At 40.6% G+C, this 144,179-nt stretch overlaps 2 protein-coding genes across 4 annotated transcripts in view; both read left to right on the top strand.

The window, feature by feature from the left end:
- The window catches only part of MCPH1 (microcephalin 1), a 233,726-nt gene extending 220,729 nt beyond the window's left edge, over positions 1 to 12,997 (top strand). Inside the window, 3 exon segments of the mRNA XM_046648531.1 lie at positions 6,168 to 6,269; positions 6,271 to 6,406; positions 12,764 to 12,997. Of these exon segments, the coding sequence (XP_046504487.1) occupies positions 6,168 to 6,269; positions 6,271 to 6,406; positions 12,764 to 12,819 (294 nt within the window). The 3' untranslated portion in view covers positions 12,820 to 12,997.
- A 75,951-nt stretch (positions 12,998 to 88,948) lies between these two features.
- On the top strand, positions 88,949 to 140,210 carry AGPAT5 (1-acylglycerol-3-phosphate O-acyltransferase 5). Of its 3 annotated transcripts, none has more exons than XM_046648647.1 (8): positions 88,949 to 89,144; positions 99,669 to 99,738; positions 101,988 to 102,103; positions 106,841 to 106,930; positions 116,006 to 116,096; positions 128,621 to 128,782; positions 135,426 to 135,549; positions 137,695 to 140,210. In XM_046648647.1, exons 1-8 carry the CDS (start codon positions 89,097 to 89,099, stop codon positions 137,918 to 137,920), a joined length of 927 nt encoding a protein of 308 aa, XP_046504603.1. In that variant the 5' UTR covers positions 88,949 to 89,096; the 3' UTR covers positions 137,921 to 140,210. The 3 variants fall into 3 exon arrangements, with proteins under 3 accessions (XP_046504603.1, XP_046504602.1, XP_046504601.1); XM_046648645.1 differs by having other exon boundaries at positions 89,124 to 89,512; XM_046648646.1 differs by lacking the exon at positions 106,841 to 106,930 and having other exon boundaries at positions 89,122 to 89,512.
- The last annotated feature ends 3,969 nt before the right edge of the window (positions 140,211 to 144,179 follow it).

Here is a 144,179-nt window from a genome sequence, read left to right as displayed (position 1 = left end):
GAGATGCTCTCCAAGATCCTCCCCCATCCGACGTTCTGTGCCGTCTTCCACAGAATCCCCATTAGCCGGAAGTTATAGTTGAACTAAAGCCCCTTTCTCACCTCCTGTCCTCTCTTGTGCTGCATCTCTGGGGTCAGCAGCAGAGTGCGAGGCCAAAGGGAACACAGGGGTACGGTTCCCTTCCCTGCCTGGCTGCCCACACCTGCTGGAGCACTTTAACTGACTCGGCCCCCTGCAGAGGACCCTGAGAAGGGACCTCACAGTGTGGGTGGCAGGTGGGAGCGAAGGAACCACCTCTTCTCATGGTAGGAATTTTCAGCTATTTTAGCTATATATTTACCTTTCATCTACTTATTTTTTTAAAAAGGATCATAGAACCACCCTCCCCACCTGAACTCATTGTCTTGTCTGGCAGGAATGCCACTATGTCACCTGCTGTCCGTCCCTTTTCTGCCTGGCTCACTCCACTCCTCCCTCATGACGCAGTTGTACTAGTCAGGGCTCTCCAGAGAAGCAGAACTGATAGGGTACATAGATATACAAGAGGAGACTTATTATAGGAATCCACTCACGCGATTCTAGAGGTGAGAAGCCCCACGATCTGTGGACTGTCAGCTGGAGACCCAGGAAAACCGGTGGTGCCGTTCAGGGCTGATCCAAAGCCCCGAGAAGCAGGAGCTCTGATGTCTGAGGGCGGGAGAAGATGGACGTCCCAGCTTGAGCAGACAGAGGGGATTTGACCTTCCTTCACCTTTCTGTTCTCTTCGGGCCCTCAGAGGATTAGATGTTCCCGAGAGCCCCTCACTGACACACCCAGAAATTATGTTTTACCGGCTCTCTAGGCATCCCTTAGCCTCGTCTAGTTGACACATAAAATGGACCATCACTCCAGTCAGGTGTCGTCTTGGGGAGGAATTGAAAAAATTCCCTCCTGAACAGGGGGAATTGAAAAAAACCAAGGCACAAATTAAGGAAGTATGTGGTCTCTTTGGCCAATTAAACTACAACCAGCCATGCACTGAGACCCATCCTTATATTATCATCGCTAGAATGTGAGAAGGGCGTCTTAGAACTGAAAAGGCACAGCATTACCTCATTTGGTGGGTACGATGTGGGGAGGGGTGTTGCTCTCCCTCTGTTGCCTGTGAGGAGCAGAGACCGTGTGAGTTATGCAAAGGGCAGGACTTGGGGGCGCACTCCCCTCCATTCAGAATCTGACACTACTGTTTACTGGTGTGTGATCTCAGGTGAACTGAAAGGAAGCAGGCGCCCTGAGCTCCAGGCTTGTCAATTGTGGACTAGTTGGCTCTGAGAATTCCTAGTGAGGTGTACGGCTCATAAGTACCTCTGGAAACTGTCAGTGAGCCAAAGAGGAACAGTCAAGGTGAGCTCTTCCTGGAGGGGAAAGCAGATTTGCTCATTGAAATCTAACACCCGCGGTGGGGTAAATGAACCGTCAACACCCTCCCGTGTGGGCTTGCTCCTGGTCAGGGATAAATAACTGGGAGTCACTGAGACTAGAAGCACTCCGGGGAATGCTGCTCTGCCCAGCTTTGTGAACAGCATGGTCCCCCTTGACTGACGGCTTTGTAAGTAGACTGGAACGATCTGAGCTACAACCTGTTAAATCAGTATAGATTTCTTGATGAGGACACAAATGCAAAGGCAACACCTTATAAAGCAAAGTTAATGTCTCTTTGGCCTTAACTAACTTCGACCCTTCAGTAATGTCCCAATCCTTTACGACCAAGGGTTCAAATGAAGAACTCAGGGCAGGGAAAGATTTCTGCCTTCCGTCAGTGGCCTCCTTGTCTTATATAAGTACATAAATGTGCATACTTACACATCCATCCATACGTGTGTATATATATAATGATCACGTTCTGTCGCCATTCACAGAGAAAAGCGGGAACTCTTCTGGACTCCACCCAACATTCACCCTGACTGCTGACTGCCCTGTTTAATCTGGAGGCGAATTAAGCCCAGCAGTCAATAAACTCCACTTAATCCTCTTTTCTTCCAGGCTTTCTTTTAAACAGCAGACTTCCTGGGCTCTGTAGGGAAAAGTTGTTCGTCATTGGAAAACTCCCATTTCTTAGACCGCACACACCCTCCCAGGCTATCTGATCCCAGCTTTCATTGCCTTTGAGCTAGTTCACAACTCGGAAAGTTGTAAAGACTTGCTGGCAACGCAAACGATTCTTCTCTGTGGACATGAAATGAATTCTGTCTGGTGGAGGGAATAGCCTCCTCCCCGACAGAAAAGCCAATGTTTTTTTGGTCCATTTCAAGTTCATTTCAATATTCCTATCTATAAATGTGTTCTTTGATTCTCCTTTGAACCTGTTACAGCATCTGTCAGAGTTAAAAACAATGAACACATCTTAAGTGTTCATTTCATACCTTTTTGAGAGTTATGATTTTTTAAAATTACCTTTTAGCTATTTTTAGCTAGAAACTTCTAGGTCAGTACGGGTAAAGCTGGTTATCTCTGAGGTCGTCTTTGAGTAAAGAAGAGAAATAACACACCACCATCACCCCTGCAGTCTACTCCTGGGCCCTCCACCGCCCCGTCATAAGGCCCACGTGCTCCACCCAGGTGCCTTTCTCTGGCAATTGGCACCAGTGTGTACGTGTGTTTGAAAAGTTTGAAATGAAATTAGGATTTAGAGCGAATTGCTGTGAATTGCTGTTACAATAAGGATTGAGAAGACAATGAAAATAATCAACAGCAAGTTGACCTTAAAAGTTGTGCTTCTGAAGTTTTTCTCCTCGATCTTGAAGTAAAATGCATCCCTTTGAGATAAGGCCTGCTGGTGGTACAGTCAGAGGGCACCATCCAGCACGCTCAGCATTCTCAGACGCTCTGCTAACTTTTTGTGCTGCTTGCAGCCTTATAATTTCAATTTATTTTTAAAAATGTACCAGTGGGGACAAAATGGTGCTCTGCTAGAGAGGAAAGTTGACTAGCCACGGTCGGAATTCTTAAGGCAGTGTCACGTCCTGCAGTCGGTGCCTTCAGAGGCAGACTATGGTCTCCAAGGGTAAGGCTGCATTGGTACTTGTGTTTACAGATGATATCAACAGCACAAGGCCCTGAGACGTGGACGTGCTGGGGGGCCTGAGATGAACAATAAGTATGGGCTGTCCTCGGGGAGTATTGGGAGAGCATCCTTAAGACCTTCCGCTTACTAGAACGAGTTTAACTAAAGCTCAGTAATAAGCAGAATCATGTGTCTTATTATGTGTATAATATGAATAAAACCTGCCAATCGTCTTTGTTTCTATGACAACGCATTCCTATCCATGCATGCCCTTATATAGAGTGTATTTGTAGGATAAATTCCCAAATTAACTTTTAATTTTAAGTAACCTAAATCTTGGTTATGCTTTCCCAGAAATTATTTTACTTAGGACTGGAAAGTCAACATGCACATAGTCTCAATTATTTTAAGTGAAGAATCAGATCTTTGTAATTCTTTGCCTCCTCTGATTTCAAGCTGAATAAATAAATAAAAGGAAGCATTTTCATTTGTTGACTTTTGTATTGCGTGCTTTAAACTGAGGTCAGGGACTGTTTCTTAATCATCTTTGCTTCCCCAGCACCTTGCACGTGCCTGGCAGACAGTAAGCATTCAATTAATGTGGGAGGAAGAAAAATGAAGAATCAAAGAAATTAGCTACTGAAGTCACTTTTGAAACATTTGAAATGTTTACATTTGTCCTTTTCTACTGGATTAAAAACAGATTTGATTTACTGCTTATCCATATACCAACAAATATCCTTGATCCCACTTTTCCTTGTTAAGAAAAACTGTATCCTAAATATGTGTGTGTGGCCACTGCACAGAGTTTAGAAAAATACACACAAACTCTTCATAGGGGTTACCTCTGGTAAGTGGTGGGGGACGTGAGAACTGAGGCATCTGGATGCTTTGGGCTTCTGGAAACAAAAATCTCGACAAAAAAGTAGCTTAAAGAATTAACTTTTTTTTTTCCCCTCTGACATTAAAAGGACAAAGGAAGGACAATTCCTTGTTCCATCACTCCTGTGACTTAGAAACGTTATCTAGTATCCGGGCCTTCCCATTGCCCCACTTGGCCATTTTAAGTGTGTCCTGGGGCCTCAGGTGGCTCCGTGTATCCTGTGTTGGCATGACAGAGTCCAGCAAATCAGAGACATGTTTTTGCTTCTGCATTAGTTTATATTAGTGAGAAAGAGCCGCTCCCCAGCAGACTTAGTCTCAGGTCCCATTGGCCAGGGTTGGGTGCAGCTCATGTCTGCCCCAGTCCTTTGCAAGGGAAATGAGATCCCTGTGATTAGCTTGGACCAATCCTGAGTCTTCCCCTTGGGCTGGGAAGGGGCTCCTGCCTTGAACACGTGGCCCTGCAGAGGTTAGCCCACAGAAAAAGACAGGCCATGCCATCAAGGAGGGAAAGACAAGAGCGGGTTTGAGTAACAGACAGCAGTGTCCAACATAGGAAAATTCACCTTTTACTTTATGTCCTTCTATATTGTTTCAATTATCAACCACTTTTATAACTCGTTTTTTAAATATATGATTATATCCAACCTTAGTAAGAGTCTTTCTTGATCTCCAGTTTCACTGCAACATGGTCTGGCAATTCACTGAGTTTGTAGATTGTGGGTTTTTTCCTTCCAGCTTGACTCATCATTTAGCCAAAGCAGATCTTTTGGCAGGCTTCTGCCTCACTGTCTTCATTTGCAAAATTAAGTGAAAGCCTTTCCACTCCTATCTCAGGTGGGTAGCGGAAGTAACTAAAAACAGTAATAAAGTCACCACGCGAGGAGAATCATTAGTGCATCTTCAGGATCCCGCTGCCACCCACCCAATCAGGTGAAAGCGTTCACCTGCGATGCCTTACGTTGCAAAATTCAAAACCAGCAATGAGGAAAGAGAATTAACTCCATGGCCATATTTAAGTTTATTGGGTTAATTCCATTAATGTTGGAGCTATTTTTTTCGTAGTAGGATCTTCTTTTCTTAAAAACAAAAGTAGTATGAAAACCCAGTAGAAGAACAATTCGTTCTTTCTCTGATTTCGCCAGAGATGTGGACTGAAGAATGTATTCTTTCCTGCTTCCCACCTCCTCGGTCAGCCCTTCTGCGTGACGGGCAGTCTGCCACCCTCTGCTGATGAGCGGTTCCCTCCACGACCCCCTCCCCCAGGACACCCTCCTCTGAGAAGCACCTTGATCTCTTTTCCCACATACTTCCTCAAAATCCCTAATTTCTCTGAGCCACTGATCTCAAACGCTCAATTCAATCCTCAGGGAAATAAGCGGATTAAAATACTCAAAATGTGGATGGCAGTTAACCTTCAACATCTCCCAGCGGGTGTTTAACTTGAAAAGAAGTCCTTATAATTAGTGAAATGTGTGTTTAGAATAACCAGGCCTCCCCACTGTCCCTTGGGTGAGCCAGACGACCACAACTGTATCAGAAAAAAAGCGCAGTTTAACATCCCTGTTTCTGCAGCGTTTCCCACTGTCTAGATTCTCCCCATCACCATTTCCACAGTGACTCACTGAAGTGACCTCTGGACGCCCCCTGCCCCTACCTGCTGTCCTGGGGAACAGCTGTAGGAATTCTGCTTTTTTCTGCCCCATCCTCTCTTTGCCTGGGGAAACTGTGCGGCTGGGTTTGGAGCATTGCTGAGGTCCTGTGAAAGTCCTTTGCTGCCGGGAGCCCTGGAGCACCACGGATAGAACCACCATTCACGACAGCACCTACTCAAGCACGGTCGGCTGGCGTCTTTGCGCTCCTGCGTCACCTCCACAGGGTTCGCAGAGCGCAGATGCGGCTCTCCGCGCTCCATGGAACAGCTGATGAATTCTCAATATTTTGGGGTTAGAATTTGTAATAATTCAAGGGCCTAAACATTTTTGCTGATACATTTGTTTGCTTGGAGTTTCACTTGTAGGCTGCTTCAGGAAATGTCCATTTTAGCTGCTCATTATCTGTCATTATTGTTAAATGTCATTATCTCCCCTGGATCCTCAGAATTCAAAATTCATCCAAGACTAGGCAACCTTAGGTTCTGCTCTTTTTCCCAAAAGGGAGTGAGCTTCACTGTCAACCTTTTCTGAATAAAATAAACGGTTCAGCACTGCTGCTAACCCTCCCGCTGTCTTTGCCCGACAGCTGTGCCGCCTGGAGCGCCACTTGTCCGCGGGACACTACCAGGGAACCCTGTTTGCCGATCAGCCGATGATGTTCATCACCCCGGCCAGCAACCCCCCCCAGAGCCAAGCTGTGGGAACTGGTCCTCCTGTGTGGGGGCCGGATCACGCGTGTCCCTCACCAAGCCAGCATCTTCATCGGACCCTCCCGACGAAAGAGGAAGGCAACAATCAAGTATCTGTCGGAAGCGTGGATCTTAGGTAGGAATCTCTGCCCAGGAACAACCGTGGGTCCTGCAGGGGACACGTGGAGGTGGATGGAGAAGGCGCCTTCTGATTGCAGTAGCCCTTGAAGGTCCCTTTAGAGCCACTGTTCTGGGGTCCCAGTCACATGGACAGGTTTCCCCAGGGAGAAGCATCATGCCCACCACTCCTTCCATGCAGCCTGGGGCCTTTGGATCAAGCTCTGAGTGTCCACACCTCTGCTTTACCAGAGTCCTGTAATTATTACATGTCACAGGCCAACCTAGACATTCCTGCTTTTTACTGTCAGTGGGAGTGTAGTTAATGACGACAAACGAGCTCCTATAAGACTTTACCCCACTAGCGTGTGTGAAAGACCCAGTCTACCCAAAGGGGCCCCAAATCTTAAAGCCACGGCACAGGCCATCCATCTGCAGCTCGTACACTGTCTCTCCCCAAGGGCCTGCCTCACTCTGCTTCCAGGGGTGGCAGCGAGCGCCCAGCTGCCAAGACCCACCACCCAGGCTCCCTCACTCCTTCCTCACATGCAGCTCTCCTGATAACTCATTTGTCCACATGCTCAGAGTGGTTGCCTTTAGTACATTAGGAGCTCCAGCTTTTATTTCAAAAAGTAAGCGTACTGTGGGGTCGGCCCAGTGGTGCAGTGGTAAAGTTTGCATGTTCTGTTTTGGCAGCCCGGGGTTCGCCAGTTTGGATCCTGAGTGCGGACCTACACACCACTTGTCAAGCCGTGCTGTGGCAGGTGTCCCACATATAAAGTAGACAAAGATAGGCACGGATGTTAGCTCAGGGCCAGTCTTCCTCAGCAAAAACAGGAGGATTGGCGGCAGATGTTAGCTCAGGGCTAATCTTCCTCAGAAAAAAAAAGAAAAGAAAAGTAAGCATAATGTGAATGTAATGTACACATCGGGCATCAATTCAGTGGACATTGTGTCAAATGCTCCTCTGGATTCTGCAGGGCAAGCGGTGGCAGAGATAAGCCCTGATCTCCAGGAGGCTGGAGGCTGACGCTGTGGTGACAAGCGGGCGTGTAGATGGCCATCCATCTGTGTGTGTCTGTGTCCTAACCTCCTCTTCTTATAAGGACAACAGTCATAGTGGACTGGGGCCTTCCCTAATGACCTCATTTTAATTACCTTTTAAAGTCCCAATTTCCAAAGACAGTCATAGTCGGTGGTCCTGGGGGGTGGGGCTTCAACATATGCATTATGGGGGGCATAATTCAACCCATAAAAGTGAATTACTCCAGTTTCAGCACCTTTGGCCACGAGCCTTACCTGGCTTCTTGGGCCTGGAGAAGTGCATTCTTTCTCTCCCTCCTTCGCCCCAGGTTTCTTTTTCAGTCTTCCTCCTATTTGCCACCCCTTGTCTCTAAATCCCAAACTTCTGGCTTTCCTCACCGCTTCCTAGACATTATCCTTCAACAGATAAGTAGATGCCGTGTTTGTCCAAGTTGCATTCATACATAACTACAGACATTTTATGAGTGTCGTTTAAATGAACGATGGTCATCCTCTGATATATTTTAAAAGTATGGCAAACAAAAGTAATTTTTTTTACCATCTGGTGCAGAGTAATTTATCTTTTCCCTGGAAACTAATTTCAAAAAAAAAAACCCCTACGATTTTAGCTACAGTCCAAAAGCCAAGAGGCTGTTTACTCTTTTCTAAATGCCAAGAATATAACCTTCAAAACATCCTATGTTCTGAAACAGAGGTTCTTGTTTTGTTTTTCAAAAAGCGCATGTATCAAAATGACACCGACTGGAGACCAGAATTGTGCTTTTAAAAAAAACGTCTCATTCAGCTAACGGAACTGTGCACCTGATTGATATCAACAGCGCATATCAACAACCGCTCTTTTCAAAGTTTGCCAGTCGTGTACTGTGCAGAGGGCCAAAGTCTGGATCTGCGCTCTTATTATTTCCAGGTTGGGGAACTCTGCCGGCCCCTTCCTGTCGCTCGTGCGTTTCTGTGCACAGATCGTGCACAGTCCTGCCCCCTGCCCGATTCCTCCAATTGTTTTGCCACTCAGCTCTCCTGCTTGGTGGTTTTCTAGGAGGCAAGTGTCTATCTACCTGCTTGCCCCCAGGGATTAATTTTCACAAGGCCCTTTGGAATTCTTTGAGTTTCAGAGCTGGAGCCGTGGACCCAAGTTTCTGTTTCTTTCCTCTCCCATAATTCATGTCCTGTTTCTGATTTGTCATTGATTACACCATCTGTGTGTGCCCTTGGCAGCATCCGGGTATTGTGTGTTCTGGAATCTCTGGCTCTCCGCGTGGTGAAATCCTCACCAGAAAGACGAGCCTCCTGACTCTGGCCACTGCCCCTGTCTGCACTGCGTCCTCTCAGCCTGGTCACTCAGGTGTTAGAACATGTGTTTTTCAAACATTTGTTAGTTTATATTCTTCTCTTTCTGAATTGAGTTACAATACCCTAGCTCCAGCTTTGTACAAATAAAGATTTCATTTTTATGTCTCTGTACACGTGCACGGACCTGCAAAACATACAGTCCAGAGCATTGCGTTGTCCACCCCATCGAGCCTCTGCCACTAGCTGTTCTCCGACTAGAGGCAAATCATCTATTTTCTCTGGCCCTAATGTACTCTTCAGTCTCAGGGACTCTACCTCACACAGCGGCTGATCTTCCAGTTGGAACATATTTCATTTATAGGGACAGTCTTAAAAGTAGCTCGTATCACTTTCAGATTTGCAATTTACCTTCCAAAGTAAAGATTCCAGGGTTTTTAGTGCTTTCCTATTTGGTCCTATATTTTATCGGGTCTTTGTTTTTGCAGACATAGTAAAATCACAAGGGACGGACAAGCAAGAGATTTTTTCTTTTTAGCCATTAGAAACATCTGAGAAGTTCCTTTTTCTTTTTCTTTTCCTTTTTCTTTTTTTTTGGCACAGGGAAAAGTGGACACCACCAAAAGAAGAGGTCTCTGTCCCCAGGACCTCTGACATCCTGGCACCATAATCCATCACATAAGCCTTTTCTCCTTCACCATGTGTATCTTGAAAAGAGTGACCCAATGTTTATGAATATTAAAAGAACTGCCTAAGTGCTTATTCTAGTTCTAAGAATTTCTTCCAGCCTCTGGCTCTTTCTCTGGGAGAGACACAGCTCTGGGGAGTCCATTTAGCATTCAACCAGCCTGCCCCCTTGGCTGACGCCTCATGTTGCTGGCATAGAATGGTGTGAACTTACGAAACCTCTCAACGGGACTCCCCACGTGAAACTTAAGCCCTGTCTTACTCATTTGCTCCACGGAGCATCTCATCTGTGCCGGGCTGCCTTATAACGAGGCTGTTTGAACCGTCGTGATTATGTTCCCGATCCGTTCCCCAGAGCCCATTTTCCCTGAAACAGCAGGATCCTTAGGCCAAGATTCTTGATGAGTCATTCAACCAGAAGGAGAAATGGGGACTTTTGAGAGAGAAAACACTTGCGGGCGCTTGAATTTTATGAAAATAAACAGGAAAACAGAAATCAAGTTCCTGGCACTAGGAAGCAGAATGTAGCTTTACCTGATATTGGTAATGCATACTCTATCTGAAAGCATTTTCCAGGAATTTCATTTCCCCCCGCAGGCCCATAGAATAGAATTCCCATTTTACATATCAGGAAACTAAGACCCTGGGCTCTGACGTGGCTTGGCGCCAGAAGTGAGAGCTGCCAGGGGCTGGGGGCTCTGCACCCGTTCATCGCCAGTCCACCACTTTCGGTGCCCTAATCGTTTCTCTTCACTCTTTTCATCCCCCATTGGTGTTATCATTTAAGGTTAGTTTGGCCTTTCTCATAAGACGTATTTCCAGTCTCAGGCGCCTTTTTATTGTCTGGGTTATGTTGAAGTGATAAGACATACATTTTATGCTATTGTGGGAACATAATGTAATATTCTCAACAACGTTGCCAAAAAAAAAAAAAAAGTTTAGCCTCGGCATGATTTCCTTATAGCTTATAAAAAGCATTTGATTTGAATGTCTCCCCATGTCGCTGTTTGCAGGAAAAGGATCTCTGATAACATGTGGGCCCTGTGCATGCTAATGTTGTTTCCCCTGATGGTGGACAAGGAACTCCGCCCAGAAAAACGCATGCTCTTGGAGGCAGCGTTTGGTTAAAGCAAGGCCACTCTGGAGGCCTCGGACCTTAGGCTTTCTTGATTAAATAGACACTGTCAGGGTTCCTCAAGATCGTCTCAGGCCAGATTTTCATTGCATAGATGAGGAACCCCTCACCAGGAGGTGAGGCCCGATGCTGAGGATGGAAAGACAGGGAGAAAGGAGAACAGGAGGCGGGCCTGCTCCCCTCCTGAGGACACCACCCGCTCTCATCCTCCCTGAGGCCACCTGCCCAGGAGCTCGGCAACCATTCAGACAGCCACTGCAGAACTTTAAGATGCCATTTCAGACAATAAGATGAATTTTTTGTTTTTGAGTTGTTCTCAAAGCGGATGAAATCTACCAGAATAGAAAGGAATGAGAACTAAAACTGACTCGTGGAATTTTATACTTTCAAGATCTCGTGTGTTTAGGCTTTTTAAAAGGTATATCGCTAGTGGTTTTTTTTTTAAATTAACTGCTAGCCTGCTAGAGCCTTGAAAAGATGTGGAAAGAGTGAGCCCAGAAAGTGCATTTCTAAGCTCTCCCTTTAGTTGTGTTCCGCGGTCCACTAGTGGTCCCAGGTGGTTATCTTTGAAATTTCCTACCCGGCCTCCCTGGGCGCCCCTTTGTTCAATTTACACCAGCCGGACTCCAGTCACGGATGTGAGCACTGTCGGTGATGTGAGGGTTAGAAAGCATGTGACAGGCAAGCGCGCAAACTGGAAAATAAAAGACTCTTCTCTGTCCCCAATCAGCCACACGTGGTCCTCAAGCCTCACTGAAAACAAAAAGGTCAGCTGAGATCCAACTCAGAATGAGAAATATTATAGAGGCAACATTTTATATCCATCACTAGAAATGTCATCGTCAGTGTGGGGAATCAAGTAAAATAAAAGAAATTTTTTCTCAATTTGCGGGAAGAGAAAAAACTTTTTGGGTTAAATTATTTTTTTAACCAATTTTTCTTAAACTTTGTTACTATATATTCATTCATCTTCAAGCACCAAATTGTACAGAAGAATGTAGGAGGAAAGAAAGAATAAAGATAATGCCAAATATTAACAAAATTGAAGCAAAGAAAAAAAAGTTGAGAGAAAAAAGAGTTCTTTGGGGGAAAAAACCTTGTAGTCAAAATCCTAGCAATATTGAAAAAGAAAAGAAGAGAAAGGGTCCAGCCCAGACCCCCTGTGGAGCACATTTGTGTTGTGAGGGCTACCCTTACATTCTGGGAACTATCTTGAGATAGTACTAAGATGAGCCAGTTTTTCTTTCTTTTTCTTTCTTTTTTTTTTTTCCTATAGTCATGGAATAAACCCATTATTTCTGCTTTGTACCTCACAGCCATCATAGTTTTCCATCTTGTATTGCTCATCATCGTGACTTCATAGGTCCTTCAATTGTAATTTATCCATGCCTCTGGATAATAATGGTAAATAAGTTAAATTAAACTTAATTTGTAGTTCAGTCATTGCAGACAGCCTATTACATTCCTCTTTCATCCTAACAGTAGAAGAAGGTTTGGGAGCCGTGAACTTTCCAGCGTGAAGGAAAGAGTTTAAGGGGCTGCTTCAAGCTGGCTGCAGTGTGCGCCTGTGCTGGCCTGTTCACCTGCACCCAGGGTTGTCCTGGATCAGGTGACTTCTTGTGATTTCATAAAATAATAGAGTTTCAAACTGACAGGCCTTCAGAGCTGACTAGTCCAACTTATTCTACCAAAATATGAAGACCTGAGTTTTAGAAAGTATGCTTACTAACTTTGTACTCCATAGAGAATTCTCCGCTCGGCAGATAGGGTGACACAGCCTAGGATGTATTGTTGGTGTCATAACTAAAACTTTCTTACGTATTTACTTATACTCTGCCAGTCCATGACGTGGGAGACCTGTGTCAGTTAGCTACAGCGAATACCCCCTTTGGTACAAGGCAAACTTTATTCACCCTGTCTACTAGAACGTTCTGCCATAGTGGGAATGGCCTATGTGTGCTCTATCTAATAGGACATGTGGCTATTGAGCACTTGAAATGTGGCTTGTGTGACTGAGGAACTGAATTCTTTGTTTTATTTCATTTTATATTATTTTGTTTTATTTTAAATAGCCACATGTGCTATATGGACATGTGGACATCTGGACAAGGCATTCTAGACCATTTAGAATTTTTAAATATGGTTTTGTGTATATATTAAAGGTTCTTGCTTTCCTGTGGGGCTGGCCATCATAAACACTAAATTGCTTCTCTCTCTCTCTAGATTCGATCACTCAGCACAAGGTCTGTGCCTCTGAAAACTACCTATTACTGCAATGATGGGGCACCGCTCAACACGTGGCTGCGGCAGATAGCTCGCGAAGTCGTCTGTAGACATTCAAGTGAGAAACAAAACTGTGAAGAGGAGGAACTGACATAGAAAGGGTGCCTTTTTATGTCATCACATGTTTGTCCTGTGTGTGTTGTGGTTTTTACATAAAGAAGCTCCTTTGTGTGACTTTCTGATGTCTGAATGTGTTACAGAGAAGTGCTGACCAGCCCTATTGGGGCCATCTTTGTATCTTGGTAACGATCATAATTCAAAGGTCACAGAACCTTTGTCATTGAAGCACCATACTGTTAAATAAACAGTGGGTATTAATTTAAATTGTTTTATTACTGAGAACGATTGAAGAACCCGCCTAAGTATCTTGGTTAGACCCTAAGATCTTTATTAACATGTCATACTAGACGTGAAGGACATAGATCAGTCATTGGGGTTACTTTTTAGGTATCTGAGACTCTTCTGAAGGTAATTACTGAGGAAGGGGTGGGAGTCACAGTCACTGATAATTAGTGCCATCAGAGTAGCTCTGCTTCTCAAAGCTCAGTTTACGGTGAGGAGAGCATCGCCAGCAACAGGCCACAGCCTCCATCGGGCGCCCTGATGCTGTCCCCAAGAGGAAACTGGCAGTGGGGCTGAACCATACACCCGCCAACCGGTCACATTCTGAAGGAGAGAAACGCTAAATCCCATCAAGGTTGAAGGTGCCGTGAAGGCCTCCTCATGACGCTGTCCCCTCCCCGCGTTGTTCCTCTGTTACTCATCTCAGCTGTTACTCCTACTCAACAAATATCATGAGCCAACTGCTAGAACAAACCTTAGAGAAAGGAGGTGGCAATGCACGTGGAAACAATGAAGGGTTTTCTCTTAGTTTAATAGAGTGTGTTATAATACTCCTGCCCCGACAGCAGTTGAGTCTCAGAGCAGCTTGGCAGGCCCGAGTCCCTTTCTTCTCGTTAGAAACCCCATTGTGCTATATCCACAAGTGCCCCGGGCTTGTCTACTTTCAAGTTCAGGGACTTGGCAGAGCTCCCACAACCAAAAACTCCTGAGGAGGCCGAGAGAAACCGGCGACTCCTGCTGGGGACGAGCCACAAAGGACTTCCCACCACCACAACCGCATCAGCCGTAGAGTGCCACCCAGGCCGTCTGTCCATCCGGGCCGTCTGTCCACCCAGGCCTGCGTCCTCAGTGCCGAGTTCTGTCTCCTGATGCTGGCCTGCCAGCGGCCAGTCGGGATTCTCCTTCTAAAAGCCAGCACTCGATGAAGACACTGATTTGTGCCAGGCATTCCACTAAGCATTTTGTATGTGTTGCCTCATTTAATCCTCCCTGCCATCGTAAAAGTCAGTTACTGCAGGCCTGCCATCCCCTACCCAAAACAGGGAGGGCTAAAAGTGCCTCAGAATTCTGGTATTTTAAAAAGGTTTGAAACATATTGTGGCTGTCACCATTTCTATTGAACATTGTATTGAAGATTCTACCCAGAGAAGGCAAGAAAAAGGAATTAAAGGCATACAGATGGGGAATAAAGACATAACACTATTCTCAGATCACCTGACACTATATGTAGAAAATTATAAGGTGTCAAAGGAAAAATAGAACAAGCAAGTTTAGTAAGATTACAGGATACAAAATCAATATGCAAAACTAACTGACTTGTATTTCTTTGTACTATCGATAAATAATGAAAAAAGAAAATTAAAGACACTATTCCACTTACACTGGCATCTAAAAATAAACTTAATAGGAATAAATTTAACAAAAGATGTATAGGACCTGAATGCCAAAACTTAGAAAACGTTGCTGAGAGAAATTAAGTAAATGGAGAGATAAACCAAGTTCGTGGATTAGAAGACTCAGTACTGATAAGATGGCATTTCTCCTCAAATTGATCCATGGATTCAGTGTAATAATCAAAATCCCAGGGCGCTTTTTTATAGAATTTGAAAAACTGATGCTCAAATTCAGATGAAAATACAAAGAAACCCTAGTAGACAAAACAATTTTTTAGGAAAAGAACAAACTTGGAGGATTTACCTGATTGCAAAACTGGCTGTAAAACTATAGTGATCAAGAAGTGCGGTGTTGGGGCTGGCCCCGTGGCTGAGTGGTTAAGTTCGCGCACTCCGCTGCAGGCGGCCCAGTGTTTCGTTGGTTCGAATCCTGGGCACGGACATGGCACTGCTCATCAAGCCACGCTGAGGCAGCGTCCCACATGCCACAACTAGAAGGACCCACAACGAAAAATATACAACTATGTACTGGGGGGCTTTGAAGAGAAAAAGGAAAAAAATAAAATCTTTAAAAAAAAAAAAAAGTGCGGTGTTGGTGTAAAGATCGAATATAGGTCGAGGGAACGGAATAGAGCATCTGGATATGAATCCTCATATTTATGGTCAGTTGATTTTCAACAAAGGTGCCAAGGCAATTCAGTGCAGTAGGATAGTCTTTAAAACAAATGGTCCTGGAAAAAGAAAAAAATAAGACAAAAGTGCACTTATATCCTTACCTCACATGCAAAAAGACAAGAAAATGCATATAGATCTTTACCTCACATCATATAGGAAGTTAACTCAAAATGGACCAGAAAGCTACCTCAGGGTTTCTCAGCCTCAGCACTGTTGACATTTTGGATGGGTAATCCTTGCTGTGGGGGGCTGCTCTGTGCGTTGTAGTATGTTTATTAGCACCATCACTGGCCTTTACCTATTTATTAGATGCCAGTAGCGTACCCCACCCACTTGTGACAATCCACAGTGTCTCGAGCTATTCCCAAAGTCCCCTGGAGAGTAAAACTGTTCCCAGCTGAGACCTAACGTGAGAACTAAAATTATAAAAATTCTAGAAGAAAACATAGCAGGAAATCTTTCTGACCTTAGGTTAGGCAAAGATTTCTTAGATATGACACTGAAAGCACAATTAATAAAAAAAAAAATTGTACCTCAATTTATTCAAGTTAAATTTTTGCTCTTCAAAAGAAACCATTAAGAAAATGAAAAGACAAGCCACAGACTAGGAGAAAATATTAGCAAACCATGTATCTGATAAAGGAATTGTATCTAGTCTATGTAAAGAACTTCTATTCATTAATAAGATAAAGAATGAGCAGAAGATACTTCACACAAGAACATGCAGATTAATAAGCACATGAAAAGATGTTCAGGGTTGGTCATTAGAGACATGCAAATTAAAAGCACAATGAGATACCACTACACACCCTCTGGAATGGCCATAACCAACACTTTTGGCAATACCAAGAGTTGACCAGCATGTGGAGAAACTAGAACCCTCACACATTGCTGGTGACTGCAAAGTGATGCAGCCACCCTGAAACCCATTGGGCAATTTCCTTTAAAAATTAAGCATACACTTACTATATGACCCAGCAACTTCACTCCTAGGTATGTACCCAAGAGAAATGAAAACATGTGTCTACACAAGGACTTGTAGACAAATGTTCATAGCAACGTTATTCACAACAGCCAAAAACTAGATGCAATCCATCAACTGATAAATGGATAAACAAAATGTGGTACATCCATACCGTGGATTGCTACTCAGTCACAAAAAAGAACAAAATACTGATATATGCAACAACTTGGATCATCCCCAAATCATGATAAATGGAAGAAGCCAGACTCAAAGGACTGCATAGTGTATGATTCCATTTAGATAAAGATAAAGTTTCTAGACAAGAAAGCATAGGGGCAGAAAACAGATCAATCGTTTCCTGCCACTGGGGATAGGAGTGGGTATTGTCAGCAAACTTTTTGGGGTGGTGGGTGGAAATAGTCCAAAACTGGGTTGTGATTTTGGTTGTACAACTGTATACATTTAGTAAAATCATTGAACTGTACACTTGAGTAAATTTTATGGTGCATAAATTATATATTAATAAAGCTGTTTAAAAAAAAAACTATGTGGTCATCGTGGAGCTGTACCGCTCAGATCTCAGTTGAAGAAAGAACCTTCTGTTCAGCTCTAGTTAGCTGACAGCCTCCAGCCTCCACCTCAGCTTTTAAGCCAAGGCCACACTCTTCCTGGTCAGTCAGTCCCCAGCCAAGGACCGGGCCCAGCAGGGCGCATGGACAGGCTGATTCTGCTAACACGAGCCCCCTCTAACAGGCATCTTGGCTCCGGAACTCCCCATTCCGCTCTGCAGTGTGGTCTAAGGCTCTCTCTGCCCACTCCTGCTTCCTCCTCCTGTCCTTTTGCAGCTGTCAGCTCTGCAAGAGGTCCTGAAGGCCTTCCTTATGGGATCCTGCTCCCTCCCACTTTTATGTCTCACAGGAGTTATCCCCAATAAACCTCTTGCTCTCTTAACTCCGATCAGCGTCAGCTACCCGGACGACCAACGCGACGGAAAGTCCTGTGATGCAGAGAATTCCCTGGTGGAATCTGGGGCAGCAGCTTGTAACCTAATATGTCTTCAGTGACACATAGCACATTAAGTAGGATACATAAAACTATTAATAGTCTCATCTATATTCAGGTCAGATTTTGCCTCCAAATTCACTTACGAAAACCTATTTTTCAAAGCTTCTGGATTTTGGAATTGTAGATGAGCGACTGTGGACTCATATTGTTATCTACAGATGTTCTGCTTTTTGGAAATTACGTAACTTGCACAGAGTCACATAAACCAGTCGATGGCAGAAATGGTGTTTGGACATAGCCAGTCCCTTCACAGCCCTGGAAGCTCACTCAGGCTTAACAACGCACCTCTGAGAATGTCTGATGGACTGGTAGTAATTTTCAAATGTTTCCTGCATACCCGCCACGTGCAGGTCACTATCCCAAGCACTGTGTATGTTTGTGTCCAGTGGACCTCATATAACGACATGGTCCTCAAGCTTAGAATCAAAGTATTTCCACAAAACCTTAACAGTTCTTTTCAGCCTCCTTTAAACAGCAAACCTCTTTGCTCCAATGAGGTTGCATGAAAGTTGAAATAGGTAAAACAGATCCCGTGAGAACTGCCCTGATCCAAAATTGGGGAGGGGAAAGGAGAGGGTTCTAGATCTTCGCCAAGGACCCCTTCCTTCTCCCGATAAGGATAACTCCCACAATGCCTCTGTAGATACTTAGGAGATGGTCTCGCAACCACCCAGCTAGTCCGATCCTTCGCTTGACTGACAAAGAAGCTGACACCTGCAAAGTCATTCGATGAACGAGCAGTAACTCTATGAAAAGAATCTAAGTATCAGAACTCCTTCCCCACGATGCTTTCACTTTTTGGCACCCAAGATGGCACCAGCCGAAATTGTCTACGCACACGGGATAACGTTGCTCAAACTCAGAAAACTGCTTTGAAAGTCGCACATAACACGCTGAAAAGACGAACCACAAATGAGATTTCGTTTGACGTAGGCAATTAAAGCTTCTTTGTGTTCCGTAAGCCGCTCCCATTATTTTGTGCACACATTGCCACACTTTTGGATAGAAAATTTTCCACCGTGTGTCCTATTACATGCTATTGTCTCATGTTTTTAGAAATGCCATTTAGGGGCTTAAAAGATTTAATTTCCAGATAGTTATTTACAATCATGCCCCCTTAGAATTGTGTTTGAAAAGTGTATGAGAAAATTCTGAGCATACACATTTCAGGAATGATTTATATGACTGCTTCTCAAACTTTGATGTGAATTTGAATCATCTGGGGATATTATTAAAAGGTCGATTCTGATTTAGTGGATCTGGGGTGGGGCCAGAAATGCTGCATTTCTAACAAGCTCCCAGATGATCTCATGGAAGCTGTTGGAGTAGCAAGGATTTGGAACACTCAGAGGGATGTTATACGTTTACATACCATTTATTCTAAACAGGAATTAATGAGTTGGGGATTTTAATGTCTTGTTAAACGAAATTGATGTTCTAGCAGCGTGTTGCAAATATGTTGTCGAATTCTTATCAAGGTGTTTCTTCAAAAGTGCATAGGGCAATGACTCTCAACTCCTGCTGAACGTCAGAATCACCTGGAGAGTTTAAAAATATACAAACACCAGACAATACCCCAGGATTCTGATGTAACTTGTCTGGGCATCCATATATTGGGGCAGGGAAGGGGCATGTGTTTGTCTATTTAGTTCCAGGCAATTTGATCACATGTAAGGTCCATGTATGCATCACCACTGTGAAGGTAGAGAACATTTCCATCACAATGATCCCCCATGTTGCCCTTTATAACCACACCTGCTTCCCTACCAGCTTCCTCCCTTCCTTAACTCCTGGCAACCATTAATCTGTTTTCCGTCTCTATAACCTTGTCATTTCAAGAATGTTACGTAAATGGAATAGTACAGTATGTAACCTTTTGGCATTGGCTTTTGTCACTCATCATAATTCTCTGATAACTCATCCATGTTGTATGTATCGATGGCTGGTTCCTTTTTATTGTTGAGCAGTATTCCATGGTGTGGATGTGCCACAGTTTAACCACTAACCCCTTGAATAGGGTGAAGATAAATGTGAAATGCCCTAGCCCAGTGTGATGTTTGTGTGACAACTTGACTGTGTTATGTGGTGCCCAGATATTTGATCAAACATTATTCTTGGTGTGCCTATGAGCATTTCTGGATGAGATTAATATTTGATTTGGTAGAGTGAGTAAAACAGATAGCCTTTCCCAATGTGGGTGGGCCTTATCCAATCAGTTGAAGACCTGAACAGAACAAAAGGGCAGAACCTCCTGGAATAAGGGGGACCTCCTCATGCCCGATGGCCTTGACCTGTAACATCTCTCTTTTCCTGCCTTTGGACTTGAACTGAAACATTATCTCTTCTTGGGTTTTGAGCCTACCAGCTTTCAGACTGGAACTCACATCATCAGCTCTCCTGGGTCTACAGCTTGCCAACTGTAGATCTTGAGACTTCTCAGCCTCCATAATCACATAAGCCAATTCCGTATAGTAAATATACCCTATTGATTCTGTTTCTCCGGAGAACCTTAAGTGTGTAGCATAAAGTAGATATTTAAATGCTGAATCTGTATGTGAATCCAAGGGAATTGACAACTAAATAAGTCCTTCGGGTCTTTGAAGGAAAGATGTGTGGTGATGTATTGTGATGGATACTTTAGGAGTCTAAGCAGCATGGCAGAGTAGATCAGGAGTTGACGGGACGGGTGGGGAGAGCAGAGCCCAGTCTGTCATTCCCCCTCCCCCTAGGAAGGTTCCTGGAGCAGGATGAACACTGGGATCCAAGCTCTAACGTGGGTGAAGCCATTAGGCACAGAGTTTATCAGACCAGAGAGAAGTCATGGAGTATCGTAGAGCCTGTCGGTAGAACTGGGTTCTACCTGTCACTTGGTAGAACCAGGGCAGGTTGACTTCGCTTCCCTCACTCCCGGGACTCTCACCTGTAAAATGGGCATAGCTACTGCACTGCACAACTCATCATAAAACAAGGATTCTTGTAAGGGTCCAAAGTACAAGGTGTGAATGGTCTTTGCAAACCATCAGGCACTATGAAAACATCAACCATGATTATCCTTATTCCTGTTCTACCAGATATCCAGGAGCTGGTTTGTATTTACCCTGAGGAAACAAAAATGAGGACAGATTGGCAAGGTGCCTGAGAATGAGCCACTGGAGAGTTTCTCAGAGCATCATCTGGGACCTCCTGGCCCAGGATCACCCACAGTGCCGACTCCTGAGCCCACTGCAGAAGGACCAGATCAGGACCCCTGGAAGGAATGACTTGTTTAAACCCAAAGTTGTTTGAAATCTTCCAGTTCTGCTCCTTACAGGACATGCAGTAACATCCAGGGCTCCTGGATATGATCACACCTGGACGGGTGAGGGTGGAATCAACATTCTACAGTGGTCTTTAAGAAGGTAAGAAAAACAAGGGTATTTTTTGTGAAGGATTAAAATGATGAAATCCAAAGCATGAAGCTAAAGCAAAATGTGCCAAATTGGCCACACCATAAAACAGCCCTATTTTACACAGTACGTTGTTCTGTGTTGTGTAGGATATCAACGTAGGCTTGATAACTACAGGTAAAAATAAATAGCAAATTTATTCCTCCTTCTCTGTTTATGTTAAAAGCCACTCATAGTTTGCCATTTTATTTCACCAAACAAGAGGTGACAATTGGAGATCCGGTGAAAAGATCATCGTAACCCTTCATTTTTGGGCTGTTCTTGCCCTTCCTTCCTTATGTGAACTTTCTCTTAGTTAGAGGAAATCATACTGAGGAGGATAGGTCTTGTTTCGGGAGAAATGCAAAGAAAACAGATAACAGTCAAGTTTTTGACATCCAAAAAATTACAGAAGAAATGGAGCAGGATTAATAACCTAAAAATACTTTGCTACAACATACCTAAAAATACTGAAGAAAATATTACAGACTTCCTTTTAAATGTATTGCAGAAATCCTAATAAAGAAAGGAAATCCCCAGTGGGTGGGCAGTCAAGAGGGAGCTGGGAACAGAACTGTCTCGAGCCTTAGCGTCCAACGCTGCTGCCCAGAAATAGGGAGAGCAGGCTCTGGAGAACGAGTGGCTGGGGATTTATGGCAAAAGGGGTCAGCAGAGGAGCCCAGGGGCCTGTGCAAAGTGAGTGATATGGAGTAAATCCTCCAAATAAAACCGAAATTCTGGACAGGTGCAAACTCAGTGAAACAGAAGACTAGAAAAAATTCCGCACTGGTTGACAAAGAAGCTGTACTATCTGGTTGAGAGTCCTAATCAGGGAGAAAAAAAAATTATTGCTTTCAAACAGACCATATTTTCTGAACTAAAAACAATTTAGAAAATCAATGGCATAAAGAAGTCCAAAAACTGTATTTGTAAGTCTGAAAACATAAATAACTGATACATCAAAAGAAACCATAACGGAAATGAGATAATATTTAGAACAGAAGAATAAACTCCTGGGCTACAGCTAAAGCAGTATTTTGAGAAATACATACAGCCCTAAGCTTACATTAGTAAATAAAATGTAACTAAAAATTAATTAGCTAAATATCCAGCAAAAAAAAGTTGGGTAAAGTACTATACAGTAAATTAAAGAAAGTGATAGGAAGAAAATAATCAAGTTAATAGCAGAAATTAACAAAATAAAAATAAAGAAACAAAAGAAAGAATCCATTCAAAAGATGATTTTTTGAAAACACTGACAACATAGGTAAATATCTGAAAGCTTAACCAAGTTAATAAACATCAAAAAAAAATAAGAAGGCAGTGTAAAACTCACTGGTAATGTTAAATGTCTAGTCAAAGTTAGATTCTGTAATATGGTAATGATGGTGCATAATTCAATTATAACTCTAGTTTAAAAGTTAAAAAACAAATGTAGTAAAAATATCCATAACTACAATAATCTGTTATTAATTACAACGATATAAAAAATAAGTAAATTGTAACATCAATCGCCTAAAACTTGAGATGGAGGAGAGGTAAAAGTGTAAAGCATAGGAATTCTATTGAAGTTAAGTTGTTACTAGTTTAAAATATGGTGTGATAATTTTAAGATATTTAATGTTGCTCTCATGGTAACCACAGGGGAAAAATCTGCAGTAATTACACAGAAGAGCATGATAAAGAAGTCAAGGCATACTGATGCCACAGATATCAAAATACCAAAAAAGACAGGAGGATAAGACAGATTAGGGGTCCACACAACAACTAGAAAACAATTAACGAAATGACTATAGTTAGTCCTCACTTATCAATAATTACTTTAAGTGTAAATGGATTAAATTCTCCAACAAAAGATACAGAATGGCTGAAAGGGTGAAAAAAGAAGATCCAAAATATGCTTCCTACAGGAGACTCACTTTAGCCTTAAAAACATGTATGGACTGAGAGTGCAGGGATAAAAAGATATTTCAAGCAAGTGGTAACCAAAAATAAGCAAGAGTAGCTATACTTAGACAAAATTTACTTTAAATTAAAAATGGTAAAAGAGACAAAGAATTTCACTGTATAATGATAAAGGGTCAATCCATCAAGAAGATAGAACAATTCTAAATATTTATGAGCTCAATAACTGAGCAACTAAATACGTAAAGCAAAAACTAACAGGAGAAATAAACAGCATTGCAATAATAGTTGGGGACTTTAATACCCGACTCTCAACAGTGGATAGATCATCCAGACAGAGAATCAATAAGGAAACAATGGATTTAAACACTTTAGACTTAATGACCTAACAGACATATGCAGAACATTCTATCAAACAACCCATTTTTCTCAAATGCACATGGAACATTTTCTAGGATAGACCCTATGTTAGGCCACAAAACAAGTCTTAACAAATTCAAGAAATCATCTTTGACCACAATGATATGAAACTAGAAATTAATAACAAAAGATAAAACTGGAAAATTCACAAATACCTGGAAATTAACACTCTCCTGAACAACCCACACATCAAAGAAAGAAATAAAGGGGAAATAAAGTATCTTGAGACAAATTAAAATGGAAACACATACAGAAATTTATGGGATTCTGCAAAGACAGTTTGAAAAGGGAAGTTCATAACAATAAATGCATACATTAAGAAGCAAGAAAGATCCCAAATAAACAATCTAACTCCATGCTTTAAGGAACTAGAAAGAAAAGTAAATTGAGCCTAAAATTAGCAGAAGAAATGAAATAATAAAGATTAGAACAGAATTAAATGAAATAGAGAATAGGAAAACAACAGAAAAGATTTACCAAACTAAGAGTCTGTTCTTTGAACAGATAAAGAAAACTGACAAGCCTTTAGCTAGACTAACCAAGGATAAAAGAGAGAAGACCCAAATCAATGAAATTAAAAGTGAAAGAGAAGACATTACAAATGATGCCACAGAAATACAAAAGATCATCAGAGGCTACTATAAACAAGGATATGCCAACAAACTGGACAACCTAGAGGAAATGGAAAAAATTCTTCGAAACATACAAACTACCTAGACTGAACCAGGAAGAAATAGAAAGTTTGAATAGACCAGTTACTAGTCATGAGATTGACTCAGTAATCAAAAATCTCTCAATGAGGAAAAGCCCAGGACCAGATGGCTTCACTGGTGAATTTTGCCAAACACTTAAAGAAGGACTAATACCAGTCCTTCTCCAACTCCTTCAAAAATTGAAGAGGAGGGAACATTTCCAAACTCATTTTACCAGGCCAACCCTACTCTGATACCAAAGCCAGCAAAGGACACTACCAGAAAAAAAAAAACTACAGGCCAATATCGCTGATGAATGTAGATGTAAAAATTCTCAATAACATGCTAGCAAATTGAATTCTGTAGGCTCATTCACCATGACCAAGTGGAATTTATCCCTCAGATGCAAGGATGGTTCATCATATGCAAATCAATCAATGTGATACAGCACATTAATAGAATGAAAGGGAAAAAATCATATGATCACCTCAATAGATGCAGAAAAGGCATGTGACAAAATGCAACATTCATTCATGATGAAAAAAAAAACTCAACAAATTAAGTATGGAAGAAACTTACCTCAACATAATAAAGGCCACATATGATAAGCCCACAGCTAATATCATACTCAATGGTGAAAGGCTGAAAGCTTTTCCTCTAAGATCAGGAACAAGACAAGTGTGCCCAGTCTCACTGCTCCCATTCAACGTAGTACTAGAAGTCCTTGCCAGAGCAATCAGGCTAGAAAAAGAAATGAAAGTCAACAAAATTGCAGAGGAAGAAGCAATCGTCTCTATCTGCAGGTGACATGATTTTGTATATAGAAAATCCCACAGACTTCATGAAAAAACTGTTAGAGCTAATCAACAAATTCGGTAAAACTGCACCATACAACATTAACATACAAAAATCAGTAACATTTCTACACACTAACAATGAATTATCTGAAAAAGAAATAAAGAAAATGATCCCATTTACAATAGCATCAAAAACAATAAATAAAATACTTAGGAATAAACTTAATCAAGGAGGTAAAAGATCTGTACACTGGAAACTACAAGACATTGATGAAAGAAATTGAGGGAAACAAAACAAATGGAAAGGTGGAAAGGTATCTTATGTTCATGCATTGGGGAAGTGAAAGAATCCGCCCCCCCCCCCCCCCGCCTTTTCCTTAAGGTGCTTATGGCTGGTCAAATAATTAAAAAGGCAGGTTAGCAGGAGAAAATCAATCAAAGTTTAATGGGATGTATACATGGGAGAAACTCAGGGGAAACGGAGCAACTCAGCCAGATGGCCAAGGCTGCCTGTTTAAGTATCTTTAGCTACAGACAAGGAGGACATTTGGGGTGGTGATTTGGGGCTTCAAAGGGGAGGAAGGCAACCCACATGGAAATGGAAAAGCAAATGTTCGATAAATAGAACTTGGATAAGGGTGGGCTTAGCAAGGATCCTCCCAGTCTACCAAAACCCAGAGTTATCTATGGTAGAGGCCTATCCTGGGGACAGGTCTTTATTTTAATTTTCTTTTAGGCAGTTGGGGAGAAAGGTTGAATTTTTTGCTGAGTCTGAACCTTTATTGTCTTTAGCTCAAAGTAATCTGCACACCAGAGTGGCACATCTTGGGGCATCCTGGCCTGAACCCCATCACATGGAGTGGAAAAATTAATATTGTTAAAATGTCCATACTACCTAAAGCCAGCTATAGATTCTATGTAATCTCTATGAAGATTCCAATGGCATTTTTTACAGAAGTAGAGAAAACAATTCCAAAATTTACGTGGAAGCACAAAAGACCCCAAACAGCCAAGCAATCCTGAGAAAGAAGAACAAAGTGGGAGGCATCGCCCTTCCTGATTTCAAGCTATCCCATAAAGCTGTAGTCATCAAATCTGTATGGTACTGGCAGAAAAACAGACAAATAGGACAATGGAACAGAATCAAGAGACCAGAAATAAACCCAAGTATATATGGACAAAAGAGCCAAGAATACTCAATGGAAACAACAGTCTCTTTAATAAATGTGCTGGCAAAGTGGGATATTCACATGTAAAAGAATGAAACTAGGTCCCTATCTTACACCACTCATAGAAATTAACTTGAAACAGATTAAAGACTTAAATGTAATACATGAAACTCCTGGACAAAAACTTCAAAAAATCTTCTTAACATGGGTCTTCGAAATGATTTTTTGGATATGATACCTAAAGCACGGCAGCAAAATGAAAAATAAATCAGTGGGACCGTATCAAACTGAAAGGCTTCTGTACACGAAAGAAACAATGAGCAAAGTGAAAAGGCAACCTGTGGAATGGGAAAAAATATTTGCAAACCATATTTCAGATATGGGGTTAATATGCAAAATATATAAAGAAGTGATACAACTAAAAAAGAAATAATCTGATTAAAAAATGGGCAATCTCAACAGACATTTTTACAAAGAAGACATAGGCACGGCCAACGAGTACATGAGAAGATGCTCAACATCACTTGGCATTAGGGAAATGCAAATCAAAACCACAATGAGATAAACACCTCATGACTGTTAGAATGGCCATCATCAAAAAGACAAGAGAGAAGAAATCCTAACAAGGATATGGAGAAAAGGAAACATTTCTGCACTGTTGTAGGATTATAAACTGGTGCAGCCACTATGGAAAACAGTATGGAGGATCCTCAAAAAATTAAAAAATAGAACTACCATATGATCCAGCAGTTCCACTTCTGGAACTATATCCAAAGGAAACGAAAACACTAATTCAAAAAAATATCTGCACCCCCATGTTCATATCTGCACTGCCATGTTCATATGTGCACCCCCATGTTCACATATGCACCCCCATGTTCATATGTGCACCCCATGTTCATATCTGCACTCCCACATTCAATGCAGCATTATTTACAATAGCCAAGATATGGAAAATGTCTAATCCCACGGTGGCCCAGGCATGGTGAATTCAGATACTCATACATATAAACTGGCACAATGGTTTTTGAAAGCAATTTGTCAATAAACATGAAGTCATCAGAACATCCATATCCTCAATCTCAATAATTAATCTTAAGAAAATATTCTAAAAAAAGGAAAATGATGTGTACCCAAAAATGCTCATTGCAGGATTGTTTACATTGAAAGGAAACTGGGAACAATCAAATATCTAACAATATGGAAATTATTTAGTAAGTTATTATCTATCAGTCTGATGAAACGCCAAACAGCTGTTACAAATTATGAAGACTGATAATATAGGAAATGTTCATGATATGAAGTAAAAAAATATAAAATTACATTTATACTGCAATCAGAACCAAACAAAATTACATATGTGTAGTAAAAAAAAATAGGAAGGTAACATACAGATATGATTTGAGTGGAGTAACTGGGTATGACTAATTTTGTTATAAGACTTTTGTTCATGTTAAAATGTGTGTTCAGTAGTATTACTAAGAATTTTGAAAAGAAAAATTCAGGCACCTACCTACTCAAAGCCAGTTACACTCGAAGCCTGACACATGTAGCAGTTTATATGTTGAATCTGGGCTTCCTCCTGTTTCTTTGCCTACGTACGAGTTCAAGTTTCTTTGGTCAAGTTACTTAAACACCCAAAGCATGAATGTCCTCATCTCTAAAATGGGAGTATTAATACTTACTCGGAACCCCATTAGGGGGTCAAGTTGCTCAGATCATAAAGCTCTTTGCAAACTGCAAATGAAGACCCGGTCAACCTCCCATCCCCATCGCCTGCTCTCCAACTTGACCATTCTCCCCTTCTCCACATCTGTTTAATTTTATTTTTCTATGTTCAACTTGATTGTTTTGCCTTCTCTTCCATCTCCTTATTTTCCCCTCCCTTTGTGGAGGTCGAAATGGGTTTCATAGGCTTTAAACCAAGGTGCTGCCTCCTTTCTGGAGGTTCCGTGGGAAAAGTCCTTTTCTTGCCTTTCCCAGCATCTAGAGGCTCCTGCCGTCCTTGGCTGGTGGATGCTTCCTCCATTTCCAAAGCCAGTGGAGTCTTTATCACATGCTTCAGCCTAACACTGACTGTTCTGTCTCCTCCTTTCCCCAATTCAGGACCCTGTGATGACACTGATTACCATGGACCCACCCAGAAGGTCCAGGATAATCTCTTTATTTTAAAGTCAGCTGATTAGCAACCTTTCCCTCTGCAACCTTAGTTCCCCCTGGGCATGTTAGGTCACAAAGTCACAGGCCAGGGGCCATTCTTCTCCTACCACCCTGTCCCTTCATTCCAATTCAATCTAAGATGGACTTACTGGTCACCCATCTCAGTGGCACCCAGCCCTGGGACCTTAGACGAGACACTTGTCTTCTCGAAGCTGTAGTTTCTTCAACTGGCAATAGTGTTAAAGAGAAAATACATAATCATGACAGTTGTTAAAGCACAGTAAGGCAGAATTTATTCAAGGGGGGCCACGGCAATGGATGTGGGGACCCCTGCAGTGGGGTCTTGCAGTGGGGCAGAGGGATGGGACTCAGCTGTGAATACAGCACGAGCAAGCGGGGTTCACAGCCAAGGAGCAGGGCGGGCTCAGTGAGTGGAAAATCAGAAAGAGAAAACCTGATGGGAGAGGAGGCTTCTGACCAAACCGATCCAACAGGAGTCTTGCTGAAGGCAGGCGAGGAGGTCAGACATCCCCTGGGAGATGGTGGGGCGTGAGGAACCCATCAGATATCCAGGGTGATCAGATATCAAGGGTGGGGGGTTCTGATTAAACTGACAGCAGGGTTCTCGCTAAAACTGGATTTACAAGGCGGGGCACAGAGGGGCCTAGGAGAAGGTTCAGGAGGCTGACTGAAGTTTGGTCAAGCACAGAGTCTTTGTCAACAGTCACAACACACACAACAGTCACAACGAGGTCCCTCAGGATGAAGGTCAGGCGAGATGGAAGAGGACGTTTGCAACAGCGCGGGAGCCCAGGCCGCTGAGTTTGCATCATTCAGGAGTCATATCAACCCCAAAACGTGGGTCAACCAACTGAGAGGGAGGCCCAGCGCAGACCAAGAAATTCCCAGCCAACAGACCTCACTCTCACAACTGGAACCACGAAGAAAGAGTAGAAAACGTTTTTTACTTAACAGTCACTGTGTGTGTTAAGCAATTATTTAACTTATTTGATCACACTGTAAAGGCCGAAATATATACATTTGAAAGTGATTAAAGCGATGTCCCCTGTTGAATTTTGCTTCATCTTTTACTTTATTTAAATTTATAAAGTCTATTTTCTGTGCCAGGAAAACAGTATCCACTTTTCTCCCCTCATATTTGTACGTTAACTGAGACAATAATGAAAATTACTGAACTGAAACTAAACAAGCACATGCCGAGATTCTTCAGGCGAAACTAGTGTTTGGTTTGGGATGTGTTCCCAGTTTAGGCACGGATGTTTTCCCAAAGCCTTGGGGCCTTCCAAAAGTCCCAAGCTCCATCTAGAACCCTAAGATGCTGGCCCCAGTCATCCCTTCATTAATCTGGTTTCGAGTTTTTAAATGTCTGGATTCACAGCTTATCTATGGGAACAAATAGTTTTCCATCTTCGCTATCCCAGAAAGAAGATTGACTGAAAAAGGTAATTTCGTGTCCCCTCCTGCACAAGCCAGTGGACGAAATCCCAGCCAAACCTGAGGAGAGAGGCATTGTCAGGAGGAAACCCGTTCTGGGGATGGTCCAGCCATCCGTCCATCCGTCCATCAACAGGAATGTAGCGATGACGTGCATTAGCAGCAGTTCTGTCAGCTCAAGGATGCTACAGGGACCCAGAGAGAGCAGGACAGAAGAGGCTGCCAGACCCAAGGCTTGGCACAAAAAGCCAGCTGTCAGCCAGATAACATGCTCTGCCAGCAGCGTGAAACTCAATCAGTAAGTTATTGGGGATTGGTCAGAGAAAAGAGACTCTTTGTCCTGAGTGTGCAGAGCTGCTGATGGCAGAGGGCAGGAGAGGGGCTGTGACTCATGATGCCACAAGTTTCGCTCCAAAAACAGAACTGGGGACATTCTGTGGGGATAGAGCCGATGGCGCAGTAGGAGGTAGAAGGCTGAAGACAGACTGTCACCTCGTCTCTGTGGCCGTACAACCCAGAAAAGACTGTGGAGGCAGCCATCCAACGCAGTGGGAGACTGACAGAGGAATTCGGTTATTTTGAACTCTTGGGTGTTTTGCTTTTCTTGAGCAATTCCCACCCCACCCCCCTTTGGTGATTTATTGGATTCAGGGCCACCTTCTAATATCCTCTGAGCCCAATTTAGACTTTAACACTTAACATATATATGCTCCAGGAGTTAAGGGCTCACTTCCTGCACTAAAGAAGCAGAGATTGAGAAAAATGACCCCTGTGATCCGTAATTTTGATGGACCCAAGTGAAGTTAGCCTGTCACCAGAGGCAAAGGGATAATATTTTTTAAGACGTGGGAATCTTTTCCATGCTGTTGTTCAAGGCAAGACTGTTGTAGCTTCATCTTCTCATAGGGTGTCTACACCTGCTCGTTGCCACCTTGGACTCACAGTGTTTGCTGTCCTTTCCTGACCAACGTTCATCACACATCTGAGGTTTATTCACACCGAACACCAATACCCCAAATGCTCAAGACATTTATGGAGCACCTATTGTACATCATCACGTACAGATATCTACCTGGCTCTGGGGACCAGAAAAAACTAAGACAGAGCAGCTGCCCTGAGAGCTGACAGCCTTGAAGGGAGTCAGGTTGGAAAATAAATTATGATGCACTGTGATAAGCTCACCAAAGATGGAGAAAGAGACACCTCTGAGAAAGGTGTGGGTAGTTCTCTAGGGCAAGGGATGGAGTTTAGGAAATTCTTCCAGGAGAAACAGGCATCTGAGGTAGGTGTTAAAGGAAGCTCAGGCATTTCTCGAGGGGAAAACACAGCAAGGAAGAGGCCATGGAGGTGTGGGAAAGCATGCTGCGCTGCAGGAGCGCTGGAACTTCAGGGGGAGGGGTCAGTAAGAGGAAATGCAACAGATAGACCAGCCCAGGCCAGACGTGAGCATCAGCTGGTTACGAGAGGCTCCTGTAAGTTTCCAGACAAGAAACGTCAGGGTGCTGGACCAAATGCTCACAGAAGTGAAAAGGAGAAGATGGAATTAATGGAACTTGCTGACTGACTAGCTTTGCAGCGTAAGTCAGAAGACAGAGCTGAATGAAGATGAGTCTCAGGATTCAGGTAGACGGTGTTAGAACTCTCAGGAAGATCTACATTTTAATAGGCATCAGATCCATAAGCTAAAGGGAAAAACTGTACTGGAGTGCTTTAGCCAGTAAAGCGTGTGATCCAGTGGACATAAAGAAGCCAAGTTCTTTTTGCTGAAGACATTAGTAAGAAAGACGGGGGAGGGGCGATTAAAAGCAAATTATGTTTCCTAACTATTTTAGGCATGTTAAATATTCTAAATAGTTGTCAGATTTCTAAACCTTGACACTGTGTTATCAAAGAAAGTAAATAACTGACTTCCATTTTCAGCAAGATAATGAATATTATAATGGACATGTCAAAACGCAGAATGAAATGTAGAGAATTTGCTTTTGAATGATGGATAAGCCTGCAGACTTTAGAGCTGAGGAGAGCTGGGACAGCATAAAGTAGAGAGGTGAGTCCACACTGATCCGCTGACCTAGACCCGTGTGTGTGTCTGTGTGTGTGTGTGTGTGTGTGTGTGTATGGGGAGCAAGGAGAAATCAGAATGGCTGGCACCTCTGATAAAGTTGAGACTCAGACAGGGTTATGCTCCCAGGAAAAGGGCTAGGCAGGGGGAAAGATGACTTCTCTGCAAAGACAAACAACAAGGATATTTGTCTTTATCAGCAACATCCTTAGGCACCTGGAAGAAGCAGAACATATCTTCTAGGGAGTCTCCCTTAAGCTGTGCTTCTGCTAGCACTCACAGGTAAAGTGGCCACAGATTTGAACGCGCACACACGCACTTCCAGGTAAACCATCAAGACTGGCTTCAAGAAAAGCAAAAAGTAGAACGAGACCAACCAAGACCTCAGACATGGAGTCATCAGACGTAGATTATAAAATAAGAATGTTCAACATGGGAAAAGAAAGAAAAGAAGAGCATAAAAACAAGAGAAAGGAGCAAGAAATGCCCCAAAACAATAAGCCATAGTTGAAAAAGAACTAAATAGAACTTACAGAAAAAAATTTTTTAAATTTTAACAGTGTTAAAATTTTTTTGAATCTCCACGTAAAAGGAGATGCCCTGGATAGCAAAACCAAACCAAGGTATGCTCATGAACTCCAAAATGCATGCACGTGAAGACAAATCACTGCTGGCCACAAGATCTGTGTGGTACCAATATCCATACAGGGAGAAGGAGACTGACCTGAGAACAGTAGAATCCCCAAATAGCTGTTATTACTAGGGAGCACAGGGGGCCCAATTTGAGAACAGCCCCCGGGTTTCGCCCAATCCAACAGCATGTGAGTGCAAGGGGACCACAGTAAGAAGGATCAAAGGGTCCCAGAGCAGTCTACACTCTATGAATGCTCAAAACTGACTCACCCAAGTGCCTTCCTAGGCTGGAGTCCTACACTGAAGAGAAATTGCTGAGAGTGGGATCCAAACTGATCAAGACAGGCATGACAGAGACAAAAAAGAGGGTGAAGATGAGCGGTTGGCAAATCTCTCCTGTAAAGGACCGGACTGAATACCTTGGGCTGTGAGGACCACACAGTCTCTGTTGGAACTCCTCAGCTGTGCAGTCACAGTGTGAAAGCAGCCACAGAAGGTGTGTAAATGAAGAGATGTGTCTGTGCTCCACTAAAACCTTCCTTACAGACACTGAAATATGAACTTCACAAAATTTTCATGTGTCATAAAACGTTCTTTTTCTTTTTTTTTGGTTTTGTTGCTGTTGTTTCAATGATTTAAAGGTAAAACCATTCTTAACTCACAGGACATACAAAAACTGGTGGTGGGCCAGATTTAGGTTTCCAAGCCCTGGTACCAATCAAAGTAGAGTAAAGGAAAAAACACAAGTTCGGATGCTCAACCTCACTAGTCATCAAGGAAAGGCCAGTCACAACCACAATGAAATATCAACTCACACCTGTTGAAATGGCTTTTATCAAAAAAACAAGAGATAACAAATGTTGGTGAGGATGTGTAGAGAAGGGAATCCTTATACACTGTTGATGGGACTGTAAAATGGCGCAGCTGTTATGGAAAACAGAATAGCAGTTCCTCAAAAACTTAAAAATTGAACACCCGTATGATCCATCAATTCCACTCCTGGGTACCTATCCAAAGGAATTGAAATAAGGGTCTTGAAGACAGGTCTGCACACTAATGTCCATTGCAGCATTATTCACAGCAGCCAAGATATGGGAACAGTCTAAGTGTCCACCAATGGATGAATGGGTAAAGATGTGGTATACACATGCACACGCGCACGGACACACACACACACACACACACACACACAGACACAGGGGAATATTATTCCGCCATGAAAAAGAAGCAAATTCTGCCATTTGTGTCAACATGGATAGACCTTGAGAGCATTATGTTAAGTGAAATATGTCAGAGAATGATAAATACTGTATGATACCATTTATATGTGGAATCTAAAAAAAGTGATCCTTGTAGAAACAGAAGAGTAGAATGATGGTTACCAGGGCCTGGGTGTGGGAGAATTGGGGTGGTGTTGTTTAAAGGTACAAACTTGCAATTAGAAGATGAATCAGCTCTGGAGATCTAAGGCACAGCCTAGTGATTATAGTCAACAGTACTATCTTACAAACTTCAAAGTTGCTAAGAGACTATATTTTAGTTGTTCTCACTACCCAAAGTAAATGATAATTACGTGATGTGATAGAGATGTTGGCTAACACTCTAGTGGTGATCATATTGCAATATATAAATGTATCAAATCAGCACATGTACACCTTAAAGTTACACAATGTTATATATCAATTATACCTCAATAAAAAAATACATTTAAAAAGAAAAAAAAGCTCAGAAAGTGAGCTACCTTATGGTTGAACACTACCAAAAACAGCAGAAGAGTGTTGTGAAGTTAGAAAAGCCACGCTAAACTGTGCTTTATTCTAAAAGTTCAGGCAAACTAACGTCACATAAAAATAAGCAACAGAAAATTATGAGGGTCAAATCCCATACAAAGTTATTATAAGAAAAAAGAGAAAAAGGAGTAGAATGATGTTGTACAGACAGTAAAAGCATGAACGAAGACATAGCCCCAAAACAAATCCAAAACTATTCCTAAACAGGCTAAATGACTTCAGGAAAATTATGTAAGACATCAAATAACATATACATGAGAATTAGAAAAACTCGTCAATGAGGCAACAGAATTCAGGAAAGTATAGAAATAAAAGAAAAATTTCAGAAGCAAAGACTAAGCTAGAATGAACACAATAACAAACACAAAATGTAATTCTTAAGAGATATAGAAAGTGAAAATGGTAAAAGTTTTAAAAATCAAAAAGAAATGAAGAAATATTTTAAAAGATATCAGAGAAAGTGACAAATATTAAACATAGGCAAAGGACATTGACATAGGAGTTCCTGAAGAAGAGACCAAATCAAAGGAAAGAAAAAGCCCTGAGCTAGTACTAAAGACTACAGTCCAAGAACCTTTCCTTTAAAAAAAAAAAGGTTTGAAGCTATATCTTGAAAAAGTGTACCATATACCTGACAATATTGATGCAGAATGGTAAAAGTACTAAACTTTAAAGAAAAAAAATTCATTCGACATCTAAAGAAAAAAAAGGAACATATGACTAACAAGGGAAAAAATTAGATTATGATCAAAGTTTATGACTACATGCTTTATGAAAGGAAAATGAAATAATAGATTTAAGATACTCAAGGAAGAAACATATGAGATAAGAATTTTATATCCAGAAAAATTGACTTTTAAGTACAAAAGTCACAAACTTATCAACATGTCAGAACTCATAAAATATTATTCCCATGAACCTTTCCTGAGGAATCAAGCTTCAGGTGACCAAAATAACTAAAGAGATATTGACTTGGGGCTGGCCCCGTGGCCAAGTGGTTAAGTTCGCGCGCTCTGCTGCAGGTGGCCCAGTGTTTCGTTAGTTCGAATCCTGGGCGCGGACATGGCACTGCTCATCAGACCACGCTGAGGCAGCGTCCCACATGCCACAACTAGAAGAACCCACAACGAAGAATGCACAACTATGTACCGGGGGCTTTGGGGAGAAAAAGGAAAAAATAAAATCTTTAAAAAAAAAAAAAAAAGAGATATTGACTTAAGCACTGGTGGAGAAATATATATATATATATATATACACACACACATACACGCATATATCACATATGAATGAGTGTTGAGAGAGACAGTATGTGATGGCAATAGGCTCTGACAATGTGGATAAAGGACAGTTATTTCAAAAATGATGGGAAGAGAAAAATGGAGGGAGAATTAGAGAACATCTGAAAAAAATGTAATGTTTTTGGAATCATATTGATGGTGGTATTGGTAGTGCTATTCTGAGACTGCTGTGTGTGTTATATGGCATAAAACCAATGAGTTTTTATGGGATATTCTAATTCTAGCATCTCCTGTGTCTCTGAGAATTATGTTCTCAAGTATAGAAGAAAGAAGATACAGATGTAATTAAGAGGTTAAGCTCTATAGGATCTAATTCGAACTGAACTCATGAAGTATTTTACTTTTAATATATGTATACAGTTCTTAATTCTGCCCACTAAACATCCCTTTGGGCCAAAACTGTGGTCTTGAAATACCATTTCTTACAGAAAGAAATCAAGGCTTCTTGGAGGAATGGTTGATTTCATGGCTGCAAAAAGAAAAGTATGAGATGAGTCTGGAGCATCTTGTTACACCAAATAGGAAGGAAGCTGTCAAAGACCATTAAAATGATGGTGAAAGAACCTAGGAACCCACTGCAAGGGGTTCTCACTAGACACAATGAGACACTTTGAGCTCTAAAAATAATTGCAATTGACTGAAAACCCTCAAAGATGTTTAAATCCGTAAGTTCTTAAGGCTATTGAAATTGACAGGAATGAAAAGGAACCAATCCATTACCCCGAAAACCAGTAAATCAATGGAAGCGATCAAGCATTTATCTTGCCTCTCCTTGGTAAACTATACCACTTGGTAAGCAAATAGTAGATGAGAGAAAGTGTATCTTTATAAAATTATTCCAAATAATAGGTGAAAAAGAAATCATAGATTTAGAAGATTGCCCTTTGTAATCCATGAATGAAAATAGACATTAAAAATCAATGACTCCTAAGATTACAAAATAGAGAGCCAACCAACCATTATATCTTCCAACAGACTTGGCAAAGAGGTTGAGTTTGAGTGTGACCCAGTCAGTGGAGCCAGCTGGCAATTTTCAGGAAATGCAGGTGACAGAGGTACATGCTGAATTGCTCCATGAATAGACAATCACCAAAATCCACGTCGGGGGAAGTCGTATACATCAAATGGCTCGGGATTCAAAAGATGAATTGGAGAAATTGTAAGGGAGTGAAGAGTGTAGAGGAGGAACATAGATTTTTAAAAGGCTTAAAAGATATATCAAAAAATTTAAATGTCCAAAGGTAAGAAAATATATTTAATGGAAGTGTAATCTACAAATCAAACACAGCTTAAGAGAGAATTAGTGGGGCCAGCCCTGTGGCCAAGTGGTTCAGTTTGCATGCTCAGCTTCGGTGGCCCAGGGTTTCCCAAGTTCGGATCGTGGGTGCAGACCTAGCATGACACATCAAGCATGCTGAGGCAGCGTCCCACACGGCAGAGCCAGAAGGACCTGCAACTAGAATATACAACTGTGTACTGGGGGGCTTTGGGGAGAAGAAGAAGAAAAAGAAAAGAAGATTGGAAATAGATGTTAGGTCAGGTGCCAATCTTTAGAAAAAGAGAGAATTAGTAAACTGGAAAATACATCCAAAGAAATTGCTCAGAATGCATCACAAAAGAACAAATAGAAAATATGAAAGTTAAGAAAAAATAAAATGAAAAGTCCAATGTACATCCATTTCAAGTTTCAGAACAAAATGGTAGAATGATTGGAGGACAGATCTATTCAAAGAATATTTAACAGACTACTTAATAAATAATGGCCAAGAATTTTCCAGAATTGAGGAAGGGCAATAATATACAAAGCAAAATAAATAAAAATAAATTCATGCATAGCTACCTCTTAGTCATGCTATATACCATCAAAGACAAAGAGACGATTATAAAAGCAACCAGATTATCTATAAAACACTGTCAATTAGACTGACAGCAGTCTTCTTTTTTTCTTTTTTTTAAAGATTTTATTTTTTTCCTTTTTCTCCCCAAAGCCCCCCGGTACATAGTTGTGTATTTTTAGTTGTGGGTCCTTCTAGTTGTGGCATGTGGGATGCCGCCTCAGCGTGGCTTGATGAGTGGTGCCATGTCCGCGCCCAGGATTTGAACTGATGAAACACTGGGCCACCTGCAGTGGAGTGCGCAAACTTAACCACTCGGCCACAGGGCCGGCCCAAACAGCAGTCTTCTTAACAGCAAAAATGGAAACCAGAAGAAAGTAGAGTATCTTCAATGTGCAAGATGAACTATAGACCTGGAATTACAAGGCTCGTGAAATTAACTCCCCAAAATAAGGTGAAATAAAGACACTCTCAGACAGACAGAAATTCAGAATGTTTACTACCCAAAAATTCAGTAAAGTCACATCTAAAGGATGCACCTCAGTAAGAATGAGATGATTCCAGAAGGAAAGTCTGAATGAAAGAAGACTTGGTAAGTAAGCAAAATGGTAAACATACGGATAAATTTAAATACCTATTAATAATAATCGTGACATAATCTGTGATTACGACCACTAAAAACCAAGATTGATTCAAAATATAATAGCCCAGTGGTACATAAGCTGGGAGCAGGGCCAATGAAGCAAAAGCATCCTAAAATCTTTGTATTATTCAGGAGGATGCTAAAATAGTCAGCAACTTTAGATTGTTAGGAATGTGTAAAAAATTTCAAAGGTAACTTCTAAAAGAACAGAAATATGCTTAAATCTTCTAGATCTGTGAAGAAAAAGAAATGAATGCAAAAGCCAATGAAAAGCTAAAGCTGGAAACTGAATTGAGCAGAGCAAGTTTAGAATCAGGAAGCCAAGAAGCCTGTTGAGATTTTCCATGGGAGCTCAGGATAGTATCAGACTATTGAGGAAAAGCAAGGGGCCGCCATTTTGATAGGCTTGGATGAAAAGGAAGTGGAAGGAATGAGTCCTTGTGTTTTCCTCCTTGGAGCTATACTTTGTGAACATTTGATGCATCCCCTAGTTATTCAAATACTTGTAAAATCCACACCCAACTTAAAAGCTTCAGGAGTAGTTCTGGCAGGAAAAATGGACTTTATTCAGATGGCTACATCCTTCTCTCAGTGCAGTCTCCTCAGAAGAGCAGCTGTGTCTCCCTCCCCTCAAAACTCAGCTGCCCCTGGCTGCCTGAGCAATGTCGGTGTGAGGACCTGATGGCCCCGCATGGCAGGGCCCCTGTGTTGGGGAACAGGGGCTCCTGGCGTGGCCCAGCTCCGGTATTCACTTTGGACAACCTGAGAAGACTGCTCAGATCTTGTAAGAGTGACCAAACGCATTTTGTATTGGAATTCAACAGAGGTGATGCCAGAAACCCTCCCTCCCAGGTGGTAGCACAGGGCTCCCCTCAGCTCTCACCATCGACTGTTCCAAAAGGGAAACTTTCCCTAACTGTTTCTTCCCATCCGTCAAGCAGATCCCTTTGTATCTTTTTAAAAATGTTTCAGTTTCTTTGGTTTTGCATGGTAACTTTGGCAATGTTTTCAACTCCTCGAACAGTGACTTTTCCCAAGAGTTCTTATTTCTTTGGTTCTAGAGAGCAACCACAGAACACTGCTATAAATCTTGGAGTCTTTCTGACCAGCTGGATGCTGTCGTTGTTGACAGACAGCACCTCTGGACGCCTTCTAGAAGTGAAAGTAATTCAGAAGAAGTCACTTACATCCGCATCTTACAACGCCAGCAGTCCCTAAATTAGCGTGTTAGCTCAGTTTGTGAGCCACGTGTTTGGAATTCTACAGAAACTTCTCTTAGCTGGTACTTGCTTCCTGGTCTGACCATTCTATAACTATTATCCACAGCATAATCAAAGTGTTATATGTTTGACATAAATAGAAGATATTGCTGTAGGTTATCCATTTTTATTAAACCTCTTTCAATGAAGACATAGCCCACAGGGCCCTGGACAGCTGACTTAGTCTTAAGCTCTGTTTCCTCAATATTTTTTTGCCAGGCCATTTGGGCTTTTTGTCCTAAACTGACCACTGGCCCAAGGGGTGGGTGTGGGAATAGAGAACCTACTCCAAAGACATGGACACTGTCCCCGCTGGGGAGGAGGTCTGTGGTCTCCACCCAAGGAAGGGCGCTTATCTCTGGAGCTCTGTCCCACCCTTGTAAAGGAGTGGGAAAAGGAAGAGGACGAGGGCAAGGGGAGCCCCATTGGCCTGCTGGGCGGCCAGCCAGCAAGCAGACAAAGACAGCCATACTGGGCCAGGGCCCTCACTTCCTGGAGCAGGAAGGAGGAAAGTCAGTTCCCACAGGACAACTCGTAGAACCTCCAAGGATCTAAAGATGGGGAGCAACCAACCATTTCACTCAGCCCACTTCCTCTTGCCTCAATTTTAGCTTAAACACTTCCTATGTCAGGGAAGCTCCTATTTGGGGGACCACTGGGATGACACAGCTTGAGATTAAGACTTGGGGGCATTAAGAAATGGAGTCAGGCCACAGTGGCTGTGGGAAGAGGGGAAAGCAGAGGAAACACGTGCGGGGAGGGATCTGCAGCCGTGTGAGGAGGAAAGTGTTATGGGGATAGGGGGCCCCCAGTGTGTGGATAATAGGTATAGAATGGTCAGACCAGGAGCAGGCCGTGGAGGACAAGGCTGAGGTCGGCTAGAGAAAGGGGTGGACCTTGGGATCCCACGTCTACAGCTTCCAGGACGTCTTCACAGTGCTCTTCAGGCTGGAGTGTGGGTCCCCAGAGTCTCTTTCTGCCCCTCCATGCCCTTCCCGGAGGTATGAGGCTCATCAGCAACTGAATTGTGCCCAGGCCGAGGATTCCAAGGAAGGGCGCAGCTCTAACTGGGGAAAGGTTGCCAGCAAAAGCACGATGCCCTCCATGGAAGCAAAGTTTGCCAGGACAACCTCTGCTGGGACATCCTCTCCCACAGCTGGGCCTCTGAGGCTAATGGAAGCTTCCCTGAGGGGTACTATTGATGCAGGCCTGGGAAGGGCAGTGTGGGGACTGTTGTTCCAGAGCCTCTGCGAGGCCGCAGTGCTGGGGCAACCATGGACCATGTCCTATTCTCTGCATATCTATTTCTGCATGCAGTGGAGGCATTGAAGAGCATTTGTTTAGTAATTTTCATCCAGTTTGCCAATGCCCAGGATGCCTAAAATAGTGGTGAGAAGCTCCATGTCAGCTCAGAGAAACATTCACTGCATTCTTTCTTTTCAAGGTTTAAGCTAACAAAAGACAGTCATAGTGTAAGCATCTGTGTGTTTTCATATACAGTGTTCTCAGTCCTGCATCCTAGCTTTATACAAGCATTTGTCAGAGAAACAGGGAAATCCTTTGTGCCGGGGGCACTGGAAGGCACCCTACAGACAAAATGAGGAGGAGCCCGATTGAAGATGCAAGAGAAGCCTCTGTTCTCCTCTTTCCCTCATATGGAAAGGTTTGGATCAAGAAGACTGGAACAATTTGGAGGGAAAATAAGCCAAATGGAGAGCATTGGCCCTCTCACCTTACTGGCAGCCTTCAGCACGTACTTTACCCAGTGACACTGCCTATAAAGAGGCACTCAAACTCAGCATCCTTTTCCAGTCACACTTCATGTCCCCTTGTTAGCCTCCTCCTGCCACAATTCCTGGGTAGCCCTATAGGATTCTGTGGAGTCTAAAGTTGCCACTCTACTCAGGTCAGCCCATAATGCGCAGACTTCTATTCCCAAATCAGAACTTGCGTTCCTTGACCATCTTCATCAATGACCTGAGTAAAGTAATTCACAGCAAGGTTAAAAAGTCATCTGCTTTTTAAGAGACTAACAACACAGATGGCTGGGACTAATACCGTAGAACATTATGTGAGAAATGTCTGCCACTGAGGGTTAAGCCACTTTCTGAGGTCACCCACTTCTAAGTGGTGGAACGGAGATTCAAATTCCATCAGTCTGATCCCAAAATCTCTGTTCTTTCCAACTAAGATTCCAGAAGACCAAATACGTGACAGAGCTCTTTCCTTGAGGATGGGAAGGCTCTTTATTGATCAGTCACTTTGAGTTCCTAGGGCCTTGCCTCCCGCTCCCCATCCTCCCCAGTGAAATAAACGCCTGGCATTCATCTTGCAGCCACATTTGACTCCCTCGTACCCCAGGGAAATCTCTGTAACAGAGGAATTTCTGCAGGAGGAAACGTGGGTTGTCACAGAGATGCACAACTGCAAATCAAGAATGTGCCAGCCCTGCGTGGTCGCTGCAGTGAGGCTGGCACGCAATTTCCTCCTTGGAGCACCTACTCGAGATGGCTTGCCAGCAGGTACCAATTAAGCCATGGTAACTAATAACAGCTTCTGAAGGAAAAGGGAATATGAGAGGATTTAAATCAATACAATACATTTAATTGTTACCATGTAAATGTTTTCAAGCCAAAATGCTAATTTTGAGCTGACTTAGAATTAACGAATAATATAATGCTACCTCTTCCAAACAAGATAAGTTATCCCGTGGGGATAAAAATAACAAGTATAATGGCTGCACACTTCTCTTGAAATGGAAGAAATTCTCAAAGTCATGAGTATAGACCAAAATAAAATCATAGAAAAATTAAAATCATATAAAGAATTAAATATCCCATCTAAATTGAATTATATTAATACAGTAAAACTAAGCTGTGTGGATTTGGTGAGGAAAGTGGAGTTTAGAATCTTACTTAGGTTCACAGTTGGAACTCTACAGCCTACTAAGAAATATGTCACCTTATTTACTGCTTTCAAATTTAATAAGTCTTCAGCTAACCATGATATTCAGAGAAAGAAATGTCATAGTTCTCTGAATTCCCTAGTCAATACAGTTAATGAGAAACCCTTTTTGAGTTCAAGCCCTCTTCTTGAAAGTCTTTCAAAAATTTTTCTGTTTTCTTGTCCTACTAAGTACAATGGGCTCACCAAAGACTATTCCAGAATCTCAGAGTTATGGTACCATTCTGTACCTGGCGAATGTCTAAGAGATTGGGCTGAATTTGTAACAACCCTGGAAAACAGCCTGTTGCTTTTCTGATAAGTCTTTGAGAGAAATTCATTGAGATGTGAGGAAACACTTCCAAGTAAAAAAAGTGGGAAGTAAAGCCAAGGGATCTATTTGCAGTTTCGTTGAGTACTGTCTCAATAAATAAAACTCTCCCCCAGTTACCTAGTTTGATCAAACACACCCTCAGCACCTATTTACATGGAAATTTCAAAAAATAGACACAATCCTTGCATCTGAGATCATAGGCTAAGAGAAATAAATAGCTATAAGTGAATCTATCACATCGAAGTGTATTTACAGTACAGTGGGGATGGGAATTAAAGTGGCTGAGGGATGAAGAGGAAAGGAGGAGGGAGAGTGACAGGGAAGATGGCACTTAATCAGCCTTGGAAAACATGTAAGAGATTTCTGGACAGAGGGAAGATGGTGGAAAGGGCATTCTGGAAGAAGGAAACAGCACTGATGAAGGCATATAGAGGTCACTATACGGCATTTATAGGAAGTAGTAATTTATCTGTCTATGTAGCCTAGAGTGCAGGGTTCTATTTAGACTAGAGAGCGTAGTTCTGTCTATGTAGATGAGAGTGCATTGTTCTATCTATGTAGAGAGTGTATGGTTCTGCCTATGTAGATTAGAATGCATGTTTCCGTCTATGTAGATAAGCGTATGTAGTTCCATCTATGTAGACTAGAGTGTGTGGTTCCGTCTATGTAGACTAGAGTGCTTGCTTCTATTTAGGTGAGAATGCATGGTTCCGTCCATGTAGATGAAAGTGTATGGTTCCATCTATGTAGACTAGAGTGCATGGTTCCTTCTATATAGACTAGAGTGTATGGTTCCATCCATGTAGACTAGAGTGCATGGTTTCATCCATGTAGACTACAGTGTATGGTTTGAGACACAGAGAGGATGATTATGATGCCAGAAATGGAGACTAGAATGAGTTAGTGAAAGGCTGGATGTTTCACGCTAATACAGTTTGTCTTAATTTAGTAAGCACTGGAAAGCTGCCGGAAGTTTTTAAGCAGGAAAATGGGGTGATCAAATTTGTGTCTGGGGAAGGTCATCCAGCTAGGAGGGTGGCGGACAGCTTGGGTGGGGCGAGACTGGAGGCAAAGAGACCTGTGAGGTTATCACAGGAAGCTGCTGAAAGATTATGAGTCTGAGCTAGAGCAGCGATGCCGAGGATGGAGAGGAAGGGAGATTTGAGAGTCTATTTGAAGCAGGATCAATAGGACCTGTTGATTGCCTGATTTGGATGATAGAAATTTTAAGTGGATAGAGGGATAGTTTACTTCAAGAAAACAGGGAGGATGGAAGGATAAGGAGGCTTAGAAAATGAACATGAATCTGAACACGCACTAGGTAAATCTGAGGAACCTGTAGGATTTCCAAATGAAAATCTCTGAGAACCAGTAGGATGGATCCTAGCATGACTGAATCCCAAAAAGAACATCTTAATCCATGCAAGTTTTAATGACTAGACAATACTAAATAACACAAATATTCATCAGTAAATATGCAGTCTGCAAATAGACACTGAAAGATCACAAAACCCATTTCCCACGACCAACTGAGAAGTCTGAAGAGTGTGCTGTGCTATGTTTGTAATTCAGGCCTCAGTTTCCCCATTATCTCAGGGCTCCCCTGAATCTAAATTCACCACAGCAGAACCCCATGAGACAACCACCATTGCTGGCTCCAATAGATACCACAGTGGAGGCTCAAACTTGTTGATTCCTCAACAAGGAATCCTTTCTGAGTCTATGAAAAATACAGTGGATGTCATCTTTCTCTCTTTCCCTATTCTCAAGTGCTGACCGTGTTTATTTCCCCAGGCAATTCTTCAGGGCGTCCAGCTGCACAGCCTGCAACCATGTTCCTTTCTATGACACACGCCTGAACACAGGAAGATTCCATGTGCCTTGCAAATCATCCCACTGTACGAGCTGAGAGTTCAATGCCAAATCTATACCAGACTCCCACCATCAGTACCAATGACCGTGTAGCTGTACCGAGTTGCTTGTTGGCTCAAAAATTAGCTGCTTTCTTATCTGAGCACATGAAAGAGTTTTATCACAAAGATGTAAGTGCCATGTATAATCAAATTTCTCATAAAATTGGAAGCACAGTTTTGTGATTGCTTTGGTTGTACTGTCAAATCACTTCGGTCTGAGGTGCAGTAAGCAGCATGATTCCTTTGAAGATCTGACAAAGCAGCCGCTGGGGCAGAACACATGAAAAGTCAATCCAGGGTGAAACGAGATTTGTTGGGAGATTGACTACGGAGGATGCCAAGGACAGAAGGTAGACGGTGGAATCATTTGCTTTCTTCTCACGATTCTAGTGCAGTGGATTTCAACCCTGGCTGTGGATTGGAGTCACCTGAGGAGATTATTTTTCACCCCCAAAAATGCTGTGCCTGGGCTCTAGTTCCAGAGATTCAGGAGGGCCCCCCATGTGCGCTTTAAAGGATTCGTTCTTCTGGGTCTTTCACCATCCATGATGTGTGAAAATTACCGACCTTTCGGAAGAAGATGAGAACGACCATGTGTTCATTCATTTAGCCGACGTGAATACCCAGAGTGTATCAGGATGGGGGGAGTGGGGACCTATACAACATGATGTGCTCTCTGGGGAATCGACCAGTATATTTCAGAGAGAAACTCATACTCCCCAAGATTTCTCTGGGTGTTTCTGAAGCTGCCACGGGGATCAGGTCTTAGTTCATGCGACTTAAGTCATCGGGAACGTTAACCCGGCGTTCGGTCCATCCTGCAGCACCAGCTCTGCTTACCAAAAGTGGCCCGCTAGGCACTCGCATTCCACGCCAGTGAGCCAGGCTTCTTACCCGTTACCGAATTAGCCCACTTTCCCTCCCCATCAAAAAAATTTACTAAATCTACACAAAGACACTAGTCAGCCAGTGAAAGGCGAGGTGGGAGGTACACATCCCCAACCCTGGGCAGCTCAGAGACCAAGGAGTCTCCACAGTATGTTAGGGGGAGCCCACAACAGTGTCAGGAGGGACAAACACTAAACATGAGTGGTCTGTCTTTCACTCCCTTGGTTCTGTCATGGTAAATCAAGAATGGGGATGTGGGGACCTTGGCTGGCAGACCTTTGTAGCTGGGAACTGTGACACCCAGGCCATCACCAGTGAGCACAGCTGGGATCCAGGAAGAAAGGGAAGCAGTTCTTGGACCTCAGCTCCCAGGACCCCGGATCCTGCCCTGACTGCCTGGAGCCTGCCTCCACCACACCTTCACTTCCAGTTCCTGCCCTTGGCAATCTGGACTCAGCCACCGTTGCTGAGAACCATCCCCAGACCAGCCCTGCAGAAGTGCATCCTGCCTCTCCTGACAGCCCGAGGCAAAGTCAAGCAGACGGGAGTGGTTGAGACTCAAGGACAAGGGACAGGGAGGTAGAGTCGTATTCCACATTGTCATCATCAAAGCTCCATCTACTGAGGGGCTGCACTGTGACACCTCTGGGCTAAGGGCTCTATGTCCATATCTCAGTCAAATATGGAAAACAGGACTTAGGTTCCACCTCCAGGAAGGCCAGGCCATGTGGGCGCTGCTGGTTCTGCAAAGGTCTCAGGCCTCTTCGGGCCCTTAAGAGCCCACGGCTTCAGAGTAAGAGCAGGCACCTCTTCATTAACCAGCTTGGACTCCCTGACAATGTTCTTAGACTTGGACGGGGGGAGGGGAGGGTTGTAGATGTCACCTACAGGCCTGGGGACTGGTTGTCAGTGGGATGATCGAGTGGTCCTCGGAGTTTAGTCCAGTCCAGGATGGGGCTGGAGGGGAGGGGATGGAGCCATTAGAGCCAGAGGACTTTAGAGATTATCTGGCCCAATCCTTCGTTTCAGACCAGAGGAAACAGAGACTAAGAGAGGTTAAACGATTGTCCAGAATCGCTCAAAATGATGATGGCAGAAATAGGGTGAGGACTCCAGGGCCTTAACTTGTCCCGGTTCCCTCTGGTGAATGCAGCACATGTGGTTTCCAAGGAAGTCCTCAGGCCTCAACAAGAGAAAACGAGGTCGTTGAGATGAGGCGCTGGTGGTGCATGCAGACAAGCCACAATGGCCACAGGAAATGAGTACTCAAGTCGGGCCACAACAGGAACAAATAGAAGGGACAATGGCGTCAGAGGTGGCGTAAGGCAGCATGTGATTAAGTGACGGATGCATGGCCTCAGCAACTAGCACTTTGGGAATTGCAAAGACGAGATCACTGGCATGGGTGGATGGGAAAGAGTTACAAGGTGAGTTGTATGCTGCAGCTGAAAAGGCATGAACATGTCAGGTCCATGTGGGAGGTTAGGTCTGTTCTCAGGTGATCCTAGGAGATGCTGCCCAGGCAGCAGAATGGAATTTAATAAAAAATGGGAATGGTAGATGAAGTGCTTCAGTGCATTTTGCATGCACAATTGCATTTCGGTGGCCTGATTTTTCTGCCTAAGCTGATTGACACAAAAGCATATTGGGTTCTACAACTTCTGCTTGTAGATTTGTACTAGTGATCACTAATAACTTCTAGTTAGGTGGGGTTTTGTGTGAGGCGTATGCAGAAAAACTTGAGGCAGCAACATGATTTTGTTGTTTCCTCACCACTGTATTCATCCATCCTTAATTATCTCTAGATTCTTATACACAGCCAAAGGTCACATTATGAATGAGGCAAAATTCTCCCTTCGATTGGAAGAAGTTCATTCTTAACACTTTAACACCTCAACAAGGCCAACTGATTCTGCTTCTGAAAACTCGCAGCCTGATCCCTTCCTCCCGGCTCAGGGCCACTGCCCCAGCCAAAACTCTCAAGAGCCCTGAACATTCTATTGCAATAACCTCCTAATTGGTCTTTTTCCTCCAGAAAAACATTAAGAAACTAACGCAGTCAAGTTCCTAAGGAACCATAGAGCAAACAGTCTATGTGGCAGAAGTGCAAATCTTGTGGCGCATACCTAAGGCTGGAGGAGTCGGGGGAAGTTTTCAGAAGTTGGTATTCCTCAGAGGAATGTTTCAAATCTGCTCTTTGAAGCTTGGTAATTTTACCTGGCTTCTTTTTATTCAGATTAATCAACCGGTGTTGGAAATTCATTCGCTAGCCCAGCTACAAAGTTTTGTAAGCACACCCTCCTTCCCATTTGTCATTAAATAGCCCACATCCTATAGACAAAATCCAATTTGCAGTTAACTTGAAAACGTAAGAAAACCAAGTAAGAACCACTTAATCAGGGAAAACGTTGCTCTTTTAGATTTAAACATTTTTTTCCCTCTTAACCAAGATGTATTTATTGTCATTTCCAGAATTACTCTTTTAAGTATCTGGTTATCATAACCACAAAAAGACAGCCTATTAGTTTCAACTGCTGGATAAAAGCATGCCACATTTTCAAGATTTCTGGTCTCACCCTTTTAACCCAAAGAATAACTATAAATAGATGGTAAAGTCTGGGATTTCCACAGCTAAGTGCTGCTATAAATAGTTTGAAACATTTTCCCACTTCATGCTTTCTAAAAGAACATTCCCCACTTCCTCTCTTGGATAACCTCTGGGAATAAAGTGAAATCACATTCAGAATTTTATTGAGAGAGTTTAACGAAACTCTTAATGAACCTATTAGCGACTCTGAACATTCCTCAGTTACCCAAAGAACTGAAAATAAAATGATTTCCCAAATTAATTTAAATAGATCTTTCTGAGATATGTATTTTTAAATTAAGCTTTTATACGTCTTCAGCCATGCTCCTTCATCACTGGGAATTTTCTTTTCAAAAACAAAATTAAGCCACAACCTGGACAGTTCACCTAACAACTATTTAACTTAGGTAAAGTTTATCTCTAATTTTCTTGAGAACTTAGCTAGGTTGGGAACTCTGGTGGCTACAAAATGAAAGAAAGATATTTCTTTCAACTTTCCTCACAATTGACATCCAGAAAAAGAGATGAGAGTCCACTTCAGTGGTCAGGTCTCCAGACTGTTTGTCTTCTTTCTTCAAGGATATTCATGAGACACCCTGCAGAACACACAAAGATTCTAAATTCTTTGTAAAATCTCTGCCACTAAGTGCTTTCCCATGGTGCATGCCTGTGGCAGTCAGAACGAAGCCAGAGCAGTACAGAATTGCCTCATCTCTCTAGAGAGAGATGCTTGCATTCTAGCAACCTCTGCTGGTGGTTGTCTTTGACGGGAAGAAAGGAAAATTAGCTAGTCTTCGAAATGGCAGGGAAATTAAGCAAAGAAAGAACAGCAATGAAAACAGGTAATGTTAGTAAAACTTATATCCCTGTTTTATATTTTGGTTAAAAAAAAGGAGGGGCGGATAATGGGAGGCTATAAAAGATTTTTTTAAAAAATTACAGATTTATAAAAATTAATAGACAATTTTTAGCAGTTTCAGATTTACAGAAAATATTGAGCAAAAAGTACAGAGTTCCCATATAGCCCCTCACAGCTTCCCCATTTTCCCTATTTGTAACATCTTGCATTAGTGTAGTACCTTTGTTACAGTTGATGAGCCAGTATTGATACATTATTGTTAACTGAAGTCCATAGTTTACATTAGGGTTCACTTTCTGTGTTGTACATTGTTTGGATTTGGCAGATGTATAACGACGTGTACCCATCAGTATAGTGTCATACAGAATAGTTTCACTGCCCTAAAAATCCTCTGTGCTTCACCTATTCATCCCTTCCTCCCCGTTCACCCCTGACAACCACCGACCTTTTACTGTCTTCATAGTTTTGCCTTTTCCAGAATGTCATAGAGTTGGAATCATACAGTATGTAGCCTTTTCAGATTGGTTTCTTTCACTTAGTAATATGCATTTAAAATTCTTCCCCGTCTTTTTGTGGCTTGATAGCTCATTTTTTAGCACTGAGTAATATTCCATTGTCTGGATGTACCACAGTTTATTTATCCATCCACCTACTGAAGGGCATCTTGGCTGCTTCCAAGTTTCAGTGATTATGAGTAAAGTTTCTATAAACATTCACATGCAGGTTTTTGAGTGGACATGTTTTCAGCCCCTTTGAGTAAACACCAAGGAGCATGATTGCTAGGTCACAAGGTAAGGGTATGTTTAGTTTTGTAAGAAACTGCCAAACTCTTCCAAAGTGGCTGTACCATTTTGCATTCCCACGAGCAATGAATGAAAGTTCCTGGTGCTCCACATCCTCTCCAGCATTTGATGTGGTCAGTATTCTGGATTTTGGCCACTCTAATAGGAATGTAGTGGTATCTCCTTGTTTGAATTTGCATTTCCCCGATGACATATGATATGCAGCATCTTTTCCAAAGCATATTTGCCATCTGTATATCTTCTTTGATGAAGCGTCTCTTAAGGTCTTTGGCCCATTTTATAACCAGGTTGTTTGTTTTCTTACTGTTGAGTTTTAAGAGTTCTTTGTCTATTTTGGATATGTGTCTTCTGCAAATATTTTCTCTAAGTCTGTGGCTAGTCTTCTAATTGTCTTGAATTGTCTTTTGCAAAGCAGAAGTTTTTAATTTTAATGAAGTTCAGTTTATCCATTATTTCTTTCATGGATGTCTTTGGTGCTGTATCACAAGACGTCATCATACCTAAGGTTTTCTAGGATTTCTCCTATTTTTTCTTGTAGGAGTTTTATAGTTTTGCATTTTACATTTAGGTTTGTGATCTATCTTGAGATAATTTTTGTGAAGGGTATAAGTTCTGTGTCTAGGTTCTTTTTTTGTAAGTGGATGTCCAGTTGTTCTAGCACCATTTTTTCAGCTTTATTGAGATGTAATTGACAAATAAGATTGTGTAAGTTTAAGGTGTACAGTGTGGTGATTTTATGTATGTATATATTCAGCATGATTTGTTGAAGAGACTGTCTTTGCTCCATTGTATTATCTTTGCACCGTTGACTATAAAGATCAGTTGACTATATTTATGGGGTCTATTTCTGGGCTCTTTATTATGTTCCATTGACATATTTGTCTCTTCTTTTGCCAGTACCACACTGTCCTGATTACTATGGCTTTATAGGAAGTCTTCAAATTGAGTAGCATCAGTGCTCCAACTTTGTTCTTCTCCAATATTGTGTTGGCTCTTGTGCTTCTCCATATAAACTTTAGAATCAGTTTCAATGTCCATGAAATAATTTGCTAGGATTTTAGCTGAGATTGCATGGAACCTATATATAGATCAAGTTGAGAAGAACTAACATCTTAACAATATTGAGTCTTCCTGTCCATGAACATGAAATATCTCTCCACTTGTTTAGTTCTTTGATTTTGTTCAGAGTTTTGTAGTTTTCCTCATGTAGATCTTGTATATGTTTTATTAAATTTATACATAAGTATTTCATTTTTGAGGAGTGCTAATGTATATAGTGTTGTGTTTTTAGTTTCAAATTTTACTTGTTCGTTGTTAGTTTATAGGAAAGCAATTGACTTGTATATCAATCTTATATTCTGCAGCCTTGCTGTAATTGCTTATTAGTTCCAGGAGTTTTGGGGCAATTGTTTTTGATTTCCTACATAGATGGTCATGTTATCTGTAAACAAAGACAGTTTTATATCTTCCTTCCTAGTCTGTATACCTTTTATTTCCGTTTCTTGCCTTATTGCATTAGCAAGGACTTCCAGCATGATGTGGAAAAGGAATGGTGAGAAGAGACATCTTGCCTTGTTCCTGATGTTAAGTGGGAAAGCTTCTAGTTTCTTACCATTAAGCATGAGCATGATCTTAGCCGTAGGCATTCTTATAGACAGTCTTTATCACGTTGAGGAAGTCTCCCTTTATTCCTAGTTTACTAAGAGTTTTTATCATGAGTGGGGGTTGGGTTTTATCAAATGCTTTTTCTACATCTAATGATATGGTCATGTGACTTTTCTTTTTTAGTCTATTGATGTGATAGGTTACATTAATTGATTTTGAACACTGAACCAGTCTTACACACCTGGGATAAATGCCACTTGGTCATGGTTAATAATTCTGTTTCTACTTTTTTGGATTAGATATGCTAATATTTTGTTGAGGATTTTTGCATCTATGTTCGTAGGAGACACCGGTCTGTAGTTTTCTTGTAATGTCTTCGTCTGATTTTGGTATTAGAGTAGTGATGGCCTCATAGAATGAGGAAGTATTTCTTTTGCTTCTATCCTCTGAAACAGATTGTAGAGAATTGGTATAATTTCTTCCTTAAATATTTGATACAATTAATCAGTGAACCAATTTGGGCCTGGTGCTTTCTTTTTTGGATGGTTATTAGTTATTAATTCAATTTCTTTAATAGATTTAGGCTTCTTCAGATTGTCTATATCTTCTTATGTGAGTTTGGGCAGATTGTGTCTTTTAAGGAATTGATCCATTTCATCTAGATTATCAAATTTGTGAGCAGAGAGTTATTCATAGTATTACCTTATTATTCTTTTAATTTCCATAGGATCTGTAATGATGTCCCCCCAAAAATTTGATGTTCCCCCCTTTATCTTGAATAATCTTTTTGGATAAATATTATTCAATTCAACATTCAAACTTGATCCCAGGCATGTTTTTTCTCTCTAAAGGGATTTCTCTCCACCCCACTTTCCCAAGACATCTTAAAATCTCATGACAATGGAGAGATAGCCATCTGTGAGGGAGAAGGGTGTCATTTAGATCCTTGCTGGCTTCTGCTGAGATGTGACTGGCTCCTGTTCTTCAGTTTCTGTGAGACCTCCCCCACCCACACACAACTAATCCCTTTGACCTATAAAGCCATTTTCCTCTTTCCTCTCAAGATAACTGAGCAAAGTTTTGCAAATAAAATAGCCCTAAGGCAATGCATTTGTTGAACAAACATTTATTGATAGAATCATGGCACCAGAAAATGTACGGGAAATATCAATGAACAAATATCCCTATCATATGTTCCTACAGCAAACTGATTTTTAAAATTTTTAACTATATATACAGAAAATTCACTCTGAGAGTATAGTTCTATGAGTTTTGACAAATACGAAGAGTCATGTAGCCACTACTGTGATCAAGATGCAGAAAAGTATCACCCTACCAAATTCCTTAGCCTTTGAAGCAACTCGTGCACCAAACCTTAACCTCTGGCAGTCAATTGTCTCTTCACCGTCCCTATCATTTGTCTTTTCTAGAATGCCATGTAAATGGAATCATGCAGTATGTCGTCTTTTCAGTCTGGATTCTTCCATTTCATAAATTCATCTGAGATTCTTCCAAGTTGTTGCATGTATCAGTAATTCCTTCATTTTGTTACTGAGTAGAATTCCATTGTATGGCTATATCACAGTTTGCTCATTCATTCATAAATTGAAGGACAGTTGAGTTCTTTCTAGCTTTTGTTGCTTATCAATAAATCTTCTATAAACATTTGCAAACAGCTTTCGGTATGAACATACATTTTCTCTTATGTAAATACTTAGAAGGGGGATTGTTGGCTGAGATTGAAAGTGTAAGTTCAACTTTATAACGTTTTTCTGCTTCTCTTGATGTGATCATATGGTTTTTCCTATTTTATCAATGTGATGAATTACATTGACTTTTAAATTTTTCCAGATGTTTTTCTTCATCTATGAAGTTATTATGTGGGTTTTATTTCATTAACATGGTGAATTATATTAATTGACTTTTGACGTTGAACCAGTGTTGCACTCCTGGAACGAGCTTCACTTGGTTGTGATGTATTATCTTTTTTATATATTGCTACATTTGATTGCTAATATTTTGCTGAGAATTTTTTGCCTCTGTTTCTGAAGGATATTGGTCTGTAGTTTTCTTCTCTTGTTTTGTCTTTTTATGGCTTTTGCATTGGAGTAATGCCTTGTAAAGTGTGCTAGAAAATGGTTCCTATTCTGTATTCTGGAAGAGATTGTGTAGAATTTGTATTATTTCTTCCTTAAATGTTTGTTAGAATTCACTATTGAATTAGGTCATTTAGCCTTGGCATTTTCTTAGTGGGAAGTTTAAAAAAAAAACCCACAAATCCATCTTCTTTAACAAATGTAGAACTTTCAGTTTCTATTTCTTCTTGAGCAAAATTTGGTAGTTTGTCTCTTTCAAATAATTAATCTATTTAATCTAAATAGTTGAATTTATGGAGATAGATTTGTTCATCATATTCCATTGTTCTTTTAATGTTTATGAGATTAATATTGGTGTCCCTTCCTTTACTCCTGATATTGGCAATTTGTGTATTTTTTTTTTTTTTGGTCAGCCCAGTTATCAGTTTATGCATTTTATTGATCTTTTCAAAGAACCAGTTTGGGTCCATCATTTTCCTCTGTTGACTGTTTTCAATTTCATTGATTTCTGCTCTTTATTATTTTCTTCCTGCTGCCAACTTTGAGTTTACTCTTCTTTTTCTAGTTTCTTTTACACTCCACAAATATGCTATATTTTTATTTTTATTCAGTTCAAACTTTTATGATTGTCCTAGAAACTTCCACTTTGCCTCATTGGCTGTTTAGAAGCATATTGTTTAATTTAAAAATATTTAGGGATTTTTCAGATATTTTTCTGTTAATGGTTTCTAGTATAATCCCATTATGGCAAGAGAAAACATTTGAATGATTTCCATTTATGCTTTTAAATTCTTTAAGGTATATTTTATGGTCCATAATATAGTCTACCTTGGTGAATGTTTCCTGTGCCCTTGAAAAGAATACACGTCCTGTGTTTTTGGTGAAATATTCTATAAACAGCAATTAGATCAAATTGATTGGTCATGTTTTTCAGGTCTTATATGTCCTTGATGATTTTTGGTCTATTTGTTCTAATCTGTTACCAAGAGAGAGATCTTGAGGTCTCTAAGTATAATTGCTGATTTATCTTGTCGATGAAAATAATCCATAACCAATCTATAAATGAAAATGTGGGTGAGTTTATTCTGAGCTTAAATTTTCGGATTATAACCCGGGAGAGTCTTTCCACAAAGGAACAGAGCACTCCAAAGAAGTGGGGGTATAAGGGTGGTTATATACCCTCAAAGAGGGTGTTTCACATATGATTGAAATGTCCCTCCCACAATAGTCACAAGATTGCCCTGTCGGCACAGCACTTGATGGACACAGCAGGTAGTGGGTCTGCTATCTTGGTGAGCGTAGCAGGAGGCAAGTCTATTGTCTCCAGCTAGGCGGTCACAGGTGCGGGCAGCAATCAGCTTCTAGCCTAAGGAAAGATGCTTAATCCTTAAGGAGACACCAACGTTGGGAGGGGGAGGGAAGTTGCACCTTTACCTCAAGGGCCTTTTGCTCTTGCCATAGGGAATCTCTAAAGCAGATATACAATGCATGCTCAACGGTCTCGGTCAGGCCCTTTTGGAAAGACAAGGTCAGGCCGAATTAGGTTTACACCAAATGGCTTCCTCATATATTCCAATATATCCTATTACTTGCCATTTTTATTTGTCAATCTTTTTCTCTTTTGAATTCCATCAGATATCTTCATTTTTAGTCATTTAACGAGGTAAAATATACATATAAAATTGACCGTTTTAACCACTTGTAGGTGTACAATTTAGTGGCATTAAGTACATTCACAATGTTATGCAACCATCACCACTATCCATTTCCAGACCTCTTCATCATCCCAAACAGAAACTACTCACTAAAAAATAACTCCCCATTCTCCCCTCCCTATGATCCCTGGTAACCTCTATTCTACTTTCTGTCTTTACAGAATTGCTTGTTCCAGGTACTTTATATTAATAGAAATATACAATATTTGTCATTTTGTGTCTGATATATTTCACTTAGCATAATGTTTAAGGTTTATCTATGTTGTAGTATATATCAAAATTTCATCCCTTTTAAAGAATGCATGATATTCTAGTGTATGTATATGCTACATTCTTTTAATCTCATCTGTTGATGGACATTTAGGTTGCTTCCACGTTTTGGCTATCGTGAATAATGCTGCTGTGAACATTGGTATACAAGTATTCGTTTGAGGCTCTACTTTCATTTCTTTTGAATACATAGCTAGAAGTGGAATTGCTCGATCATATGGTAATTCTGTGTAAGTTTTCGAGGAACCATCAAACTGTTTTCCACAATGTCTGCAACATTTTACATTCCCATTGGCAATACACAGGGTTCTGATTTCCCCACATCCTCACCAACACTTGTTTTTATTTTATTTTTTTCAATAGTTATCCTACTGGATGTGAAGTGGTATTTCATTGTGGTTTTGATTTGCATTTCCCTAATAACTGGTGATGTTGAGCATCTTTTTATGTGCTTGTTGGTCTTTTGTATATCTCTTTGGAGAAATGTCCATTTAAGTCCTTTGCCCATTTTTGAATTGGGTTGTGTTTTTGTTGTTGAGTTGTGGGAGTTCTTTATATATTCTAAATATTAATGTTTTATCAGATATACAAACTGCAAATATTTTCTCCCATTCTGTGGGTTTTCTTTTCACTCTCTTGATAGTGTTCTTTGATGTACAAAAGTTTTAAGTTTTGATGAAGTCCAATTGATGTATTTTTTCTTCTATTGCCAGCACTTTTGGTGTTGTATCTAAGATATCATTGCCAAATCCAATGTCATAAAAAGTTATAGGTGGTTGATCTGCTACCTTTACTGTGTATTTGCCTTTTCCAGGGATTTTATCATTAGTTTTTGGATAATTTTCTTATTTCTATTTGTGGTCTTTTCCACTTAAATAAGTTCCTTTGACATTTCTTGTAAGGCTGGTTTCTTGGTGATAAAGTCCTTTAGTTTTTGCTTGTTTATAAAACTCTAGCTCTCCTTCCATTCTGAATGATAACCTTGCCAGGTAAAGTATTCTTTGCTGTAGGTTTTTTCCTTTCAGCACTTTGAATATAACTTGCCACTCCCTTCTAGCCTGTAAAGTTTCTGCTGAGAAGTCAGCTGATAGCCTTATGGGGTTTCCTTTGTATGTCAGTTGTTGCCTCTCTTGTAGTTTTTAGGAGTCTTTCTTTATCTTTAATTCTTGACATTCTATTTATACTGTGTCTTGTTGTGGGCCTTTTTGGGTTCATCTTGTTTGGTGCTCTCTGTGCTTCCTATACCTGGATGTCTGTTTCCTTCCTTAGGTTAGGAAAGTTTTCAGTTATTATTTCTTCATATAGGTTCTCTGCCCCTTTGTCTCTCTCTTTTCCTTCTAGGACACCTATAACACAGATGTTAATGTGCTTGACATTGTCCCAGAGACAACATTCAAAGTAGGAAAGGACAGTCTTTTATTAATGGTGCCAGTAAAACTGTATATCCGCAAGCAAAAGAATGAAGTTAGACCCTTCCCTTACAGTATACACAAAAATTAACTCAAAATGGGTCAAAGACTTAAGTATAAGCATTAAAACTCTTAGAAGAAAACAGAGGGGGACACAGACACAGACAGTGTGTCTTTCTGTCTCTCTTTTTGTCTCTCTGTCTCTCTTTCTTTTTGTTCTTTCTTTCTTCTCTTTCCCCCTCCTCCTCCACTCCTTCTTCTTCTCTTTTCTTTTGCAGTTTAGTTATGATGTGTCTTGGCTTGGTTTGCTTCAAATTTATCCTTTATTCACTGAGGTTTATATTTTTCCTCAAATTTGTTAAGTTTTAAGCATGGCATTTTTTTTCCAATAGTTTTTCTACTTCTTGGATTCCAATGGTAAATGTTAAAACTTTTGATATTACTCTACATGTCCCTGAGGCAGTGTTAATTTTAAGTCCTTGTTCTTTCTATACTTCAGATTGGACAACTTCTACTGATCATTTTCTAGTGTCTTTTTCTGATGTCTTGATTCTGCTATTGGGCCCATTCAATTAATTTTGGTCATCTCACCACTGACATTTATTGATTGTATTTGCTTTGAGAAATAGCCGTATTTTCCTGGTCCTTTTAATATCAAGTAGTTTTGCATTTTATCTTGGACGTATTAAATACTGTGTGGTGAGGCTCTGGATCCTGTTTAAATCTTTTGAGAATGTTCATTTTTTGTTGTCTGTTGTAGCAGGCAGTCAGCCTGGTTAGGTTGACAATACAAGTTTCTTTTTGCCTTCTGTGGGCAGTGTTTCGACCTCAACTCAGTTTTCCAAGGCTTTCTGTTCTTCTTTGGGCCTGTTCTGTGCATTCACAGCTCTGGATGAGCACAGGACTGGTGCAGATTCATACACAGATTTAGAGGATGCTGTACTCCAACACACTTCTCTGAGATTTCCCTGACATTGTCTGACTCCCAGGGGCCTCTTTTCCCAGTTCCTCTGCCCATCTTAGTCTCCTCTCAGGGTTTAGATGCCTATGACACCACTGCAGCTGTGTATGCCTGTAAGGTGAGCTGGCTTTATGGCCAAGAGAGAAAAAAAAATTAAAATAGCAAACAGATTTCCCATTCCCTGGACTCTTTAGCTCAAAGGGCCCCTTTTCTCAATTTCCTGGCCAGAAAAACAGGGTTTCTCATGGAATTTTTGCTCTCTGCACCCATGTGTAGTTCTGCAACGCAGATTGCCAGACCACCTACTGGTAAAAGTCAGGAGATAAAGAAAAAACTCCTGGGCACTCACTGGTACCAACCATTTTTCAAGATTTTATTTCCCTCTCATCCACTTGTTTACTTTTCAGTCTTCAGGTAGTTGCTATTTGTATTGTCTTTAGAGGTGTTAGCTGTAATCAGTGAGAGAGTTGGGCACTGACAAATGTTTGTTGAATGAAAAAATATCTGGTCTGTCTCCGTTACTAGGCTGTTAGCACCATGAAGGCACAGACTGTGTCTGTCTTCTCTAATGTGATGTTACTGGAGCCTGGTCCAGTGTTGTACATGGTAAGGTCAAAATAATTATTGAATTAAGTGATGCTAGACAAAGAAGAATGAATAAGAAAATATTGAAATGAATTAAAAATGACAATTTAACCTAGAATATGTGTAAGGAGTCCAAATGTGAGATAAGGTTGTAAGAATGATATAGCTTTTGCATAAGACATGAGATTAATGGCAAAAACTCTGTAGACACACCAGGGTTTTGAAAGGTTCAAGTGGAAGGATTTTGCAGTTGTAATATTAAATAATAAATAAAGCTCTTGGCAAAGAGGACAAATCCGAAAGTAATATATTATTCAGTAAACAGTATAAATTGGCATGGATTTCCAAAAGAGAAAAAACAATCATTAAAAATCTAGGCTTTTGGTTTTGTTAAAAAAAAAAATAGTAACAGTGTGGTATAGAAAATAAAGGAAGAGAGGAAGCTTATTATCCCTTCTGAACAATATATTATGAAAGAGATGAAAGCCAGAAACAATGGGAGCTGTGCTTTCTAATGTCCTGTGAGGTATCAGTGCCTGTCCAAATGAAGCCATCAGAAAGACACTCAGAAGCCGGATAATAAAATGGTCACAGGTCAAGGAAAGTGACACATATCTAGGGCCATCAGTGCAGGGGGAATGACATTATATAGGATGGCTGTTGACATCTCTTGGCAGATGACAAGGGGAATTATCACGGGGATTCTCTAGTAGAACAGAAGAGTGATTGATGTTTAGTCACAAATGGCTGTAGCTCATTCAAACGGCCTGTCTCCAATGGTAGTGTTTTCTTTATAGAAATGAAAGGAATGCGAGAAAGGAACATTTCCAAAATATGTGTCTTTCAACAGAAAAAGAACAATGTGTTTAAATGACCTAAATTATTGGAGGAGTACAGATTAGAGAAATGGTATGGTTGAATTGTAACAGTCTTACGATGTCAGAAATTTTGAAGCAATTTATAAGAAAAAACTTTTGAAAAATAATTTTAATAATTTTTAACTTTTAAAGTATGAGAAATCTAAATGTAACAACACCGTCAACATTTCTAGCAAATGTGAGTAAGTATTATTGAATTATAGACATAGAGAAAGGTAGAGCATGAGTGGGAGAGGTGAGGAAGGAGTTGCAGCACTGGTGACAACAGCAATGACCTGTGAAAGCTTCCCACCGACTCATAAAGGAAACAGGAAGAAAACCTCCCCCGCTCTAATGACCTAGGTGGCAAACTGAAAGGTCTTTAAACCTATACTTTTTGTTTGTAAATTAATAAGTTCACTTGTAATCAAGTGAATCAATGTGATTTTTGTCCTACCGGATGTACTGTAATAAACTTGAAGCTAACATGCAGGGAAAGAAATCAGGGTTCACTATCAAGTCCATTTTTTCTGCCGTGATAAACAAAAGCATATGCAGCCAAATTTAAATTTGCATGAAAAATATTATTGATTTAGCATATACAGAAATACAGAAGCCAAATGCAGGTAGAGTTTAAGATTGGAAGGAATGGTGACAGTGGACTGGGAACCAGAGGTTGTATGGTTCTTTTCCAGCATCATCACATACCAGCTGTGTGACCTGGACGGACTCAGGATTTCTTGGGCTCAATTTCCTCCTCTTTAAGATAATGGGCTAGCTCAGCATTCCAACAGGACTTCCTGGCTCTTACGGAAATTTTGGATGAGTGAGATGTTTCTCCTCCTCTCATAGAAAATAGAAGAATGCATATTCTCGTACATGCAGGTGACATGGCTTATATGACTCACTAGGAGACTCCAAATATATAATGGGCCCTGCAACCTCACTACCGTTACAAAGAGGAGCTACAGATCAATTATCCTAAAACAGAAGTTGTCATTTTTAGTAGGTACCTCCCAGCTTGTAATTGATTTTTAGGTACTAATCACATACAGCAAGTCAACCTAATCTGTGTAGTGTAAGGAACTAGTTTATTCTGGAAAGTATAATAAGTTACTTTGTTCAAAGCTGAAAACTTGAAAATAATTAGACTAACTATTAGCTTCACTAAAAGCTAATAGAAAATAAAAACTGGAAAAATTTGGTTAATTAAAAACAAAACTGAAAAAGGGCAGGCAAAATGTAATGGGCTACTCTGGATTGGATCCTGGAACAGAAAAAGGACAATTGTGGAAAAGCTGGTGAAATGCAAGCAAAGTTTAGAGTTGAGTTCATACTAATGCACTAGTGCTAATTTCTTAGTTTTGACAAGTGTACTATGATTGTGGAAGGTGAAACTTGGTCAAGTGTATACAGGGGCCTTCCGTGTTATCTTCACAATTTTATAAATCTAAAATTATCCTATAATAAAAGCACTTATGTTAAAAGAGTCTTTCTGGAGAGAAAAAAATATTTAATATAAGAAATTCATTTGAAAGCAATCCAAGATGCCAATGTAGGAATATCCTGAACTCACCTCCTCCCAAGGACACACTGAGTCTACAGCTACATATGGGAAAATTCCCTCTGAAAAAGACCTGGAAACTAGCTGAGCAGCCCCTTCACACCAGCAACTGAGGAAAGGGCCACGTCGAGGTGGGTACAGGAGGCTGGGACACAGTCTCATCAAAAACTCTGCCCTCAGCCCAGTGACCCATAATTGGGAGGGAGCTCTCAAACCCAGAGCTTCTTCCTGAGGAGTGAAAGAGTTTGTACCCCACCTTGGGCACCCTAACTTTTAAGACCTGCACCTGAGAGATGAACCCCAAAAGCATGTGGCTTTGAAAACCAACAAGGCTCAGATAAATGAGACCCAAAGTGGGAATCACTGGGAAGATGGCGGCGTACGAGGACTGAACTCATCTCCTCCCATGGACACAACAAATCTACAACTACCTGTGGAACAATTAACTCTGAGACAACTAGAAACTGGATAAAAAGAACCCCTACAACAAGAGACAACACTGGCAGAGGTGGAAGAGGCAGAAATACCCCCTTCTGAGGAAAAATATACATTCTAGCCACGGTGCTTTATAGCCAGGAGCAATATTAAGATAGGAAGCTTTTCCTGGGTGAGTGGGGGATCTGAGCAGGAGAGCTATGTCACAATACGCAGCCTTTGAATTTGGCACAACCAAGATGAATGCCGTAATACTCGGCTTTGCTGGCTATTAAATCCAGTGGAGAATACTCCCAGAAAAACTCTCGAACATAAGAAAAAGAAAAGCCTGCTCTTAAAGGGCCCATGCACAGATTCACTCATTCTGGAAATCAACACAAAATCACCAGAAAGAAAGAAGCATAGTCCTTTTGCAAAAGAGACTCACTTGATAAGCTCTGAGTGCATCTCAGAAGGGCAGGAGGTGGATAAGCCCACCTCCCCATGGACTGAGACACTGGCTGCAGCCGTTATTGTGACCTTGTATGGGTATACTGACACAGACTCTAACAGATGTCATTGGATTTCTTCCCTTGGCCTCTTAGTACAGAGGTTTGCCCCACCCACTAGAGCACCAATTGAATCCAGCTCAGCCAGGGTAGGCAACCCACTCTAGGGATGGGCCCCACCCATCAGCAGCCTCACAGGGAACGTAGGTGGGGTGTGATGGACCTCTGCTGCGGTGGGTCTGCCTTGGTGGGGCAGGGAGCAGACTCAGGGTGGGACAGCATTGGCAGTGTATGTGGTCCCACAGGTGGTGGGGTGTATCAGCTGCAGCAGACTTGTGCTGCTGGTCATCTCAAACAGCCACACAGGGGATCTGCCCCAACTTCCAATCCCTGAAACAATTGTGTGCTGCCATGGCCGGGGCTGGCCCCAGCCAGCTGCACTCCTGAGAGAGCTGACAACAACCCTGCACAGTTGCAGACCAGATGAAGCAGAAGAAAGGATCAGTGGTCTCAAAGACGAAGGAGTAGAACTCACCCAGAGCAGCAAAAAGTAAAAGAATGAAAAAAATAAAGATATGGCACAACATCAAGTGTACTAACAATCACATGATAGGTTCCCAGTAGAAGAGAGAAAAAGGGGCAGAAAACGTATTTGAAAAAACAATGCTTGGGGGCTGGCCCCCATGGCCTAGTGGTTAATTTAGGCATGCTCTGCTTCAGTGGCCTGGGTTTGGTTCCTGGGTGCAGACCTACACCACTCATTGGTGGCCATGCTGTGGTGGTAACCCACGTACAAAATAGAGGGAGACTGGCACAGATGTGAGCTCAGGGTGAATCTTCCTCAGACAAAAAATATATGGAAGACATGACTACTTCTTCAAATGTGCAGAAACCTACGCAAGGCTACAAGGCTCACAAAGAATCAGGGAACACCACTACCGAAAAGGATGGTAACTAGTAACATGAAAGCATATGGTCAATTAATATACTACATATATGGTCAATTAATATACTGCAAAGGATACAGGAATATACAATGGGAAAAAGACAATCTCTTCAATAAATGGTGTTGGGAAGTGTGGAGGGCCACCTGTAAAAGAAACTCAACCACTGTCTCATACCATATACAAAAACTAACAGAATTTATCAAACAGTTGAATATGAGACCTGAAACCATAAAATTCCTAGAAGAAACCATAGAGGGTAAGCTCTTGACAGCATTCTTGGCAATTTTTTGGACCTAACACCAAAAGCAGCAAAAGCAAGAACAAACAAGTGAGAGTACATCAAACTAAAAAGCTAAAAAGCTTCTTCCCAGCAAAAGAAACCATCAACAAAATGAAAAGGCAACCTCATGAAATGAGAGAAAATATTTTCAAATCATTTATCTGATAAGGGGTAAGATCCAAGATATATAAAGAACTCAATAGCAAGATAACAAACAATACAATTAAAAAATAGGTGGAAGATCTGAATAGACATTTTTCCAAAGAAGACATAAATGACCAACAGGTACATCAAAAGATGCTCAACGTTATTGTCATCAGGGAAATGCAAATCCAAACCTCACACCTGGTAGAATGCCTATTATCAAAAAGACAGGAAATCAGTGTGGGCAAGGACGTGGAGTGAATGGATCTCTTGTGCACTCTTGGTGGGAACGTAAATTGGTGCAGCCAGTATAGGAAAGAGAATGAATGTTTCTCAAAAAATTAAAAATAGAACTACCATATGATGCAGCAGTTCCATTTCTGATTATTTCTCTGAAGAAAAGGAAAACAGTAATTTGAAAAGATATATGCACTTTCATGTTCATTGCAGTGTTATTTGCCAAGATAGGGAAATAATCTGTGTCCATGGATAAAGAAAATATGGTATGTATATACACACATACTGGAATATCATTCAGGTATCAAAAGAAGGAAATCTTGTCATTTGCCACAACATTGATGGGCCTTGAAGGCATTGCGCCAAGTGAAATAAGTCGGGCAGAGAAAGACGAATACTTATGATCTCACTTATAGGTGGAATCTAAAACAAAACCAACCAACCAACCAAACAAATGAACTCAGATACAGAAAGCAGATTGATGGTTGCCAGAGGTATAGGGTGGGGAGGTGGGTGAAACAGGTGAAGAAGATCAAAAGGTACAAACTTCCAGTTATAAAATAAATAAGTAATGGAATGTAATGTCCAGCCTAGTGACTACAGCTAATACTGTACTGCATATTTGAAAGTTGCTAAGAGAGTAAATCTTAAAAGTCCTCCTCACAAGGAAAACACGTTTTTGTAACTATTTATGGGGATGATGTTAACTAGACATTGTGGTGATCATTTTGCAATATATAGAAACGTTGAATCACTATATTGTACGTCTGAAACTAATATAATGCTATATGTCAATTATACTTGATTAAAAATAAAAGAGTAACTCCAGATTTCCTGTGTGGTCTCCTCATAATAGCTCTGAGATCAACGAGTCTAGCGCCTTTTAAATGTACTCCACATTTTATTCTCTACTATTTCTTTTTTTCAGGTAATAGTTTGTGGATTGGTGAGGTTTTTGTTGTTGTTGTTGAAGACTTTTTTCATTGAAAAGTACATTCCTCATTCTAATTGCGTTAATCACCTAAACGTTTGCCCCTCCAGCCTACACAGGTCTGAAAAAGAGTGGATCTCTTGACCTTCTCTACTTGAACATACTTAAAGTCCTACTTCAAACCCTTGTTAGGACATCAAAGCAAGAAGCAGAATGACACTCTTTGTGGTTGATTTTAAACAGAATAACTTAATTTTATTTTGAGCTCATGAAACCTTTGTTAATCTGTAATTTAAACCATGTTGGTATATATGTAATTAATCTATAATTTAAACATGGACATGTTGCTGATGTCCATTGCATAACTGATCTTCATTCTCCCCAGTAGGTGTGCATATTTGCTTTATGCTGTATTTCTCTGGTGATTTTCTTGATATATGGTAGAAAATCCATTTTCACCAGTATATTTGGGGGCAAAGGTATGTATCTGCATTAGGAGGTAAGAAGCGGTTCTTCAATCATACCATATTTTGAGCAAAGTTCAAATGCAACAAATTTTTAAATGAATGTTAGATGACTATCCAGGCATTAAATAATGTAGAAATAATGACAAATATGAGAATGAAAGGAAAGCATTTTTTTTGGAAGATTAGCCCTGTGCCAATATCTGTGCTCATCTTCCTCTACTTTCTATGTGGGACGCCTGTCACAGCATGGCTTAATAAGTGGTGCATAGGTCCGTGCCCAGGATGCAAACCCGCAAACCCCTAGCTGCCAAACAGAGCACATGAACTTAACCACTACGCCGCCAGGCTGGCCCCAGAAAACATTTCTTTTTAATCTGCGCATCCACCATAGAAGAATATACCATGCCTTAGTATTAAGTATTTTAATTTGTCAGTGAAGTCAAAGTATAAAAAGCATCTTCTGTCCAGAAAATAACTGATTTGTATATATGTCAATCAGGCTGCCAATCACCTAAGCCCAGGTACAGACCAGGGAGTCAGAGAACCCCATTATCAGCATCTTGATATGACCTCAACCCATGGCTGTTAGGCACACATATTCTAAAACAATGCTATTACATACCAAGTGGTAATTAAAAGTTAAATTAAAGATGTTCATCTTTCTGTGATTTAGAGCTAGTTTTATTTTTGTGGGATTTTTTTAACTGGAATGACTTGAGCCTTTTATCCATGCTGTAAGGCCCGGTATGTTTCCAGAATGGAGGACTCTAGGTAAATAGGAAATTTTCTTCTCAAAAAAAATAGCAAGACGGTAAACTAAATATTCCAATTAAAAGACAATTGTTAATGGGAATTTTTTTTAAAGGCCCAACTATTTGCTGTTTACAAGAGACATACTCTAAATATAAGGACCCAAGTTGAAATGAAAAGATGTACGATGATCAGCAAACACAAAGCAAAAGAAAATTGCTGTGGCTTTATTAATATCAGGAAAAGTAGACTTTTAAGTCAAAGCATTTCTAGAGATAAATATAATAATTAAAGGTGTAAATTGACTTGGAAGATAAAATAGTTAGTTTGAATCCAACTAATAATTTATCTTCAAAATATATAAAGCAAAAAGTAATAGAACCAAAGGAGAAATAAATAAATTTGCAACCATAATTGGAGATTTTAATACACATCTCTTAGTAAATCATGGATCAGGGAAACAAAAGAATCAGTGTGGATACAGAATTTTTGACCTGATAACCTACTTAACCCAGTTCACATATACAGAACATTATACGAACAACTACAGAGAACACGTTATTTGGAACACTTAGCTAACTAGATTATATGCTCCACCACAAAGCAAATCACAACAAATTCAAAAGATCAATATCATGTAGAATATTTTCAGTGACATGATATTTAAGTTTGAGATCAACAAAAGAAAATAGATAGAAAATTCCTAAATGTTTGGAAATTAAGTAACAATTCTGAATTACCTTCAATGGTGAGTGACGTCACCACGATGGTAGATTAGGAGACCCCAGCCTCTGTCCTCCAACAAACAACAATAATCAGACAATATCCATAAATGAAAATAGCTCTGGAAGATCTCAGGAATCCACTGAATCAGCTTCATCAATAGAATGGAACAGAAAACCTGAGAATAACTGCACAAAAAGAGTAGGAAGAACAGTTTCATTTGCCTTCATCATCCCGTCTCCCAGGCTGTCACTGCTCAGTGCCAAGAGGAACTGACTCTGAAGACTTCGCCTCCAGGAAAGAGAGAGCTGGGTTAGTGACCAGCTTCTCCAGCCTTTCAGGAAGGACTTGCTTTGGTCTTGTTACCCAGAGACTGGCAGAGCTGAGATATCTAGAGATGGATAGGAACAAGGAAGAAGGGTGGGGGCTATCAGTTAGCCATGTGGTGTGAGTGACTGGGTTCTCCATGCACTGCTTCACAGAGAACCCCAGTAGCTCTCACCACTGAGGAAACCAATGGCCAGCACACTTACTGTGGACCCCCTGCAGATTTTACTGCTGAGGGTCTCACAGGTTTTCACCTTCACAGATTCCAGCTGCCTGAGTCTCTCCTGCCAGAGATGACCCAGCTAGCACCAGTGGGTACACCCCAGGTTCTGGGATCGAAGCCAGCAAGCAGGCCTGGCCTCCTGCCAAGTGTATGCACAATGCCAGTCTAGTCCCCTGTGGCTGACCCCCACTGCCGTGCACAGCCAATAGGTAATCCTTGAAGCTGCATGAGTACACACCAACAGCCCAGGCAACCACAGCTTCTTGGGCACCTAGAGTCAGCCTATACTCCTGTCACTGGCCTGCACCGCTATATATGCACATAGCAAGCCCCTGCAGTCATCAATTTGTAAGACACCAGCCCTGACTCCTGTCACAGGTGACACCACAGTGCACATGCCCACAGGTAGTCCTGCACCCGTACAACTAAATACTGACAGCCTGGGTCCCAGAAGCTTCTTGTGTATTTGGATCCAGCCCTGAATCCTGCCACTGGCCTGCACTGCCATGTGCGCCCACAGTTTACTCTAGCGGTTATGCACCACTTGCATGTTTCAGCTCTGATTCCCATCACCAGTTACCACCACCACAAACATGCCTAGACGGAGCTCCTCCAGCCATGTGAGTGCACACCAACAGCCCCAGGTCCTGCTGCTGCCACTGCCATTGGCCCTCACCACTGTGTGTATGCTAGCAGCCAGCCTTTGCCACCACACAGGCACCTGAAGCAGGCACCTGAAGCTGAGCATGTGCATACTGCTGACTCTGGCCACCAATGCTTCCTGTCCTTGATCCCACACCACTGGACTTGGAGGCACTGCTGAAGATCCTAACAACCTTTTCAGATACCACCGATGCCCTGCAGCTCTTGATGCCAAGGCTCACACAGTTGTTGATGTTGTGCACCCCAGTGGCCTGAGCCAGTGAGATACCACGCCCAACCCCAAACTCAGAGTTGCCAAATGCCCTCGCACTTGGCACCCTGCATCACTAGACACAGGGCCACAGTATGCCAAAGCCTGCCCCCACCTGAAGAAAGTCTGTCTTTACTGAATTCAGTCCATAAAGTCTGGAAGACATGACTACTTCTTCAAATGTGCAGAAACCTACGCAAGGCTACAAGGCCTACAAAGAATCAGGCAATGCCGCCACCAAAAAGATGGAAACTAGTAACATGAAAGCATATGGAAGGATGAAACTCACTAGTAAAGGTAAATATATAGTCCAATTCATAGTACACTAATATTCAATGGCAGTGTGTGAATCACTTTTTGCTTTGTTTTTTCCCTGTGGAAGATTGGCTCTGCGCTAACATCCATGGCCAATCCTCCTCTTTTTTTGCTTGAGGAAAATTGGCCCTGAGCTAACATCTGTGCCAACCTTCCTCTATTTTGTATGTTGGACACCACCACAGCACGGCTTGTGAACGGAGTAGGTTTGCACCCAGGATCCGAACCTGCTAACCCAGGCTGCTGAAGCAGAGTTTCTGGAACTTTAACCACTCAGCCATGAGGCCAGGCCCTGTAAATCACTTTTAATACTAGTATGAAGGTTAAAAGAAAAAAGAATTGAGCCAGCCCTGATGGCCTAGTGGTTAAAATTTGGCATGCTTGCTTCAGTGGCCCAGGTTCAGCTCCTAGGCTCAGAACTACACCACTCATGTGCCAGCAGCCATGCTGTGGCAGTGGCTCACATAGAAGAACTAAAAGGACTTACAACTAGAATATACAACTAGGTACTGGGGCTTTGGGGATAAAAAAGGAGGAAGTTTGGCAACAGATGTTAGCTCAAGATGAATCTTTCCCAGCAAATAAAAAGAAAAAGAAAAAACAATTAAAAATAACTATAATTTGCTAGTGGATACAATATAAAAAGATATAAATTGTGACTTCAAAAACATAAAATGTTGGGAAGTGGAGTAAAGTGTTGAGCCTGTGTACATGAACAATGTTAAGTTGTTATCAACTTAAACTGGATGGTTAAAACTACGAGATGTTTTATGTAAGCCCCATGGTAACCAGAAAGTACAAACCTACAATAGTTACACAGCAGATAAAGGGAAAGGAAACAAAGCATACTACTATAGAAAATTATCAAGTCACAAAGGAACATGGCAAAAGAGGAACAAAGGAACTACAAAACAGCCAGAAAACAATTAAGAAGATGGCATGAGTAAGACCTTACCTATCAATAATTAAATGTAAATGAAATAAATTCTTCAATAAAAAGCCAGAGTGATCACTGAATGGATAAAAAACAATACCCACCTCTATAGACTGACTACACACACACAAGTAGACTTTCAGTCAAAAACTGTAATAAGAGACAAAGAAAGCTGATAAAGGAGTCAGTCCATCAAGAGGAAATAACAGTAGTAAGTATATTTGCACCCATGATCAGAACACCTAAAGATACAAAGCAAATATTAACATATATGAAGGGAGAAATAGATAGCAATAGAAAAACAGTTAATACTCCACTTTTGACAATGAGTAGATCATTCAGACAGAAAAACAATAAACAAGCTTTGGACCTGAACTGCATTTTAGATCAAATAGACCTAAAGGACATATATGAAATATTGTAGCCAACAGTAGTGAAATAAGACATTCTTCTTAAGCATATATGGAACATTCTCCAGGACAAATCATATGTGAGGCCAGAAAACAAGATTTAATAAATTGAAGTCATATCAAATATTATTCCCAACCAAAACCGTTTGAAACTATGAAAGCTGGAAAATTCACAAATATGTGGCTATTGAACAAAACAGTCCTGAACAAACAATGGTCAAAGAAGAAATCAAAACGAAAATTTAAAAAATCTGAGACAAAGAAAAATGGAAAGACATCATACGAAACTTATGAGATGCAGTGAAAGCAGTTCAAAGTGGGAAGTTTAGTGATAAAAGTCCACATTAGGAAAAAAGAAACATCTCAGTAAACAACCTGCCTTTACAACTCAAGGAACTAGAAAAGAAGAACAAAGTCCAAAGTTACCAGAAGAAAGAAAATAAAGATCAGAGCAGAGATAAATGAAATAGAGACCAGAAAAACAATATACAGCATCAATGAAACTAAGAATTGGTTTTTTAAAAAGATAAACAAAACTGACAAACCAAGAGCTTGACTAAGAATAAAAAGAGAGAAGTCTCAAATAAAATGAGAAATGAGAGAAGAGACATTACAAGTGATATCTCAGAAAGAGGTCGATTTACATATTTTAAAATGTGCTGCCTAAGGGTCTGGCTTCTAATTAGCCTCATCTAAGTGCTGACTGAGATCCTCCCCTTTAGGATACTTATAGGTCTTGTACACAGTCAACTACTGGGAGCCAATAAGAACAAAGAAGGAGGCTTGGTCAATCACAAAGGTTTGAAATACAACCAAGAGCTAGGGTCAAGCTGAAAAATAAGTTTAATCACCTACATGAGACCACGCCCTCAAGACTGCAAGAGGTGGCTGTTTTATTTAACGCACAGAAACCAAAATAGAGAGTCAAGAAAAACGAGGAAATAGAGGAATATATTCCAAACAAAAGAATAACATAAAACTCCAGATACAGACCTTAATGAAACAGGGATAAGTGATTTACCTGATAAAGAGTTCAGAATTATTGTCATAAAGATGCTTACTGAAGTCAGGAGAAAAATGAACAAAGTGAGAATTTCAACAAAAAGATAGAAAATATGAGAAAGTATCAAACAAATCGGAGTTGAAGAATACGATAACAACTAAAAATTTAATAGAGGGGTTCAATAGCAGCATAGATGAAGCAGAAGAAAGAATCAGTGAATTCAAACATGGGGCAGTGGAATTCACCCAATCAAAGGAGAAAAAAGAAAAAAGAGTGAAAAATAATAAAGATAGCTTAAAGGTCTTATGGGCCTCCATCAAGGACACCAATATTAGCATTATAAGGGTCCCAAGAAAAGAAGAAGGAAAGAAAGGGACAGAAAGATTATTGTAAAAAATAATGGCTGAAAATGTCTCTAAACTAGGGAAAGAGACATCCCCATGCAGTAATTCTAGAAGTTACAAATAAGACAAATCCAAAGAGACCCATACTGACATATACTATAATTAAAATGTCAAAAGTTCAAGACAAGGAGAGAATCTTAAAAGCAGCAAGAGAACAACTTGTTATGTACAAAGAAATCTCCATAAAGCTATAAGCAGATTTTTCGTCAGAAACTTTGCAGCCCAGAAGGGAGTGGCACGATATATTCAAAGGGCTGAAAGAAAAAAACTGCCAACCAAGAACACTCCATCCAGCAAAGCCATCCTTCAGAAATGAAGGAGAGATAAAGTGTTTTCCAGACAAGCAAAAGCTGAAGGAGTCCGTCACCACTACACTGGCCTTACAAGAAATTTTAAACAGATTTCTTCAAGCTGAAATTAAAGGGCACAAATTACTAACAGGAAAATAAATGGAAGCACAGGTAAAGGTAAATGTATTGTTAAATTTGGAATACTCTAATGTAATTGTGGTGGGTAAATTATTCATAAAGCTGGAATGAAGGCTCATAGACAAAAAAGTATTAAAAAACTATAACTACATACTTTTTAAGGAATACACAATATAATAAGATGTAAATTGTGATATCAAAAAAAAAAATGGGGTCCAGAGTAAAAAGGTAGAGCTTTTGTATTCATTTGAACTTCAGTTGTTACCACCTTAAAATACACTGTTAGAAATAGAAGATGGTTTATATAGGCCTCAAGGTAACCACAAAGCAGAAACTCATAATAGACACACAAATGATAAGGAAAAAGGAATCTAAGAATACCACTACAGAAAATCATCAAATCACAAAGAAAGAGAACAAGAGAAAAAATGAAAAAAGGAATCATAAGACACCCAGAAAACAATTTAAAAATGACATTGTAAGTCCAAACCTATCAATAATTACTTTAAATGTAAATGGACTAAATTATCCAATCAAAAGACACAGAGTGGCTGAATGGATAAAAAAGAAAAAAGCCCCATTTCTCTGCTGCCGACAAGAAACTCACTACAGCTTTAAGGACACACAGACTCAAAGCGAAGGGATGGAAAAAGATGTTCCATGAAAACGGAAACCAAAAGAAAACTAGGGTATCTACACTTGTACCAGACAAAATAGATTTTAAGATAAAACCTGTAATAAGAGACAGAGAAGGTCATTATATAATGATAAAGGGGTCAATCCAACAAGAGGATATAACATTTGTAAATATTTATGCACCCAACAGAAGAGTACCTAAATATATAAAGCAAATATTCACAGACTTGAAGGGAGAAATAGACAGCAATATAATAATAGTGGAAACTTTAATACTCCACTTCTGTTAATGGATAGATCATCCAGACAGAAAAATCAATAAGAAAACATTGGACTTTAATGATGTATTAGACCAGACGGACTTAACAGACATCGACTTTGGTGAATTTTGCCAAACATTTAAAGAAGAATTAAAGCCAATCCTTCTGAAACTCTTCCAAAAGAAAAGAGGAGAAAACAGTCTCAAACTCATTTTGTGAGGCCAGCATTACCCTGATACCAAAGCAAGATAAAGACATTTCAAGAAAACGACAGACCAATATCTCTGATGAATATAGATGCAAAAATTCTAAATAAAATACTAGCAAACTGAATTCAGCAGCACATTAAATGAATCATTTACCGTGATCAAGTAGAATCTATATCTGGGAAAGCAAGGATGGATCAACATACACAAACCAATCAACGTGATACATCACATTAATAGAATGAATGCAGAAAAAGCATTTGACAAAATTCAACATTCCTTCATAATAAAAAAAAAGCTCTCAACAAATTAGGTATAGAAGGAATGAACTTCAATATAATAAAGTCACTACATGATATATACGACAAGCCACAGCTAACATCATACTCAAAAAGAAGAAAATCCAGCCATTTTGCAACAACATGGATGATTCTGGAGGAAATTATGCAAGTGAAATGAGCTAGACACAGAAAGACAAATACCTCATGATCTCACTTACATATGGACTAAAAAAAAGTCAACCTTAAAAAAACAGCATATAACAGTGGTTACTAGAAAAATGGGAGATATTGATCAAAGGGTACAAAGTTTTAGTTATAAGATGAATAAGTTCTGGAGACGTAATGTACAGCAAGGTGACTGGAGCTATATATTTTTTTTAATTGAGGTATAATTGGGCTATAGCTAATGATAGTGTATTGTATACTTGAAATTTGTTAAGAGAGTAGATTTTAAGCATTCACATCACACACACAAAAACTAAAGCTATGTGAGGAGATGTATATGTTAATTAGTCTGTTTGTAGTAATCATTTCACAATGTATACATATATCAAAACATCACACTTTACCCCTTAATATATACAATTTTTATTTGTCAAAAATAAAATAAAAAATAAATTACCCTTGTTCAAAGAAGATATCACAATAGACATAGAAAAAGCTTTTAACTGAGTGATAAAAATATGACATATCAAATTTCGTGAGGTACAGCTAATGGAGTGCTTAGAGGGAAATGTACAGTTTTAAAAATGCATTTATAAGAAACAGAAGGGTTAAAAGTCAATTATGTAAGCTTCCAACTCAAGAAGCTAAAAATAATGTCAAATTAAACCCAAAGAAAGTAGAAAGAGAGAAAGAAAAATCTAGGTCAGAAATCAGTGAACCAGAAAGCAGACAAACAAAAGTCAATGAAGGCAAAAGTTAGTTCTTTGGAAATATTAATAAAACTGAAAAACTCTTATATGACTGATCAAGGGAAAAAAAGGAGAGAAAACAAAAATGATTAATACCAGGTATGAAAAATTGGGCTTAATCACAGAGATAAAGAGAAGATATAAACAACTTTTTGCTAATAAACTTGACAACTTAGATGAAGTGAAATTTGAAACCACAATTTACCAAATTTGACATAAGGTAAAATAATTTCAATAACATATTATATATTAAAGACCTTAATTTATCAAATATATGTGTGTATATATGTGTGTGTGTTACACAAATATATATATATACACACACTAAATCCATGGATTTAATATATTTATATATCTATATCTATCTCTATCCACATTAAATCCATAGTTTAGAACCCTTCACAAAGAAAATCCAGAAAGGGATAGCGGTGAATTGCTCTAAACATTGAAGGAAGAAATTACACATTCTTATATCAATTCTTTCAGAGAACGGAGAAAGAAGGAACACTTCCCAATCCATTTTATATGTCCATATAATCCTGATGCCACAATCAGATAAGGATATTACAAGAACGTAAAATTATTGGCCATTATCTCTCATGAACATAGGTGCAAAAGTCCTAAACAAAGTATCAGCATATCAAATTCAGTGATATATAAAAACATAAGACAATGATCAAATTCAATATCTACTAATGGTAAGCATATGCATACCCTATGACCCAGTAATTTCATTTTTAAGTATATTTCCAAGAGAAGTGGGTGTATGTCTGCCAGAGGGCAAGTACAAGAATGTTCAATGATATGCATAATAGCCCAAATCTGGACTCCATCCGATGTCCGTTAACAGTACAGTAAGTAAATAAATTGTAGTCTATTCATTCGATAGATTACACAGCAATAAAAAGAAAGCACCGATTCACAGAATGAGAATGCTGCCTCCAGGAGAGCAATAATTTCCACGTGAGGGCTCCTTGCTCTGGCCACTCCCAGTGTGACAGCTCAGAGGAGGGGTGCAGAGAAGGGTTCTCTCCTAAATCTGTGACACCGCCTCTCAGGAACCAAAGGACCTCTGATTTTGCCCAGAGTTTCATAAAGTCTCTCATTAAAATGGTTCTTTTAGCTTCCAAAAGAACTCTAAGGACTCAACCTACTCCAAGGGGCCAGATGGCAAACAGACGTCAAACCATCCCCTTCATCATCCTTGATCTTCTCGCACTCACCCAATGGAGGGTGAGACTCTAGCTTCCAAGCAACATCCTTCTTTTCTCTCAGTTAGGATTAACTTTAGCCATAATTTTCATATACACACACATACACACACACCCCTTGCAATGGCCCTAGAAGCTCCAAGATCCCAGCTCCTTCCATCCTACTCCTCTGCCAAAATAGCTCTTCAAGCTTCAGCCATCACTTTTGCATTCCACCACCCAGAAGAGATAGGTGGTAAAGAAGAGAGCACCTTTTCCTTTTAAGACACTTCCCAGGGGTCTCACACAACACCTCTGCTTACATCTCATTGACCAAAATGTAGTCAACATGGCCACCCCTTCTACAATGGGAAGTTAGGGAAGGCAGGCATTTAGCCGCATGGCAGTCTTCCTGGCTTTAAATTCCGGGTTCTTAATACAGAGAAGGGGAGAATTGATACTGGGAATCTCTGCTACTCCCTCCAATCTCAAAATAAAAAGTTTCCATGCCTATCAGTAGATGCCAGCTGTTGTTATTACAGCTGCTTCTGTGTGTGCGTCTTCTCCTCTTTCAGGGTATAGGGTAAGAAAAATGGTCGTCTACTTTATCAACGTGTAAGCCACAGTTTAGCCCACGCGGATGCCCAGTCATACCTGGATTTAGACCATTAAAGAGCCTTCGACTCCATCAGCATCCCATGCTGTGCGTGGTAACCTTAAGTTATGTATATAAAAGGCAATTGTTGCTTATGTTAATTATTATGCTTTTAATATTAAATTATTCTCTGGTGTTAAATGCAAAGATTACTTGTACTTCTCTTGAGCAACTTTTATGTACACTGGCCTCTGAAAGCTGGAACTCTACTTCAGGATAAAGCTGTGGCCTCATCACGAAGAGGTCTGCATGGCACGGCCGTCATCTGGCCTCATGGTACCCATCTATTCTTGGCTTTCTTTTCTCATTTTATTACTTGTTTTATTCTGCTATTCTGCATGCATGATTGTAAGTCACCACATAGTTTATTTGTAAAAAAAAAAAAAAGTGAAATATACACAACTAACCAAAACAAGTTATCACCATATGGCAAGTTTAAATATTTCATGGAGAGAGAAAATTAGAAAGGAAGAGTCGCAGCTGAAGGGTTAAGCCAGAAGCACTAGTCCTGTCTGAATCAAGAGGCCAGGAGAAACAGGTGGCAGGGTGCCACTGTCAGCGGGAAGGGCTGCTGCCTGCAGGACGGGATGAAAGGCGGATGTGGGTCAGGTCCTGTGCTTCGGTGTTGAGCCAGTGACTGCTCCACTTAAACGGTGCCTGGCACAGCTGCAGAGAAAGCTGGGCCGGATTGAGAGAGGGCTTGGAGGCCATGAAGAGTGTGATTCTACCCTTAGAAAACAGGAGTCATTGAAGCGTTTTCAGAGGGTGAGATCAGGTTTGTTTCCGAAAGGTGGCACCAGCAGCACTGTGGGAGAGCTTGGAGCCAGGATGCCAGCACAGAAATGCAGGGGAGAGAAGGTGATGGGCTCAGCGAAGTCTATGATACCATAGTGGAGAAGACAGGATAAGTCAAAAGGCATTTCTTTAAAAAGAAATTGGAATAAAGGAACCCAGTAGCCAGTTGAATAATATAGAGGGTCGGGTGTTCATGGATGTAGCTGAGGGAAGATTGGAGGGCAACTCAGAATCTTTTAGTACCAAACTAAGAGGCTTCAGGGTCAAGAACAGGGTGGTGGTCGTGGAGATACTTTCTGATAAGAACATTTAAAATTCTTGTAGAATTTCCCAGCTCAGAAGTCAAGAATGCAGACTAAAAAAAAAAAAAAAAAAAAAAAAAAAAAAAAAATTCTGCAGCTCAGGAGAAGTAATATGTAGATTTGGGGGCCACTAGCAAAGAGTGGATTAGCCAAACCCATAGATGGAAACAGACTCGCTCAAGGACACCTGGGGAACTGGAGTGGCTGGGCGTGGCCGAGGCATTTGAGGTAGGCTGATCACAGACAGCCTTAGAAATGTGGAGTGAAGGACTGAGCATCTGACTTGTGGAGGACCATGGTCTGGGCTGAGGCTACAAAGAGGAGGAAGAGATGGCTTCAAAGCACATTCTCTGGCAAGAGAAACACCCACAGGCATTTCAACGAATTGCAATAACCTCTGGCAAGACCTATCATAGAGGCATGCTCAAGGGGCCGTTGAAGGACAGGGCAGTTTTCTACTCTCTGGTGAAGGGGGGTTGGGGGACGGGGGGTGTACAAGGTCCAGGGAGGCTTTTAGCAGGAAGAAAACTTGAGCTAGGTCCCAGTGGATGAATGAGAGAGGAAGAACATTCCAGCAGAAACGATAGCGCTTACAAAAATGCTCAAGCATCAAACAGCATGGCTGTTTTAGAGAGCGAAAGGGAGCTTGTGTGAATGAAGCTTAGGTTAGAAGAAGGCAAGCAATGGGACATGGCGTCAGGAAGGAAGGTCTGGACCAGACGAGGGAGAGCTTCAGAGTTGTCCTAAAGAGCACATACCCCAAAGAGGCGCAAGGATTTCTCAGCCAGGATTGTGTGGAAACAAAGAATGAAAACTCACTCAAAGTGGATTAGGTAAAGGGGAGTTTATCACTGAAGAATCAAGGAACTTTTATTGAAGCCATATGGTGGAAGTGAGCTGGAAATCATAGGAAAGACGGGGGCAGCTATTCCTTCCTTCTCTCTCCCTGTCTTTTGGGGTACGTGGGTTGTATGTGTGCTGCATTTTTCTCTCTCTGCAAGACCATTTGTTCCTGCTCACCCAAAGCATCAACATGTGTGCCATTTGGGGTTTCCATGACATTTATGACTGCAATTCAACATGAGTTCTATTCTTCAGTGCTTTGTTCTGTTTCGCTCTGTTTGTGCATCAGCTCTGTCTCTCATGGTGGCTGACCTCCTTACCCTAGATCCAACATCAGGGGCTGGAGAGAGGGATTTCTTTGTACAAACCTGATTCTATAGATCTCACTTAGCAGTGCCTCTGGGGAGCTCTGCCAAAGAAGGGGACGTGGATGAGGAAAGCTCCCCATATGTATCTACAGAGTGGCAGTGTGTCAGGGGTATTCAATATATCCTAGGAAAAAAACATGGCTCATCTTCCTGGAGTGAAAATTTCCTCTTTAATTCATTCAACAACTTTTTATTGACCTTTTATTTTTTGTCAGGCATTGGTCCAGGCTGTAAAAATATAGCAAAACCAAAACAAAGTTTCTCCTGTCAAGGAGCCTACATTCTAGTGAGGGGGAGACAGGCAATTAATATATATGTCACATAGAAATAAATGTAATATAATATAAAGCAGTATAAGGGGGATTATATTAGGATCAGGCATGGCTGCAAATAAAGTCCTAAAATAAACAAGTTTTTGTGTTTTTCTTTTTTTGCTTTCAAGAAGTCTGGAGGTAGTAAGTCCAATGCTGGTATGATGTTACATGGTGTCAGAGGCCTTGGAGTCCACGAAGAGTGTGATTTTATCCTTAGAAAAGAGGAATCCTTGAAGGGTTTTCAGAGGATGAGATCAGGTTTGTTTCATATGACTGTTCTGCCATGTGTGCCCGCCAACATGGCTGCTGGAGCTCCAGCCATTATGTATGATTTTACCCAGTATGAAAGAGAAGGGTACACAACACCCTGTACCCCACTTCCTTTTTCATTTCATTGGCTAGTCAAACCATTTAGGCACAAGAAAAGCTGGGAAGCAGTCTTTATTTTGGGTAGCCATGTGCCTAGCTAAAAATTAGGGATCTAATTATTGAAAAGGGAAGTGTAACTATCAGAGAAAACTAGCAGCATCTGTTACGAGGTTAGCAAGTAATAACACAAAGGGGGCTCACATGTCATTCAGGATGGTTAAGGGACAGTCTCTTTGATAACATTTGACAGCGACTAGGAAAGAAGTAAGGAGGCAAGCATGTCCATACAGGGGGGAAGAACATTCCAGATACAGGGAAGGCCTGTCCTACACAATGCACGGAAAAGACAGCAAGAGGTCAGGAGGGTTGACGCTTCACAATGACCGCCAGAGTAACTTAGGGATCAAGCAGAGCCAGTTACTGACTTACTGCAGGAAGGAAGCTCATCCAGATAGAGTTTTGGAAGAGTCCCAGAAGGGAGAAGTCAAGAGAGGTCATTTACAGGGTTTGGGGGCCTGGGTTTGAGTAGTGTTAAGTAGGTCTTTCAATGTGGGGAGCTAATTGCGATTGAGTGAAATTTGTGATATAAAAGTTCACGCCTGGTGGACACGGCTGGGCGAGGGTTCCAGAGCCCGTCGGAGGCCCAATCAGTTCTTCACTCAGCACCCGTTGTGGGGGTCTCCCGTCCCTAGAGGGCGGTTCACCCAGAGAGCGGCTTCTGTGCCGAGAAGGGGCTGGCTGAGCAGCCTCGTGTCGGCATCGACGGAATTTTGAGAGATTCCTGAAGAAAAGCACCAAGTTACTCACTGGTTTACAGCTGTCTCATGCTGGCAAGAGTTTCCCGGGACGAAGAACAAAGTCACGTTGAGGGGCTTAGTCCTGATGGGTCGCTGTGCAGCTGAAGCTCAGGGGCCGAGGCAGAACCGGTGTACCTGTTGGAGGGCGGTCGCAGGGCCTGGTGGCCACAGGCAGGAGTTAACTTTGATTGTACTCTGACACGGGAGTATCTGGAGCAGAGAAGCAATGCAAGGACCACCTTGGCGGCTGGGACACAGCAACACAGACTGGGGGCTTCGCCGACAGAAGTTTGTGGTCTCGCAGTTCTGGGGGCTGGGGATCTGACCTCAGGGTGTCGGCAGGGTTGGGTCCTTCTCAGGGCTGTTTCAGGGGAAGGATCTGTTTCAAGGCCTGTCTCCTTGGCCTGTAGATGACCATCTTCTTCCTGTGTCCCTTCACGTCATCTTCTCTCTTTGCATATCTGTGTCTCCCTATTTCTCCTTCTCACAGGGACACCAGTCATATTGAATTAGGGCCACTCCAAGGACCTCGTTTTAACTGGATTACCTCTGTAAAGACTCATCTCCAAATAAGGTCACACGCTGAAACACTGGGATCAGGATGTCGCCATCTGAATTTTGAGGGGGACATAGTTCACCTAACAACAGCTGCTGCGTAGAAGATACAGTGAAGGGGATGGGGCTGGGGAGGGGTGATGGTGGAAAGAGGGAGCCTGTGTAGCAGGCTACTGCAGCTATAATAAGAGGATGAGAGGACGGTGCCTTGGATGACGGTGGTCACTGTGAGGTGGAGAGAGGGGATGGATTCTGGTTGTATTTTCATGGTGAAGCCAATATTGCCTATTGTGGGATTAGATATAGGAGGGAAAAGAGAAGAGTCAAGAAGGACTATGAGGTTTTTAGCCACTGGTTGATTAAAACTGCCACTGACTGAGCTCCTTCTTTTCTGCCTCAGGACCTTTGCACTCGCTCTTTCCTCAGCCTGAAATGCTCTCATCTTAGGTCTTCTCATCATTCGGATTGTGACTTAAATGCCACCCCCTCCCTTTAGAGAGGCATTTCCAACCTTAGGATTTGAAGAGGCCATTTCATAACAGTGTCACATCACCCTGTTTTAATTCACTGCTTGCCTTATAACTAATTGACATATTTTTATTTATTATCCATTTCTTACTACTGACATAGAAGTGACACTAAGACGGGACCTTACCTGCCCGGGTCACAGTTGTATTACCAGATCCTAGAACAGGGCCTGCCACATGCTAAGCACTCAATAACTGAGTGAGTGAATGACCTAGTGCCCAAATGGATATCAGTAGGTGAGGACCAGAGACACATGGAATAAGCTCCAGGTTTCTAGCTTGGATGACTGGGTGGATGATAGGTAAGAGAAAAACCCACCTCAGCTGTGCTTTCATAAGACCTTTGTTTGCTCATCTAACTAGAGGGTCGAGAGACAGGGTGGGTTGCGCAACTGGTTTGATTCAACAGCCGGAGGAGTGCAAAGGCTTCCTGTCTTTCTGTTTCTCTGCTTTGGCTTCTGGGCATCAGCTTCATCCTACCTGACTTCCCGTGTCATGGCAAAGTGGCTGTGCACTTCCCAGTTTCACCCCAATGAAGCTGCCAACTAGGAAAGGGAGGAGCAGGTCTTGTGGTAGCTCCCGCAGCAGAGTGAACAAGCTTCTTTTCCAGAATCCCCTGATCGTCTCTGCTTGAGTCTCAGAAGCAGTAAGGGGGCTCACTCCTGAACAACATCTTGTGGCTACAGAGGTGGGGCTATGCTGTCCTAGACCAGGGGCTCAGGAACCCTTTACATAAAGAGCTTCTTTCTGAGTCACACCTATTGATATTTACTGTATTGGAAATCAAAACCAGAAATTAAGAACGTGTTTAGTAATTCCCTTAAAAATAACGTAAAAAGCCGATTACATGTTAACATCATGTCTTTATGAAAAACAACTATTTTCAAAAATAAAATTTCTGTAAGAATGGCACTTTTGCAATGTTTTTGCAAATCTCTTTAATGGCTGGCTTAACCGAATACAGCTAGATTATCCATAATCAATCTGTTGCTATGTTGCTTTTTGGTTGAGGCAGATGAAGAAATTCTAGCCCCAATCAAATGCGACTAGAAAAAGGGGAGTATTTTAATAGCTTTTTCAGACAATGTGAATATTCTTTCATTTTATATTAGAACTCAGTAACTGTAATTTCTTTAAGGTTATTAGCAATGTGGAGTTTAAAATAGAACCAATAAGATTTTTGAACCCTGTTACATTAAAATCCATTGGTCTATCCTGCACTCTGAATCATTTACCCATGCATGGTTTTCAGACACCGAGCCGATGATTTATAAAATATTGGTTCACTGAGTTATGCAGATTTTCTAAATGTTGACACACAATATTGAAAAATCACGAGTTAATATCACCACGAAATTCATCAAAAAAATCTAAGAATTGGGAATGTGTCAAGCTCATGGGGGCACATAAGTTTTTCAGAATTCTAATTTTCACTTGAAAACCAGAATTTTATTATCAGCAATACCATCAGTTGTTTTCCTTGAAGCGACAGAATCATTTTGTTCATTTTTGAGAAAATATCTGCCGGAATAACCACAGTTTATTTGTTACTCATTCTTTCAAGTAAAAATGAAATTCCGTGAACAAAGCAGCTGGTCCAGCTCGCAACTCACAGGTCTCCCCGCCCCCTCCCCTCCCCTCCCGCCCCCGAACTATTGGACTTCGGCGCCGTACATGCTTCACGCACGCTTCCCGTTTACAGACACGGGATGTTAAAGGGATGTGTACTCATGGGTCGAGCTTTTTGCTTCACCAAGGATATTCTTAAGTGAAACAAGTGTGTCTTTGCCTTGAGTATGTGGTAATCAAGAACATGTGGTCACCAGGACACTTTAGGATCACTGCCTTGACGAGCGCTAAGGTGGCCACAGGGTTCCCCACCATCCTCACTGCAAATTCAACACGGTGAAAGAGGCAAATGATGTTTCAGTGTCATTATGAAAATATCTTGCCCTTGGACCACCCGGAAGGGTCTTGTGGGAACTATAGGAGTTCAAAGTCCACACAAAACAAAAACAACAACGAAGTCCACTTGGTGTTTACACTGATCATGACCCACCCCACCAGGGCGGACTTGAGTCAACGCTCCCCAAAAGCTCATGAGCTATGTTGGGGAGGAGTGCACGCCTGGTCTGAGGGACAATCTCAGCGATGCCGACAGGGGAACAGGGCAATGGATGCGCAAACATCCACTAAGAGAGGCACAGGAGAATAACTGGAAAGTTCTTTATTACGACTGTAACCTCTAGGTGAGAAAGTCAGATTTGGAATAGTAGTAATTACAGGAGATTTCCACAGTTCATTCAATATTCGGAACAGAGCGGTGTTTAAATAATTTAGAACAAGAATGCCTTCTTGCTTTCGTTTTACAAATAAAAAAAAAAATCTTGAGCGGGAGCTGACCAAATAGAGGGAGAGTACTGGCTTACAATTTTAAGCTGTCAGTGAATAGAAGGTATTCTTTTTCAAGGTCTTTCCATTCTTTCACACAGAAAGTTTTCCTTTGCGTCTAAGCGTCCTCCGTCCTGATCAGCACCTTCTGTTACCACTTAGGATGGTCAATTTACAGCACAACTGATGAGGTTACAGGCCTCTTTAATTACACTCCACACTCGAGTTCACGTAGCTTCAACTGATGAGGTTACAGGCCTCTTTAATTACGCTCCACACTCGAGTTCACATAGCTTCAACGGGATGTTCCCCAAGGCCTTCAGAGACCCACAAGACCGCATGGTATTCAGGGTGATTATTCTGTAGTTTTTGGCATAACACAATTAAGTTTATTCAATTCTGCTCTGTCACATTGCTCTGTGGACATCCCGAGATTCTTGAGAATCAATACTTCATGATGATTATTTACCCTGGTATTAGCCCAAGGAACCTCTTCACCTGAAGATTATCAAACTATTAGCTGGTATTTTTTCTCGTATTTTTTAATTAATATTTATGTTTAAATCCCATCTGGGTTTTATTTTGGTGTATGTTGTAATGTTTGTTTATAGCATTTTCCTGTAATACATGTACAGATGTACTAACATCACTTTTTGAGTAGTTCATTCTTTTCCCTCGGATTTTAAATGCCACTTTCATAAAGCAAGACAAAATCCACATACGCAGTGCCTGGGTTTCTGGACCCTTCATTTTGCTCCACTGAGCCATCTATTTCCTCACTAGTAACATCCTACCACTGTAGCTCCACAGTTTGTTTTGGTACTTACTGGAAAAATCTCTCACTCCGTGTGTTAGCTTCCTCCTGCTGCTATAAAAATTACCACAGGTTTAGTAGCTTAAATAATATAAATTTTTTTGGTGAGGAAGATTGTTGCTGAGCTAACATCTGTGCCAATCTTGCTCTATTTTTTTGTAAGTGGGACGCCGCCACAGCATGGCTTCGTGAGTGGTGTGTAGGTCTGCACCCAGGATCTGAACCTGTGAACCCCAGGCCACCCAAGCAGAGTGCGTGAACTTAACCACTATGCCAGCAGGCTGGCCCCTAAATAATATAAATTTATCTTACAGTTCTGAAGGTCAGAAATCTGAAATGGGTTTCACTGGACTAAAGGTGCCAAGCAGGGCTGCACTCCTGGGGCACTGGGGGACAATCTGTAGCGTTGTCTTTTCCAGCTCCAGGAGGCTGCCCTCCTTCCTTGGCCCCTGGCCCCTTTCCTCCATCTTTCAAGCCAGCAAATATGAGGTGAGTCCACCCCACAATGCATCACTCTGAGCTCCTTTTCTGCCTTCCTCTTCCACTTTTAAGGACCGTTGTGATGACATTGGGCCCTCTTGGATAGCCCAGGATTATCTCCTTAGGGTCACCAGATTGGCAATCCTAATTCCATCTGTGCCCTAAATTCTTCTTTGCCATGTAAGTTAACATATTCATAGGATCCAGAAATTGTGTGGACGTCTTTGAACGGCCATCAGTCTACCTGCCACACTCAATATTGCTCCTTTTCAAAAATTTTTGAGTTGTTTTCCTACATGAATTTTTGAATGCATTTGTCAAGACTCCACTCTACTCTGCCCTCCTGCTTCACTCCTGGTGCCTCCCCTCTCAAAAAACCTAGTTAGATTGTTACTGAATCTATATTAAGGTCATAGTGTGAGGCTGAATATTTTAAGCATCCTAACAATCAATGATGAAAACCAAATTTCCATTTATAATGCTAGAGGAAAGATGACTACTTTATTCTCTATGTAGAAAATACACAATGGTTTTCATAATCAAAAGAAAGGTATACTTTGTTACAGATATGATACAGTTTCATAATAAAATATTGTTCTTTTTCTGGATTTTTCTGGTATGTCAGCTTGTAAAAACTCATTTTTTGTGTGTGTGATTTTTCTTCTCATTCTAAATAAATATCCATGTTCAAATCTAATTTTGTATTTGTAAACTTGAATTTTCTCTTAAAGGGCTCCCCACTCCACCAGCTGAATGAGTTCCATGCCCCACAGAACCTGTTTCCATCCCATCAGGAGATGAAACCAAATGCCACCTGGTTACTCAGGCCTGAAACTTGAAGGTGTTCTTCATTCCTCCTGTGTCCTCATTTATCACCTGCAGTCAATGAACTCCTCTGGCTCACACCTCTTAGCTATCTCTTGCAAAAGGTTACCTCTTTGCTTCTTTTTCTTCTTTCTTCATTTGTATTTGCCTATCAAATGAGTAAATCCCACTCTTTCATCCCAGACCACAAGAGTCACGACCTCAGGGCCTTTATCCATGCTCTATCTTTATCTCTGACACCCGGCTAGATGTGGGTGGGACACATGACAGGCACTGGATACATATTTGTTGAATCAATACTTCTTTGTAAAAACTGGAAACAATAAAAGTCCACTTGACCTTCCTCTGATCTTACTTCCCCTCCCCAGAGAAAAATCACTGTCATCAGTAGTTTCTATACATTTACATATAGAAATGTATTGTTTTATTTAGTTTTTACAGAAATGGGGTAAAAGTGTACGTATTATCCAGCAACTTGCTTTTTCCACCTAATGTCTTGGAAATCTTTCTATGACAATACATTTGGCTCTACTTCTTTCTTTTTAACTGCTGCATAGCATTTCATGAGTCATCCTTGTGTATTCATGTAACCAGTCTGATGTTAATGAACCACGACATTCAAGTAGATTTATTGATTCTGAGGGTATTTGTCCATTTGTAGTCGAGACTGCCAAAGTTCTCTCCAAAAAGGCCAAACATGAGGAATTCACTTCTTGCTCTCCACGCACGGTCACTATCGAAGTGTAAGCCATCATGGTGCCCAGCTGGGCCTCTCGCCGTCTTCAAACCGCTTCCAGTCCGCCCTCCACACTGCCTGGAACAACGTTTTTGAAAAAATCAAATTTAAACATGTCACTTCCCTCCTTAAAACCGTTCAGTAGCTCCCAGGAACTTTTGGGATAATCTACAACCCTTCACACGTCTCCTAAGACCCCACTGTCACCTGAGTCTGGCCAATCTTTCCTTTCCTGACTCAACCTCTTTCGTCTCCCTCACCCCGCTTATTTTGACTAATAATCTTCCAACTGGGCCCTGGGTATCCCTGAGAATATGTAAGGATGTGGTCGTGAGGAGTTTTTAAAAATTTTTTTATTTTTAAAATTTCTTTTTTTAAGGAAGATTAGCCCTGAGCTAACTACTGCCCGTCCTCCTCTTTTTTTTGCTGAGGAAGCCTGGCCCTGAGCTAACATCCGTGCCCATCTTCCTCCACTTTATATGTGGGACACCTACCACAGCATGGCATGCCAAGTGGTGCCATGTCCATACCCGGGATCTGAACCGGCGAACCCTGGGCCGCCGAGAAGCAGAACGTGCGCACTTAACCGCTGCGCCACTGGGCCGGCCCCGTGAGGAGTTTTAAGGGACTCGATTTTCAGATGCTCAAATTCCTAAAACTGATCTGCCTGAGAAGATTCCTGGGGTCCAGACCCACCTTTCATTTCACAATGACCCCCACCCACTTGGCCCACCCAAAATCTTACTACATTGTACTGTATTGAGGTGAAGAGGATAATAACCTTGAGGATTCTGAGGATAATGTGACAAGTTCTTTTAATTAAAGCATCATTAAGACAGGCATTTCCAATAAAACTTTACTTTTCTTTACAATTATCAGATGTCATGATACGCATTGATTAAACTGTATATTGCTAACAGCTGCTCAACCTAGAAGAAATTTTAACTCTTAGAAGCATGATGACACAGTCTGATCAATAAAAGACTTGGAAGCATAAAACATATTGCATTAGGATAAAATTCTGTGGTGGAAGTGTAATGAAAATATGTTTTCAAGGAGAAAAAGAAAGGATCAATGTAAAATTCTCATTGGTACAAATCTTAAGTATTTTTAAAATGGATGATGGTGGTGATGAAAATAATAAGTTTTCACATATTGAGGTATATGGGGAAGCCATTCTGGTTTAACCTTGATTCGGCCTAAAACTTGTTTTTCCCAGAGCATCCTGACTTATGGCCCACCAAACATGCACTGTACATCAGCTTCAAACATCTTCCCAAAGCAGAGAACGCGCTCTTTAAAGACAGGGATGAATGTCTCCCTTTCTGACGCCAGTACCAGCACTTCTTTGAAGATAAGCTTTTCTTCCCAGAGATCCAAGGCCAAGTTGATCTGCTGTTTGTGCTGAGCTGCAGCAAAATATATCCTCGTGATTTTGGGGAAAAAATTTGCATTCCTGTCATGCTTGATGTATGTTCTTTGTTCTGAAACGGTGTGTAACCATGCGGTAAACCACGCTTCTCAGAGTGCTTTCTTCCCTGGTGGAGAGAACACTCTCGGGATAGTCCTCAGTGTTGGCTCAATAAATACCACTCATATTTCTTATCTATAGATTGGTTATTGATTATTTGCATCGACAGTGCAACTAAGTATTAAACCACAATGGTATTTATAACCCATGGGGTCTATTTAAAAGATTTCTGAAACCACTTTATTTTAAAAGGTCATTTACAACTCATCAGAACTTACTTCTTTTGTAACTAAACATGATAAAAATAATTATCAGTATTAACTGAAAAACGTGTGAGGGAAATACATAGCATTGCTTTAGGGGATCTAAAAAAAAAGCGTGGTCCACTATAGTGCTCCCTGCAGGTCTTTCAACGCCGTGAGTCCACTGTGTGCTCTTAGCCTCGGTCCTTCAGATCAGCTGTTCTCACCTGGAAGGCTCTTCTGCTGCCTTCCCATGTCTAGCTCCAGCCTGGCTAACTCCACCCTCAAGCTTCATCTTAAATGTCACTCTACTTGAGGAGCTTTCTTGTCTTGACTAAATGAGATCTCCTTAACATACGTTCCTACAGTACCATGAATTTCCCCTTTACATAAGACTCACCCCACATGTAACTCCTTGCTAAAATAAGCACCAGGAGGGCATACACAGAGCCATTCTTTTCACTGTCAGATCCTAGTGCCAGTGTACACAGGCTGGGAGGTTGGTTGTGCCCTTTAAAAAGAACCATTTCAGTAGAGTGATGTAAAAGGAAGTCAGCTTGCACAGGGCTAGAAAAACTACAAGGTAAGGAAGTAGAGGCAGCGAGTGAAGGCTCATTACAGTTTAAGTGGGTCAGCGACAGAAAGGGAGGGGGAATCTCTGACTTCCAGTAGGAACAGGGGAGAGTGAAGAGCACAGGGAATAAGCAAGCAGGGAGCGGCTGGGTTTGGACATAAATAGGGGATAGGAGAGACTTAAGTTCCGAGTCTCCATGCCAATACATTGCACAAAACTTTAAAACTTGGTTATTGGGAGTAATTTACAGGAAGTAACATATTCACACATATCACATGCATTTACTGACTTCATCCATACAGATGGTAATATGAACGGTGAACGCGCTTTATCTCTTCATACATTTGTCTAATTGTAGGGATGTCCGGTCTGAATTAATTAAAAGAAGCTTAAGCAGCATTGGTTGTGCACATTATCCACACCCATGACTTTTTCCCCTCCCAAACGAAATCTGGTACAGAGCAATAAATTCCCCTGAGGGGGAAAATCCTTCTACTGTGTAATGCTTCCTGTTGGCAAGACACCTGTGCAAATATTTGCTCCTTCAGAGATCTCTATTCACCTAGCTTTTTTCTGTAAGGTCACTAACTACCAATCATGTTACATGATGTCAATCATTGACACAAAGAAAGCAGCCACCATCCTAGCCCTGATTAGCATTCTCTGCTAAACCACCTGTCTGCATAAAGCTACCCCACAAGCTTCCATTAAAAAAATTAATTTTTTTTTCACTTAAAGCGTTTGACACGCTTTTAAAGTGCGACTATCCCTGGAAAGCATTACACATTAAAACACTTTTACTGTAGTCAAAGGGCAGCAGAAGGATCCAGAAGGCCTCGGAGTCTGTTTGCACATCAATAAAACAGCTGCCCTGCCTTCCTAGACTTTTGTGAGGGTCACAAAAGTATGTCAGTACTTTATGCATTCTACATATACATGCAAAGTACTGCACAAAAAAAATGCTCCTTATACAAAACCAGAAACAAGTCACAGAGCCAGGCCCGGGGGAAGCGAAGCAAGAGGGAATTTGAAAAGGTCTGATAAAACAAACAGTGTGGAAAGAACCTTGCAAAAGGCCGTCCAGCTGTGCGCAAACGTCATCAGCATCATCACTGTGATGGGAGAAAGAAGGGGCCTAATTCACAGCTACCCCAGTGGCGAGTGATGGGGAGGAAGGGCGTCCCGGGTATCTGCTGGGAGAACGGGAAGAAGCCAGCCGGCAAGTGTGGGAGCCACCTCGAGATGGATGGTAGCCGCGCTGCCAGGCCTGGCCTTAGGTAGATAAGCCGGGGCGGGCCTTTAACGGCGCTCATCACACTCATCATAACTGCTCCAGCTGTCTTGTGGCCTTCCCACAGTAGGCCTCACAAATATTTGTTGAGTGCATGGTCCTCTTAACCGGGGGTGGCAGGTCTGCAGACATCCGCGGGGTAGCGCGTCGCCCACGCATCCACGTACGGGGACCACTCGAGAGGAGGGGTGCAACCTGGGGCGCACGCGGCGTGCAGGCAGAGGTGGGCGTTCCCTCGAAACAACCCACGTCCACAGTCCGACCGAGAGGGCAGCTGAACGCCGCGGCCCCTCCTCCGGCTGGCACCCACCTTCACCCAGCTCGGCAGGTCACACCTCCCTGCGCGTGTCCGCAGCGAGGCCGACCCCTGGAGCACGCGCAGTGGGCAGCACCGGGCCTCCCGCGTAGCCGGGCGGCAGTTGTGCTTCAACCGTCAGCGGGCTCGACCAATCAGAAGGCATGTTGTTGCCGCGGAGCCCCGCCCCCTGGGGGAAACTATGGTAACGGGAGACCAATCAAGAGGCGTTTTGTTGCCGCGGAGCCCGCCCCCGACAGGGGCGTAGGGTGACGGCCGAGGGTCATGGGGTCTAAGCGCTCCTGAGCCGCCGAGCAGCGGAGGGCCGCGGCGTCCCGTTGTGCCGCGGCCGCGAGCAGCGCGCCGGGCCCGCACTCGCCCGTCCGCCCACCCCCGGCGGCGGCGCGGCCCATGCGGCGGGGAGCGGAGGCCGGAGCGGGCGCGGGCTGGGCGTCTCAGGTGCGGCCGGCGGCCCGGGGCGGTGAGGGGGCGGCGGCGGCGGGCGCGGTGCGGCGCGGTGATTGGCTGCCGGCGGAGGGCAGCGCGGCGGCGGCGAGGCGGCAGCCGGGGAGGAGCCGGCTGAACGGGCCGCGCGCCGGGCCGGCAAGATGCTGCTGTCCCTGGTGCTCCACATGTACTCGATGCGCTGCGTGCTGCCCGCCGCGGTGCTGCTGGGCTCGGCGCCCACCTACGTGCTGGCCTGGGGGGCCTGGCGCCTGCTCTCCGCCTTCCTGCCCTCCCGCTTCTACCAGGCGGTGGACGACCGGCTCTACTGCATCTACCAGAGCATGGTGCTCTTCTTCTTCGAGAATTACACCGGGGTGCAGGTGAGGCCCGACCGCCGCACCTGCCGCACCCTCTCTCCACCTGAGTACCCGCGAGGGCTCCGGGGCATCTCCCGGCTTGGAACTCTCCAGTAGCCGCTCCCCCCCCCCCCCCCCCCCGGAGACTTTAGGGTCATTCCGCCCTCCCTGGCAGAGCCGGCCCCAGGACCACGTGCCATCACCCCATCCTTCCCCCGCGGGGGAAGTTTCATGGTCTGACTTAAGGGTTTGGCCTCAGGCTTCCTGCAGGTCCCGTAGGTCACTAGGAAGCTGTAGTAACGTTGTTCTGAGGCTCCGAGTGGGATCAGCCGCCCCTTCTCCCCATCATGTGTTACCGTCTGTTCTGGTGCTTAGCGACGTGGGTGCAGGTGAACATTGAAGTCGGGCCCGCGTTTGACGGTTTTGGGCATTTGGTGTAAGAAGGTGGCAGTGTTTGAACTCAAAAGCGCGCTTTTAAAAATAGGAGACCTGGTCTCGAAACAGATCAATGTTACTGTTTGGACAAGAAGTACAACTTTGTCCTGCGTTCTTGCTGAGTGTTAGTGAAAGCTGGGGGAGGAAATGAATACATTTGTTCCTGTAGAAGCCCTACCGTAGATACAGTTCTAGCCTGCTTTGCCTGGGCTTAAATGTGTGGCTAGTCTTTTGTCTGGTTACTTTCTTTGGAGAGATTGGATTTGTAGATTAAATTTGTAAAACAAACAAAAGTAGAAGGGCCTCTTACCTTATCTAGTTGTTTGAAGTCTCATACAAAATAACAATGGTGACTTCTTTTATTTCCCACTTTGACAAAAGAGCTTGATTCCTGGTTATTCCTTATATCCAGTTCCTCAGAACATAAATTGTTGTTTGTATCCTTAATTTTCTTTTTCTCTGCTTGTTTGTCATCCATGTGAAGATCTTAAGAGACCTTCAGTTACTTCCCTCAGTTTAGAACTGTCAGTTCCGAGTCGGCCACATCTAGGCCTGCCTCTGCATTTCCTTGTTTAAGCAGGATGATACAAGCCTTTGATAGCAGAGATTAACATTTGCCGTTCAAATATGATTCCAGTCTAACACAACCCAAGTCTGGCTAGGGAATAGACTTAGAAAATCTTAGAGAAGTGTAAAATTGTTTTTACGCTTTCCGTAAATATAAATCCTGGACTGTGAGCATACCAGTTATTTTAGGTTGCATTTGTTTGAGATTTTTTTTTAATGTATTGTTTTTTTATTTTAAATCAATGCAATAAAGTATTCAAACACTGCCAAAATATTTTGAGAAAGTTCTTTCTACCTACACTCACCTTTCCCAGGTATGCAACCAGTTGGGTGTGTAACTTTTGATTTCTTCCAAGAGCTTTTAAATAAATGTGTGAATTGTGGGAAGACTCCATCTCCATCAAATTAACTTCTTAGATGGGTTTTATAGTAGCACTAAGTATACCCATAACCTCTGGGGACACCTCTGTGTCGTTGTGATGGAAAGCAAAGGAAAATAAGAATCTTTATACATAATTTACCTTCCCTCTTTTGTAAATTTGTCTAATTTTGTGGAGCTGAATAAACTGAGAGTTGACTCTTCTTAAATGGGATTGGAAGTTATTTTTTCCTGTAATATTTTCTCAGTTTATTATAATTTCTTAAACAGAGGTTGATATTAATACAATCCAAAACTAAGTAGTAACTTCTCAGTAAGAAATCCCTAGAACCGACCCTTCATTCATTCATTCAATATTGGAGTGTGCACCATGCTCCAGATCCTGTGCCGGACACTGAGGGACGTAGTGAAAAACACATGGACAAGGTCCCTGCCTTCATGGAGCTCACATTCTGGTGGGACACAAACAATAACAAGAAAAAATAAAAAGTACTGTGCTCTGTGAGGTTGTTGGCCTAGTGAGTGGAGGGTGGGGGTTTGGAGAAGGCTCCTTGAGCAGGTGACATTTGCGTGGAGCTCTGAAAAAAGGCCTGTTTGGGAGCTATTGTAGTAATCCAGGGGGGAGGTGATGGTCAGAATAGTGGAAAGAGTGGATGTGAAGAGAATAGAAAGGATCCCAGGTCTATTTTAGAGGTGGCTGGTAGGGCTTTGTGATTGGATATGAAGGAAAAAGGAGAGAGGATAGCGTTCCTAACAAACTTAGTATTTAGTGGGTAAGCTGGGATTCAGTCCAAGGCAGTCTAGCTTCAGCGTCCGTTTTCCAAAGATGATTTGCTAGGTGGTGTGGTTGTGTTGGTTGAGATGAGATCCCCACTCTCAAGGTATTCATACTAGGAAAAACATGGACAGACAGTTACAGTGGAATGCTGAAATTGGAGTGTTTGTGTTTATTAGCTTTGTGATACACAGTAACTTTACTTGTGTTATTCAAGAAGGCTGTACCAACTGTTATGAACTGCTTTGAATCTTCCAATTGGATGGAGTAAGTAGCATGGCGTGTTTAGGGAAAAGAGGTTCTCAATTGACAACTGAATAAAAATGAAGACTCCTAAGCATGGCATTCACGGCTGTCTAAATTCTGCCCTGGCCAACTTTTTTCTTCATTGGTTTCACTGTAGCCCAACTGCTGCTTCCTCTCCAATTCCACCCAAATTACCAGTACATTCTCAACAAGGTGCCTTTGGACTGCTCTTCTCTGTATGCTTTCTTCCAACTCAAGCCCCAGCTTTTCTTCATCAGTTGTGATCTCACCCCATCTCCATGTCGGGATCACTTATATGTGACATTAACCTATAAAGTAGTAGCATAATGTTAGCATATATTGATGTATATATTGTCCCCTCTACAAGATCATGACCCCTCGGAGGTGGTGATAAAGGGGAGAATGACCTGATTTTTCCTTTTTAACAAAATGGCCGAGCAGTCTACAAGAGCTACTGATTTGTGTTTCTGTGGAAATGTGGCTGCATCGTCCTTCTGAGGGTGGGGTTGTTGAATGGCCTTAGTGGTTGACACGTTTTGATCTAACAGGGTCTACCTGTGTAGTGAGTCTTAATTGCATTCTTTACTGAAGTAGCTAAAGGAGAAAGAAACAAGAACTCCACCCTCAGCAGTAAGGGTGCGAATGAATTAAGGTCAGAGACCTTATAAAAGAGGGAATTCTGGAACAGCCAGCAGTACAGAGAAAACTTTGTTTACTTGTCAATAAAAACTTGTGGTTTTTGCAGTTTTTGAACATATGCCATTCTGTAAGGTTTATTTTGTTTCCTCTGTTTCTCTGTAGGAAGTAGCAATAAAAACCCCAAATAAGCAAGTGTTGCCTGATATTTTAGAGGGCTGTGTGTACAAGTGTAAGTGACATTTGGAAGACAGCTTTGCTCTGCCGCATCCCTGGGTGGGAATTCCAGGCACAGAAAGAAGTGGTGGGGGAGAGACCTGGAAAGTCCTGATTGTGTGCTAGGTGCGAGCATTTTAGATTAATAAAATAGTCTCCACTGTCAAATAACACACAAGTTAGCAGCGTAGAAAGAAGTCAGTTAAAAAAAAAAAAGCTGTTGGTGAGATAAGTTGCAAAGTAGAGAAATGAGCAAACTTCTGAGGAGATAGAGGAGGAACGCGGCTGAATTCCAGCCATTACTTAGCTGGGAGGTGGTTGTGCACAGATAAGCGGGTGGTTCATCTGAGTTAGGTGCCGCACAGCGAATGCCGGCTCTTTGGGCCTTACACATTGCTTTGCTCTCATTCTTAATTTGTATTTCTGTAGGGAACTTCTTTTATATCAGGTTGAATTTTTTTCTCGCAAGCTTCTTATCTTCTCTGGTTAATATTCAAAGTGAAAAAGTTACGGGGAAGCCTTCTCATTTGACATTTTTTGTTTGGAGTTTTTGCAGAGGATAGTTTGTTACAGTTGAAAGCACAAGAGACCAGGGTGTAATTTCCAGTTTTCTGCCACACTGCGTATCAACTGGAATAAATCAGCTTGTCAACTTGATATTCTCATCCTTAAATGGAATACTTATTGTCACGTTATTTTGAAGACTAAAGGGGATAGTATGTGAAGCTGCCCAGCTTGTTGAATGGTGCATCATAGATGTTCAGAAGAAGCACGCCCTGTAAAGTTAGCACAATACCAAGAGGCAACATGGCAAATGCACAAGAAAGCTTTGTGATTTGTAAGGTTCCATTGAGATGTTGCATGATAATTTGTCATACTGACTGTTAGACAAATGGCTGTGTTTATATTTTGACCTTGTTTCAGAGGGGCATCATGACTTGGCTATTCAATGAAATGTTTCAAAGTGGGCAGAAAAAGACCATAGTTTTTGTATGCATTACAATAGAAATTTTGTACTGGTTAATTGGTGATATATTTCATTGGCATAAAAATACATTTGAAAGTTCATTGCAAATAATTATAAACATTGTAGACTGTAAATTATATCTACCATCTTATTGAAACAGATTGTTTATAGCTGCATTTCTACATCAGCAGAGACTTTTTAAAAGAAAGACTAGATTCCTGGTTTTCTTATCCTTTTAATCATTTAGCAGCTTTGAGTAAAAAGTTTCACTTTATTGGGTAATAACAATAACATCTTTTTGGATGGTTACTGTGCTCCGGGCACTGTGTGAAGGAGCTCACGTAGTCTCATCTCACCGCAGCCCCATGAGGAGTAATTAGTATTACTACACTCATTTTACGGGTAAAGAAATAGGTGTGGAGAGGTTAGGTCCTTTTGCTAAAGTTCATAGTTAGTAAGGTGATGGACTAAGATGCAAATGCAAGCTGCTCGCGAAGAAGGCGAGCACAGCCAGTTCTGTAAATGCATCTGTCCCAACTGAGACAGCTAGAAACAGTCGACTGACTGAATGGAAACTAGTCTGTGTGAAGAATCTTTCTGTGTTTCTGTCTACTGAAGTTACAGTTAACCTTTCCTAAAAAATGAAGTTTGAGTTTCACATAGTGAAAAATTAAAACAATCTCTTGGACAGTGAGATGTTTCTCATCCTTCTTGCTCTGCATTTTGAGTTGTTGGATGGTTGCTTTTGAATAAACAATTTGTTTTTAATAAAACTTGTGGTCTCACTACAGCCCAGTCAGAGCAGACCCCCACCTGTCCTTGGCAGACTCATCCTCCCCTGACTCTAGTGTCCCCAGGTCCTTTCTCTCCCTGGGCGGCCCGTCCTGCCCCACACCTCCCCAGGGGGCTTGTCTGGCTCTGGCCGCATGCACCAGCAGGCCCCGAGGCTCCACATTAACGTCTGACAGATGTCTCCAGGTCAGGATGCTCAGAGTGGTGCTCTTCTCCCTGATGGTACCCACTGATGTCCACCCCGACGGCCACACCACAGCCCCCAGCCTCGTGCTTGCTTCCTCCTCGCTTGGCCCCATCCCCACTTGAGCATGTACCTGTTGAAAGAAAAGCAAATTTTTTGATCAAATACTTGGAGGCCTGTGCTCTTGGTAACTATTATGTTACAGTCTAGAGGAGGAAAAACTACCCTCTTTGATTCACTGCTGGGGCCTGCAAATTAAACTGACAAGAGCCAAATCAACAGGAAAAAAGTCATACAAATTTTATTGATATTAATATTTTTACATGTGCTGAGGCCTCACAGAAAAGAACTGAAAACCAAAAGACTGGACTTAGGAGTTTATCATATTAACGAAGAGCGATAAATTGTGGAGACATGACTAGACAGAAGAAAAGGAGGTTTGGGCCCTTAGGGCTGGTAAATTGTGGGCAGGTCACTAGGAAATTGTGGGAAGGTTTGCTATGCAGACATCTCAGTGCTGTCTCTAATCTTTCTGGTACTTTAGAGGGAACACTGTAGGAATGGAAATGGAAGTCGCCTTTGCCAAAGGAAGTTTATGCCCCACCTTTTGGCAGAAAGGGGAAGAGCCGAGAGCTCTTCCTGCATGTGCTTTTTCTCAGTTGCCTTCAGCTCGAAAGAATCCTTGTACCAAAGTGGTATAGTTTGAGATGGCATATTCTGCTCCCCTTCAACGGCATCATCTATGTTTAAGAACAATGAAAGAAATTAAAAAAAAAAAGATCATCATTCGTTTTGCATGCTGAAAGACAATGGATATTATTGAGATCAGTGAAGACTTTTTTGCAAAGAAAGAATGCTGTATATCTGTCTCTGTAGCCTTGTTATTCGGATCCTCTACTGTGCTAAATGTATGGTTTCATTTCATTTTACTACCTCTTCTCAGGATACAAAAGGGGGAGTCTTCAAGCAGTTTGCGTGTCGTGGGAGCAAATTAAAAACAGTGTAAAGATATGGTCAAGGTGAGGGGAAAGGAGTCTACATCTGAATTCAAGCCGCCTTTGAGAGCCAGTTTGTGCAAGGGAAACAAGTTTGACTAAAGCAGAATAGTAACTAGTGTGTCAGTTGCAGTGAAGATAATTACTCACAAAGCATTTTTATTGTCTGCTTCTGAATTAATAAAAAGAAATTGTTCTTTTTCTCTAAAGGGACTTTAGATGAGTTTTAAAAAAATGGATGGACCTAAAATTACTTAAAGAATTAGGAAGAATTAAAAAAAGCCATATGTTTTATGTGCCTTGTTTTGAAGGAACAGATTACCTGCAAAAAAAAGTGATTAATGTAATTTAAAATATAAATACTAGAAGATTCACAGAATTATGCCTTTAAAAAGTCACTGGTGCATTTAAAGTATTTTACTTAAGTTTATTCCAAAACACTTTACTGTTGAAAATGAGGTATAGCTTTATGCACTTGTGAAAAATAAAAGTGCAACTTACTGATTCAGTAAGTATGTGTTGAAAACCATCTGGGTGCTAGGCTCTGGGTGTAGAAAAATGATGAAGTCCTGTCCTGGCCACTGAGGAGCTTACGGGCATTAAGGGGGACTTGACTTGTGAATAAGTTTACACAAGGTGTCCTTGGTGCTCCCATTGGAGTGTGAATGGGGTTTGTCCTCATGCGAAGTGGGGAGTGGTTGATCCTGGTGTCGGGTTAGAAGGCAGGAAGGCTGCAGTGAAGAGATGAGTTTAAGGGAACGCTGATGTAAAATGATTACAATGAGAGGGTGCAGGTGATCTTGTAGATAATCATAATCGTTTAATAAGTTGTGTGGGTATTTTGTAGTTCTTATGACCGTTTTTAAATTTAGAAAACACTACAGCTATCTCATTAGTCATATACTTGTTAATATGATAGTAATAACTGTCCTATTATTTTGAGAATCTGCATTCTTAAAACTTTTTCTTCCTCTCCACGTTAGTAAATTTAAAAACAAATGACCTTTCCACTTCAATGAATGGAAGAAGTTTGATAATTTTCAGTTAGAGTAAAATGCTTTTTCTTTGAAGCTTTGGAAATCAGTCAAGTGAAGGACCTTAAAAACTGCGTGTGTTTGACCCATACACATTGTGGTTACGCAGTCCTTTCTTTCTTTACTGGATGTTTATTTGAAGTACTTACTAATAATTTGCAACTGTTACAGCAAGATTTACAGTTCTTTTCACTTTGCTTTTAGAACTTTAAAAATTTTGAATATGATGGGCTATCGGTTTCTAACTTCTTTCTTTTTTTTTTTATTTCTATTGAGTTCCATTTATAGTGACAAGTGAAAAAACTTAAATGAGGCAGTCAATCCAAATATCTACTTTGAGATCCTAAGTTATGTTTTGTCAAAGGCTTACCGTCTTTTGCATTTCCCTTGGAAATAGCTTTTATTTCAGTGGGGCACTAAGCATATGTAAAAGTATGAACTGTGGGTTTGTTTTCCCTTCAACCGCTGTGAATTAGGATTTTGTTCCTTTCTGAGTGATCTGCAGTAGCGTTACATTCTCCGCATCTGTTCTGCTCAACTGAATCATCTTACTCCAGCTGCAACTGAAGATCTGTTTTTAAATACGGAACATGTTTGACTTGGTTACTGAGCTAATCAAACAGTACATTGAAAACGTCCGTTGTGTGGAAGCCCTTTAGGAGTGGGGAGGGTTGGTGAGCCTTAGAGGGATCGCAGAGATGGCCTTTTCTTCAGAGCTTTTGGTTGTGTTTATGTCTGCACACGAAACTGGAAAACTGGCATTTGAAGGCCAGCATGGTGTAGTAAAGGGACCAAGCCAAAAAGTGGAGGTGTGGGCTCTTCTTGCTGGTGGTGCCGTGAACTGATGACGAGTCATTGAACAACAGCACACCGCGGTTTCTGTGTGCCTCGGCCTACTTCAGTGTGCAGTCAGAGAGCTGGACCCGAGGGCGGCCAGGCGTCATTCCTGTGCCAGGGCCCGCACTGAGTGTCTTCACTCCTGGGAATCGTTTACCATGACAGGAGATGATTATACTTAGTTTTGTGGTTTCTTGTCCACCCTCACTGTGCTTGTTTTATTTTAAAATGGGATATATCTACCTCTATAAAAGGTAAAATTTGCACTGCTATGTTTTCTATGGTTGATGCTATAATCCTGTGAGAAATGTCTATTTTATTATTAAAACAATTATTTCTGACAAAAAATTGTATATATTTAAGGTATGCAACGTGATATTTTGGTATATGTATACATTATAAAATGATTACTACAATCAAAGTAAAAAAATGCCTTTTAATAACTTATTTGTTATTTACCTTCAAAGGCTGCAGCCTGGCAGTCTCTTAATCAAGCTCAGAGCAAGAAAGGGAATTGGATAGTTCAAACATCGCCTTCAGCTGGAGGGCAGGCAGGTCGCCAAAGAGTGGTATTCAGGTTGAATCAATTAAACCGCAGCCTTTCAATGCGAATATGCTAGCCAAGGAAGTTAAGCCAGAAGTACTCTCTCCTGTAGCGGCAGTGCTTTAAGCCCAGGGTACCGTACTCAGTGGTCTCGGACCAGTTCTGGCTGATTGGTAAGAAAATGGGGATTACTTACAAGCCAGAACTCTACTTTTAACCCTGCTCAGATCAAACTGTTGGTTTAGGGTGGGTTTTTTTTTTTTTTTTTTCATCACTGATAAACTTTGTTAATAAAAAGTTATTGAGCAAATATTTAAATGCATATTACTTGCATAGCACTGTACAGTTTTCTAAGGAAGGTTATAGAAGCCTCAGTCTGAGCCCCTGGCCTCCAGAGCTTTGTCATCTAATTCCATTTATCGACAGATTTGTTGGCTTCTTGTCCTTTTCTTTCTTCTGTTAAGATATTAATGAGTAGTGTTGTGACCAAAAGATAATCACAGTGGATATCTAAAAGATTAAAAGCCTTAGCTAGTTCATAATCCTGCATAATCTGTGGTGACAAGATGAAGAAACAAGCATGCCATGAATAAAGGAATAGCGGTCATTTCTTTGAAGTCTTTATAAATATACTTCTCATTTCTTTAACTTATTATGAAATATTTGAGAGAGAGAAATACAGAAAGACTCATATAACAAGCAACTGTGATACCCGGTTTAAGAGAGAAAACATGACTGCTGGAGCTGACACCTCCTGCGTACCCTCCTCTCTCACAGCCTCCTCTCTTCCCAGAGGGCCCCCTTACCCTGGACTCCCTCTGTTCTTTAGAGACATATAGAGTCTTGATCATGGCACTGTGTTTCCCTATTACTTACAGAGTATAGTCTTAATCTCTACTTGATGCTCAGGAGACTTTTTTCATTCTGGTTCAGATTTCCCTTCTGGTCTCCTTGCTCCAGCTCACGAACTCTGCGTGCAGCCTGTGTCTTGACCATGACACTGCTCGGTGTACCCCAACAGGCCTCGGATGCTCCCGCTTCCATTTCTTTGTTCATCTTTTCATAAACATTCTTCCTTTATCTCATCTGCTGAAATTGCACCTAATGAATACTACTTCTGCTCTGGAATTGACAGTTCTTTAAAATAAAATGTACTGTATTTTCATAATATTTGCATTAGGTCTCATTTCAGTTATTGTTTACATGCCTGTCTCTTCCACTACACTGTAGGCTCTTTGAAGGAAGATACACCGTATGAACAGTATTTCAAATATTGTAAGCAGTCAGTAAATGTTTGTTGTATCTTTCTCATGAGGATATTGATTATTCTGTTTTACTTTATGACCATCAACCTACGCTACACTTAACTACTTTGTAAACATTTGCCATTTATGGTCTCTGGGTCTTCTAAGAGAAATCTAATTTTGTTAATCATGGATAGAAATATTCATGACACTGTTTATCAATTTTTTGACATTGTCCTATTTTGTATGTTACAGTAGTACATGTTTTAAAATATCAAAATAATATTTCTTTTTGTTTTATCTTTTAGATATTGCTATATGGAGACTTGCCAAAAAATAAAGAAAATATAATATATTTAGCAAATCATCAAAGCACAGGTTTGTATTTCATTTGCGTGAAACTTAGGTTTTTCTACGGAAAGTACGTGGGCATTCAAAGAAAGACTATATATGTTGTTATATATTTAAATGAAAATTTTTTCTTATTATTAAAACATGAATTTCTTATGCAGATATTATACATGACCTTGTAGTTTTGTGATTTTACTTTTTAGAAAGTCAGGAATGTGAAAACTATGAATTTTCCTGAACTTACCTTCACCCTCTGATGGGTATAAGTAAGCTTTTTTCTTTTTTCTGTTTCTTTGACTAGCTCTTTAGTCTAGGCATTCTTTCTTCTTGTAAGTTATGTTTCTGGAAGTGGAATTGGTGGGCCGAAGTGGATATACATTTTATATTTTTATTGTTAAGCTGCAGAAAGCTTGTACCAATATGTAAGTACTCATTTCCTAAACACTGTATGACTTTCTAATGTCTGCAGTTCCTTTTGCCTCTTCAAATGTTTTGGTTTAATTATAGCTTACTCCTCCATCAGAGGAATCATAGAAGACTCTGGTCTCCAAAATAGTGCAGTATATATTTTAGATTAGGTTAAGGTACTTTTTTAAAAAACTTTTTATTTTGAAATAATTATATAGAGTCACAAGAATTTGCAAAAATAGTACATAGAGTCCCATGACCCTTTCACCAAGTTTCTTCCAATGGCGACATCTTACATTAACTATTGTACAGTATCAAAACCAACAAAACTGACATTGGTTAAGGTACTTTTTAGTTCTCCAAATAATTCAGTCCAAAAAAAAAATCCCACTTCATAATTTCTTCAAACCTGTATCTGCTTTTGATGCACACTTTCTAAATTCGATTTCTGTTACTTAAAAAATACCCAGGAATTCAAAGCTAAAAACAACCTGATCAATGGTAATACCTTAGTGGAAAAATCACTTATGCCTGTGGCTTTCGTTTCTCTTCCTTCTGTCAACTGTGTCTCTTCATGATTTTGTTGCTTTTATTACTACCTATGCCTTAGATACAGTAAATCAAGTAAAAGAAGTTGAAATGCATTTTTCTCAATTTAGCTTATTAATGATTACATTCAGTTTTATAGGACAAAAGTTGACGCTACAAAGGGTTGATAGGAATTTGGATGTATCTGTATTTCCCTGACTTTATTAACACGACAGGTTCAGACTATTTGCCTTTGGTACGTTTGACTTTAGCAAAGCAACCAGCCTTATGATCAGTGTCTACTTCCACATCTGGGCTATAAAGCAGCCTGACTTAGTTCCTGTATTTTGACTGTTCCTCCAGACATACTGGTCTTTTTACTGCCAACACAGTCCTGCTATTCCCGTCCTGTTGTTGATGGCATGTTTCTACCAGGGTTCCAATATCCAACTAAAAAGTATGTATGGGCCCAGGGAAGGGAGTGGCTCATGAGAGCCAAATTTCCATTATATTGAGCCACTGGTTAATTTCATTTAGAGTTTTCTTTCTGATTAACAGGATTCTCTCTTAAAATTCCTTGTTCAGGTTCCCTGCCAACCTTCCTTTTTCTAGGTTTCAATGGAAATACTGTTCTAGTAACAGAGCTGTGGTACTAATGTGAACATGTGGAATAAGTACTCTGAGCATTCCTGGAGGTGGTAGTAGTAATAGTAATAATGAAATAATATCCACTACTTTTGTTTGTGGGCATACCATGTGTTGCCCTTTGTGTACATTACTTCTAAATGAGGACTTCTGGGAAATCATTTGGAAGGAAACAGATTTCTTTAATTATTCTTCTTGTGTTTGGAACTGGAAGGTAATATGGCAAGTGTGAGCCCTACAATCAGCCTCCAGCTGACCTGAGAAAGTTACATTTCTCCTGCAGAGAACTGCTTCTCCAGCCCCTCCCTGACCTCTGAGCGCCCGTGACTTCCTAGTCCCCTGTCCTGCCCCAGGCAGCCTTTGGGATTGGAGGGTTAGAGAAGCTTATTTTATTTCTTGTTCATGCTGCTTTGGGATCACTTTGATGGTTTGTGACTTTGCATTTTATCCCTGAAATAGTGTCTTTCAGGAAATGCAAAAAGAAAAAAAAAACCCACCAACAAAAAACAAACAAAAAACCAGAATTTGTATTGTTTAAATGTCTGTGGTTGATATAAAGTAATTTTAAAATTCTAATAATGTTTCAAAGCATATTCTTAATAGAGTCTTGTGAAGAGGCCTTTTCTGTTTGTGTGTAGGAATGCTGGAATTCACATTTGGGTCATTTGTGCACTAATTGGGTTGTGTCTTTGCAGTTGACTGGATTATTGCGGATATTTTGGCCATCAGGCAGAACGCTCTTGGACACGTGCGCTATGTGCTCAAAGATGGGTTAAAATGGCTTCCGTTGTATGGTTGTTATTTTTCTCAGGTAACGTTTTTTTCATGCTTTTTTCTTTATATGTAGCTTATAAAAATTTTAGATTTGATTGAACATAAACTTTTTATAAATGTATGGGGTTTTTGGTTTATTCTTATGGGATTAATAGCTTATTCTAAATTGAATTAATTGTATTTGGCGTTTTTAATGGTGTGTATTTATATACATGTCTGATAACCCAGATAGCCAAATTAAATTAAATAACAAAAATGCAAATGTACAAAAATCTAACAAATAGGAAAATTTAAATGCATAGAATTTGATAGACGATTACCTTAAGCAACTAATAATAGAAATAATTATGATCTGTAGTATGTAAAATAATAGTAAGCTATATATATAAAGTGCTTAGCATGAGTGTCAGGTAGGTAATAAATATTCAATATATATGATTTCCCAGAATGCCCTTTAAAATTATGTAATAGCTGTCATGTCATGAAACTCTGTATAACAGTCTCTTTTATATTCAAAAGGGGATTCCTAGCCTTTTCCTGTGCCATGTCTAAATAAATTATCTGACATGTAATTTTTTGAGTGTTGTGTGAAATTTATATGGAAGACATGCTTGTTAATATAATTTTCATAATTGACTAAAGAAGAAAGGCTAAAGTAGTGGTAAGCTCTGAACATATGTAAATCTAGAAGTCATATGAACAAAAGATAGCAGTACCACCAATTCATTGCTACCCACAAGTTGAATGACGAGTGTTATGTTGTGTTTGAAGTCAGTGCTTGAATACTCGTTTCCTCTTTCCTGTTTTCCTCAGTCTTTTAAAGGAAAATAAAATTCATATAAATTTTGATGAAAAGTATTTTAAACTACTGGGTGCATATAAAAAATGGCATAGATTATGAAGTAGTGGACTTTATGTCAAGAAGTGAATTTTTCTAAAAAGGACTTGTTTTTCACAATTTGTATGAAGCAGAAATAATTCTATTCACAACTAGTTATTTACAAGCAAAATATGAGGAAACAGACTTTCAAGTTTTGCATTTCTTAAAATTATTGTATTTATAAAATACTAAGTTATTTTATATATATAGAAAAATACATAGATATACAAATATTCAGAAAACTAAGCATTTCCAAACTGCCACCTGTGGACATTGTAAGGTGTAGTTTAACGTTGGAATACATGGCAGAGTTCTGCTTGCCCTCCCCCCATCAATCCAAGCAGGTGTCTTGGGAACCTTACTGTTGTGTTAAATTAAAAAAAAAAGAGATGTCATAGAGAGCTTTTGCTTATTTAAGCCCTGTGACGATAACTAGAGATATGTAACAGCTGTGACTGACCTCTCATTTAGCAGTGATGTTATTTATAACTGTGCATCTTTTTATATTCTTGTGTAGTAAAGCTGATGGTATTTTAAGTAGGTCACAGTCGAGTATTAAATAATATATGAATTAAAAATGCTGTTCTTGTCTTTAGTGGAAGAGACTGTTCTCTCCCAGTGGTTTATTGTTACATTTTGGCTTGTGTTTATTACTTCTTCCTTAACCGTTTTAAACACGAAGGTCACTGTTATACTTCAGTAATATTTAAAACAGAGTATTTTGGACTTCATTAGTCTTTCCTATAAAATGATGAACATACCTATGAAATTTAAATGATTTTATAGCAAATATAATTGCTCCATAATTAAGGCAACTTGAGGAAGTCTTGAAATTTAGAAGTAGTAGTGGAAAGAAATGTGGTTTGTCTGAGACTTTGCTGCTAAAGCACGTTCTTCTGTGAACAGGAGTTTCGTTGGGGTAAAGTTTTTTATGTGGAGGAAAGAATATTCATGAATAGGTTCTATAATGTTTTAGAATTCTAAAGGAATAGGAGATCAAAGCACTTTTTGAATAAAAAGGCAATTTATACCCAAAGTTCCCAGTCAGGGGCTTTATTGTCTCAGTTTCCTTTTTTCCTTCATTTCCGTTTTACTGGGATCCTTTCTCTTGCCCTTCTTGACCTTCTCAACCCCAAGACAGGCCGAGTTCTCGAAAACAATCACAGCAGTTTTATGAAATATTTAAAGAATAGTCTTAAAAATTCAGAGGCCCTAGAAGGATGCCTAGTTTGGGGGATTGGTAGGATTAAGCCATTTAAGGAATGATCTGGGGAGTTATTGCAAAGAGTAGACTGGGGATCTTGGATCTTTCCGGAGAACATTAAGCTCTCATGATCAACCTTGGAAGCTTTTTAGTCTGTCCATTTTCCTCACTTCAGATCAAACTGAACATTTTAGAATTACTCTGGAGGCTCCTGAAGCGGATTGGAGCTTTGGCCGGGGTTGCCTTGTAGCCCGACTGTGCCTAGTGACTGTGAAGTGTCTCATCAAGGCCCGAGAATTTTGCTTCAGTTTCTGACAGAACAGAAGTGCCCTGTTCTTTTTTCTCTGGGAGAGAGGATCAAAGCAGCGTGGGTGTGCTCACCACTTACCCAAACTTGGCAATTTCCACCTTCAGCCTACAACGACGCTTTATTTGCTTCTCAAACCATAAATTTGGTCAACACTTATCTGCTCAAAATTGTGTTTCCCGACTGCATCAAGTCCCAGTTCCCTTGCATGACGTTCACGATCTACCGTGACCTACCCCCTGCAGTCTACCTTTCTGTTTCTAGCCTGGATCTGTTTCTCACCTCCCTCTCCCTCTTCAAGCTGTTCCTTTAGTTTAAGAGAAATACCCTTTCTGCCTTTGCCTTTAAGGTCCAGTTCAGATTCCGTCATGAAACCCTTCCTGAGCCTAGCAGTCACTCTCTTTCCTCTGTCCTGCTTTTGTGTTTGGCTGTCTTTACGATAAAACTTACCAGATTCTCGGGGGCTGGCCCCGTGGCCGAGTGGTTAAGTTCGCGCGCTCCGCTGCAGGCGGCCCAGTGTTTCGTCAGTTCGAATCCTGGGCGCGGACATGGCACTGCTCATCAGACCACGCTGAGGCAGCGTCCCACATGCCACAACTAGAAGAACCCACAACGAAGAATACACAACTATGTACCGGGGGGCTTTGGGGAGAAAAAGGAAAAAATAAAATCTTTAAAAAAAAAAAAAAAACTTACCAGATTCTCTTCATAGCATACTTGTATACAAATTTATGTATATATATGTATATACATAATAAGTCAGTGGAACTAATCAGAAAGCTCCTTAAGATACGTGGTCTTCACTCCTGTAGCTTCCATATACCTGGGAAAGAACCCAGATGTTTTTGAATTAAAATAGACTTTTAATAAGCAAGTTAAATGGTAGGGAAGAAATAGTATGTAAAGAATGGACGTAATGTCTTTTAAAACTTGGGGATGTTTTACATTGCAGTGTATGCATTCTGTGGTTTTTAATTCTAAAGAGATGGTGAAGAAGGAACCTATTCTCGTCAGTCCCCTCTATTTGGGTAACAGTGACAGGCATTCTGTAGAGCGCTTTGAGTTTATTCTCTGCTCTCGGGCGAGCCAGTTCCTGTGGGAGGAACTGTGACCAGATTGGAAGGCCACCTCTTCTCCTCTCCCCTCTACTGTCCTCTCCTTGCTTCTCTATGTCCATTTCCTTTTACTCATATTCTTGACTAAGACAAAATCAGAGTCCCCCAGTCGGTTTATCTTACAGAGGAATTCAGCTTAACACAGAGGATCACAAATAACATCCCGGCCCGATGCAAAGTTCCAATGAAGTGCACTTATGAAGTTTAACTGGAGAGACCTTAATTTTTATGAAAGTCCTGTGTTAGTCTGCTCGAGCTGCCATAACAAAATACCACAGCCTGGGTGCCTTAAACAACAGAACTTTCTTTCCTCACAGTTCTGGAGGCTGGCAGTCCCAGATCAGAGTGTAGCAGGATTGGTTTCTCCTGAGGCATCTCTCCTGGGCTTGTAGAAGGCTGCCTTCCCCCTGTGTTTTCCCTCTGTGAACACATCTGTGTCCTAATAGCCTCCTCTTCTAGTGGACTAGTCCCATTGGATTAGGGCCCACCCTTAGGACCTCACTTAACCTTAATTACCCCCGAAAGGCCCATCTGCAGATGCCGTCACACTGGGGGTTAGGGCTTCAACAAACGGATTTTAGGGAATGGAATTAAGTCCACAACAGTGCCACATAAATATCTAGTTGGGCCAGTTTTTAAAATCCCTAAAGATCGTGAGTGTTGACATTTTAAGGACACTTTTTAATGATTCTATAATAAGTCAGTAGAAAAATTGAGAGCTGAGATCCATCTGATTCATTTTGTTTTTGATTTAAAAAAATATATTTTTAAGAAAGAAAGCGTTTTTATTTTCATTTATTTATTTTTTTGGTGAGGAAGATTGTCCCTGAGCTAACGTCTGTGCCAGTCTTCCTCTATTTCGTATGTGGGACGCCACCATACTTACTTACTGAGGATGGCTTACTGAGTGATGTATAGGTCTGTGCCCGGGATCTGAACCTTGGAACCCTGGGCCACTGAAGTGGAACACGTGAACTTAACCACTGCACCACCAGACCAGTCCCTTGAAAGAAAGCATTTCAAAACTCAATGTTCATGTATTTTTCAGTACAGTGTAGCATGCAGTTTTATTTGAATTATGTTAAAACATAGCATTTTCAGCTAAATCTTCTTTAGATACTAATATTTGAATGCATTAAATATAGTTTAATTCCTAAAATGTAATTTTATTCTTTACTCTTTTGGAGTGAAGTTACCTTTTTGCTGACTGGCCATTGGATATTTTAATAGTAAATAATTTTCTCCCCCAATTTTTTTTTATGTGGCAGCATGGAGGAATCTATGTAAAGCGAAGTGCCAAATTTAATGAAAAGGAAATGAGAAACAAGCTGCAGAGGTACATGAACGCAGGAACTCCAGTAAGATTATGCTCGTTTTTATTATTTTATTTGCCAACTCTCAGTTTTCGATTTAAGAATCAAATTAGAATTTAAGAATTGTTTTGAAAACGTCTTATCCCGTGGGTCGTAAATCATTCACAGTTTTGCCGAGGCAACAAAGACCCTCTAAGTAGAGGGGGGCAGCTCTCTCTGGCCTCCAGGACTGCTGCACACGATTCAGTCTTTGCTGCTGCTTGTCAATATTGACTTAAAGACGAATAAAAAGGAGAACATTTGGTTTCTGTAGTCTATAAATAGAAAACAGAACTGAGCTTGTAACCTTACACTTGAGCTACTTAAGAGCTCCTCTAACTCCTCGTCTTTAGTACCAGATGTAGTTTTAGAAGAAACAACTGTTTTCTGTCTCTCAGTATAAATTTGGATTTCTTGTATATATTGAGTTATTTGAAAAGCCAAAAATAGTATGAATATCTACAAACACGGAATCATTCAGTGTAAATATTATTTTATAAAACTTTGCTCCCCAGAAAGGAATCTTAATATTCTCTTTGAAGAATGCTAATTGCTGCCAAGTGGCTGTCCCCCGGCTCCCTCTGAGGATGGACGAGCAGGGCTGCAGTGACTCCTGGAGCTTCGTTCAGGCGCTGCGTGGGCACTACGTGGGCGCTGCGTGGGTTTCTGTCCTCTTGCTCTGAAACTTTAGCTCAGGGCACAAGCTCCTTTCTTTTCTCCTTTCTCGTCCCCTCTCTCCTCCTCTTCTCTCTTTGCCTTCTCTCTCTTCTGTTCCTCACCAGGGCTCATAGGTGGCAGCCAGAGCTCATATTTAAGGAAAACTTTTCCATAGTCAGCTGAGGAAGTCCCCTAATGTTCAAGTTTTTTACTTGTAAGCATTCTCTAGTTGTTTTTATGTTATGAAATTGCGTCCTGTTTTGGGATGACCTGGAGTGTTATTTTTCTGTTAATCTTCAAGCTTGTCTTTGTTTCTTTAAATACTGAAGGCATCATTTAAAGATGTGTTTAGTGATTTCAGTATTTGAAGTCCTGTTTAAGTTTGTTGTTTTCTGCCAGTTTTTGCTCATAGTACTTTCTTTCCTTGTGTACTTGGTTATCTTTGCTTGCTGCTGATTGTATGTGGAAGATTATTTGTAGACATCAGTTGAAGCCTAGTGCTTTCCTCCAGAGAACAATTGCATTTGCTTTAGCTGGGCCCCTTAGGCTCCTCTAGTCTGGGCCCACCGAAACCAGATTTGGAGCTTGAGGTTAATTGGGCCGCTCAGGCTGTGCAGCCCAGGTTGCAAACCCACGTGAGACCTGTTGGACATCTGGTTTACTTTTATGCTGGGAGTGTAGCCTTTGGTGGTCCCTTCCCTTCTGGTTCATGCTTCACATTTCTGCTTGATTTTTGTTCTCCTCATCTTTTTATTTCTTTTTTGAGGAAGATTAGCCCTGAGCTAACATCTGCTGCCAATCCTCCTCTTTCTGCTAAGGAAGACTGGCCCTGAGCTAACATCCATTCTCATCTTCCTCTACTTTATATGTGGGATGCCTACCACAGCATGGCTTCCCAAGCGGTGCCATGTCCACACCCAGGATCCGAACCAGCGAACCCCGGGCCGCCGAAGAGGAACTTGTGTACTTAACCAGTGTGCCACCAGGCTGGCCCCTCTCCTCATCTTTTAATCTGTTAAAACAGAAGCTCTGTTCTGTGCTTGCTTCTGCTTTACTGTGTTTGCTTTAATTTTGGTCTTAGCATCTTGCCAGGTCTTTGATACTTTTAAAATGATGTTATATCCAGTTTTTAAAAGTATTTCAGTAGAAAGGTTGGTTGAAATAACCTAGTCTTTCACTTTGGGCTATCAGAGACCCTTTCTGTTTTTCAAAGGCAAAAGTCTAGCTTGTTGATGTTTGTGCAGTTGTGTTGAATAATAGACTGGCAGGCTCAAGAGGCAGTGCTGTAAATGGTGTCACCTGAAGGTCGCTGTGGGTCCAACGCCTGGTTTCTTAGTATCTGGATGGCCACTTCATTTGTTAATAGTTAAATGCTATGAAACTCATATATATTTCTCAGATTCTTCATGATTCTCTTTTGTTTCTGAAAGCTAATCAAGTAATTGACAGGGTAGAATATATTTATCAAGTCAGCTTTCGTATGGTTTAATATGCCTCATAGGAATCTGTTTCATGATTAAATCAGCTTTTCTCATTCAATATTAGTATTATTTGAAAGGCTGCAGAATTTTGTTTACAAAAAATATGTCTGTATTATAAATTACTAAGAAAGACATTTCAGTAATTATTGCTGGGACAGTTGTGAGTACAAATGAAACATATATGATAAACATAACTACCTCATATAGAAGTCGTTTAGTCAGCGTTTGAGCTGGTACAGTTCATGGCACAAGTAGAGAGTCTTGTGCCTTGGGGTTTTTCTCCAACTTTTGCTCAAGTTCCTTTTCAAATGGAAGGCAACCTAGTGGGTAAAAGTATTGGCTTTGAAATCAGACTTGAGTTTAAATCCTGGATCTGCCTTTTAAACTTTGTTACTTTGTGCACGTCACTTAGCTTTTCTAAGTTTTAGTTTCCTTATACGTTAAATCTGTTAATAATTACCTAATTTTATAGCTAGGATTAAATAACATGTTTGAAAATTATACTGATTGTATTAGTTTCCTATTGCTGCTGTAACAAATTACCACAAACTTATTGGCTTAAAATGACACAAATTTTGGGTATGACAGCAGAAGCACAAACAACAAAAGCAAAAATAAACAAGCGAGACTACAGCAAGCTAAAAAGCTTCTGCACAGCAGAGGACATAATCAATAAAATGAAAAAGCAACCTATGGAATGGGAGAGAATATTTGCAAACCACGTGTCTGATAAGTTTCTAAAAATCTATAAATCTATAAATTTCTAAAAATTGATGAGGAAGTCATGCAACTCACTAGCAGAAGAACAAATAACCCAACTGAAAAATAAGCAAAGGACTTGAATAGACACTTCTCCAAAGAAGACATACAAATGGCCAACAAGTGAGTGAAAAGGTGCTGGACATCACTGATCATCAGGGAAATGCCAGTCACAGCCACAATGAGACGTCGCTTCACACCTGTTAGAGTGGCTATTACAAAGTCAAAAGATAACAAGTGTTGTTGAGGATGTGGAGAAAAGAGAACCCTTAGATACTGGAAAACAGAATAGCAGTTCCTCAAAAGATTAGAAATTGAACTACCATATACTCTAGCAGTTCTACTTCAATATGTATCCAAAGGAAATAAAATTACTAGCTTGATGAGATATTGCACTCACATGTTCACTGCAGCATTATTCATATTAGTCAACATATGGAAACTGTCTAAGTGTCCATCGACAGGAATAGATGAAGAAAATGTGCTATATGTACACAGTGGAATGCTTTTCAGCCTTAAAAAAAGAAGGAAATCCTGTCATTTGCAACAACGTGGATGAACCTTGAGGGTATTATGCTAAGTGAAATAAGGCAGACAGAAAGAGAAATACTGCATGATCCCACTTATATGTGGAATCTAAAAAAGTTGAACTCATAGAAGCAGAGTAGATGGTGGTTACTAGAGGTGGAGGAGGTGGGGAAAGGGGAGATGTTGGTCAGAGCGTACAAAGTGTCAGTTTATGCAAGAGGAATGAGCTCTGGAGATCTAATATACACCCTGGTGACTATAGTTAAGAGTAATGTATTGTGTACTTGAAACTTGCTAAAAGATTACATCTCAACTCTTCATACCACGCACACAAAAAATATGGTAACTGTGAGGAGGTGAATATGTTAATTAGTTTGGTTGTGGTCATCATTTCACAATGTGTATGTATGTTAAAACATCACGTTGTGCAACTTAAATATACACAATTGTTTTGTGAATCATACCTCAATAAAACTAGAAAAATTAATAACACAAATTTATTATTCTAAACATTGTGGAGGTCAGCAGTCCAAAATGGGGCTCGTTGGATTAAGATCACGCTGTTAGTGGGCTGAGGTCCTGTCTGGAGACTCTGAGGGAGAATCTGTTTCCTTGCCTTTCCAGCTTCTATAGGTTGTCTGCATCCTTAGCTCGTGGCTTCTGTCTTCAAAGTCAGCAGTGGCTGGTCTGGTGTTTTTTTTTTGTTGGCTGTCTCCCTGATTCTGACTCTTTGCCTCCCTCTTTCCTATTTCAGAACCCGTGTGATTCATTGGGCCCATGTGGACAGTCTAGGATATTCCCATTGTCTTGAGGTCCAATGACTAGCCTCTTAAATCCCCTTGCCACGTAACATAACATACGCACAGTCCTGGGGATTAGTAGTGGACATGTGGGGGAGGGGCATTATTCTGCCTGCCGTACTCATGCATTTGTGTGGCTAAATAATTGTCTTCTGATCATTCATATACCCCTTCCATAGTCAGTAATAAGCTCTTTGAGGAAAGAGATAACTTTGTGTCCTGCCACACTTTTGTATTCTTTCTCTGTAAATGTATAGTGGAATTTTTAGTGAGTTGAATGTTTCTGATTATAATTGTAGAAAACTTTTTTAAAAAGTTGTTACTTGCTAGAATGGATTAATTTGGGGGCAGAAGGCAGAGATGCAGTACCTTTTTTATATTCTGTACATCTCAATATGAAGTAGATTTTTATTTAAAGAGAAAACAGTGATTAAAAGATGTCTAGCTAATCAAAATTTATTTAAAATTCTGTGACATTATTTCTATATACACGTGCCTGCTTTGAAACTATTTAGTAAACTGGATAGAATTTTTAAAAACCAGAGGGGAAGGAAACTTAGTATGTATTAAGAGCCTGCCACACAGTGCTTATGTTTTCACATATTTCCTTTAATCCTCACAGCAACCCTGAGTCTTCATTTGTGAATGAGAAACTGGGACTCAGTTAAAAGAAGATTAACTTATCCAATGCATAGAGAAATGGCTATTTTTATTTTTATTTTTTTTATTTTTATTTTTTTTTAAAGATTTTATTTTTTCCTTTTTCTCCCCAAAGCCCCCTCAGTACATAGTTGTATATTCTTCGTTGTGGGTCCTTATAGTTGTGGCATGTGGGACGCTGCCTTAGCGTGGTTCGATGAGCAGTGCCATGTCCGCGCCCAGGATTCGAACCAACGAAACACTGGGCCGCTTGCAGCGGAGCGCGGGAACCCAACCACTCGGCCACGGGGCCAGCCCCGAGAAATGGCTATTTTTAATAGAAGGCATCAGTTCAATAGTTGGTTGCAATTTGAACACAGTCATGTGCCACATAATGACATTTTGTCAACAATGGACTGTGTGTACAACTGCGGTCCCCTAAGGTTAGGCCATGCAGCCTAGGTGTGTAGTAGGCTGTGCCATCGAAGTTTGGGTAAGTGCACTATGCGATGTTTGCACAACGATGAAATCACTAACGATGCATTTCTCAGAACACATCCCCGTTGTTACGTGATGCATGACTGTATATTTAAAACTCTTAAATAGCTTTTTTCCTTTTGAATAGACTTTTAATGTGAAATAGCTTGCTAATTTTCCGTTAGAGGATAAAGTATCTATTTTTAAAATGGTTTATTACATCTTGAATATAGATTTTCTTATATCGAAGGTGATTACTAAAGGAAATAGAATCTCTGGTTCCTTCCAAATGAAAATTAGCAGAATAGGAGATTTATATGAACACTAGCAAAAATCTTCTGCATAATGTGGTTTGTAGCATTTTGTCTTTTTTTTTTCTCTTGTCCTCATTACTGCCCTGTCCTTACGTAGGGATTTCAGTTACATTGTCCTAATTGAGAAGCGAGTCCAGAAACGTCAGACTGCCCTGTTGGAATTCTTTTCACGCCCTGGTGCCTCAGTTTTAGTCCTTCCCCTTCCTCTGTTGCCACCTTCTCCAGTTCCAGGCTGGAGAAGATAGCTGCCTTTTCTGTCAGCACTTTGAAAGTAATAGCAAGGAGGTTATCGGATGAGAGCACCTGAAGGAGGAAAAAGTATTACTTTAAGGTCTTGGCTCTGCCTCTTGCTCTCTGTCGTGCCAGGCTCTCGTTCAAGAGCCAGGAGAATTGCTTTGGCCTCATCACCTTTAGAGGCAGCTGTTTCTGAGGATGCAGCATGCAGAGTGACGGTGGGGAACACGGGTCACCCAGCTCATGTCATGTTACTCCTCTTCCCGCCAGATATGTCATCACAGATTTCTAAGGCAGATCTGTTTTAATTTTAACAGCAAATTGCAATATGATTTTGCACCAAGCACTGTATTGAGTAGATTATGTGAATTATCACCTTTTATTGTTACAATATCTCTCTGTGGTGCAGGTATCACAGTCATTTCATTTTATAGACGAGGAAACTTAAGGGCCAGCGAAGATCAGGAGTTTACCCAGGGTCTCAGGGCTTGAAGTGGAAGGTGTGGGATTGGAAGCCAGGTATTCAGACTGTTCTCTACTTTTTCTCTAGTTATATTCTTTGTAAATATGATTTCCTATAGAAGATCACTTACTTTGTGGAGTAGTGGCCGTAAAATAACTTTACATTTATCCAGTGACTTTAATAATTCATAGTCTGACTGCCAAACTATATTTTACTTTTGTAATGTAACTTTTATTCTATCTAATAGTTTCTTTTAGAATTTGGAACCTACTCACTGACTTGTTGGGGGCAGGGGTAGTAATGGGCTTTGGAGTTTTTTTTTTAATTTTTAAAAATTGTTATACTTCACATACTGTAAAATTCACCATCTTAAAGCATATAATTTAGTGGTTTTTCATATATTTGCAAAGTTGTGCAACCACCACCATTATCTAATCCCAGAACATTTTCATCATCCCAAAAAGAAACCCTATACCTATTAGCACTCACTCCCTGCTCCCTCCTTTTCCCCTCCTGAGACTAAAGACTCTGTGTAGTAACTTTTTGTCTTGTCTAATTGTTTTATGCCATTCTTGCACTTCCACATTTAATTACACTGGCCTTTTCTTAGTTCCTGCAATGCTCCAAGTTCTTTCCCACCTCAGAGCCTTTGCTCACAGTGCATCTTCTATCTAGTGGCTCCCTCCCTGTCTCTTATGGAAGTATTATCAGTGAGGTATGATTGATGCAGATAGTTACAGTATAGAGTTTGATGAATTTGGTATGTGTATACACCCATGAAACCATCACCACAATCAAGATAATGAACATACCCAGTACCTCCAAAGGTCCCTTGTATGTCTTTGTGCCTGTTCTATCCCAAGGCAATCACTGAGCTACTTTCTGTCACTGTAGATTAGTTTGTATTTGCTAGAATTTTATATAAATGGAATCATACAGTTTGGACTCTCTTTCTGGAGTGTATCTGGCTTTTTCCACTCAACATAATTATTTTTGAGATTCATCCACATTATTGTCTGTATAAATAGTTTCTTTTTACTGCTGAGTAGTATGTCACTGTATGAATATACCAAAACTTGTTTCAGTTTGGGGCTATTAAAAATACTAAAAATGCCTAAGAATATTCCTGTACAAGCCTTTGCATCTGTGACTTGACATTTTATATTCATAACAGTGCTTTGAAGAACAAAAGTTTTTAATTTTGCTAAAGTCCAATGTATTGATTTTTCTCTCGTAATATCTACTGTTTGTGTCCTATTTTAGAAGTCTTTGCCAAACTTAAAGTAACTAAGATTTTCTCCTATGTTTTCTTCTCGAAGTTTTATAGTTTTAGTTTTACGTTTAGATCTATGATCCATTTTGAGTTCATCTTTGCATATGGTGTAAGGTCAAGGTTCATATTTTCAAATATGAACATTCATCACCACTTATTGAAAAGCTTATCCTTTTCCCCATCCTTTGAAATAACTTGATTGCATATATATGGGTATATCTCTGGACCATTCATTCTGTTCCATTGATCTCTATGTGTATCCCCAGGCCAGTACTAAGCTGTCTTGATTACGTTTGACTATAATACATTTTGAAATCTGCTTAGGCAAAGATAGTGGGTTCTAAAGACATTTATATGAGTGAGTGGAAAGCTTGTATTTTTGCATGGAAGCTAAAAATGCAAAATACAGAGCGATAAGTATACCAGTTTTTCAGATGAAACTTTGGAAGAGATTAATCATAAGTTTGTGTAATGAAAAACTTTGAACTCTCACATAAGTTCATCAAGTAGGAGTTTTATGATCACAGATCATTCAGATAGGGGAATGCCCCTGTACTGGATGTGTAGGTAGACGGTATTATCTAGGATCTGGCGTGGATGGGTAAAATGAACGTAATTTTCTCCCATGAGCTCCTTCTATCCTTTTGTTTCCTGTATTCTGTTTGTACTTGAAAAGATTTGATAGCACTGTCTTATTTTTGTCTTTTGACTGCCAATTAAAATGTTGGGGTAGTTTTTATAACTTAGTTCTAAAGTCAAGAGTTTTTCACTGTGTGGTTTTACTGTTTCTGTTTTCACTTTCCCTAGCAGACAAATGTAAAAGCTTAGGCTAATTGATAACTTAGTAAACATCCAGTTTGATATTCTCCTTTACTTATAAGTACATTACTTCAGTTTATGAAGCTGCTTATAAATTGTCATTTAAAATGCATTAAGGGGGCTCTATAAAATAGGAATACTGTGTATTTTTTATAATGTGAACACTTACTACCTTTTATATTGTGGAATTTTTGATATTTAGTTTTTCTCAAATGAGATAGACTTTTAGTATTAATACTTAGGGGCACTAATTTCTAAAATTTGTGTCTTTTTAAAATGTCATTGTGTAGAATCTTAGGGGGGAAAAAACCTTTAATTAACTGAGGCTTTGTATGAGTCAGCATTTCATAGCCAAATTTTTAATTAGTGAATATTAACGTGTAATTAGAAATGTTGTTAGATTCTTAGTGATTGACCTGCCAGTGAATGTGGGCCTGAATTTTAAATATAGTCCATATTATGTTTTGAGTTAAGTGAACTTTTACATTTTGGTTGCTGTGCCTGAAATGAAGGTCATAATGTACATCCCCCCCATAGGAAATACTCTTTTAGCTTTAATAGGATTAGCATTGGTAAATTAACAACAGTAACAAAAAAGCTCATAGAAAATAAACCAAATTTTCTGTATGCTCCGCAGATGTATCTTGTGATTTTTCCAGAGGGAACAAGGTATAATCCAGAACTAACAAAAGTCATTTCAGCTAGTCAAACATTTGCTGCTCAGGAAGGTAAGTAAAAATTTGACTGTATTTGAAAAAATATGACATTTTTAGATTTTGTTCCTGGAGAAGATATTTATGTTTTAGAACAATTGAAATGAATGGTTGTATTCATTCCTTGAATGAATGTATGTGTTATCTCTTAGGAAATGACATTTCTTCTCATTAATTAATATTCACGTTATTAACGTATATCTGAGAGATTAAATTCAAGTGCTTGCTACAATACTCATTCTGGTGCCATGGATTTAGTTAAAATCTGTCTAGGTCATGACTATGTCGATGGACCTTTCTCTACAGTGTGTCTTCTGTGTGACAGAAAGAATTTCTGTTCTGCAGGCTGACAGACCATGGCTGGAATCCAGACTCTGACATTTATATGGTTGCAAGTTGCCTAATGTTACTGAGCTTCAGTTTCCTCATCTCTTAAAATATATATGCCTCAAGGGTATACCTAAATCTGTATAAGAATTAAATTAGAAGATATATGAAGTTCCTATTGGAAAATATTACACAAAGTTGGTTCACAGTACTTGGAAGCTATTAATGGCCCCAGTGATGGGAATGTTCTTAATATCCATATTTTAGAAAATTGGATAACTGATAATTGGATAAGTAAGCTATTCAATTTAACCAAATTGGGAAGTAAACAGAAAACCGTGGCTCCGCTGTGTTCTGAAGGGTGTCCTTGAAGATTGACTGTGAATTACTGTGTGGTCTCCATGCATGGATCAGCAGGCTCTTACTAAACAAATAACTTGTAGACGACGCTATGTCAGTCTGTGCAGTGCTATCCAAGAGAACGTTCTGCAATAAAGGTAATGTTCTTTATCTGCTCTGACCAAAGTGGTAGCTCCTGCCCACGTGTGGCTAGTGGGCTTTCAAAATGTGACTAGTACATCAGAGGGAATGTATTGTTTTTTTTTTTTGAGGAAGATTAGCCCTAAGCTAACATCATCTGCCAATCCTCCTCTTTCTGCTGAGGAAGACTGGCCCTGAGCTAACATCCATGCCCATCTTCCTCTACTTTATCTGTGGGATGCCTGCCACAGCATGGCTTGCAAAGTGGTGCCATGTCCGCACCTGGGATCCGAACCGTTGAACTCTGGGCTGCTGAAACAGAACGTGCGCACTTAACCCACGGCGTCAATGGGCTGGCCCAGAAATGCATTTTAACTTTAGTTTATTTTAGTTAATTCATTGTCATGTGATGTGAAATTCTTGATACTTTCTTACTGAAATTCTCTCCCTAGACTTGTATAGCTCTATTCTCCATTTTTTTCCCAGTTCATTGGTGATTCCTGCTGAGTCTCCTTTTTAGCCTTCTCTTCTGCTTCATTCTTTGCTGTTTCATATGTTGTTTCCAATGTCTGACTTTGGTTGTTGATTCATTTTACTTTCTATGCTTTTTACAATGGCCTTCATCTAAATCCGTAGCTTCAGCCACCATTTATTTGACTGCTGATGACTCACAGAGAGCTTTCTCCCATCCATATCTCTCTGCCTAATGCTAGACCTGTATGTACAATTGCCCAATAGAGAGCTTCTTGACTGACGTAAAGGCATATCTCAAACTCAGTATGTCAAAGATAGAATTTATCTTTCCACTCATACACTCATATTTCCTGTCTTAGTAACTTCATCATTCAGTCTAAAACCTGGAAGAGTCATCCTAGACTCTTTCCTTTTATCCCTCCAAACATCCAGTAAATCAGCAAAATCTAGAGTTTCTCTCTCTCCATCCCCACCATTACTGCCATACTTTAAAATCTAATTACTTCTTGTTTCCATTATCTATTGCTATGTAAGAAGCCACCCAAGAACTTGGTGACTTCAGACAGTGACAGCGCTTTATTTCCTCACAATTCTGCCCTTTGGTCAGGGCTCAGTAGGGATGGCTCATCTGTTTCCCATGGTCAGCTGAAGCCTCTCACCTCAGTGCATTTGGGTGGGAGCTTGTTTGGGGCTGGAAAATCCAAGATGACTGTACTCCCGTGCCTCCTGCCCTGCTTGCATTGGCTGGGAGTGCTGGGAGTAGCTAGGCCTGTGTCTTCAGAGTTCTTTTCAACTTTCCTCATGGCATATATTTAATATCATTCTTCAGTCAGTATTTACTTTTAGATGGACGTTACCACTAGCCTTGGGCTGCATTCCCAAACGCATATCAGTTATATAACCCTAGACAAATTACTTTATTTCTTTTGGTCTTTTTCCTTATTGTAAACCAGGGATCATGATGTCTCCTTCACAGGGCGTTTATGAGATTCAGTGACATAGTGTTTATAAAAAGCCTGATATGTAATATATATTCAATAGGTCATTACTACTAACTTAGAAAGTGGAGGAGAGGGACTGCTATGGGTGAATCTGTTGATAATGGCAGAAATTGATAGCTGATACTGAGTAATGAAACAGAAGACTAATAAGACTGGACATGAGAAGTGTTGGCAAAGATGTGGAGAAGAGGGAACTCTCATGCACTGTTGGTGGGGATGTAAGTTGGTGCGACCACTATGGAAAACAGTATGGAGATTCCTTAAAAAAATTAAAAATAGATCATAGCATATGATCCAGCAATTCCACTTCTGCGTATTTATTTGAAGAAAATGAAAACACTAATTTGAAAAGATATATGCACTCCCATGTTCACTGCAGCATTATTTGCAATAGCCAAAATAGGGAAATAACCTAAGTGTCCATTGATGGATGAATGGATAAAGAAAATGTGGTATTTTATACACACACACACTGCAATATTATTCAGCCATAAAAAGAAGAAAGTGTTTGCCACAACTTGAATGGACTTTGAGGACGTTATGCTAAGTGAAATAAGTCAGATAGAGAAAGACACATACCATTTGCTCTCCCTTAAAACTGGAATCTAAAAATATATATATACAGGCATACCTTGGAATATTGCAATAAAACGAGTCACATGAATTATTTGGTTTCCCAGTGTGCGTAAAAGTTATGTTTACACTATACTGTAGTCTGTTAAGTGTGCAATAGCTTTATGTCTAAACAAACAATGTACATACCTTAATTAAAAGATACTTTATTTCTGGGGCCGACCTGGTGGCACAGTGGTTAAGTTCACATGTTCTGCTTCAGCGACCCGGGGTTCATTGGTTCTGATCCCAGGTGAGGACCTATGTACCACTTGTCAAGCCATGCTGTGACAGGCATCCCACATATAAAGTAGAGGAAGTTGGGCACGGATGTTAGCTCAGGGCCAGTCTTCCTCAGCAAAAAAAGAGGAGGATTGGCAGCAGATGTTAGGTCAGGGCTAATCTTCCTCAGCAAAAACAGGAGGATTGGCAGCAGATGTTAGGTCAGGGCTAATCTTCCTCAAAAAGAAAACCCAATCAAACAAAAAAAAGTGCTTTATTGCTAAAAAATGCTAACCATCATCTGTGCCTTCAGTGAGTCGTAATCTTTTTGCTGGTGGAAGGTTTTGTAAAAATTGCACTGTCTATGAAGCACAATGAAGTGAAATGCAGTACAATGAGTATACCTGTATGGAAAAGCAAAAATTAAGCTCATAGATGCAGAGAACAGATTGGTGGTTGCTAGAGGTGGCAGGGGTACGGATTAGTGAACTGTTTTTGTTTTTTAGTTTAAATAAATTGAAAAAAAGAGGAAAAACATTGCATATATTTGACAACAGGTTGGACACAACATAAAGTTGTTGAACTGGAAAATGCATCAGAAGAAATTATTTAGAACATACCCTACAAAGAGAAAAAGAAGAAAAATAGAGATAAGAGCATAAGAGGTGTGGAGGATATAGTTAGAGGTCTGACACATTGATTAGAGTCCCAGGGAGATGAGAGTGGCATATTAAATATGGGAAGTCGTAATTGTTTGGAATTTTTCAGAACTGATGAAAGAAATCAATCCTCAGATCCAAAACACTCAGTTAATCCCAAGAAAGATTAATTAAAATGAATCTCCTTCTTAACATAATATAAAGGAACGGAAGAACAGCCAATGACAATGGGGAAATTAAAAACAGGAGGAATCTGGAAAAACAAAACACCTCAAGGGAGCAGCAGTTAGACACTTGACTTAGAGAACTTATCAAAAGCAACAGTAGAATGTTAAGATATTTGCAATATACTAAAACTAAATAATGGCTAACCTAGTCTTTTATACCTGGTGAAGTATATTTTTTTCAAAAGTAAAGGTGAAATAAAGATACTTTCATTAAAACAAAAAAACTGGATGTAAGAACTCAAATCGTTGCCATTTGGGCTTCTTTGTAAAAGGTAAACAAGCCTTATATCTTGTAACTACATTCTTTTCTGAGACTAATACTAATTTCATTTTTAAGAAATACTTATTGTGAAGCAGACGTGAGTCCTTATCCAGATAATGGATAAGAACGCATGCATATGGTGTCTAAAGTGATGAGATGTTAGAAGCATACATAATGTGCTACAGGAGTTGAGGGAGGAAAGAACTAAATAACACGCAGGGTGTCTGGATGACTGCAAGGAGGAGATGACATCTGAAATGTAGAATTAGGACCCATGTGTATGACGAGGGAATTCTAGGTATAAGAAACAACAATATCAAAGACATGGAGTTATGAATGAATGGGGCATGTGAGGTAAGCAAAGAGTTTGAGTGAAGAAGAGTTGTAGGAATTCGATCTGTGAGGTTGGGATGGGTCTCCCTTGTGGAAGGCGTGGAGTACTAGGCCTAGTGTTATAGAACGTATTCCATCGGTGAATGGAAGTCATTAAAAAGTAGTCTTTTAATTCATTCATTATGTTTTATTTAAGAAATCATAGTCTTAATTCCATTTTTCTAAAATCATGTTCTACAACTGAGATCATGGGATGTTTTGGAAAAAGGGATTTTGTGTCCAAATGGGTTTAGAGAATGTTACATTTTATATCCTTCCCTTAGGGAGGTACAGTTCACATTTATGTATTAGTCTCAGAAAAGATTATTGTAAAGATATCCGATTTTGTTTAATGAGCTGTTTTCTAATTTTATATATTTTAGAAAGAAAACAATCTAAAATTGGTAAACAAAATTTTGGGTTTTCATGTGGTAAATTCTTAGGGTTCCAGAAAATTTTGCCTGTCTAGAATTATTCCTTCTCTAAAGATTCTAGATTGCTGAGCTCTGACTTTAACAAAATGTATATTTTACTCTTTGAAGCTTAAGATAGTTTATAGGTGAATTGGTTGTGGGAGTCTTGATAAACCTGAGTATAGGCTTAAACTATATAAATTTTTAGTTACTCTTGTGTGTCATCTCTTGTATCCACTCTAATTCTGTTTAGGAGTTACAATTTTAGGTTAGACAAGATGAAAGGGAAACAGTAAACTTAACATTTGGGTAATTTTTTCCTCATTACTTTTCATGTGTATTGTAAAATCTGAGACATTTTGTCCTCATTAAATAATCCATTACATCTTGAAACGCTTGTGGTTTTTATGAGTTGAACAGATAATTGAACGTGGGAGGGAGTTGCTAGAGTGCTTTAGATCCTCATGGTCTGCTGATTTTAATTTTAGTATAAGATCCTACTTTTAAATGTTGACCAGTCTTTATTAAATTTATAATATGTAAAACATTCTGCTAAGGTTGTACAACTAGCTGTAATGTCTTCTAGGAGTTTATAATTTAATAGGAGAGATAAAACATCATATTTGTTATCTTTTGATGTGTAACAAATTATGCAAAATCAAAGTAGCTTAAAACAACAAACATTTATTATCTCACAGTTTATGTGGGTCAGGAGCTGGTGTGGCTTAGATGGGGGCTTTTTGCTCAGGGCCTGTCACAGGCTCCAATGAACAGGAGCTGTAGTCATTAGTCACGTTGTGGCTCCCTTGGGGAGAATCCACTTCCAGGCTCTCACGTGGCTGTTGACAAGCCTCCCGTCCTGGCTGGCTGTTAGCTAGAGAGTCAATTTCTTGCCACCTGGGCTTCTCCATAGAGCTACTAACAACATGACAGCTTGCTTCCCTAGAGCAGTGGATCAGAGAGGGGGTGAGAAGAGAAGGAGGGAGAGGTAGCAACAGTGGAAGCAGAGTAGGGTGTGCCAGACAGAATCACACTCCTCTTGTAACCTAGTTTTGGAAGTGACATCCCATCACTTCTGCCATATTGTTTGCTGGAAGCAAGTCATTGGGTCCAGCCCACACTTGAGGGGATGGATTACAAAGAGGTGTGAATTCTGGGAGATGGGGATTATTGGGGCATTTTAGAGCCTACCTGCCTCAGTGACATTGAAATAAGATTTTTATATAAATAGTTACACTAAACTAGAATATGTTAAGAAGAGAATAAGCAAAGTACACTTTAGGTTAAATAGCTTCTAGATGTGGGTTTGGTGAGGCTTCTTAGAGGAGGATGCCCTCGGGCTGGGCCGGGAAGTATTTCAGTTGGTAGAGGTGTTGCTCCTCAGGGTGGGCTGCTTTCAGTGGGGAAGAAGGGCATGAGCACAGCCCCAGGGGACGTGTGAGGAGTCCTAACGTGGTGAGTCAGTGTTGGGCAGCAGGCAGACCAGTGAGAACCAGAGGGTGTTCCTGGTGAGCGGTGGGGAGGGCCTGAGCAAGACTCAGCAAGAGGACTGCAGCTGACTGAGGTGCAGGGTTTACTTTACAGCAGGGATCCGATTCCTGAAAACTTTAGTATGCTGTTTGTCAACAGCTTTGCCTCTTGCAATGCTATTTTAATGTGTTATAGAAAGATCATTTTTATCTACCATATGCTTTTATTGATAATTATTTAATACTGCTATACTATATAGTACTATTATATTTATATAGTTAGACTATTTTTTATATGATACTACACAATGCTATTATACTTACATATTATGTTGACACTTTCCTTACTAAATGCTTTACCATGTTTTCTTAATGACAGGTTTCATGTTAGCCGTTCTGAAAATAAAATTCTTTTCCCTAATTCACTGTTACAAAATTGGTCAGTCTTCAACGTATACCTTGCTTACTTGACATTTACTAGTTTCTTGAAGACTCTACCTATATTTCAGACTTCTCAAAATCTTAATTTTCGTCATCGAGAAATTAAATCTGGGGGTGGGGCTCAGCCTTCCAGATGATTCTGATGCATCGTAGTTTTTAGAATGTGTGGTCAAGATAAGATTAGTCATGTGCTCAGTAGGGTAGTTGGGTCAGATTTTTGTGTTTCAGCTAGAACTTGTGGACCTAATATTTATTGGTAAACCTTTACTTTATACTTGTTTCATTAAGAAAAAGAAAAGCAATAGCAGTTCCCTGCCCATTACAGGAAACTTAGGGATGGGCTATGGAAGGAGCCCTCCATGGGGATCCCGCAAATGCTCAGGTACCACGTTAATGATTTCAACCTTTCTCAGTTTATGAACATTTCATTTTAACTAATTGTCCTTAGAATCATTTTAGGCGTTTTGCTTTCCAGTAGTTACTAAGGAATTTAGTAACAGAAAACAGGGATTCAGTGACGCATCTATAACAGCAAACCAAATACCTAGAATTTTTCTGTAACTGGTCAAGATCTTTGTGGTCCTTTGCAGGCTCTCCAGGAGAGTCTGTTTCTTGCACAGGACCCTGTGCTTGGTTTAATGCTCTGCTGTCAGGGTCAGGGAATTACATTGGATCCCGCAGATCATGTAGCTTGTTCCGCTTCTGCCTCTTCCTTGCTCTTCCCTCCTGTTTTTTTTTTTTTTTCCTGGCTTAATTCTGACTCTTCCTTGGCTCTTCTGTGGCTTTCTAGGCCTCATGTAGCTCTTGTTTGCCCCCCAGCCTTGCAGTCAGCTGCTGCTGTTCCCTGCAGCTCCGGTTCCAGGCATGTTTTGTTTCCACCTTGTTGTATTTCTCATTGTAACCTGGTTTGTTTTCTCTCTCCTGTGGCAATGGGAGCATCGTAAAAATCCATGCTGGTTGCCTTCCGCAACCAATCCCTGCTGTCTAATCTCAGCTGAGCCAGTAATGCTGTGTTTAGAAATTGTTTTATTTTTCTCTTTTTGTCTGACTCTTATATTTTTCAGATTTTTTTCCCCTCACATCTCCAAGTTTCTTTGCCTTGAAGTTATGTTTCTCTGAAAAGATTGTATTGTATAATCATGCAGATCCCTTTATTTCAAAATCTTAATGTTGTTGCTTCAGTAAGTTCCTTTTGCTTACATCACCACCACACTCCTCTCTACTGCATTCCCCCCAGTGTAAAAACACAGCCTGATTCTCATATAAATAGTGCGTGTGTATGTATGTGTGCGCACACATGTGCATGCGTGTGTGTGCCTGTGTGCACGTGTGTGTGTATACATAGGTAGGGACATGTATTCCCCACCTGTGGCTTTGCTGGTTTCTCTCTCCTTCTCTTTAGCGCTGATCTTCCTGGAAGAGAAGTCTGGGCCCCTTTCCTTGTTCTTTGTGCCCCCATCCACTCTTGAGGTGTTCACCCCACTTCCATCTTACCAGCCATCGCTAACTTACAGTCTCATGGCATCTTGATCACTTCTCATAGTGGTTAGTGTGCATGTGGCTTTTGACATTATTTATGACCTTACTACTTTTATAATGAGGAAACAACTATTTTGTAGAAATAAATATGGCGACAGTATATATATATATATATATATAATTTTTTTTTTTTTAAATATCACCTCCTCTTCCCTTAAACATTCTCTTCCCTGAGCTTTTGCATTCCATTGACTTTCCTCTTTTTTTGTCCTGGCTTCTCTTAGTCCCCATTATCATTTTATCTTTTATTTTTTTTGAAAAGTGAATGTTCCCTAAGGCATTCCTTGCCTTTTCTCTTCTGTCCTTTCGTATTCTCAGTCACTGCCATTACTCCAGCTTTCATGTCTGTTCAGATGATTCCCAGATGTTTATCTCTGGTGGATTCTTGACCATTTTACAGACCATATTTCCAACTACTTCTGGAGTTTTCTATCCAACTTCAACTTCAGCGTGCCCAATTTGAACTCGTATTCTCTGTTTTTGCCTGCCTCCTGCTCTCCCCCTTCTGCTCTTTCTGTGTGATGGGTATCTGCACGCTCACAACCCCCCTCGCCAGCTCTTCCTCCTGGCCATTCTCTTTCTATTTATGATGAAACCTTGTTCGTGCCTTCCAGGGCAGAAGCCCGCGTATTTTTTACTTCTTTTCCTTTATTACCACATTCACTTAGTTGCTGAATCAGTGTATATTTTGTTTTTATAACATCATTTGACTACATTTTCTCTTTTCAGTTTGCACTGCTTCAGTCCTAACTCAGGATCTCATTGCCTGTGACCTAATGTCCTAAACTATTTCGGAAACCCGAACCATTTTTCTTAGCACCTAGATTGTATCTCTCCTTGGGCCTAACATCCTTGGAGTCCCACAGATCAATATCAGTGCATCAGCTTATCATTCTAAAGCTTTTAGCGATGTGACTCCAAGGTACTTTTTGATCTTGTGTCTTACTAGCTCTGTGCATGTGTTGCACAGACCGTCCAGGTCCATCCTTCTTTGCCTTTGTTCGTCTATCTGTCTCCCCTACTCTGTGTGCTGCGAGCCTCCCTCTCACCTTCTCCGTGTCCTCTTGTTCCCGACGCTTTCCCCAATTAGACAGGAGTGACCAGATAAAGTCTGTAAGTCGGAGTAATATTTTTATCTTCTGAGAATATTTCGTATCTCTTTTAGGACATTCTGCAATGTACTGTAGCTGCTTAAGTTTATTTTATTGCCTCATTAATCTCTAACCTACATGTTTATAGTTTTAGAGTAGTGTCCTATTAAAATTTACTGACTAGAAAAAGTACTAAATAAGACATTAAAAGGTCTTGCTAGCTGTGTGACTTTGAGCAAGTCATTTTACTTCTCTGAACCTTAGTTACTTAATTTGTGGGAGTCAAGTGAGATGATAATATACAGAATGTAGGATTTTCTATATGGATCAATAAAGGCTTCTCTCTCCAGTGTGTTTATGATTTATTTATGATGTTTCCACGATATAATACTGACAGCAGAGTTTCAGTTATACCAGCCACCACCGCATGGCCTCAGGGAGAAGCATAGTCGGGGCAGGGGTGGGAGGGTCGGGGGGTGAGGTTACTGGTAGTACCAAGTGGGAGCTCAGGGGATCTGGACGTGAAATGAGGCAGAGCAGATCCTAAAGTAGAGAACCAGCTATTGACCAGGTGAATTAACTTCATCAGCTGCTGTTTTTCTCTGTTGGGGCTCAGGGCTTTGCTCTGGTTCCTGGGGAGATCTAGTCTCAGTGTGATGGGCTCAAGCTTGAGCAGGTAATTATGGACACCTGTCATTTGGTGCTTTTCCTATTGAAATTCCAATTGTGCTCTATGTTGCTATCATGAAATTGGTTGTATAATAATGACCCAAGGTTTGGGGATAGTGAGTGCCCTCCTCACTGTTAAGAGTTGAAGACCTGGCCAGAGAAGATAAATCATTCCTCTTGTGGACTGGAGGAGTCCATGGCTGGGACTTCACATTGTTAAGGGACTTCTGATATCAAAGAAGGGCCAGATTCTGTTTGTCATAAAGGTAAGGGTATCTTATATTATTCTAAGTCTGGGAAAATTAATAGACCGTGTGTAGTAAATACATGCAGGAAAGAATTGGCTGTTGTTTTTCTCACCTCACACACTGACACATCACTTAACCCACTGTGAGCTTCCATTCCTCCCACCCCACTGAAGATACTAGGCCAGGTACCCGGAACCTCTGTCTTGCCAGGCGGTCAGTCCCTTCTCAGTTCTGGACCTTTCAGTGTCTTTAAATGAGTATGTTTGACCTTCTCCTTCAGATTTTTTCTTCTCCGCACATCTTACTGACCTACTTAGACTCTAGTAATTACTTGTTCTTTCTGCATACCACAGAGTGATTCTGTGGGACTTTGGACTTCATAGAACTGGGTGAGCTCCAATAGCAAAGAAGAAAGTATTAACTAATTTAATGAGCAAATAAATGTTTGCCAGCCTGGTGTACTATTCAGATTTTTGTTGTGAGGTTGTGAATAAGTGAACTGGCTTCTGCCCTGGGGACGTCAGTCGGATACGTGGCTGTGGGAATCTTCTTCTTTCCCACACGACTCTGCATTTTAAAAATTCTTCTGCGGGAAGATCCCAACATGCTATAGCTGTTCTTCCTTATGCAGCTCATTTTCCCTGGAGAGAGGCCGGAGAAAATCCAAGTCAAGCTTTTCCTAGTCTGTTTTCATGTCACTTCAGAGAGCTACTGTTTTCTGTTAAATTGTCGGGAAATATTCTAATCCAGGAAAAGGGAGGCAGTAGGAAATGCTGGCAGTAGGAAATTTGGGAGAACAAATTCTTAGCACTGGTAGGAGCACTAATGAATATGTGATTAATTATTCTATATAAATTCCAATATTTTCTCAGAGAAACTTTTAAAAGTGTGTGTGTGTATATACATATTTATCTCAAATATACCCAAGAGAATTGAAATCATAGTTTTGTACAAAAACTTTCACATGCAGCATTCATATGCATTTATATGAATGTTTGTAGTGGCATTATTCGTAATTGCAAAAGGGTGAAAACAATCCACATATCTATCAACTGGCCCATGGATGAACAAACTGTAGTAGATCCATACGATGGAATACTGTTCAGCCATAAAAAGTAATGAAGTACTGGTATATGTTACAACATGGGAGAACCTCGGATACTTTATGCTAGGTGAAAGAAGAAAGACCACAAAAGTCCACATACTGTATGATTCCATTATGTGAAAGGTCCATAACAGGCAAATCTATACAGAGAGAAGGTAGACTCGTGGTGGCTGGGGTAGGGTGGGGTGGTGTAGGGGAGAATGCAATGTCTGCAAAGGGTACAGGGTGCCTTGTTGGAGTGATGAAAATGGTCTGGAATTTGATAGTGGTGATGGTTGCACAGCTCTTTGAATATACTTAAAACCACTGAATGTATACTTTAAAAGGGTGAATCTTATGGTATGTGAGTTATACCTCAATTAAAAAAATACATATATATAACAAGAAACTAGATTGTATTATATAGACCACATCAGCTTTTACCTCAGATACTGTACACAGTGGGGGTCATTTAGGTAATCCACCCCCCCCCACCTAGTTCTTATTTGAATAAAAATAGAGCTGAAAGAATCGTAGACTAGGAGTTAGAAATTATGAATTGTACTCCTGAATCTTGAGTGACCATGAGCAAGATGCTGTCACCTTTATTCTGTTGCCAGAAATGAGAATCGTATTTGCCCTTGTCAGGGTTACTAAATTGAAGGGTTGTTGATAGGTCATAAGCTTCTTGAGGGCTGATTTTCCAACATCTTCCCACAATGCCTTGTGTGTGTAGATGTTTAATAGATATGTATTAAATGAATGTTGATTTAAATAGAGGAAGTCATGTGAGAGTGCTTTCTGAAAGTTCTGTAGATCTCAGATTATGGCGTTAATGTATACTGGTTGGTCTATTCATGGAAATTTAGGAAGAATTTAGCTGTTCTATTCTATTACTGAGATGTTTCGTAACTAGTTTATGGCCACATGGAATCAACTTATCTTCTAGGCCTTCCAGTATTAAAACATGTGCTGACGCCAAGAGTGAAGGCAACCCATGTTGCTTTTGATACTATGAAGAGCTATTTAGATGCAATTTATGACGTTACAGTGGCTTTTGAAGGGACTGTGGACGACAAAGGGCAACGCAAAGAAGCACCATCCATGGCTGGTAAGTTTGTTTTCAATTAAATCATATATATTTATGAACGTGTAATTCATTTTTAAAAAATAAGTAAGTGTACTCTACTTCACTACATTTACTTGATATGTTTTCCAAGTAAATATACTTGATATATTTTCAAGTATTTTTTATTAATCTGTAACAGTTCAAATTTCATTAGTTCTCAGTTTGGTATTTCTTGGCTGCCATTTTAGTCCTTTGGACTCGCCCATTATCATTAACTCAGCCTCTTTGTACCCAAAGTTGACACATAAAAATGGAAAGCTACGTGCATCCAAGGAAGGAGTAAGGATGGGGAGTGCTGGCCTAGTGATACTGAGATGGGCACTGATGGTCAGTGTTCATCTTTATATGTGTTTTTCACATAATATTTATGAAATTTAGTATCATTGACAAGAAAAACAGGTGAAGTATGACTTTTTCTTTTTTCAAATGTGCTAGGTTTTAGGGACCTTTGAGCTGTTATCTGTGTATGTATGTCAGATTTAACAATAAAAAGTAAAATTGTTAGTGAGCATAATGTTTTAAACATAACCCAAACTCTCTGGCCTGTGAGAGAAATTTAAACGTGAGAACAGGTGAACGAGGAGGCGTGTGGAGCCTCCGTCCCCTTCTCAGTGTGTCCGCTCGTGCTGTGGTGGAGAGAGCACTGGGCTTTATGCTCCACCCAGCAGCTGTTTGACTGGAGCTGACGTCAGAGTGCTTCCCTCAGTAGGATCTCTGGAAGGCAGATGTTCAAAATACGTTCAAAAGGCGTAAAGAGGAGCTCCCCAAGCAGGAAGTTTGGGAGAGAGGATGGCGGAGTGAGGCACAAGGGGGCTAAATGGTCCAAAAATTGACCGTGCTGGAGGAAATAAAATCTGAAACAAGAGTGATTGCCCTCATAATTGCCTTTAACACAGAGTAGTTGTGAAGTAGGAAGCTGAAGTTCTTTTTTTTCCATTTTAAATGTAATTTTTTGGAATATATTATACATCAAACAGTTTAAAAATTAAAACTGTGTAAGGCATAGTTGGTTTCCACCTTGTCCCCGTCCGCCTGGTCTGCCCCTTTCCTTTCCCAGAGGTGACCACTACTTAATTTCTTCTGTATCATATGTGGATATTCTTACTCTACCATTTCTCCTTTCTTATTAAAAAGGAAATGTAATAATATTTTTCTTTTTTAACCGTTGAAGGAGTCATTGACCTGTTTTTATATTTGAAAACAGACATGCATTTAATTGTTCAACAATATTATCATTAGTTTATCAAACATTGTTTAAAAAATGAGATTAAACATGTTTTTATTATGTATGAAAAACAGATATAATTCCCATAAGAACCTTTTTAAAATGCTGTTTTCATTGTGTCACCGTCTTGCTCATAAGATCTTGATGGCTTGGCTGTGTGCACAGGGTAAATACTCGCCTCTTTAGCCTGCCATCCAAGGACTCTGTCTTCCAGCCCGAGCTCCTCTCTCCCTTGTCCCTCCTGCACTGTGCTGAGAAGGGGAGCTGGTTTACTGCTGTTACAGACCTCTTCATGTACCTCCACGCAGGCTCTGTAATGGAAGGCTATGTGTAGGCCAGGCCTCATTTCCAAATGAAACCCCCTCCTTCCCCTTTGTTGCCCCCATCCAAGTCTGCTCCCCCTCAACCTCCGTGTCTGATGAAGTCTTTCCTAGTCATTTGCTTTCTAGCTCGCAGCACTTTCTCTTGCTTTGGCGCTTCCTGGCACTGCATGTGCCACAAGCATACGATACTTAGCGTATGGTAACTCTGTCTCCTCCCAGCTAGATCAGAAGAGCTTGAGGAAGCAAACCATTTCAGAGTTGCGTAGCCCAGGTTCCAGACCCAGCACCCCTCCCACGGCACTGCTTAGTCTACTACACGTTAGCTGACAGTGGCTCTGTGTGTTCATTACAGAATGTCTCTATTTTTGAAAGGGTTGGCTTTCCCAACTATCACACCCAGAAGCCATGTAGAAAATAAAATCTATCATTTCAATCAGTTAAAGATAAATATTTCTACATGGAAAAATATACTAGAATCAAATCAAAAGATTGAAGGCAGACTGGGAAAATATTTGCAACTTAGATCACAGAAAAAAGGCTAATTTCTGTAATGTATAAAGTGTTCCTACAAATTGATGAGAAGGTGACCGATAACTCAGTAGAAAAATGGGTAAAGTGTAACAACAGACAGTTCACAGAAAAGAATGTTCAACCTCATTCATTATAAGAAAAATGGAAATTAAAACATACAGTAAGATACCATATTTTTACTATGAGACTGGCAAACCTCCCTATGGCAGGTTTGGTAACAGGCCCTGGGGGTGAGATTAATGGAGAACAGGCCCTTATCTGCTTTGCTGTTAGGAGTACAGCATAGTAGAACCTCTGTAGAAGTTATCTTGGCAATGTTTGTCCAATTCGCGGATGCATTTACATTCCCACTACTGAGCCATTCTTCTGCACATTACCTGTGCACGTAAGAAATGATACCTGGTTTCCCTTGTTGTGTGTTTATTTTAATTGTGCGTTGGGACCTGTAGCTTGAAAAGCCCTGCTCTCATTATTATATAAGTTAATTGATATTATGCTTTACTTATAATCTAGTATAGATTAAGGCTCACTTTCAATTCTATGAAGTATAATGTAAGTTGCGTTAGGTATGAAATTCCGTGACTTAGAATATTGTAAGTACTTTGTGATTCTGTTTAATTGGTATTAAATATTATCTTCATACATAGTGGACTATCATTTAATATCCATATTTAATAGCCCAATTATAAAAACAATGTTTTTCCATAAAGTTGCTAGATTGTTCATTTATATGCCATAGGCCAGTGTTTCTCAAAGCATTGTAGGAGGATTATAGATGCATCAGAATCACCTGGGATGGTTGCTGACCGTGCAGGGCCCCAGCTCCAGTCTAGACCGCTGACAGGGCCTCGCTGCAGGTGAGGGCGGGAGCTGCAGTGCGAGTGAACTTGGCACAGATTCTGTGGTCACGGGAGTCCACGGCTGAGGCCTTAGTGAGGCCTCACATCAGCGAGATGGGCAGCAGGTCATGTCCTCTGGCTTTCCCATTTCGTGGTGTATTTCATCGTAAGGTGGCTGTTGATCAAAACCCCCGGGCATCCTCTGGTGCGTGGTTCATCTGGGCTTGTCATCGGAGTCAGAGTGCTTTCGTGGACAATGTCCATTGGGGGGGCGGTAAGAAGGGGCAGTTTGATTATAATTGACTTTTTCCAAATTCTCTTTCTAAACTGAGTGGTATGGGTAATAAATTGTGAGCTTAAAGAGAGTATTTGATATTCTATTGAAGCATTTTATATGACTCTAGGTAACTATTTTATTAATATTTTCTTTATGAGAATAAAACATACTTTGAGGGGAAAATTACAGGTAACCCACAAAAAGGGAAAAAGACTCCACACGCTCACCTGTCCAGATGCAACACCAGTTAGCAGTTTGGATGCTGTTCTCAGAATCTTCTTTTTATTATGCCTGTGTGTTGGAGCGTATATGTACCTTTATGTATTTAAAAACAATGAAATGGTTCATATATATATTGCTTTCTTTATAGCCTGCTATTTTGTGCTTAGTAGTGTGTCATGAACATCTTTACATGTCAGTACACACACTTCTGTAATTATTTTTTAAAGGCTACATAGTGTTCATTGATATGAATATATGCCTTACCTGCCCTCTTTTCTACTGTTGGATCTAGGTTATATTTATATATATGTATTTTTATATAAATATAGATAGTCTTTTTTCCCCCAGAGAAAGGTGAGGGGGCAGATGATAAGCTGACAGTCAGCAGTGTGGGAGCTGAGTGAGGACATAGCATGTGGAGGCCTCGGTTCAGCACAGGCCCATCATCTGCTCCCACTTTCTCTCCTGGCTGCTCATGCTGGGCTCCCCAGGCCCTGAGCAGACGGGCTCCGCTCCCCCAGGGGCTGGCTCTGTGACGTGTGTGGACACCGGGAAGACTTCCTGTAGTGCCCTAGCCTGTCAGTTTACTCTAGGGCTCCACCGGGAAAGTGACGATTAGAAAAGAAATGTACCTTCATTGGAGTATTTTTCCCTGTGTTCCCTAATATTATGGGATAATTTTCGCCCATGCAATATGAAATATGCCCCAACTAAAATAGTTTTTAGAGGGGCTAGCCCCGTGGCTTAGTGGTTAAGTTCGTGCACTCCACTTCGGCGGCCCAGGGTTTCGCCGGTTCGGATGCTGGGCGTGGACATGTCACTGCTCATCAAGCCACGCTGAGGTAGCGTCCCACATGCCACAACTAGAAGGACCCACAACTGAAAATACGCAACTGTGTACTGGGGGGCTTTGGGGAGAAAAAAGAAAAAAGAAAATCTTTAAAATAGTTTTTACAAATATAGATGCAAGAGCTCTGTTAGATATTAAAGTATTTGTTTTCCTGACTGCTTGTCCTTGGTGGTAGGGCCTCCCGAACGTCAGTTAGTGGTTATCTGATGGTACCTTAGGGCTCTGGTTGGATGCCTGACCACAGAAGTGGCTGATCTGGCTCCCCTACCAGCTACTCCAGGCCTTGGTCCTCTCTGAGCCTTAGTTTCTTCATCCCTATGAGGAGGTAATAGTACTCACCTACGTAGACTTGTGGAGATCAAGTGAAACAATGTAGATGAAAGTGTGTTAAATGCCAAAGTCACCGTGTAAATTTCAGGGGAAGAAAAGCCTAAAACACCCATGTAAGTTTTGGAGCTCCTTTCTCACAGTGTGAGTGCTCTTCCCTCCTGAGCTCCTGTCTTATTAGACGCGTTGCCGTCACATTCTGACCGCTTTAGTTCATACACATTTCACTTCTGACATTTAAAGTGCAGTCGGTTTCATTTCCTCACAGTCTGTAGCCATGCACAGTGCTTGCGATATCAAGGATAAATGCAGTGTCAATTGGATGATGACTTAATTATGGAAATGTTGAGGGGGAGATGTAGATAATTAAGTGAAGGTAGGAAAATTGATGTTAGAGTCTGCGTTTTTATGTATTAGAAATAGAAATAAGAGGGCCAAATGAGAAGGATATGCCACTAAAAAATTATGATAGCTAACATGTGGTGCAAACTCTGTGCTCTGCGTGCTCAGAGGACTCCCGCAACCACCTGCTGGGCAGGTGGGAACAGGGAAGAGGCCGACAGATCTGCCTGGGTTGACAAGGGATCGAAAGCCAGGCTGCCTGGCTCACTGTCCATGCTCTTGACTGACGCACAATTCTAAAAGTACTTAAGCAGTTCTTTGATTATTTAAATGACAATAGAACCTGAGGGAAATTAAGACAAAAATATTGAAAAGCTACAATCTTCCCTATTACAGTGTTTTTGCACATTTATCATCAAAGCCAGTTCACTCCTAAAAGTATATAAAAAATAAGATAATTTTTGATGCCCAAGATGCTGCATGTTACTACTACTAACGCTTGACGTCATAAGTAAAGAAGAGCAGTCGAAGAGAGTCCTTAGCGAAAAAGGGATGTATGTGGAGTCAAAAGAGTAGAGACTGCTTTAAGGAGAGGCTTAAAGGCTTTGTCAAACTGTGCAGCATGCCAGTCACCATCTCTTAGAACACGTCTTTGAACACATTGCAACTTGAGGGAGAAGGTCTCAGCCTCCTGCTTGCATACCCGCCTAGGGAACATAGTCTTCTCTTAAATGTCTTAGGAGTATTTCCTTGTTCTCCAAGGAATTTTAAGTATGTTAATATTCTCGGCTCTCCACAGAGCCACCTACAAAAAAGGGAGTTTCCAGGCTCAAAGTTCTTTCTTATCTTGGAATAAATCCTAGCCTCATCTCTTGTGCAACCCTGGCTGAAAAAAGACTGTCTGCTTTTGTCAAATTAGCATGTCTTAGGAGCTAGAGTTATTTAAGAGCACATAGCTCTTCTACAAAAGGAATTTGGTTCCTGAACCACGTATAGTCTGTTTTTCATGGCAAGGATCAGGAAAGGAAGGAGTACCAGTGAGTGGAAGCCAATAGCAAGTCAGAGAGGAAAGGAGCTCCCTCTCCCAAGTCTGATGTGGCCGAGTAGCAGTCAGCAATGGAGGCTCATGTGCCAGCTCAGGCACTAGGGATTGATGGGGATTAAGTGCCCCTGTGTGCCCAGTGCTTTGCCAGAGGGAACCAGACAGACTCCATCTCTGCCCTTGTGGGACTCGCAGTCCAGTGGGAACAGCAGTGACAATGTGTGACAAATGATAGGCTTGGGAATGGCAGACTAGTGGTCCCATGAAGATGATTGGTGGGTCTGATGGTGGTTGGCATTTGGGGACTCCTTTGGAGGGTGGGTATTTACTTCTAGTGAGAGTCCAACTTCCTATTCCTGGGCTGCCTATAGAGGTAAAAGCTGTTGTGTAGAGAGTAACGTTTGTACTATTGATTTAACTTAATGGCTTAGGGAATTGTGGTAGACTTGAAAATTACAACATACTCTTCTACTTCACCTTGAAACCCAAAACCACAGTTTATAGTCTTTATTTTCTTTTAACTTTGTTTTTTGATAAATAAGGAATCTGTACTTTTTCATCACTTAAAATTTTTTTACCTCATTTTCATTATAGTATAACTGTGAGTTCTAAAATAATTTTAAAAATGAAATATTTTTGTTTCTTAGAATTTCTCTGCAAAGAATGTCCAAAAATTCATATTCACATTGATCGTATAGACAAAAAAGATGTCCCAGAAGAACAAGTATATATGAGAAGATGGCTTCATGAACGTTTTGAAATAAAAGATAAGTGAGTAACAACAGTTCTAGCATTTCAGAAACTTTGGTTCAACTAAATTTCACTACAGTAAACAATTTGAAATGAATGTAAACACTTTTATGATCTTAGAATACTTTTTATAAACTCAAGTCAAATCTTGTTCCACGCATAATCTGTTTATGTTTTAAACTTCATTGTTACGAGTCACTGTAAAAGAACTGGTTGTGGGAGGCCTATCTATTTTCATTTACAGTATTTCTTAGACTACACTCTATGGTAAGATATAAAATTAAAAAAAGAGAAAGACACACACAAAAAGCTTTCTAGTGTAAGATGCCCCAAATCTGCCCTCTCAGGTGAGACAAGGTGGTGTGTTGTTTGAAGACTAGCCGTCCTGCGTGCAGTGTGTGGAAAAGCGGGGCTTTGGGAGAGAGGAATGAGTCTGATGTGCATGTGGAAATGGTCCCAGTGTATTTGTTGGAAGAGGAAGGGGCAGTTGACATTTTCATGGCCAAAATGTGTTTTTGCTGTTAGTATTTTTGGGCCTAAGCAGTTTCTGGGATTGACCTTGTGTTTGTCTCTGCTGATAACGTCACTTTAGAGCAAACAACCATGTTGGACCTGGCCAAGACCTCCTGCGAGGAAATCACAGGCATGTGGGAAACCTCGTGTGTGAGGCATGGCCTGCAGAGGTCCACTGAGTGGGTGGGAGTGACGGGCCACTCACTGCAGAGCGAGCTGGAGCAGGGGTGACATGGATAAAGTAGGTTAGTCTCTCTTTGATTTAGCACAAATTTCTAAAGGTAGAAATTTTAGGATTTTGTTTTCTTTTTAGGAAGGTAAAAAGGGGGTCTTAGGTTTAGATATGATATTTATAAATTGAATTTTCTTAGATGAAAACTTCAGGATATATTATTCATTTATTGTTTTGCTGTCAGTGGAAGTTTTATCCTTTCTGATGCATATCCTATTTTTTGAAAGATATGTTTTAAACATCTGTACTTTTTATCCTCCTTTCAAAAAAATGGATCTGTTAGTTTTCAGATGCACCATTTACTAAGACCACATTGAAAAGTATGGTTTTTTTTAAAGACTTAAGAAAATACTTCCCAAATTATATTTTATGAAATTTTACCCATGCTCTATTCTCCTAATATGCTGCTTCTTAAGAGACTGCCATTGTTCCTCCTTTCCTTGTTGTAGTACAGTAAAATATTTCCTAATTAACCCTCCTGGATTGACTTTAACAAGTGGAAATTATTTAAAGTGTACTGTGTTGAAATGAAACTTTATAACGTTTATAAACAAGTAGCTAAATTTTTGTATTTCATTCACTCTCAGTTGTACATGACATAATTTTTTAAACCAGCCCTTCAGTGCCACCCACTTTGGTTATAGAAAAAATTTAAAAAGTAAGATCTGTGTGTTTTAACGTGAAAATCTGTTCTCAGACAAAAGCCTGAATAGTAAATCTAATATCCAATATATTTTGTGTTGTAGTGTTTGTATATATTTAGGATGAGTCTAGACATTTTAAAACAGTGGTGTTCTCTGGAGAATGTGATTTATAAGGGAGTAGAAGGACTTACCCTTTTTGTGCTTTGTGTTTGAGATTTTTATATTGAGTATGTTCTAACCACATTTTTTAAATAAGCTGGGAAAACGAATTAATATTTTTTCCCTTTTTTACCTGCTTTTATAATTCCATGCCAATAAGGGCTTTTTTGGGAAACTTCGTGTATGTTATAAGCGCCGCTGATCTCTTCTTTGACTTCCACTGGAATGGGAGCTGTGGGAAGAAGGAAGACTAAAGACTGGGGAAGGTGGAGAAAGTCTGAGATGGTTATTACCCATGTGTGAGTCAGGTCGTCAGGTCGTTGCAAAATTGTAAAGATCTAAAGTTTAAAAAACAAAAACAGGCTCATAAAATTACTTAAATCCATCTGTTTTTATAATACAATTCGTCTACACTAATTATAGAACATATTAAAGATATTTGTAAAGTCTGGAAACTCCAATTAAACCAAGTTTCTGGTGTTTCCTTATTCATCTTTCTTTCTCAAAGACCTATAGCTTCTCCAGCACGTAATAGGCACCCAAGAGATATTTGTTGAATTAGAATATTGAAATGACTAAACCTGAAATTTTAAAGTTTTTTTTCCATTTTGGCCATAGGTTGCTTATAGAATTCTATGATTCACTGGATCCAGAAAGAAGAAACAAATTTCCTGGGAAAAGTGTTAATTCTAAACTAAGTCTCAAGAAGACTTTACCATCATTATTGATCTTAAGTGGTTTGACTGCTGGTATGCTTATGACTGAGGCTGGAAGGAAACTATATGTAAAAACGTGGATTTACGGAACCTTAATTGGCTGCTTGTGGGTTAGTATTAAAGCATAAACAAGCGGCTGTCTCCAGGCAGTGGAATGTGCTACGTGGGTTCTTATTGGCAGCCGCCCATTGCATCAAATTGTTTCCTGAATTTAATAAGAAGTGTAAATAAAGCCTTATTGATTGAACATTGGATAAAATAGAATTTCTGACTAAAGCCAATATGCTATTGGTCTTGGGCAAACATACACGTCTTACAACTTTAGTACAGAAGCTGCCGGAAAGGGAAAAGTAAACAGAGTTTATGCTGTACTTGATGTTTCCTGTGAACTAATGTCAACTTCTGAAGATTATTAGGATTGTATAATTTGTTATTGTTTTGTAATTCAGATAGCTGCATTCATGAACATTAATTTGCAGTATATTTCACTATATTTGTTATTTTCAATTTTTTCCAACTTGACTGGTCCAAACTCTTATCCCTAAAGTATTTAGTATCTTGCAGCTATGTAATATTTTGCTTTTTGCTTAATTTCTCCAAGACAATGAAAGAAATTGTATTTAAGTATCGAGAAAGATACAAGGAAAGGGGCAAGAAATGCTTGTGGGGAGGAAGCTCTGGTTAGTGCACGCTTTTATTGTGTCGCCTTATTAGCTGATCTCACTTACTGTATATTTGCAAAGTAGTTAACATTTCTAATATTTATTGAGACAGCTTACTTTGCACACCTTGTACCCTACACAAAAGAATAATGTATGACATGTGAGAATTAAGTTTGAGTTAAAATTGTGGCCCTGATGCATTGTAGCAGAACTTTAAATTGCCCAGCTTTTTGCAGTTTTAAGCTAAGCTCTTAGTACTTCGCAACATCTGTGCCATAAGGACTTGAAAACCTTAAGGTTTCCTGTTACTTTTTACGTCAAAATAATCAGTGTGTACCTTCGTTGGACCTGAGTCCACAGATATTTGAGGTGTTGGGAGCCTTCAGACGTCTGACTAGATTTTCTAGCCTGTGCCTTTTGCCTGTTACTCTTGGGTTTAGCAAGATATTTAATCCAAACGGCTTTTTATGTCCTCGTGGTCGGTCTCCACGGTGCTTGAGTTCTTCCCTCGGATTCAGCAGTGTGCTGCTCGGGGGCAGGCACAGCAGACTTGCAGCGAGGAAGCATGTAGCTGGAGTGTCCTGGTGCAGAGCTGAACTGTTGAAGCTCTGGTGAGTGAGCTCCACTGGCTGCGGCAGAGGCCGGTGAAACACAGGCTTGATCCATGAGGACTCGGTGAATTGGTTCAGTCACCATTAGTTTAAATAGGTTTTACAGTTAATCTGTATATCACCTCAAAACAAGGGCCGTGTTTTAGCAACCAAATCACACAATTTTCAGCCATGGGACAATATATCCCATGCAAGAGGACCTTTCTTAAAGTGCGACCTGCTCTGTTTTATGTTATAATTTAAACTTGATTGCCTGAGAGTCTTTTAAGATAACATTTCTGCTTACTGCTAATAGATTTTCTTGTAAAATTCTATCAGTTCCCCAGATGAAACACACCAGTTGAATCAGGATACACAAAATGAAAACAGTAATTAAGGGAAATTTTGTCTAACTGAATCTTCAGAACCAGAGAGTAAACCATTTCAAGCCACCCCTTTGAAGAAGTGGGTGGTCTGAATGGGTTTGTATGTGTTAGAATGTATCTGTGCACACGCACTTGTAGACACACATTCCCGCGGGGTACAGTTGGCCTAATGATGCCTGGGGGCGTAGGTAAAACTTCTGAGAAATGTTCTCATGCCAAATTGCAATTTTCTCTTACCTGTAAAGTGAAATTTAAATCAATTCATATCTTGTTAAATACTTTTTTTTAACAGTCCTGAAGTTAGAACCTATTTCTAATTAGATCAAAGTAAATGTAAGTTGTGTAACTTACTTTGAATATCATGGATATACCACTAGAGTTGTGTTGATTGTAATTGATTTTAAGAAGGCAGAGTGAACTGTGTAAGATCTCTTGAACATCATGTTCTTACAGCTGTCCTTATATTCTCACAAAAGGTCGATAAAATATTTATTAGTTTAAAAAATTTTGTATCAAAATATTTGGAAAATTAGAAGCTTCTTTTTAACATGTACTGATGTGACTTGAATTATTATTTTCTAAAATTAAGAGCCCTGTGTCTGCCTGTAAATCTTTTCACATGCTATCATTTTACCTTTTGTTTGTGTTATTGTTGATTTACAGCTTAGTTATTACTTAGTTTTTCTTTGTAAGAATGCCATCAATGTGCATGCTTTTATGTTTTTCAGAAAAGGGTGTGTTTGGATGAAGGTAAAAGAAAAAATAAAATCTTTCACTGTCTCTGATGTCTGGGCTTTTTAACATTTTGTGATTGAAGAATTCACCAACAGTTTCCTGTTACATAAAGTAGGCTTCTCGGCTGGCCCTGCATTCTGAATATGTAAAACTATAATAGTTTTTCTTGAGTATTAAGCAAGTTTTTAAAAAATACATTTTTTGTTGTTAGCTCTGTGAGTAATCCTGACTCGAGCCACCCTGTGCACAGCAGAGCAGAACCCAGCGCCATCCGCTCCCCTCCTGTGCTGTATCATAGGGTTTTCATGGCCGTTTTTTCACAAGTGGGTGGCCAGGTCCTTCTTCCTAGTTTGTCTGAGTCTGGAAGCTCTGCTGAAACCTGTCCACCATAGGTCACCCCGCTGGTATTTGAAGTACTGGTGGCATAGCTTTCAGCGTCACAGCAACACACAGCCCCCATAGTATGACAGCCGACAGACCCGGGGTGTGGTTCCCTGACCAGAAACGAACCCAGGCTGTGGCGGTGAGAGCACAGGATCTTAACCACCAGACCACCGGGGCTGGCTAAAAAATATCATACTGAAAATGGTGAAGCAGAATATTAGTTTGGTTATATGAACTCATCGATATATTTTATAAGATGTATGACCTGCATTAATTGCTTGACAATTCCGTAATCATTGGGATATCTCACTGAAACATGTCACATACCTAAAATTAGCCAGGTTGGTGAGTAAAGGGCCAATCTGGCTAGTCCTTACATCATACATACTAATGATTTCTTTCATTATTTCATTTCCATGTGATTTTTTTTTTTCATTTAGAGTGGTATCAATTTTCCTTTATATCCAGATTATTTAAGCTTTATTTTTTCCTTTGTAATATTACATGCTTTGTAATTACATTTACTGAATAGGTCCATGTTAATAAAATTAGCTAAATATATTGGCTATTATCTATAAAAGAATAAAAAAAGAAATATATATAAAATTTGCCCATCAAGTATAAGATGTAGAGTAACTGCCAGATATGTATCAGACTCACGTTTGAGAAGACGGAGAAACGTCTGTTATAATAATAATAGTATTTCATGTGTACAATTGCAAATGTAAAAATACGTTTTAACCTTAATAATATTTCTTCTTGAACTATTGAGGAAAAGATTGTCTTGGCAGATATTCCAGATGTCACCTTGTTGTAAGTTACATATCTTTGTTTATAAGGATTTTGGGGGTAGGAGGGTTGAGCCAGTTTTATTATGAGTTACACATACTTTCAGATTAAAGATTGGCTAACTTAGAATATTATGTTACCACTTAGTATATTTGGCATTATAAACAGGCGAACTTAACCTAATATCCAAGCATTAGAATGAAAATCAGTACTTGTTTCAAACTCATATTTGGAAACATTCAGATATTTTGGAGTGCTGCAAATATAATCACTGATTTATTTCAGTTTAGAGTAGTTATGACTTGGCATTATCCCTAAGGTTTCATTTGACACCTTTTCGACTTTGTGGATGATAAAGTAAATCCATCAGTTTTGCCCACTGGAGAGTGGTTCTTGGGGTAGTTGTGCATGGGGTCAAAGAGGCAAACACCTGCTTATGGTCGTGAACAGAAAGTTATTTTTTAGACAGCCACTCCAAATGGAAAGCTCCGTTACTTCTACTGTATTCATGAAGATCTGATATTTGAGGCAAACTCTCCATAAACGTTTGTTGATAGTGATGAGACAGGTCACTTATTCCATCCAAAGTAGTGGTGGGTCATGATTTCATATGTGAATATGTGAGAAAGACATGTTCTACAATTTTATTTTTGTAAATCTTCACATCTAAAAAAGAGAAGAAGATACTACTGATACTCTCTGAGTGTGCAGCCAGAGAGAATATTCGACTAACAGTCTTGTCTCCTTACAGTATGTTCAGAACAAATTCGGACGTGTTCCGAGTTTATTGGTACTTCATTAGTTTAGCAAAAAAAGGAAAATGTCAATCTCAAAGGTTAGTTATTTGCTGATGTATATGATGATAAAAGATCTATTTGCTGACAGTTATTTTGTGTATGTGATAATATGTATATATATTTTATATAAGTATATATGTTACATTGCCAAATACAGCTACAGAGTACTACATATTATTTTGAAAGTTCGCTTGGTTTTGGGGCTGGTCCAGTGGCATAGTAGTTAAGTTCACGCTCTCTGCTTTGGCCGCCCAGGGTTCGCTGGTTTGGATCCTGGGCGCGGACCTGCGCACTACTTATCAGGCCATGCTGTGGAGGCATTCCACATATAAAATAGAGGAAGATGGGCACAGATGTTATATCAGGGCTAATCTTCCTCAAAAAAAAAAATTTGTTTTGATCCTTGGCAGCATCTCTGGAGTCCTTATTGTATGTGGGGTGGTGTGCCGACCTCCTGTGGGCGTTATCTCATCTAATCCTCATAATACACCTTGTGCCGCACTGTTGCTTGGCCATTGAGAGGAAGATGTCTGCAGGCGGGATGCCAGGTTGTGAGTCCTGGTTCTCCGACTTGGTGTTTGACCTTGGGCAGGTTACTTCAAGTTTCTGTGCCCCAGTTCTCTCATGTTTGAGAGGGCGATAGTCACCGTGTGTACCTCAGAGGCTTGTTGAGGGCTCGTGGAGCATTGTATGTCATGCGTGGAATGGAGCGGGGGCCTAGGACATCTTGTTCTTCAGCTTCTCCTCCTCTTCCCAGCTTTACAGATGAGGAAATTGAGGCTCAGAGAGCTTGAATAAAATACACAAAGTCACACAACTAATGCTTCTAGCAGAAAAATGCACTCTCATTTTCTGATTAACAAGGATGCAATGCAATATTTCAAATTACTGAAGTGCCTTTAAAGGTGGATGGTCATAACTACAATCATAGTTATTTAAAGATTACAGGCTTTGTTTAAAATTGGAAGTCAACAGTATAGAGATTACAAAAAAGAAAGATTCTCCATCTTTCATAAGAAGATCTCATAGTCTGTCCACACTGATCCACACTGATCCTGACGGCCGAGGGGTGCCTGGCCCCTCACATTGGGAGCAGAGTCCTTTTCATGTCAGTAGAAGGGGCTGTGTAATGGCAGATTCAGAGTACTTCCTGAGAGTGGCATGGAGTAGAGTAATACTTGAAATTATCCCACTGATGGTCCTCACTGAGGGAAATCCCAAACTGTGAAATAGTCGGTGCTGTGTCTCTACATGCACGTCATCTTAAGCAAATTCCCTTCCCCGATTGAGCCCTCCTGTGTCGATAAAATGAGGAGAGTGCTCACCTCATAGAGTTTAGTAAGAGTCAAATGAGATGATAGTTGTAAAAATGCATTTTTATTTAAAGTTCACCGTAAGTGTGGGAAATTCTTATGATTCTTACTAAATCATTTCAGCTTTACTTACTGTCTGTAAAGTGTGAATAAGTAATTGTCCCTTATTTTCTGATGCATTTTGGGACTCAAACACATGATTATGAGGAATATTTATTATTAAACATTTTCTCAGTCATTCAGGATCATACTTATGTTGTGTTCTATCCATACATACTTGAGTTACTCTCTATCTAGGTCACAGGACAGTTTCTTAATTTTATGGACAACTAACCAGTTTTCATTTGTTCGTGACCACCTTCATTCTTCTTGCTTACCTGCACCCATCTTTTATAAGGTCTTTGAAGTTTGTTGCAGGGAAGATGGTCGAGAAAATTGTGTTCTTCCCACCCACCGGCCCATCCCAATGTTTTATCCCTGGCCAGAGTGGGAAATACCAGTAACCACTATCGGAGGCCATTTCTGGTCTGTATAATGGAGACAAGGATGGAGAAAGAAGCTGATTTAGAAGGAAGAGCACTTTCACATTAAGTATCCATTGAAGAGAACCAGAACTAAAGGGGACGTTTATGTCAGGCTACTGGGTAGCAAAGGTGAGGAGAGGAGAGGGGAGTGCATCTCTTCCCGTCATCTGGAACGCATCCAACTGTGGGGGTGGGGTGGTTGTTTGC

This window comes from Equus quagga, chromosome 22 (genome assembly GCF_021613505.1).
Source record: "Equus quagga isolate Etosha38 chromosome 22, UCLA_HA_Equagga_1.0, whole genome shotgun sequence".
Lineage (NCBI taxonomy): Eukaryota > Metazoa > Chordata > Mammalia > Perissodactyla > Equidae > Equus > Equus quagga.
Note: the sequence above shows the minus strand (reverse complement) of the source record. Positions and strands in the feature narration are given on the sequence as shown.

Bases quoted from the DNA above. Each gene is read 5' to 3' on its own strand.
- AGPAT5 (XM_046648645.1), top strand. From the start codon at position 89,294: ATGCTGCTGTCCCTGGTGCTCCACATGTACTCGATGCGCTGCGTGCTG. The intron at 102,104-106,840 runs GTAACGTTTTTT...TTTATGTGGCAG, and splicing joins ATGGTTGTTATTTTTCTCAG to CATGGAGGAATCTATGTAAA. The intron at 128,783-135,425 runs GTAAGTTTGTTT...TTTGTTTCTTAG, and splicing joins AGAAGCACCATCCATGGCTG to AATTTCTCTGCAAAGAATGT.